At 44.5% G+C, this 144,179-nt stretch overlaps 5 protein-coding genes and 1 long non-coding RNA gene across 7 annotated transcripts in view; 4 read left to right on the top strand and 2 right to left on the bottom strand.

The window, feature by feature from the left end:
• Positions 1 to 34,801, top strand: part of LOC130109218 (actin nucleation-promoting factor WASL-like) — a 43,989-nt gene extending 9,188 nt beyond the window's left edge. Inside the window, exons 2-11 of one of the 2 annotated variants that reach the window (XM_056276000.1) lie at positions 10,969 to 11,103; positions 11,611 to 11,697; positions 12,808 to 12,904; positions 16,176 to 16,199; positions 22,621 to 22,804; positions 26,389 to 26,431; positions 29,001 to 29,154; positions 30,389 to 30,933; positions 31,121 to 31,229; positions 31,725 to 34,801. In XM_056276000.1, the coding sequence (XP_056131975.1) occupies positions 10,969 to 11,103; positions 11,611 to 11,697; positions 12,808 to 12,904; positions 16,176 to 16,199; positions 22,621 to 22,804; positions 26,389 to 26,431; positions 29,001 to 29,154; positions 30,389 to 30,933; positions 31,121 to 31,229; positions 31,725 to 31,786 (1,440 nt within the window). In that variant the 3' untranslated portion in view covers positions 31,787 to 34,801. The remainder of the gene's footprint in view (positions 1 to 10,968; positions 11,104 to 11,610; positions 11,698 to 12,807; positions 12,905 to 16,175; positions 16,200 to 22,620; positions 22,805 to 26,388; positions 26,432 to 29,000; positions 29,155 to 30,388; positions 30,934 to 31,120; positions 31,230 to 31,724) is intronic. The other variant, XM_056276001.1, reaches the window with a different exon arrangement.
• Positions 34,802 to 63,363: 28,562 nt separating this feature from the next.
• Positions 63,364 to 79,798, bottom strand: lmod2b (leiomodin 2 (cardiac) b). Its single transcript, XM_056277471.1, has 6 exons — positions 79,523 to 79,798; positions 78,615 to 79,067; positions 77,342 to 77,602; positions 76,543 to 76,761; positions 75,150 to 75,626; positions 63,364 to 64,122 (listed from the first exon to the last, which is right to left on the bottom strand). The coding sequence occupies exons 1-6, from the start codon at positions 79,796 to 79,798 to the stop codon at positions 64,096 to 64,098; spliced, it is 1,713 nt and encodes a 570-aa protein (XP_056133446.1). The 3' UTR covers positions 63,364 to 64,095.
• A 2,281-nt stretch (positions 79,799 to 82,079) lies between these two features.
• On the bottom strand, positions 82,080 to 120,217 carry asb15b (ankyrin repeat and SOCS box containing 15b). The gene is made up of 14 exons (XM_056276668.1): positions 120,139 to 120,217; positions 100,193 to 100,301; positions 99,863 to 99,915; positions 97,824 to 97,955; positions 96,786 to 96,950; positions 96,455 to 96,561; positions 96,032 to 96,170; positions 90,476 to 90,647; positions 89,706 to 89,866; positions 88,193 to 88,337; positions 87,513 to 87,668; positions 85,536 to 85,638; positions 85,239 to 85,392; positions 82,080 to 82,252 (listed from the first exon to the last, which is right to left on the bottom strand). The coding sequence occupies exons 2-14, from the start codon at positions 100,297 to 100,299 to the stop codon at positions 82,080 to 82,082; spliced, it is 1,767 nt and encodes a 588-aa protein (XP_056132643.1). The 5' UTR covers positions 100,300 to 100,301; positions 120,139 to 120,217.
• On the top strand, positions 106,855 to 127,576 carry LOC130109669 (uncharacterized). The gene is made up of 9 exons (XM_056276667.1): positions 106,855 to 106,864; positions 112,312 to 112,384; positions 113,324 to 113,364; positions 121,745 to 121,881; positions 122,070 to 122,126; positions 122,237 to 122,395; positions 123,481 to 123,640; positions 125,268 to 125,506; positions 126,793 to 127,576. Exons 1-9 carry the CDS (start codon positions 106,855 to 106,857, stop codon positions 126,958 to 126,960), a joined length of 1,044 nt encoding a protein of 347 aa, XP_056132642.1. The 3' UTR covers positions 126,961 to 127,576.
• Positions 127,577 to 131,972: 4,396 nt separating this feature from the next.
• LOC130110768 (uncharacterized) lies at positions 131,973 to 133,787 on the top strand. Its single transcript, XR_008810064.1, has 3 exons — positions 131,973 to 132,104; positions 133,300 to 133,511; positions 133,695 to 133,787. It is a non-coding gene; the product is annotated as an uncharacterized LOC130110768 (long non-coding RNA).
• A 4,048-nt stretch (positions 133,788 to 137,835) lies between these two features.
• Positions 137,836 to 140,684, top strand: LOC130110642 (zinc finger protein OZF-like). The gene has a single exon (XM_056277801.1). The coding sequence runs from the start codon at positions 137,991 to 137,993 to the stop codon at positions 139,341 to 139,343; it is 1,353 nt and encodes a 450-aa protein (XP_056133776.1). The 5' UTR covers positions 137,836 to 137,990; the 3' UTR covers positions 139,344 to 140,684.
• The last annotated feature ends 3,495 nt before the right edge of the window (positions 140,685 to 144,179 follow it).

Genomic DNA, 144,179 nt, shown 5'->3' with positions numbered 1-144,179 from the left:
GGGAGGGCTGCAGACTACCACATGCCTCCTCCGATACATGTGGAGTTGCCAGCCGCTTCTTTTCACCTGACAGTGAGGAGTTTCACCAGGGGGATGTAGCGCGCGGGAGGATCACGCTATTCCCCCCAGATCCCCCTCCCCCAACAGGCACCCCGACCGACCACAGGAGGCACTAGTGCAGTGACCAGGACACATACCCACATCTGGCTTCCCACCCGCAGACACGGCCAGTTGTGTCTGTAGGGACCCAACCAAGCTGGAGGTAACATGGGGATTCGAACCGGCAATCTCCGTGTTGGTAGGCAACAGAATAGACCACCATGCCACCTGGAGGCCCATTCTGCAGACATTTTACATGCACTTCCCAACTATATAATGCGCTAAAGGAAAGGGAAAAACCCCAAAAGTATGATATGGCCTCTTTAACTTTTTTTTGAGGGATGCAGTGGGCAAGCTGTGCCGTCAGCCATGGTAACAGGTTTAAGATTTTGGAATGACTGGAGAGTTGCGTGCTCCCCCTTGTGGCAATTCAAAATAAACCAGGAAATCAATATAGGACTACATTAGCGAGCTAGACAGCTTTTTCAACTCACTGTGAGGATATTCATGATTATCCTCATTTATGATTATCCCGATAGTGGAAATTCACCACGATCAACTTTTCGGAGTGTTTATCGCAATCCACGATAAAGTCCTATATCATCCCATCCCTAGTTGTTAATCATGATTACTGGTCTTGATGATTTGACAATCTGCTGTTTTTACTTCAACATTTTCATTCAAACATCATGCTGCTTTTCAACTACAGTGGACATTATACAGTGTATGAAATATGTTTTGCTGTTGTGTAACCCAAAGTCTCAGTAATATTCAGACTTCAGAACCACATACTGTTCCTTTGCCACCTAAAAACACTCCGACATGGATGCACACATCATTCTGCGATCTAACTTAGGTTATGTTACTTGTCTTAACCCCAGTCACTCAGCTACATCAACCAATACTTTCAGCCATGAAGCCTGTTGGCCAGTGGGGGCTAACTATGTGCCAAGAAGAGCCATGTATATGCAGATTGTCATTCCAGCCTGACTCCACACCAGGTGATTTCACTGATGCATTCTTCCTCTTTGGTTGAAGGGTTGCTAATCAGTGAAATCACCTGGTGTGGAGCCCGGCTGGACTGATAACCTGCATACACATGGCTCTCTATGGCACGTGGTTAGTCACCCCTGTTCTAGGCTGTGTAACCATAAGGCTAGTCAGTATGGTATGATCCTATGCTAGGAGTTTGCTCTGAGTTAATGAATTATTAGCACTCATTTATTTTAGTGGAAAGATGGAATATACTATAATGTTGGCTAGCACACCATTGGCCAGTAGTGAAATTCTCATAAGGAGTTTGTATAATGGGCCAAGTACTACTTTTCTCTCTTATCAATTTTCAAATAATTTCCGACCCTGGCAGATTTATTCAATTCGAAGACTTTGTGCAATGTTTTCTCTGAATTTCCCGCAGCAGTGGTGGCCATCCACTGCTGGAAATGTTCCCTATCCGTCAGAAACTATGGAAACAAGAAAGATAACATCATCCAGGCTCAGTGACGCTCAAGAAAGCACAAGGCAGCGTTTGGAGTTGGTCTTTAGGTGCCAGCCACAGCGTAAGCTTTCCCAGCATTTGCCTGGTTGGCGCTTTGCCTTTCATTTGAGTGTTAATGGTTGTGAACCTGGGCCCCTCAGCATGAAGAAGGTCCTGCAGCAACCTGTAAACGCAGGGGGGAGCTGACATCTAGAAATGTGTGTGTGTGTGTGTGCATGTACTCACAATTCTGAGCCAGATAATTAGGCAGCGTTCTTTGCATGTAACCCTGCTGCTTTAGTTGTAATGACAGGACAATACCAAAGACCGGTGACTGATATTAACAGTCAAGCCTTTGAACTCGGGAGTCTTAAGCTCTTAATGCCCTGGACAACCCCCCCCTCAACCCCGAAATGTTTTATTTCCCTGTTTTAGTTCTCAGCATTGTGTTGTTTGCTCCAGCAATTTGCAAATGCTAACTTTTTTTCTGTTGTTGTGCTTTAAGGTATACTTTAAATAATGGGGCTGGCCAGATGGCTGTTAAGTAGAAGTTTGTTCCCTTAGCATGGCACCCATGCCCATTAAGAGATAGCAGTGCTTTCATTGTGTTGGGATCAGACACTGACCACCAGAGAGACATTGACCTGGCTTGGTTTAAAAGAAACCTCTCCAAACCAAGCTAGTGATATGCTTAAAAATGGCCATTCCCTCTAGGTCATTTTCAGCATTGCAAGGCAAGAGTCATGAGGAAGCTTAACCACCACTTCCCTTCATAAACAACCTGAAGCTTATCAGAGCCATCTATCCAAAAAGGTATTACAAGCAAATTCACCAAGGCCTGAATGGTCCCATAAATTCTCAATAGATTTCTGTATGTCAAGTCAGACCTTATATAGTACAGTTCATACAATGGGCAACACAATGTGCTTTACATAAAATGAAAATACAATTGCAACTCAATCATAAAAGTGCAAATACAGAAAATAAATGTGCCTATCAACAGGTGTTAGTGCAGAATATACAAATATCAAAATATACAAAACACACATATACCAAAAACGTAGCTGTAGGCTGTTTTAAAAAGTAAGGTTTTTAACCTTCTTTTAAATGTGTTCAGTTGTGGGGGCCTCTCTGAGGTCCTCAGGCAGGGCGTTCCATCTACTTGGGACGTAAATACAAAATGCAGCTTCCCCTGCTCTAGGCCTAGCACGAGGGATGGTTAAAAGACCACTGCCATCGGACCTAAGAGTTCTTGCTGGTTTGTACGTAATTAGCATGTCTTTTATATATTGAGGCGCAAGGCCATTTAGCGCTTTGTATACAATTAACAGAATTTTAAAATCAGTTTTAGTTTTGACAGGGAGCCAGTGCAGAAACCTAAGAACAGGTGTAAAGTGTACATACTTTTTACTTCTGGTGAGAACATGTGCTGCCACATTTTGAATTAACTGTAGTTGCCGTACAACTGATTTTGGGAGGCCGGTGAAGTCTACTTTTAATAAATGCATGGATCAATTGCTATGCTCACAACTTAGATTAAGGTGATGCAAGCCATAGTTAATTTGTTCGTAGTTACGTATATTTGCTTTATAAACTCGCTGAGCCCAGCGGGTACAGTGTATATCAGTTAGCATTTGTTTTTGCTTATTCTCAAACTCTTGGTTCTGTGGAGTTATCAAAACTTAACTAAGCTCCCCTTTCCTGATGATAATATTCAGGGGTGTGGGGCCTTAAGGTACAGGTTTTTTTTTTAATCCCCCCCCCCTTTTTTTTCTCCCCCAGTTGTATTCAGCCAATTACTCCACTCTTCTGAGCCTTCCTGGTCGTTGCTCCACCCCCTCTGCCGATCTGGGGAGGGTTGCAGACTACCACATGCCTCCTCCGATACACGTGGAGTCGCCAGCCGCTTCTTTTCACCTGATAGTGAGGAGTTTCGCCAGGGGGACGTAGCCCGTGGGAGGATCACCCTATTCCTCCAGTTCCCCTCCCCCTTGAACAGGTGCCCCAACCGCCTAGAGCAGGTGCTAGAGCAGCGACCAGGACATATACCCACATCCGGCTTCCCACCCACAGACACGGCCAATTGTGTCTGTAGGGATGCCCGACCAAGCCAGAGGCAACATGGGAATTCGAACCAGGCTCCCCGTGTTGGTAGGAAATAGAGTAGACCCCGCTACGCTACCCAGACGCCCCCTTAAGGTACAGTTTGATTGGTTACAGTGATATAAACACTTTCCCATGAGTGATGGTGCTGTCGAGGCCATCCATGATCTTTTATAAATCAAAGCCAAGTGATTCAAGCAAAAGGAGAAGGGAAAATCCCTTATCTATAAACCTAGCTTAGTAGACCATAGAGCAGAGCTGGGCAGGAAACCACAGACTGCAGGGGCAGGTAAATCCCAGATTGCCCAATAAACTAGCCAATGGTTGTTTTTTTTGTGTGTGAGCAGAACAAGACCTCCAAGACTGGTTATTTGACAAACAAAAAAAAACCAAAAACGTCTTGTGTAGACTAGACAAACTTGCCAAACAACCAAAAGTGTGCTGCTCATGGCCGGTGTGAATTTATAGGAAGGTGATGGTTGCAGGTACAGATATGAGGATGGCTCATTGCCAGCTCTGTCTGGGATTTGACAGTGCCATCATGGCAGTATTGGCCCTCTATCTCCTCTCATTAGACTAAGTGGCTGAGCGAGGACACAGTCACCTCATAGTCAGCAGCTTGGAAAGCTCTGAGGCTACGTGAGGAGCTTGCTAAGTTTTCCTCTTGGGTCATTTTTATGCCCCAATATAGACCGTAGAAAAACATTCTTAAATCTACAATCTTTAACATAATTGCTTTTATTTGACAAGCTGATAACTATGCAGATACTGGTAATTGCATGGATCTTTGACCACCCTAAATCTCAAAAGATTCATTAGACGTGGCTCAGATTGGCCAGTGCTGTTTTCGCAGCACATTACCCGCCCCCAAACAACAGTCATGGTTGAACATGAGTTTTCAGCTATTGGTGTTACATTATCTGTCCGTAAAGCTAGTCTGCCTTATCAGGCAGTGTGATTTTTGCCATGCTGCTGTTGTACCAGGACTGTTATACACAAAAACCATTCATATATGAATGTATGTGTTGTTATTAGGCCTCAGCTGAAAATTTCAAGTGTAGCCTGAAGCAGTGAACTATAATAATGTTCAGACCTTGAAAATTGGATGCATTATCAGTCAGCTTTACACTCCTCTGATAGATCACTTATTATGAGGTTGTAATTATTGTGTCATTGATCTCAGTGATTGTAATCAGCCTGTTATGTGAAAATTGCCCCCCTCCCCCCGTATGTCAGGTTCAGGTTTCTGTAAAAAATTTGTTTTTGTTTTGTTGTTCTTTTCTCCCCAATTACACTTGGCCAATTACCCTATTTTCCAAGCTGTCCCTGTCGCTGCTCCACCCCCTCTGCCAATCTTGGGAGGGCTGCAGACTATCACGTCTCCTCCGATACATGTGGAGTCGCCAGCCGCTTCTTTTCACCTAACAATTAGGAGTTTTGCCAGGGGGACATAGTGCGTGGGAGGATCACACTATTCCCCACAGTTCCCCCTCCTCCCTGAACAGGCGCCCCAACTGACCAGAGGAGGCACTAGTGCAGCAACCAGGACACATACCCACATCCGGCTTCCCTCCTGCAGACATGGCCAATTGTGTCTGTAGAGACGCCCGACCAAGCCGGAGGTAACACAGGGATTCGAACCAGAGAGCCCCGTGTTGATAGGCAACGGAATAGACCACTACGCTACCCGGACGCCCCCTTAGTTTTGTTTCATAAGAAATACAGTTATGGTGCCAGTGTGAGCAAGTTGTGATGGTCCTGAATAAACCTTTTTACCGGAGGATTTCATGCAAACATTTAGATACTGGATAGAGCATGTATTGCTTGCCCGATATGGTTGTTGGTCTTCAAACTCATGGCTACCTGCATTATTCTTCAAAATTTGGGCTACTGTAAATGTGAAACGGCATGCAGCCCATCATGATTTGAATATTCGCGGTCTACTTTTTTCTATAAATGTGATAATGATAGAAACTGTCAAGAAAAATATTGTTTGCATGTAAATCTTCAGCATTGTAGCTGTAAAGGTAAGCCCATATATATGTATATTGCAGTATTATTCAAGTACAATAGTTAAGTATGATAGGACCTACGCAGGGAAGATTGTTGCCAACACCTCCTACCTGGACACCACCTTTTTGAGACTCTGCCCTTTGGCTGAGGTCCATCTGGACCAAAACCTCACGCCACAAGGACAGCTTCTTCCCTGTTCCAGTCGGACTAGTCAACAACAACTTCGACTGCTCCATGGTCCAGTGCTGACACTCGTATGTACATTGTAGGCGCTTTCAACGGTGGACAGGGGTCATGATGGGCACTCTGACCGGTCTGCAGCTATGCAGCCCCATATGCAGCAGGGTGCGATGCACTGTGTGTTTTGACACATTCCTCCCATAACCGTTATTAAAAATTTCAGTGACTTTTGCCACAGTAGATCTTCTGTTGGTTTGGACCAGACGGGATAGCCTTTGTTGCCCTTGTGCATTTATGAGCCTTGGGCGCCCAACACCCTGTCGCCAGTTTGTGGTTTGTCCCTCCTCGGACCACTGTCGGTAGGTACTCACCACTACTGACCGGGAGCACCCCCCAAGCCTTGCTGTTTCAGAGAAACTCTGACCCAGCTGTCTGGCCATAACTATTTGGCCCTTGTCAAAGTCACCCAGGTCTTTACTCCTGCCTATTTCTTCTGCATCCAACATGTTGACTACGAGAACTGATTGTTCGCTTACCATCTAATCTACTCAGACCTTGACATGTGTCCTTGTTTGGAGATGATCAGCGTTATTCGGTTCACCTGTGAGTAGTCATAATCTTTTGGCTCATCTATGTACATGTGTATTGTGGCAGAACGACATTTTTCAAAATGTGACATGCCACTTTAATAGCAGCTGATACAGGCATGGGCAGCATGGTGGTGCAGTGAGTAGCACGGTTGCCTCACAGCATGAAGGTCCTGGGTTCGAACTGCGGCATTGTCCAACCTTGGGGGTCATCCCAGGTTGTCCTCTGTGTGGAGTTTGCATGTTCTCCTCGTGTCTACGTGGGTTTCCTCCGGATGCTCCCGTTTCCTCTCACAGTCAAAAGACATGTAGGTCAGGTGAGTCGGCCACATTAAATTGTCCCTAGGTGTGAATATGTCCGCCCTGAGCTGGACTGGCGGCCTGCCCAGGGTGTCTCCCCGCCTGCCGCCCAATGACAGCTGGGATAGGCTCCAGCATCCCATGACCCCGATTGGGATAAGCGGCTTGGATAATGGATGGATGGATGGATGGATGATATGGGCATGTGAGGGGAGTCAGTTGGGGGAGCGAGAGACACACATGAGAGAACTGAGGGAAGCGAGAGTGGTTTTCTTTTTTCAAATAAGGAAATCATGGTTCAGAAATGTTCGTGCATCTTAAGTTCTGTTAAAGGTTTTAGTAATTCGTCAGCCTTATAAATCTGCCAATTCAGGATTCTGGGGTTTGGAGAAAGGAACAAATTGTCCAAGGAAGACACTGAATGTTGGAGCGGGTTTGAAACTAATTTTTTTCCACACTTTATGCCCCTACAGTCTTCTGACTTTTTCTTCCTGTTAAACACGTAATGGATGTACAAAGTTTCCGACTGGTTTCTCCATCCTCTCCTGTCTTACCTTTGTCTCTAAAGCTCTCACCTTTCAAGCCAAGTCAGTCGCTCCATTCACAAACACCTTCAAGTACACACATGCATTCTGCAGATACCTCAACGGTGTCTTTCTTTTGTTTGCTTTTTTTTCTTTTTCTGTCAATCAATCAGTCAGAATACTTTATTCATCCCCCTGAAATTGGGGAATTTTTGATCTTTAAAACGAAATAGAACTGTTATATTCATGCAGTTGATTTGATTTTGTATGTTAATTATATTATAATTATATTAATTCTTTGTTTTAAAAAAAAACGTCAGGATAAGGAGCATTCAAGTGAACTGATTTCCAGCCGATAAAAAAGCTGATTTACAAGGACTAAATTGAATTGTATCTTATGTTGGTAATTTGTTGTTTTAAGTTACCATTGTCCATTTATACTAATACAGAGAATCGTCATTTGGATACATCATTAGATTAATCCTTAAATTCTCTTATTTGTGTTTGCAGTGCCTTGGTTAATTATATGCTAGTCGGTCAAAATTAAAATGATCTCCGACATACACGTATTGGCAAGTTTAGCCTGTCTGGGCACCCAACTCTATATAGCAGACCTAAATCCTTCACTTTATTGGGCAAACCACTGCTTGTGTGTAAATTCCTAGTTTATGTAATGCACATGGAAATAAAAGAATTTCTGATTCTGATTAATGCTAGTTATTGGCGACACTTTCAGGTCACAGTGTCGAGATTGAGATTTTGCGTGAATCTTGCTGGGAGGTATTATAATTTCTCTGCCACTGTATGGAGACCTTAAGAGTGACATTAGATGGACAAACCTGAGGGCAAACCTCCTGAAAGTTATGTTCAGATGTTTTACATACGCTGCACTAATCGGCAAGAAAACAACATCTTGGCAGCGTCGGAGACCTGGCGATGAGATTGCTGACATTTCTATTTTGTAGTTTCTTGCTGCTGTCCATGGGCCTTGATCCAGACTGTGAATGAGCATGCCTTGGGTGAAGCCCACCAAAACGTCTATCTGAACAGATTGTATATACAGCTACCCCACTTAGTGACTGCTCAGCCAAACCAAATAGCTGGTTGTTTGACAGGCTCTTTGGCTGCACAGAGAAATTTCCGAGGTCTTTTTTTGATGTCTCTAGAGCCCATGTTCGAATCACATAAATCTCTAGTACACATTCCCAAAATAGACGTAGCTGTTGCAAAATAACTTTGTTATGATAATGTGATACTGAATAAAAAAGACGCAATACTGTGATATCACACATTATCCCTATACTATCGTCGACTTTTTTGATGGTACTTGTAAATTACATTATTTTGATAAGAGCATTAAATGGTTACATTTGTATAAAATGGCTTTATAAATAAACATTGTTGCTGTTGCAGGAATGGATGGCCTAATACAGTAATAATGATAGTAATAGAGTTGGCATTAATAATTCAGCCATCAGGAGGAATTCAATCACTACTTTTTTTTTATGGTATCATATTTGTGTGGTGATGTGATGCAGACTATCCTGCGGTGTTTCTGCCTGCTGTCATCGCTCACACACTTTACATTGTCACTCAGAGCAAGTGTGTGCACGTACATGCACACTCATGCGTCACTGCATTAGTCACATTGTACCTACACCGGAACGCCCATGCACTCCCCGTGTTCTCTCAAATCCTTGCTGTTTAATACCTCGACACTTTTCTTTCCCCTGTTGATGCTGAAATTCTTTGTATTAGTTATCCATACTACTGCCGTAATATACAAAAATTGAAATCCCAGTTTGTGACTAAGAGGATATGAGTCACATTCTTCAGCGTTGCATCATGTTATTTCGTAGTAATAATTTTGTATTTTAAATGTGCTCTCGTCCCTGCTCTTGTTTGGAGCAAGCAGTGGCACCAAAGCTGCCCCCCTCCTTTTCTCCCCAATTGTATCTGGCCAATTACCCCACTCTTAGAGCCATCCCGGTCTCTGCTCCACCCCCTCTGCTGTTCTGGGAGGGCTACAGACTACCACAGGCTTCCTCCGATACATGTGGAGTCACCAGCCGCTTCTTTTCACCTGACAGTGAGGAGTTTTGCCAGGTGGACGTAGCACATGGGAGGATCACACTATTCCCCCCCAGTTCCCCCTCCCCTCTGAACAGGCGCCCCGACCGACTAGAGGAGGCGCTAGTACAGCGACCAGGACACACACCCACATCCACCACCCCACCCGCAGACCCGGCCAATTGTGTCTGTAGGGACGCCCGACCAAGCCGGAGGTAACACGGGGATTCAAACCAGCAATCCTCGTGTTAGTATGCAACGGAATCAACCGCTACGCTACCAGGACGCCCCAAAACCAAGCTGTTTTTCACTCAGAATTTGTGTAATGAACTGGTGTATTTTTGAGTAAGTGATATAGACCACGTATTTACTTCAGGTATGGGCTTCTATTGGATGATAAATCCCAGTGAAAACATTTATTCTAAACTTGGGCATTTCAAAGAGTCATGTAGCATCAGTGTAGTGTCATGGACATCCGTCACTGTTAGGTGTGATATAATGGTGTATTGCTGTATGTTTCATCATGCTAAAGACAGGATGAGCCCGGCACTGTGTTGGTGGTCCAGCATCAAGTGGTCTCAGTCATTATTGTTTAACTCTTCTTTATCTCTTTTTGTAGGCGTATTCCTCTGCTGTTTGTCAGACAGGGGACGGCTCATGTTGTTCACATGTGACCACTGCAGCACAGCGGCACCGAGGCCCCACAGTGTCACTGTCAGCCTGTCACTCAGTGTCTTTTTCGATTAAGACCAGACGTGTGTTCTGTTAGACGCGGCCCATCAAACACTGTTCTTCGATTGTATCTAAAAAACCAAAGAACAGTCACACATTTAAGCAGAAAATGATTTGCTTGAGTCTATAATTGGGAGTCATTAAATGGTCTTTCATAGAACAAAGACAATCAGAAAAGTGCTGTTCCAGTGCTGGTATCAGATTTAATGTCTCAGAACTAGCATCCATTATGAAAGATAATCTCCAGTTCTATTTGATGATTATTTTTAGCCCTGGGTTACACCATTACCAACCACCAGCCCACTTTTTTTTTTTTAATTTTCTTCTGCTGGATGTATTTCTTCACTGCTTGTCAGACACTTTCAGAGGACACTGGGACTTCATAATACTCTCAATCAGCTTTGTATGCTTCACTGGCTGCTGCCACTGCTGTCACTCATTTTAGGCTTCAGCTGAGAGCAACTCAGGACACCACCAAAATATTATCTTAATGACTGTAAGCAATAAGCAGCTTTTATTAGGCTGCTTTGGTTGCATCACTGATTGCCACCCCCATCACCCACTGATTTAAGCCTATAATCATGCCGTCATTAAATACTCGTATAGCCTACTAGTCTAGTAATATTTTAAACTAAATGTTCTCCCAAGTCCAAGTTGTGCATTTTTTAAAGTTAAGCAGATGTTTTTGGTACACGTTGTTTCCCATGGTACTTGGGTATCAAGGGACCTTAAGACAGGTCGGTCAGTTAGTCAAGCGTTATGCTTCACTCTTATAAATGTACACCACCAAACATGATGTTGATGCATTACAGCGAGAACGTCAAGTCCACGCCCTGTGGGAGTTACTGAAAAGTTTCTCTCTCGCTTCCTCTTTTCCCTTCAGACGCTGTCTTCAGCGGTGGTCCAGGTGTTCACGGCGGAGAGGAACTCAGGATGGAACAAGAAGTGCTGTGGGGTGGCCTGTCTGGTAAAGGACAACCCACAACGATCTTACTTCATCAGGGTCTTTGACATCAAGGTGGGTCCACACCAAACACAAGTCCTCCATGTAGACGATGGCACCCTTTTGGTGCATCTACAACAACAATAAACCTGGAACTGTTGCTTTGACAAAACATTGCATTGAATTTATGTCATTGTTGGGAATAAATCACATTTAAAAACAGAATACACCAGATCAGAGTGTTACTGATGCCCACAGATTTCAAAAACTAGGTAATAAAACATTGTTTTTGGACTATTCCACTCTTTGTTTTAATTAGACTATAAAAGAAACGGTATTGGTAGATTCAATGGCTCTGGCACAGGAATCACTGAGGTTTGTTGGAGGAAGGCGGATAAATTAGACACACTTTTGTACACGGCACACAATGGAAATAAACAGAAACAAGGCAACCCTTGTTTCTTGTGTATATCTCTGCTTAAAGTTTTTCTAAGATCTACAGCAAAACCCCATCTCTTCTCATGCCTGTCGCCCAAAGCATTAATTCCTCATTTAACATGCTCACCCCCATTTCTCCCACAGGAGGGTAAGACGACATTTGAACAGGAGCTGTACAATAACTTCTCCATCAACCTCTCCAGAGCCTACTTCATTACATTCGCCGGAGATGTGAGTTGCCCTTTGTGCTGCGTTTATTTCTCTTTGTCTACCTGATCCTCCATCCAGACAGGGCAGAGCTCAAAATAAGGTTGCACACTTGTCTTTGGTGGGTCTCAAACGCAACTAGTTTTTGGTAGCATTATGTTTTCATAAGCAAGGTTCTCTCCCCCCCATTTCTTTGTTTTGGTCCCTGTCTGCAAAAGTCTTGAAGAGTTGCTGGTCTACTTTATGTGCACCACAAGAGGTGACCAGAAGTGAGAGAAGTGTATGCTTTAAGCGGCTCTCTGGCAGTGTAGGAGCCCATGATGACAGAGGATGTGTATGCTTCAAAACATGGGGATTTAGACTCCTCCACCAACCTCTGGCTTTGGATGAAAGTTATTCATACCGAATGATTTGTGCGCCAAGTTTTATTTGCCCTGGAACCATAAAACCCTTTTCCTACAACGTTATCTTATAAAAAGATACGGTTGTGAATTTGAACATGAGGCTTTTCTATTTCCTAATTTACACACACCATGAGAAAACAATAATTTTCTCTGTTTAGGGATCCCTACAGTGATCACAATTAAGCCAGCTAGCTAGCCATCATGGGAACCGTGCTCTCGTTGTAGAAATTCTGCTTTTATCTCTTATCTTTTTCCCTTTCTCCCGACTTTTCAACTTTGTTTATTAAGTGAACATCTTAGCTGCTGGGTACAGTAGTTAAGATTTGCAGCAGACCATGAGGTACGAGAGACCACTGCAAATCATGGTGATAAGGCTAGAAATACTGTTGACTGTCAAAGCATTGGGAACATGGTGGAAAGTCCAAGTTGTAGTCATTTTTCACTTGTCATGGAATGACGTGAATGTATGGGAACATTTTCTATTTTTCATGAACCCAGCTCATAACTTTTTTGATCCTCTGCCCTATTGTCTGTGTAGTTATTATACTTTATGGGTACAGTGCCCTTTGTGAAATAAGTAAAATCGTGAGATTTCAAAAGTTTCAAAGTGAAATTTTCCCCTATACCATTGACTCAGTTTTGAACTCATCCCTCTCCCTGTGTTTGCGCGCGCGTGCATGTGTGTGCGTGTGCACGTGTGTGTTTTGTCTTTGTGCAATTGTGTTGATAGACATATCAGGTGGGTCTGAACTTTGCCAGCGAGGAGGAAGCCAAGCGTTTCCGTGCCCAAGTGACAGACCTGCTGGGGAGAAGACAAAGGAAAACGGGTACCTACTACTCTTATCCTCCTGCTCATACCTTCTGCCTTTACTCAGATCTACATACCTGCTTACTTACTTACCCTTTTTTACCTACCCTTAACTTCCTGCCCTCTCCTTTCTGCGTACCCACCATCCCTTTCTCTGTCCTACATTTCCTACTTCCTCCCATCCCTGCAAAAGGTGGCAAGTTTAGCACATTTTAAAAATTATATTTAAAAAAAAAAAGACATTCATGCTATCTCGAGTCAAAATATTTTACTGTGAGCCGTAATACATCGAGTATATTCAATGTATGGTGGCGGCATGGTGGCACAGTGGTTAGTGCGTTTGCCTCACAGCAACAAGGTCCTGGGTTCAAACCCCGGGGTTGTCCAACCTTGGGGGTTATCCCAGGTCATCCTCTGTGGGAAGTTTGCATATTCTGCCCGTGTCTGCGTGGGTTTCCTCCGGGTGCTCCGGTTTCCTCCCACACTTAAAAAGACATGTAGGTCAGGTGAATCAGCCGTACTAAATTGTCCCTAGGTGTGAATGTGTTGGCCCTGTGGATGGCCAGGCGGCCTGTCCAGGTTATCTCCTCGCCTGCCGTCTAATGACTACTGGGATAGGCTCCAGCATCCTGCAACCCCAATTGGGATAAGTGGCTTGGATAATGGATGGATATTCAATATATTGCCCACCCTAGCTTGACCAGTAAGGTATTTTGACTTGAAATATCCTAAAATGAGGATGACATGGATGGACAAAAGATAACATCAGATGCTAAACTTGTGACCATTTTGCAAAGCTCTACCGGAACAGGGCAAAACAGTCTGATCTTGATTTAGAAAAGCAAACAAATGTAAGGGGCACCTGAATAAGGTAATCTCGTAAGCAGTGTGAAATGTGTCTTGACTCATTGTTGAGTTTGATCTCTTAATCCACTTCAGATATAAAACCATAAAATGAGATTTAAAACCAGTCATATTAACTATAGTTTCCTTAACACTTAGCAGTTCGTAGCCGTTAACATGTCAGTATCAGTCATGTGTGCCACAAACATTCAGTTTTAACATATTGTACTCTTACTTGAGCAAAGTAAACATTAAAATGTTTGAAAAATGCTCAATTGTTCAGAACATATTTATATACAAATTTTGCCTGGTTCTGTTCAACACATCACCCTTGATTCCTCGCCTCGTGAGCTGACTCATAGGTATCTTAAGGCTGCTATGACCTAGCCTGGGAACCAGACGAATCTGAAAATGCTAATTAATCTGGCTCTTCTCAGTTAATTTTCAATTTCCATGTTATTATCAACGGGCACAGGCCAAAATGCTCCTGGATGCAGTTGGATAGTCCTACAACCAATCAGGGTAACGAAATGTGTGACGTAGCACTTAAACTTTTACCAAATCTTGTCAGAAGTACGGCAAACACATCTTCCTTATTAACAAAAGCTTTAAGTGCAGTTGTCTGTTATTCTTTTAGAGAAAATATACTGTCCAGTTAATTTAATACTGTCATGATTATGGATTCAACAGACTGTTCCACATCAGCGGCGGCCAACAAGCGCTCTTCTGTACAGCAGCCTTATTTTTTTTCCCCACCCACATTCTGGGAAGACCCGCCCCTACTCTACTCTGGCTAACCCCACCCTAACCTTAACCTTAACCAACCTAACCCAGAGGCATCGAGTACTAGCCAACCAGAGGCGGAGTTCCCGGAATGCAGGTGGTGGAAAAAAATCAGGCTTTACGTCATCGTATCAAACCCGCCCTATATTAGATAAACAGTTGTGATTGGAACAACCCGGGCCAGGTCGGCTGGAAATCTGTCTGTACGGGAGGGTGGCCAGATGTATAAGCCAGGGCAAATGTAAGACATGAGCTCGCAGATTCGTCTGGTTCTCAGGCTAGCTATGACCAGCAGCAAACTTGAAAATCTGTAACCATGTCTGTAAACACTCAGAAGTTCCAGCTCTTCAGAAAAAGAAAAAAGGTTTTTGCATTGTTGTCCTTGATCCTCACATAACTACCATGATGTATTTAATGATGGCTATAAGCATCATCTGAGGGAAAAAGTTCTGAACCCAGTGCTGCAACAAAGCCTTTCAGTCACATTGTGTCATATTGGATGCTCACATAGTTGTTTGTGTTAACTGACCTTTATGACCATTTTTATTCATAGTAGTTCCATTGTAGATGTAATTGGGAAGGGAAGTATTGTCTTCGCTCTCAGGGATTTTTTTGTTGTTATTCAGTTGCAAATACATGGTTTGCGTCCAGCACCAGAAGTAATGTTTTGGCACACTAACTGAGCCCACATCTCTCAGGACTCTTTCCTATAACGTGCATTCACCTTGGAAGAGATGAGCTGTGAATGTTTGTGGACATGGTGCAGACATGCGTAGCTCTGTCCACTCCATCTCCAAGTTGTGCAAGGCAAAATCCAGACTGGAAATCATCAGATGACTGTGCACACACACCTGTGTCATCACAGATTTAAATCACCATTGAGCCACAAACTTGTAATTGCAATCCAGTTTTAAGATTTGCATTGCCATGTTTGCTTGATTGAAACCGATCCCGACCCCGTCTTCCTCTTCAGTGGGTCGTTTCCTGACCCTCCTGATTGCATTGTTGTCTGTTGTCTTTCTCCCTAGCCCGCTGCATTGGGCTGCTAATCTTGGCTTTAAGGCTGCTACTCTTTGGCACTCGGCCACAGTTAAACTCAAGCCATCTGTACTTTGATTAGCGCGTACTTGTGTGTGTGTGTGTGTGTGTGTGTGTGTGTGTGTGTGTGTGTGTGTGTGTGTGTGTCTACTGGCTTTGCAGAGTAATCCCCCTATTTTCACAGCAGGCTTTGTAATTATCTCAAATCTAACCATCCTTCACCTCCTCTTTGACCAAGTCACTAATGTGCATTTGTATAATGGCTGGAAACAACTCCACAATAGGGGGAGGCATGTGTTTTGCCTTCTCCAAGGAGGGGGTTGATTTGTGTGTGTGTGTGTGTGTGTGTGTGTGTGTGTGTGTGTGTGTGTGTGTGTGTGTGTGTGTGTGTGTGTGTGTGTGTGTATGCGCGTGCATTTTTTTTTTTTAATTCTTCACGCTAACACACAATTCTTGCTTGCTGATCATTCCACACTAGCACAGTCCCGCCAAGCCCTGCGTTTCAAAATCAGTAAACCTACTGGGACAACCTGTGAGCTGATCCACTCAACATATTCCCTTTTCACTAACACCAACATCTCTCAGATGAGTGCAGTAATGTAATGTTATCACTTGTCTGTTCACAGAAAAGAGACGCGAGCCTCCAAATGGTATGTTTTCCCATGTCTGTGTCATATGCAGTAACTGTAGAATAGTGTGAACTCAGCATCTCACCCGTGTCAGGTAGTATTCGTAAACAAGTCATGTTTTGATTTGAACAATATGATGTGCCGGATGGGTGGAGCTTTGTGCCAAGTGTATCTGCAATGGTGCTTGGTGAGAAAAAGTACACTGAATTTACTGTTGTGCTTTCTTGTCATTACCTAAACCTTGAGGTATTGTGTTTTTCTTGTGTCACAAACCACACCCATCAGTCACCTATGGATAACTGACTTAAAAGTTAATACAATTTTCATTTTATTTATTTACAAATACTACTTGACCCAGGTTAACATGGATTTTTTTTTAAACATGAAAAATTTCAGATTATCTTTGACCCTTGATCTGATAATGGGAGTTTCTACAAGAGTATTAAAATGCCTCTCATCGTGATTTCATCAACAGCTGTCGGAGAACATTTGCAGTCACATGTGTCAGTGAAACAAGATGTCCATACTGTTAACTTATGTCCTCTCTACTAATGGTGTTGATAAAACGTTGAGCCCATACTCATATGTCAAGATCTCGGGGTTAATCTGTAGAAAGTAGGAGCATATGATTTATAACCCGGCCTGAACTTGAACCTCAAATGTCTCTCTCTCTCTCTCGCTCTCTCTCTCTCACTCGCTCTCTCTCTCGCTCTCTCTGTCTCTCTCTCTCTGTCTCGCTCTGTGTGTGTGTGTGTGTGTGTGTGTGTGTGTGTGTGTGTGTGTGTGTCTCACTCTCTCTGTGTCTCTGTCTCTCTCTCTCTGTCTCGCTCTGTGTGTGTGTGTGTGTGTGTGTGTGTGTGTGTGTGTGTGTGTGTGTGTGTGTGTGTGTGTGTGTGTGTGTGTGTGTCTCACTCTCTCTGTGTCTCTGTCTCTCTCTCACTGTGTGTGTCTCTCTGTGCCTCTGTCTCCCGCTCTGTGTGTGTGTCTCTCTCACCTGCTCTCTGTCTGTGTGTGTCTCTGGCTGTCTGTGTGTGTCTCTCTGTCTCGCGCTCTGTGTGTATGTGTCTCTCACTTGCTCTGTCTCTCTCTCTCTCTCTCTCTCTCTCTCTCTCTCTGTATGTGTGTGTGTCTCACTCGCTCTCTGTCTCTGTGTCTCTCACTCGCTCTGTGTGTGTGTGTCTCTCACTCGCTCTCTGTCTCTTTCTCTCTCTCGCTGTGTGTGTGTCTCTCTCAGTCTGTCACTCTCTCACTCACATGTACATCAGAGGTGATATTCCCAGACCACCCCTGCATAGACTATACTTTAATTATAAAGGGGATTAGAAACTACGTGATGATGGAGCAGCGTGGAAAGGGAGCGCTAGCTAACCCTCCGTGAGATAAACGCGTCTCTCACCTACTCTCACAGACACACACCCTGTGTAAGAACACACTGATTCTGTGTGGAGAAATGCATCAAGAGTTAAGAGATTAGCAAATGGTGAAACTTTAAAAGGTCGATTGTGCAGGTGCAAGGAAAAAGCCCGGAGGGGGCTTTTAAAAAGATTAAAATTCAATCTAACATTTTTGTTTTACAAATCACGTAGTCTTCGCTGTTTCTACCATGATGGCTGTACTGGTGATGACACAGATGACCAGAACACCGTTCTGATACAGAATGGCAACCAAGCTGGTAGTAAAAGTAAACGGCAGAAGCAATCAAAGCAAGCTAAGAAATAAAAAGGCAAGATAAGGACATAAAAGCATGAAGGGAGATTTAAAAAGAGTGGAAGGTCATCTTATTATAAAACAAGTCTCAAAAACTGAGTTTCAGCAGTGCGATTTAAAAGACGGTATAGCTTTAGCCCATCTAATTTAGGCACACAGGGAAATCTGCAAATACCTTCTGACGTTATCTGGCAGAGATTATACTTCTGGGCTTTTATCAGAAGGTGCAGCTTTATTCTTCTCCCCCCACAGAGCTTCCCGTGGCTTCTCTGTGCCATATTACAGTCCTGTCATTAATGCCCAGGACGGAGGCAAATGCTCTTCAGAAATGGTCTCTGATCAAACGGGGTGCTGACGTAGAATGATGCCAGCAGTCAAATGCAAGAGTGAGCTAACATTTTGGGTGTGAAGCTTCAAAAGGATCCAATCCTATGCTTTTTTTTAGTTGACAACAGACATTTTTTTCTGTCAGTCAGATTCTCTGTTAGAGATGTTCTTGAATATGTGGAACTAAAGGGGGAGAGCTTTTTTCTCCCCAGTTGTACTTTAGCCAATTACCCCACTCTTCCAAGCCGTCACGGTCACTGCTCCACCCCCTCTGCTGATCCGGGGAGGGCTGCAGACTACAACGTGCCTCCTCCGTTACACGTGGAGTCGCCGGTCGCTTCTTTTCACCTGACGGTGAGGCGTTTCGCCAGGGGGACGTAGCGCGTGGGGAGGTCACGCTATTCCCCCCAGTTCCCCCTCCCCCTCGATCAGGCGCCCCAACCGACCAGAGGAGGCGCTAGTGCAGCGACCAAGACACAAACCCACATTCGGCTTCCCATTAGCAGACATGGCCAGTTGTGTCTGTAGGGACACCCAACCAAGCCAGAGGTAACACGGGGATTCGAACGGGGATCCCCGTGTTGGTAGGCAACGGAATAGACTGCTATGCCGTCCAGACGCCCATACTTGTAGTTAGTTGAAACTACGGTATAAGTTGACAGTGCTGTTTACATATTTTTGTGTATGTGTGTGCACACTTCCACATGTCTAGTGGTTTTCAGCAAACGGCACAGATCAACACAGCTGACTTGTAAATATTTGTGTTATTTGTGTGTGTCCCTTTCACATTAGTTTTTCCATTAGAAGGGTGACACATTTACTTTTTAAGTATTAAGTTGCTGCCCTCATCCAGAGCAAGCTGACAGTGCAGGCGAATTGATGTTTACGCTGCTTATCCCCCATGTGGTCAAACACAGCCGGCATACTTGATGCCTACTATAACTGCCTTATAACCCAGTGTCTTTCACCATGTCATTTTGGCCCCGTTTTACCTGATTTTGTGTACAGCTATGGCGTTGTGTTCTTGTTGCATAAGTCACTGTAAATAAGCCATTGCATAAACCGTTTTAGCAAATGTTTGTGTTGTGATTTGCTGATACTTCAGGCATCATTACCGATCCGATGACTGTGTGTGGCTGATAATGCCAGCGTCTTTACAGTGTACATAGTAGACACGTTATAATGAGGCTGGTTTAAAAAAATATATACACTTAGAAGTGACAATCAGAAATTGAGAGAAGGGATGCTATATCAAGCCTGATTTGTGTGTCCATGACAAGTATTGGTGCTTGTATGTATCCCTGTGGCTTTTTTAGCACAGTAAGTGCCTGTGATTGTGTCATGTCATGTCGTGTTTCACTCAAACTTAAATGTTTGTTTGTCAGTCGCTTGACTTCACATAGAACATTATTTGAGGATCCTTATCCCATAGACATACATCTCTCTAATTCCTTTCTATACTTACCTCTCACCCTGCCTCTCTTCTCTCCCTCTCTATCCCTCTTCTTTCTCTGTTACTTCAGATCTTCACTGTCCAACAGGGTTCCTTCCCTCCAACCAACTCCAGTCACATCCTCCCTTCTCTTCTTCTGCCTCCTTGCCCTCTCCTACCCTTTCCACCCTGTATTCTCTTTCTTTTCTTTTCCTGTCCTGTTTCTCCCCCAGCAGTCTTCTCCCTTCATCTCCCCCTCTGGCTTGCTGACTCTGTCTTGCTCATTCTCTCTCTCCTCTCATACAGATACATCATGCTTTAAAACCCCCAGAGATTATCATAGGATTAAACTTGGATGGGTTTTAATGGTTACGTAAAATCCAGCAACAGAATAATTTGCTTGGATTAGAGCCGTTTTTGTGTGTGCGTGCGTACTTGTGCTTGTGTGCCTACATGCATGTTTTGTTTTTGGTTTTTTTTTTTGCTTGTTTGTTTTGGTGAGGATGGGAGGAGAAATTCGTGGAGGTGGGGGGAGAGTCAAAGATTTGGACCCAATCAGAGGCTGGCAGTCTGGCTGTGCACCCACAGAGATGGAAAGAAAGAGGTATAGATGATAACTGACACAATGAGAGACAAACCGACAGTCCATCAGACTGAGGGACAAGGCTCAGAAACGGCAAGAAACACTGGGTAAAATGGCAGAGAAAAACAGACATTGAAGGAATGGAAGAGGAAGGGATGACTCCTTAAATGTCCTTGGCAGGTTCACTGCTGCACTCAAAAGAGCTGAGCCCTTTTGTATGGCATTACCTTCTGTTTTAGATGCTACGCTCTTCTCTTTTGCTTTCTTGGATTTCTGCTTCCAGCTCAGACAGCCGGCCTGGGAATTAGTGCACCAACTGTCAAATGATGAAATATTTTGGAGTGACGTAGACCATAAATGTTGGTTTGAATTGTTTATCAGGATTTGGCCCTTTTTTGGAAGCGGTGTTCTGGTTGTGTGTTGGCACTGTGGGTGCTTTAGGGCTGTTGGTCCACCAGCTATGTCAGAGGCCTTGCGTTAAACTTGAAAGAAGACTGCATATGGATTTCGCCTTTTCTTCTTCTCAGACAGACAGATCAAGGCAGGTGTGTCCTTCTTCTCTTGGTTCCTGGTAAGCCAGTGGTCTTTACCCGGGTGAGATTTCTTTGCGCAACTCATAAAGTCGACCCTCTCAAATTCAAACTTTTACACCAGCGTTAGTATCTTTTGGTTTTGACTCGCACCTCTGGGTACCAAAATTTGTATCTTGCTCGTTTGGTGTCCGACTCTGGCTTTGTCCGACCTTGATTTCACCATACTGCCCATGCCTGCTCAGCATCTACAATGATGTTCTGTACCACCTTCCTGTCGGCTCCGTCCGAGGACTTGGGGTGCGATTGTGGAGGAGGAGGTGGTGGTGCGGGGCCAGGGGGCTGCCTGTCCTCCTTGCACTGCCTGGTTCTCCCCCAGGAGGAACTCTACCTGCCTCTCTCCGACCCCGATGCACGGCTCTCCCTCCGCCATGGGAATCAAACTTGCAGCATGGTAGGGAAGATGCTGCTGGACGTCAATATGACCACCAGCGGAGTCAGAGGGAGTTCAGGGGACAGGGGGAGTAGACTGCGGAGCCGATCAGCCTCACCTTCACCCAGAAAATGCCCCAAGAGCCTCTGCAGGGGGGGTCACAAAGGTATGTTGTTTAGATGAGGCACTTGGTGAGAATCGTCTGTGATAGTTCAGCCTGTTGGAAGACCACTGCACTTAGACTGCTCCATGTGTTGTCCTCTACGGGGTATATTTTATGGACGAAAGCACGTAACGGCAGTTTCTGTTTTCAGTATTTGTAATAACAGTTGATTGCATGTGTGGATGAGCCACCCTCAGTGTTATAGTTCTGTAGTCATGGCTTATTGGGCTGCATTTGTCTTTTCCATGTTTGCTTGAAGCGTATATGCATCCTTGGAATAAAAAGGAGAAATGTCAAAATCGCTTTACAGGAGCACGCTGTGTTATATGTATAATTAGGAGTAAAACATGATACATGAAAGCTTACCTTTCCACTTGTCAGCAGAGAATAATGTGGAATAGAAAGATGTCAGTAGTTTAGCTTACATCTTGATCTCCCTCTGTCCACATTTAAATGGTTATTTTCATAGATTTGTCATGCAGTTAAGTCTTGTGTTTGTGAACTGTGTGGAAAATGACATGTCCGCTTCTTGAAACACATACCCTCTTACCTATGCTGATTTAATCCTATAAAAATTAGGTGTACCCTTGGCCATTTATCTGTGTAATAAATTTGAATAAGGGACAATCATTCTTTTTATAACTTGAGGATATGTATTTTGTGTGGAGTGTGTTGATATGGATGTCTTCATTTGTCATCAGCTCAGGGTCCTCACTATTTTTCATTAAATTCAGATGATCAGAGAGGCAGAAATGACATGACGCTGAAATAATTCCACGCACTACCTCAGTCCTCATTTCCCTCTCATAAACCCCCAAAACTAATTCCAATCCCTTCCAAACCAAGCACTGAAATCTGCAGTAGTCATTATGTTTAGGATTATGTAACAGAAGAAAATCCTTTGTCCCAGGCAGACCCCACACTAACTTGTGTCCTGTTATCAGTCATTGAAACCAGTCGCATTTCCCCAGCACATAAATGTTACGAAACTAGTTGCAAACTGGTATCCCAGGTTGACAATTTTAAAAATGCTTTACACCGAGGTAAAATAATCCATGATGTCACAAAGAAGTAAGAGATTTCTTTCCACTGTGGTGTTGATGTAAAGATGGCCACTGTTGATAGTGGTATACTTTCTTATCATCAAACCAACCCACAATCTTCCCTGGCTTCAGTAATGTGGGGTGGCTTTGGCTTTAATATGTATGATGCTCTCTTGTGCCACATTTCTGAAAACTGTATTCGTAATGCTCTTTTCACCCTCAAGGCCCCTCATTGCCCATGGCCACAGTTGACATTAAGAACCCGGAGATCAACAACGTGCAGCGCTACCACAACAACTCTCAGGTCAACAACATTGTGCATTCCTCCTTCCCCAAGAAGGAGAAGAAGGTGAAGGGGAAGAAGAAAAGATTGACCAAGGCAGACATCGGTACACCAAGCAACTTCCAGTGAGTCACCTGGCATTAGTTTAACAAGACTGGATTCAGTTAGATTGATTTATTGAGCTCTTTATCTCCTAAAAGAAACGATTTTTCAGTTTAAATAGAGGGGTGCAGTGTATGTAAAAAAAAAAAAAGAGAGAAAAAAAAGGTCTGCATGCTCAGTTATCTGCTTCTTTGTTTTCAGTCAGTTCTGTGTATAATTGCCCTAATGGAGAAACTTGGTTTTCAGACTGGGTTGATTTAAAGGATAGCTATTGCTAAATATGGGTGGTGCAGTGGTTAGTGCGGTCGCCTCACAGCAAGAAGGTCCTGGGTTCGAGTCCCGGGGTTGTCCAACCTTGGGGGCCGTCCTCTGTGTGGAGTTTACATGTTCTCCCTGTGTCTGCGTGGGTTTCCTTCGGGTGCTCCGGTTTCCTCCCACAGTCCAAAGACATGCAGGTCAGGTGATTCGGCCATACTAAATTGTCCCTAGGTGTGAATGTGTGTGTGTGTGTGTTTGTTGGCCCTGTGATGGACTGGCAGCCTGTCCGGGGTGTCTCCCCGCCTGCCGCCCAGTGACTGCTGGGATAGGCTCCAGCATCCCCACGACCCTGAGTAGGATAAGCGGTTTGAATAATGGATGGATGGATATTGCTAAATATATATAAGCAAGCACAAAAAATCAACAGTTACAGTTTAACATTTTTAAAAGCCCACATGTCACAGAGAAAGAGGCTGAAGGAGGAAAGTGTAGTGAAAGTTAATTTAAGTTTAAAGACTTTTTTTCAAACCATTATTTATAGAGGGGTGCAGACTCTCATTGCTATCACCTGCCCTGTGCAGCTGCAGCCATCGAGTGTTTATCACCATGCAGCCTTGCTGAAAGCAAATTGGGGTTAAATACCCTGACCAAGGGCACTTCGAGGGAAGCTGCAAAGGGAGGCAAGAGCATTTCTGGTTCACTTTCCGTAAGGGAAATTTTCCAGCATGTTGGGGAATTTGTACCAGGATTTTTCAGATCGCAAACCCACTGCTCCCAAATTGTATCCCACAACCTTAAAACACAACCCAGGTAGTTGGAGTCCACATGTCTCGGCAGGATAGGAGTGACCTAAAGTCTACTCATGCTGCTGTGTGTTCACACCCAGATCACAACCTTTGATTTATGTCCCCACCTTTGTGAACTTGTAAATGACATTGCTGTGAAGCCTATTAATCTCTCCTGACTTGTGTACTGTTTAAACAGGTGATGTCCAGGTCAGCTGCTTCACACATTTACCTGACAGATCTTAAAAACTCCTTCTCTGGCTTTTACCAAAATCCACAGTATGCTAGATATAGAAAGGACAGGAAACAGTGCACATTCACTTTAATATTAAAATCCTGTCCGTCTTCTGTCCGTGCCACCTCTTAGTCATCAGTGAAGATTTACCCACATCTTTTACAAATGGTATTATTCATCCTTTCCTCTATTTCTACTTGTCTAGCGAAGAGATAAGTAGAAATAGAAGTGAGAAGGCTCTGAAAGCCATTCGGTTCAGGGATTATTGAGGATATGAAGATGTCCAAGTTCAGTGCTGAGGTAAGAGGGGATATGCAGGGTGATAAAGGGGGAAAATTACTCAATTATACAGCAATCAGCCAAAACATTAAAACCACTGACAGGTAAGTAAATAACTTTATCTTGTTACAATGGCAACAGTCAAGGGGGTGGGATATATTGGGCAGCAAGTGAACAGGTCAGTTCTTGAAGTTGATGTGTTGGAAGCAGGAAAAATGGGCAAGCGTGAGGATCTGAGCAACTTTGACAAGGACAATATTGTGATGGCTGGATGACTGGGTCAAAGCATCTCTAAAACGGCAGGTCTTTTGGGGTTTTTCCTGGTATACAGTGGTCAGTACCTACAAAAAGTGGTCCAAGGAAGGACAACTGGTGAACCAGCGACAAGGTCATGGATGCCCAAGGCTCATTGATGCATGTGGGGAGTGAAGGCTAGCCCGCCTGGTCCGATCCCACAGAAGAGCTGCTGTAGCTCAAATTGCTGAAAAGATAATGGTGACTATGATAGACAGGTGTAAGGGAAACGTTGGATCCTGGCATTCATGTCAATGTTTCTTTGACACGTACCACCCACTTTAACATTGTTGCAGACCAGGTACATCACTTCATGGCAGCGGTATTCCCTGATGGCAGGATAATGTGCCCTGCCACACAGCAGAAAAATTGTTCAGGAATGGTTTGAGCAACATGACAAAGAGTTCAGGGTGTTGCCTTTGCCTCCAAGTTCCCCAGATCTCAATCCGATCAAGCATCTGTGCTGGAAAAACAAGTCCTGTCCATGTAGGCCCAACTCCCAATTTACAGGACTTAAAGGATCTGCTGCTAATGTCTTTGTGCCAGACACCAGGACACCTTTAGAGGTCTTCTGGAGTCCATGCCTCAACAGGTCAAAGCTGTTTTGGCGGCATGAGGGGGACCTACACAATATTAGGCAGGTGGTTTTAAACGTTTTGGCTGATCTGTGTTTACACCTCACTAATTCCAGAAATTGTGAGGGGGAAAAACTGCACTCAACTACCCCCATCCCACTTCCAATATATTATTTAATATGTTAAAAGACATGCAGCATGTGTGATACAGGTCAGGAAGTCTAGCCTATATATGTCTCCCTCTGATCCAGAATCTGGGGTAGGAAGTATTAATCCAGGCTATTTTTTCATTCAGTATCTAATCTGGTGGAGTGTACATGAATAGCATGAATTGATCACGTGATGATAATGTGAGCTGCTCTTCAGGAACGGGGTCAATGGCAGTGTAGTCATATGGATAGTAATGGGCCATCTGGGTTAGCTATCTGAATACTTTCTGGCATCACATCAAGTCTCACTGTTTTGCAGTCCATCGTCCCCAGAGATAACCCATTAGAGAGTTGACGCAGTTTACAAATTGACACAGGCTTGCATCTTGATAAACACAAACTACCAGAAAATATACAAAAGTGTTAAGATTATGCTCCCTGACAACCTAAAATTGGAAATAATTCACTAACAGAAACACTGGTCAAGGTAGATAAAAATGAGATGATGGGTCTGGATTGTTTTTAGAAACCTGCAGTGAATGTATTGAATTTTGTGGTTTATGATGAATGCGAAATGGTAACCCACCATTAAGAAAGGGTATAATAGATGGCACTGGTCCTCTTGCTTCTCTGTTGATGGTTTCACTCCTGCTGTCCCGATTCTAATCCCTTTGTCTTCATCTTCATGATCATCTACTTCTTTAACTTATCATTATTGATATTGTCCTTGACCCACACACATCCTGATCAAGTTACACTTTTAGGGCATTTGAGTGACCCTTAATCACCTTGGTATTGCAAGATGAGTGGTAAATGCTGCATTCATCCCTGTAAAGCTGAAGTCAGTTTTATTTCTCTCCTCCTTGACTCTTCTGCTTTTTTATTCTTTTTAAAATTTACCATCCACCTCTGTCTCAATTGCACCTGTTCTCTCTCTCTCTCTCTCTCTCTCTCTCTCTCTCTCTCTCTCTCTCTCTCTCTCTGTCTGTCTGTGTGTCTCTCTCTCTCTGACTGTCTCTCTCTCTGTCTCAGGCACATTGGACATGTAGGATGGGATCCAAACACAGGCTTTGATGTAAGTACAGAACCCACAAAATGTATATAATGTTGATGAGTATGATTTCCCATGGTGGAGTACGTGATACAGGCACATGTGACCGTGGGACCGATCTTCCTCCGCCGCTCATCCTCACGACTCGGCCAAGAGGCTGTGATTTTCTGTTTGTCAATCAGTCTGACATCCCTCTCAGAGACAGATGTTACAAATTCAGCAGAGACAGAAATTACAAATTCAATAACAGCTCAGAAATATTAAGCCTTGCTGCGTAACCAAGTCATCAGCAGGGTTACACAAGTGTGTGTGTGGGGGGGGGGGGGGTGGAATCAGGATCTGCATAATCCACCGACTCATACCCAAAAAAAAGCATCATAAGTAATTATGCTGGATGTTGGGTGTATGACATCATACAGATCAGGGAGCTCATCCGACCCTGGCGCTCATGGAAATGGAAAAAGATGAAATTCAGATTATTTGGTTTGCTTTCAAGGATGTATACAGTTATAAAGGTGGGTTGTTTTTTTTTTTGCCACAAAGCTCACCCACCTATCAGGCTACTGCTGAAGTAGGAACAAATTATGCAAGCAGCATGTGTCTATAACGTCCAGTTCAGACAGACAGCAGTCAAAAAAGCATTGTTTAGGATGAATGAATAATAAAGTAAATGAATTGACAGATAAATAAATGAAGGAGTTAAAGGAGTCGTGCATATTTAACCCATAACAGAAATGACTTAACATTCTTTAAGCGGTACTGCTACTGTCGTCCTCAACAGTAGTTTGGAAATAGCTGCAGGGTACATTCTCGATGGGAGGGGCATGTATAGTTACTGCTGTATCAGTGTGAACTATTTAGTCATGAGCTCATTACAAAAAGACCCTGGGCTGGGAGTGGGAAAGGATTTGAATATATTATACGGAAAGATCAAAATCACTTCCTACTTTGACTTGAGTGCAGTTAACAAGAATTTGCATTTACCAAGAATTGGCATCTGTGCATAGATGTATGAACAGCTAACTGATAACACACACTGACTCCCTTTTAATGGGGATGAAACAATGTCTCAGTGCAAGCAGGTCCCCAAACAACATTCTTTTTGTAAACCTATGGAAACGTATCAGGAAACATTTGGATAGACTTTTTTTTAAACCTGTATTTGACTTTGGCTTCTTTTGCTTGATCATCTCTGCTGATGCCACTGTGCAATATCACACATGTAAATGTTTTCACGGGCAGGAATTGTGCGACAAATATTTATTCAAGCCCTTTCTGGCCTTGTTTGGACCTGTATTTGAAAGTAGGTTAATGACTCCTTAATTCTCTCCAGGTGCCAAGCTGGTAGTATTACCCAAACACCACCAGGGGGCATCATAAGGGCTGGCTGTAGCACTGGGGTTCTGTCTCTCAGCATTCCTAAAGGGTTTTCTCAGTTAATACTTAATTATTCAACTTGGATTTCAGAGATTTTCAACATATATATATTATATTATATTATATTAGAGATTATTCAGCACAGCTTTATTTCATTATTCGTTCTTTAATGATCCATTTGTGCACAAACAACAATCAGAATCAGAATACTTTTTCATCCCTGAGGGGAAATTGGGAAACAAGCACAAAGGGGCTCCTGTCGAGCAGGGGTTTTCAAAGTTTAACACAGCGAGTCTCCATTCGGAGAACATCAAGTCACCGGGGCCTCCCCCGTTTTAATAGAAGGCATAATAATAATGATTAATAATCCACTCTGTTTTAAAATAAAGGGTTGCAACCATAAAGCGTTTGAAAATGTTTATTTTGAACATTCAGTCCTAATACAAGCGCCCACATTTTAATAAAGATCAATAAAAGTGGTTAAGAATTATAGGTCAGTGCCTATTCGTGCATATTTCTGAAGTTAAAAGAAAAAAAGAAAACTGGACACATATCCGCCACCTTTTAACGAAACAGAACGGAGAACATGAAAATGTACACAACCCATTAGTGCACAACGCTGCTTCCCGACACCATGTGTAAGGGCTTAACCTGACCTTTTAAGTAAAGTTTAAAACGTGTCCTAGGAAAAATACATTGTTCACTCTTTATACCTCCTTACACCCGGTCACATTGTCATACTTTCTGCTAGATTTGGATGATTTCTTGTATTTCCCTGCATTTTTTTCCACGCCTTCCATGTAAATCTTTAGCGCCCCCCAGGGGAGGCAGGCCTCACACTTTGAAAACCACTGGCGGCCTGTCCAGGGTGTCTCCCCGCCTGCCGCCCAATGACTGCTGGGATAGGCTCCAGCATCCCCGCGACCCTGAGAGCAGGATAAGCAGTTTGGATAATGGATGGATGGAGGAAAGGAGAGAGATGCGGGGATAGTTCTGTCAGCCGGACATCATCTCTTGCTCTCTTGACTGTTTTAACCAACAAGCCCAAGCTGATGACCAGTACAGACACTACCTGTCATTTGAAAGTTCAACTCAGAGCATCACTCTTACATTGCCAGTGTTAGCAGTTACCTTGCCATCCATATTAAAAACTATATGCTTGCATCGATGGGACCAACAGGTGACATTTCTCCCAACATTTTCCTCCCCCCTGCAGCTGAATAACCTGGATCCTGAGCTGAAGAACCTGTTTGATATGTGTGGCATCTCAGAGGCTCAGCTTAAGGACAAGGAGACGTCTAAGGTCATCTACGAATTCATCGAGAGAAAGGGAGGCGTGGAGGCCATCAAAAACGAGCTACGAAGACAAGGTGAGGAAGAGGGAATTCACTGGGGGTGTGACGCCACGCAGATGCTGTTATATTTTTTGCTGTGGCTGGTAAGGCTGCCTACCCCACCAGCCAGTTTTTGCAGACAACTGGCCATCTTTCTGAAGTCTTACTTTCATGTTTATAAAGTGTTTATACAGTAATCAGAGTTACAGATGGTTAGTAGCCGATACAACAGTGAGACTAAAAGATGAGCTCTGTAATCCCTGTGACCTGTAGACAAAAGGTTCATTTATTGCCCTTGGGTTTTTTTTTGTTGTTGTTTTTGTTTTGTTTTTTTCTCAACCAAAACCTGATTCCGATGAAACACATTGATCAGGATTTCACCTATTACCCCATTCATCAAAGGAGTGAAACATTTGTGAAAATGGCTTGTGGGAAATGGGGTTCAGAATGGAGGAGGTTGTCCTCATTAAGGCAGAATGTTAGACATGAGGGCAGCTTTGCCTCAAGCTGTTGCTCCATATTAATCGATGCCACTTCTACTAGTTTTCATGAGGTGGCTTGTTGTAACATTGTGTCTAATGCTGGTTCACAGTCCCTACAACCGTTTTGTGTGTCTGTGAGCGAGTGCGTGCATACGTGTGTATGTCTGAATGTGTTTGTATTTCACGTTGTATTTCAGTGTGAAACATTTTGAATGTGAGGGGGGAAATCAAATGTTTTTGAGAATTTGAAAGGTTTTGATTGCTGGACAAGGTTGACATGACCAGATGTAATAGTCACTATAAAACCAGTGTATAATCGTTATCTTAATAATTTGGTTTGTCCCTAGATCCTCCCAGGTGGATTGGTAGGTATCGGTATCGATGCATGAATCTGCTGTGGCAGCTCTCCGTTGTGCACATACAAGCGTGTTTGTTTGACCTAAGAAGTCACTCATCGTTTTGTTTTTTTGCTGTAGTTCGTAGTGGTTTCACAATTATTGGATTTACAGAAACTCAGGTTCCTTCCAGATATCTGATTATTTGCTGTCATGTAGTTATGTGCGCTCTATTGTGCTGGCTAAACAAAGAGGGTCATTCTTGATTTAGAAGAGTAACATAAAATGAGGCTGCCCCCAGTGGTTGATGTGGTAACTGCATGGTGTGATGCTTTTCAACGTGTAGTGGAAAGATGAGAACTGGGACTGAAGCATTGGTGTGAGCTGCCTTGTGTGGCTGTGGTAATTTTCCTTCTTTCTTCTTCTGATCATTTTCTGTACTCTCACTTCCAGCCCCTCCACCCCCTCCTTCCAGAGGAGGCCCTCCTCCCCCACCCCCGCACCATGTCTCTGCTCCCCCTCCTCCTCCTCCTGCACGGGGCAGGGGAGCACCACCACCCCCTCCACCCTCCAGAGCACCAACCTCCGCACCCCCACCTCCACCTCCTTCCCGGCCAGGCATGTCTGCTCCCCCGCCGCCCCCGCCCAGCCGGGGATCTCTCCCTCCTCCCCCTCCCCCAGCCCATGCCTCCCTGCCCGTGGCACCTCCCCCTCCCCCTCCTCCTCCCTCCTCAGCCCCATCCGGTGGCGGGGCACCACCGCCTCCACCTCCCCCGCCCCCACCTCCAGGTCCTCCTCCTCCGGCGCCTCCCCCACTCCCGGAGGCCAACGGAGGGGACAGTGGATCGCCTCCAGGCAGCGGGGGTAAGTCGGCGCTGCTGAGCCAGATCCGAGAGGGCACTCAGCTGAAGAAGGTGGAGCAGAAGGAGAGGCCTGTGTCCTCCACCGGCAGGGACGCCCTCCTGGACCAAATCCGACAAGGCATCCAACTCAAAACAGTGAGTATTTATACCTAACCCCACCCCCCCAACCTCACTGTGGACACGCATCCAAAAAATACATTGAGTAGTGGTGGGAACTTGATGTGTTAAGATCTGTGTTGTAGTGATGATGAGCCTCGCCACCATGAAGTACCACTTGGTGAGGTACTTCTAACTTTGGCTCCTTCTGCCCGTATCTTTGCAGAGGGATGATACTCAAGAGTCAGCTCCCTCGACCCCAGCCCCCTCGGCAGGCATCGTAGGGGCACTAATGGAGGTGATGCAGAAAAGGAGCAAGGCCATTCACTCCTCAGGTAAACACACACACACACACACACACACACACACACACACACACACACACACACACACACAGTGTAAATCTGCGCTACTGGCTTATATTTCAGTTTTTAGTCCATCGTTTACCACATTGCTACTCTTGTGAGTATATCTGGAGTAACATCCATTGGGGCTCACACATTCAGTGGACTAAGTAATTGGACAGTGGAGTGAATATTTAGTGTTTTTTCGTTTTTAACCAATAACATTTTATAACTGAGGGAAGAAAGGCAAAAATATTGACGGAAAGAAAAAACTAATTTGACCCAACTGTCCCAACACATTTTGCCTTGACTCTATACACAGAGAAAGATTTACGTACTCCATATTCAAGTCTCTTATAAGGTGACTTGTCAGGTTCATCAGTTGTTTTAACGTCATCCAGATTTAATCCACAAGTTCATCATGTCACGTTTCTTGCCACAGAGTCCATTGCTTCTTTGTAAATGTACTTCCATTCTCTCCCTCAGATGAGGATGATGATGATGAAGAAGATGAAGACTTTGAGGATGATGATGAATGGGACGACTAGCTGTCTTCCTCCCCCCGATCCCCCCCACCGGATGATTATGACACTAAATTGCTACGTTCTAAACAAAAAAATCTCTAAATTCAAATTATAAATGTAAATGTTTATCGACTTGCTGTATATTTTTGTTGCCTTTCTGCTTTTTTTTTATTAATCTGTGCAATACCTCATTTAATCTGTAAATGTTTGTCATTCTCACATCTTACTGTAAAGGTTTTTGTCCCCCTCTCCCTCCCTCCCTCCCTCTCCTGTTACCATCTTGAGTTTGGCTTTGTCTTCTTCCCATATCCTCATGTCATTCATAGCCATCTTTCAATCTTTCTTCTCTCTCTCTCTCTGTCGTCTCTCATGTCCCATCATTCACCTTCGTCTAACGTTCCTCTTCTCTTCTCTGCTGTTTCTGACGTGTTCCTTCCTCCCCAGATTAACGTGCAATTTTACATCAAGTTGTCTCTTGAACTGTAGAGTTGAATTTTGTGTTTTGTCTTTTTTTTTGGTCAGTGATCAAAGGGAGAGTTCAGAAAAGCAACTGACAGAAATCCTTCATCTTGTCGCCATTGTTAGTTTAAAGGAGGTAAAAACCGACGACTATTTTCATACCCTATCACTGTCTAGTTTATTTTTACTTATTCAAATGATCCTAGTTTAGCGACTCTTATTTTCTTAAGACAAAGACAGAAAAAAAAGAAAAGCTCTTTTTTGTAATATTTTGCTTCATTTGCTGTCCAACTGTAAATTTTCTCCAGAGAGGTTGAGTCTTGTTATATTTTTGCACAAAATGAAAGAAGAGACTCGCTGCATGAATACAGAAAAACTTCAGGTCTGTATCTGTATGGAACATACAAATGCTTTAAGATTAGGCAAAATATGCTTGGATGTCTTTTTTTTTTCCAACCATAAAGTACACCACTACACACACACACACATACACACACACACTCACACTCATACAGATAGGCCTTGACATTGTGGCTTATTCTCTGTCGCGGATTTTACTTTCTTCGTTGTATCATTGTGTTACACTACATATTCAGAGGAAACCATGCATTTGTTTTTCGTTTAGTCGTTTTCTTTTGGTCTTATTTTTATAGCGGTAGCAAACAGAGGATCGTTGAATACCTGTTTGTTTGAATCAGGTCTCTCATTGTGTAAAGCTTGACAAATGGATATCTTAATTTTACAGATCTCACATTTACAGTGGCTCCAGATGCAAATGGATGCTGTACAGAAACATTGCCGTTGAAATGTCCATTGACTGTTATAGACACTAACCACTAACACGGGGGTATGGGGAGAAACACATTTGACTCATTTGTTTGAAATTATTATTTTGACTGTTTTAGGAGTTAATGACACAAGCCAACAGGTGGTTTATAATTTTGCAAATGACTCATAAGAGTGTGCTTTCGCCTCCATAGTTTACTAGATTGGATTTGCCATGGTCCAGTATTTGAATGTATCCTGACATTATATGATTGGCATCTGACCTGATGTTAACTAAATTGCACAGGTGAGTTAAATCCCGCCCTCTTAAGTTCTCTAACCAGGAGGAAACTAACTCAGAGGTATTTGCATTTACTATGTGTTGGCTGATCTCTGATATAATAGTCAAATGGGCACTCCCTGTACCTAAGTGTTACCTGCTAACTAGACTCCATACAAAGAAGTGAAAATTACACTTATCCCTGTGAAGACATCTGTGCTGCTCTTTTCATTCATAGGTAAAGTTTGACCATTGCCGTGTTCAGTAACACCCATAACAAGTCCACAATAGGCATCATGCTCAGCGCTTACTGCTTTCTACAGTTCGTGCTTGCCGCACCACTTCTGGTTAAGACGCTCTCGGTATTTAGCTGAAACCTTTTCATGACCTCACCATTGGGACTTTATGATGCATATCAAGTTTTAGCAAATTAAAATTTAAATGGAAAACCTGTTAATCGTGGTCATCCTTTCCACTCTTAGGAGTCTGTGGCATTTCCCCATAGCGATGTCAAAGTGGGCATTGTTCTTTATATGCATTCAATTGTTCTTGGACATACAAAAGAGGCAGCAGCATGGCTGCCGCAGTGAAATCTGGCAATTCCCAGCATCAGTGGCTGTGGCTTCTCTGTAGCAGAATTGTAATTTTTTTTTTACCTCTACTTTCAAGGTATATAGACTTCTTAGATCTGACTTAGGGTAGGGTTCAAGGTCTATAGATTATATGAATTTACCAACTACTGGACTGACACAGGGCCAGCCAGCATTTCTTCCTGGGCAGACACAAGTCTTGTCTCGGTGCCGGTACCTGTGGATATTCAGCTGCCATGTTGTTGTCAAAAACACTCACTTGTGCAGAAGTCATTGTCTAGACCTAATAATCCATAGACCTTGGTGAGGTTTCCCAAAAGCATCTTGGCATTGCAAGGATGTAGTGGCAGTAAAAGTTTTCTTCATTTGGCACTCGCCATAATGCAAGGAGGAAACTTTTACGTTTTGCTCTTCATCTAACTGGAAAACGGCCTGTTAGCAGTTTGAAAATAACACTAAACGTTTATGACAAGGTAACCGGCCGTCTGGTTTTGAAGCCTAAGCAAGTCTTATTGCTCTAAATGAGTGATGCAGATATTCATTTAAGATTAGAGGGAGAAAGACATCTGCTAGAGAAACTATGCATGTTGTATGTAAATGCCATGTGAAAGTTAAAAAAAACAAAAATGAGATTTACAGTTGATGTATTCACTTGATTCTGGTTTGACTGTTAAGACAGTAAGTACATTGATAAATAGAAAGAATGTTTGTTTCTGGTTTTTGGAAGGAAGTTATTGGAGCTGACTTGACTCAAATTTAAAAGTACTTTTGGGAAACCTACCCCGGCTTTTTCTTTTCTTTTTTTTTCTTTCTTCCAGACATTTACTTTCTGTAGGACACATTTTGTTAATAAGGTAGTACGGATATCAAGCCTTCCCAAGAAGGCTGGAAAAAAAAGATGAGCTCTCATTGTACAACCAAATAAAAAGGTTGATATTTACATACCTTGGTATTTCGGTTTCTTTCATTGCCGCAGGTGTGTCTGTGTGCTTGAGTGTGTCATGAGCAAAGCAATAAATGTGGTTTTTCTCAAGGTGTTGGTCTGTTTTCAGGATTCACATTCATCTGAAATAAAATCCTCATTCACTTCCGTGAGATCCCAGTTCATTTATTTCCAAATGAAGGTGAATAATATCACCCCGCATTAGGGTTATGACCATTTGTCATTTGAATATAGATAGCCATTAAATATCATAGCTTTTACCTAAGTTTTCAGTTTCAGGTTTTGTAAAATTGGACGTGTTAGTATCACCTATATGGATTTATTTGGTTGTCCCTCAGGACGTGAAGTTTAAATGAGTATGTGGGTCTGTGCTCGCTTGCTGAATTCACACTCACAGATGGAGGCAACTGGTGCCTTTAGTGATAATGTTCCATAAGATTCAATCTATGCTTGTGTCTTTTCAGGATGGCCACCAGAGGCCGACATTTTTCCCAGGATTACTACTCGTCACGTGACAGACGGGACAGGGAAAAATGTCAACGGGAGGGGGCGGGACCGGGAATCACATTAACAATGGGAAATCTTATATATAAATACGCAGTTCTAATATGAATAAACCAGCCACAAATGTAGCTGATCATGTTTAGAGTGACTGAGAGAACAAGTTACACGATTGGGCAGCTGGATCAGGTGACCAAAAACGTCACTGAAGTTACACGATTGCTCGGCCGACCGAGGAGGTCACTGGTAAACACGGAATTTGGAGTTTCTCTGTCGGCCGCTGCTCTTTCAAAAATTATGTCATTGCGAGGTTCGTAGTGTTTACTGATCCCAGTTTGTATGAGTCGCAAAAGAGTCGGGTTTTGGAGTTACTCGTCCAGAACCTGGGGAATGCCAACCGGCCCCGGCGCATGCGCACCAGCTGAGGCGGCTAACTTCCGGTTTAGCCCCCCCCCCTCCCCAGCTAACTTGAATGGGATAAAATAATTTAATCGTGCGGCTCTTGTAGACTTTCCAAATGTTCTAGGACCATAGTCTGACCGTGAAACGAGTCATTTCGTTGGGGTTGTGACGCTCAAAGAAAAAAATGTATTATAGCGAATTCGGGGGGGGGACAACGCAACCACAGGAACTGCCGCGGCCGGGAAGCGAACCCGTATCGCCCGCACCGCAGGAGGCATCGCTAACCGCTCGACTGAGGGGTCACACCCGCGAGCCAGCGGCCAGCGTGTCTTCTTATCCATGCACGTTACAGTATGCTCTATTTTACAGCCGCTCTTTCTAATGAACGTGCAGTGCAGCACGCGGACAGTTAGCGCGCACACGCTAGTTGTAGTTTAGCGGTTGCAAGTATTTAATTACCTTTGCGAGGCGAACATGAAGTATGGTGCGAATAATTTCTACGCCGCCACTCGGAGACGAGCGGAGCAGCGAACTCCAGCAATAACGGATGAGACCAGCTGACCAACACACACACTGCAGCATTAAAGTTGAACCGACTCTGAGGTAAAGAAAATGACTCATACAAAATATTGGTAATAAAAAAGATGAGTGAAATAATTTTATTTATTTGAAATGGTTGTTTTCCGTTTAAAAAATGTCCGTCATTGTGCTTAAAATACGTGAATGACAGTCAGCCCCATCTCACAACGGCATCTATATCAGCGAGTAGTGAGTGAGTGATTCGTGCAGCCCCGAGACCGTTAGCTCCGGGCTGGGAGAGCGAATACTGAGTTGGAACAAGCGTCAAAGTGGTTGCTGTTCTCACATGGGTAAGTTAATACAGTAATTAACTTGACATATTCCATAAATACCGTCAATATAAGAGTTGCACAACCACCGACCAGTTGTCTCACCTCGTCTTCGCACTAGCTAGCGGGAGTGCTGAGTAAAGCGAACTAGGTAATGGAGACGAGTTGTCGTTCCCGACTCAGTAAAAAGAGTCGTTCGTTTCGAACGATTCGTTCATGCTTCGCACGTCACTACAGCTCATTACATTTTTATCGCACGTTAACAAACAGAATATATATCGCTGCTCGTGGATACTAGTGCTGTAACAGTCCAGTCATAGAAGAGTAGGAGAGAAAGCAGCTGTCCTTGCACCGAGGCATGAGGGAGAGCGCACAATTATGGCAATCACTGACGAGCGATATCTGCAGATAGAAACGGATGAAAAAGGAGGGGCAGATAACAGATAATTAGAATAGTCATGATTACATGAAGTTTTCTTTCGAATCAAACATCCCGAGATATGAGTGGAAAGGATTGTTCTTGCAACTGCATATATATATATATATATATATATATATATATATATATATATATATATACACTACCGTTCAAAAGTTTGGGATCACCCAAACAATTTTGTGTTTTCCATGAAAAGTCACACTTATTCACCACCATATGTTGTGAAATGAATAGAAAATAGAGTCAAGACATTGACAAGGTTAGAAATAATGATTTGTATTTGAAATAAGATTTTTTTTACATCAAACTTTGCTTTCGTCAAAGAATCCTCCATTTGCAGCAATTACAGCATTGCAGACCTTTGGCATTCTAGCTGTTAATTTGTTGAGGTAATCTGGAGAAATTGCACCCCACGCTTCCAGAAGCAGCTCCCACAAGTTGGATTGGTTGGATGGGCACTTCTTTGAGCAGATTGAGTTTCTGGAGCATCACATTTGTGGGGTCAATTAAACGCTCAAAATGGCCAGAAAAAGAGAACTTTCATCTGAAACTCGACAGTCTATTCTTGTTCTTAGAAATGAAGGCTATTCCATGCGAGAAATTGCTAAGAAATTGAAGATTTCCTACACCGGTGTGTACTACTCCCTTCAGAGGACAGCACAAACAGGCTCTAACAGGTACTATTTAATGAAGATGCCAGTTGGGGACCTGTGAGGCGTCTGTTTCTCAAACTAGAGACTCTAATGTACTTATCTTCTTGCTCAGTTGTGCAACGCGGCCTCCCACTTCTTTTTCTACTCTGGTTAGAGCCTGTTTGTGCTGTCCTCTGAAGGGAGTAGTACACACCGGTGTAGGAAATCTTCAATTTCTTAGCAATTTCTCGCATGGAATAGCCTTCATTTCTAAGAACAAGAATAGACTGTCGAGTTTCAGATGAAAGTTCTCTTTTTCTGGCCATTTTGAGCGTTTAATTGACCCCACAAATGTGATGCTCCAGAAACTCAATCTGCTCAAAGAAGTGCCCATCCAACCAATCCAACTTGTGGGAGCTGCTTCTGGAAGCGTGGGGTGCAATTTCTCCAGATTACCTCAACAAATTAACAGCTAGAATGCCAAAGGTCTGCAATGCTGTAATTGCTGCAAATGGAGGATTCTTTGACGAAAGCAAAGTTTGATGTAAAAAAAATCTTATTTCAAATACAAATCATTATTTCTAACCTTGTCAATGTCTTGACTCTATTTTCTATTCATTTCACAACATATGGTGGTGAATAAGTGTGACTTTTCATGGAAAACACAAAATTGTTTGGGTGATCCCAAACTTTTGAACGGTAGTGTACTTAAATATATATATATATATATATATATATATATATATATAGCCTTTTTTAACTCGAACGTAGTAGCTTAACCATGTCATGTGATATGCTACTTCAGTAAACTTTAACGTCAAATAATACAGGGACCACTACACAAAACACTACACTGATTATCCCTATAACAAATTGGCCACAGTTTTGAAAATTGACCATACACGGTCCAGCCACACACTAGGTTTTGACCTAGTCTTGTTTATTTTTTATTCTCTCTTGTATGTTCTGGTGGCTGGTTGCTGGTTGGTTGAAGCCACTCACCACATCCATAAACCTCCTCTTTGGCCTTCCTCTTTTCTTCTTGCCTGGCAGCTCCATATTCAGCATCCTTCTCCCAATGTACCCAGCATCTCTCCTCCACACATGTCCAAGCCATCTCAATCTTGCCTCTCTTGCTTTGTGTCCAAACCGTCCAACCTGAGCTGTCCCTCTAATATATTTATTCCTAATCCTGTCCTCCTTCATCACTCCCAACAAAAATCTTAGCATCTTCAACTCTGCCACCTCCAGCTCTGCCTCCTGTCTTTTCGTCAGTGCCACTGTCTCCAAACCATATAAAAGCTGTTTGTAAACCTTCCCTTTAACTCTTGCTGGTACCCTTCTCTCGCGAATCACTCCTGACACTCTTCTCTACCCACTCCACCCTGCCTACACTCTCTTCTTCACCTCTCTTCTGCTCTCCCCATTAATTTGGACAATTGACCCCAAGTATTTAAACTCATACGCTTTTGTCACCTGTACTCTTTGCATCCTCACCATTCCACTGTCCTCCCTCTCATTCACGCATATGTATTCCGTCTTGCTCCGAACTGACTTTCATTCCTCTTTTCTCCAGTGCATACTTCCACCTCTCCAGGCTCTCCTCAACCTGCACCCTGCTCTTGCTACAGATCACAATGTCATCCGCAAACATTATAGTCCAAGGTGACTCTTGCCTGATCTTGCCGTCAACCTGTCCATTACCATTGCAAACAAGAAAGGGCTCAGAGCCGATCCTTGATGTAACCCCACCTCCACCTTGAACCCATCTGTAATTTTAACAGCACACCTCATCACTGTCACACTTCCCTCATACATATCCTGCACCACTCCTACATACTTCTCCGACACTCTCAACATCCTCATACAATACAGCACCTCCTCTCTCAGCACTCTGTCATATACTTTCTCTAAATCCACACAGACACAATGTAACTCATTCTGCCATTCCCTATACTTCTCAATCAACATTCTCTAAGCAAACATGACATTTGTAGCCCTGTTTTGTGGCATTAAACCATATTGCTGCTCGCTAATCGTCACCTCTCCTCTTTACCTTGTTTCTATTACTCTTTCCCATATCTTCATGCTGTGGCTGATCAACTTTATTCTTCTGTAGTTACGACAGTTCAGCACATCACCCTTATTCTTGAAAATCGGTACCAGTATGCTTCTTCTCCACTCCTCAGGCATCCTCTCACTTTACAAGATTGTGTAAAACAATCTAGTTAAAAACTCCACTGCCATCTCTCCTAAACATTTCCATGTCTCCACACTTCCTCCTTGCTAATCCACTGCACTTCCTGATTCACTATCCCCACATCATCCAACCTTCTCTCGCTCTCATTTTCTTCATTCATCAGCCCCTCAAAGTACTCCTTCCACCTTCCCAACACACTCTCCTCGCTTGTCAGCACATATCCGTCTCTATCCTTGATTGCCCTTACCTGCTGCACATCCTTCCCAGCTTGTTCCCTCTGTCTAGCCAATCGGTACAAGTCCTTTTTTCCTTCCTTAGTGTCTAACCTCTCATACAACTCACCATACGCCTTTTCCTTTGCCTCTGCCACCTCTCTCTTCACTTTACGCTGCATCTCCTTGTACTCCTGTCTACTTTCTTCATCTCTCTGACTATCCCACTTCTTCTTTGCCAACCTCTTCCTCTGTTTACTTTGCTGTATTTCTGCATTCCACCACCAAGTCTTTGTCTTCCTTTGTCCAGATGACACACCAAGTACCTTCCTAGCTGTCTCTCTCACTATTTCTGCAGTGTTTCTTCCTTCTTCAACTTCCACCATTTGATCCTTGGCTCTGCCTTCACTCTCTTCCTCTTCTTGGTCTTCAAAGTCACCGTACAGACCACCGTCCATTGCTGCCTAGCTACGTTCTCCCGTGTCACCACCTTGCAGTCTCCAATCCCTTTCCAATCACACCTTCTGCATAAGATATAGTCCACCTGTGTGCACTTTCCTCCACTCTTGTACATCACCCTGTGTTCCTCCCTCTTCTTGAAATAAGTATTCACCTCAGTCATTTCCATCCTTTTCGCAAAATCCACCACCATCTGTCCCTCCACATTTCTCTCCTTGACACCATACCTACCCATCACCTCCTCATCACCTCTGTTCCCTTCATCAACATGCCCATTGAAGTCCACTCCAATCACCACTCTCTCCCCCTTGGGTACCCTCTCCGCCACTTCATCCAACTCACTCCAGAATTCTCCTTTCTCTTTCATCTCACACCCAACTTGTGGGGCATATGCACTGATAACATTCATCAATATACCTTTGATTTCCAGCTTCATACTCATCACTCTGTCCGACACTCTCTTCACCTCCAGCACTCTCTTGACATATTCTTCCTTCAGAATTACCCCTACCCCATTTTTCCTCCCATTACCATGGTATAAGAGTTTGAACCCTCCTCCGATGTCCCTGGCCTTACTCCCCTTCCACATGGTCTCTTGCACACACAGTGTACCTACCTTTCTTCTTTCCATCATATCAGCCAGCTCTCTCCCATTACCAGTCATAGTGCCAACATTCAAAGTTCCAACTCTCACCTCCACTCTCCTACTCTTCCTCCTCTCCTGCTGCCTCTGCACATGCCTTCCCCCGCTCCTTCGCCCAACAGTAGCGTCGTTTCCACCGGCACCCTGTTGGTCAACAGTACCGGTGGCAGTCGTTGGTAACCCGGGCCTTGACCGATCCGGTATGGAAATCTGATTTATGATCCACATATTTGATTTGGCAAAGATTTTACGCTGGATGCCCTTCCTGACGCAACCCTCCCCATTTGTCCGGGATTGGGACCGGCACTAAGAATGCACTGGCTTGTGCATCCTCAGTGGCTGGGTTCCAGTATTGATAACAATGATACTAATCATTACATTTATATAGTACTTTCTAGACACCCAGAGCACTTCACATTGAAGGGGGTAACTCACTCCAACCACCACCAATGTGTAGTACCCACCTGGGTGATGCATGGCAGCCATTTTGTGCCAGAACGCTCACCACACATCAGCTTGAGGTGGAGAGGGTATTGACTTGGTATGAGGGACAGAGTGGAGTAGTAACCGCTAAACCAGGGATTAACCAGATTTCTGTTGTCTCATCATCTCCAAGGTACACAGGAACCCCCACTAAATTTAAAATCCCGCACCAGAGCTTCTCACTTACATTTGACTTCATTTTAGTCTAAAGATCTGTATGTTTGGTGAATTGAGGAGCATGAATTTATACCACAGATATGAATGATCATGTGTGTGTGTGTGTGTGTGTGTGGGGGGGGGGGGCATGTGATGTACTGGTGACCTATCCATGGTGTCTCTGCCTTTCCCCTTAATACATGTTGGGATATGTATCCAGAACGAATAGATACATTCAAAGGAATTACTTGTATGCATGCAAAAACAAGCACAACATGGTTATTCTTAGCTGAAGTCCACATTATCTTGTACCACATCAACCCTGTGTCCATTCTCCCTGCTGCAGAGTTTATCTATAGGATTACACCAGCTATGGCACTTTCCACTAGCAGAGCAATACCACTTAGTTACAGTGCCAAGACACACACACACACACACACACACACACACACACACACACACACACACACACACACACACACACACACACACACACACACACACACACACATTCACACATATCATGCACACAGACTACAAAGGATGAATGGGATTTCTAAGGACTTTTAACTTGAAATAAAGCCATCCATTGAGATCAAGACCACAGCTAACATCTTTACAGGGGTAATCAAGGATTGGGTAGTGTTAAGAAGGATAAAATCAACAGTGAAACACCCTTTGTTGTCAGGTTGAGGCTGGGGGTCTGGGATGGGCTCGTTCTTGCATGCCATGTTAGCATTAGACCAGGAAACATGTCGAATAAATCATATAGCACTTGTCTGTTATACGCTGCTTAATGTTGATCTATGGTAGTAGAATAACCACTGTCCAATGTATTCATTCAGCAATGGCATAGAAACACAAAATAGAAAATTACAATTGTCAAAGTGTAAACTAAAATAACATTCTTTAACCCCATTTCAGGAAGTCACAGGATGTCAAAAGATCATTTCTAAAATGACACTTCTGCCATGATGTAAACTGATATAATAACCAAAACAGAATAATACATTACAAAGTATAACGACTATATAATCTTCGATTTTAAATGGTGGTAATCATTTCTGTAATTCTGATGAAAACGGTGATGTGTATGCTTCCTTTCATATATAGAGAGGAAGTCAATCCTGTGAAAATCTACTCATTGTGACTCACATGTGAGCTCTGTGAAATAACTATATTTGTTAAATCAGTTTCAGTATAACTTTACGACTGGCCAAGCAGAACTTAATGGTTAAGAATGCTAAATAACAACCTTTATAAAACCTTAGGAATATACTGTAGGGGTATTCATAGGGAATTTATTTTCGTATACTCTTTCTAGTTGGACACTGTCAATCACTACTTTTACTTTGCTATTTATTTTATAATTTCCAGACAACATTAACTTTGTTTTGTCCAGATTTAAGGATCATTTGTTTTTGTCAAACCAGCCCTGTGATGGCCTGGCGGCCTGTGCAGGGCATCTCCCCGCCTGCTGCCCAGGGACTTCTGGGATAGGCTCCAGCATCCCCGCCACCCTGACAGCAGGATAAGCAATTTGGATAATGGATGGATGGACCATTTTAATGTTTCCACTTCTATTGTGGTCACCTCCAAAACCTGCTGTAAATTCTCACCAAAACAAAATATATTCGTGTCATCTGCAAATAAAACAATTTTCAATATTTTTGGTATCTTTCATATATCATTTAAGTACAGAATGAACAGTTTTGGACCTAAACCGACCCTTGGGGTACACCACAAGTAATATCCATGCATGACGATTTATGTTCGCCTATCTTTACAAACTGCTGCCTGTTATTTAAACAGCTTCTTAGCCAATTCTGCACCACCCCTCTGATACCATACCTTTCCAATTTGTCTATTATAATAATCTATTGTGATCAATAGTGTCGAAGGCTTTTTTTAGATCTATAAATATTCCCACAGCAAACTTTTTTTCGTTTATGCAATTGGTTATTTCTTCATTACATTACAGTCATTTAACCAACGCTTTTATCCAAAGCAACTTACAATAAGTGCATTTAACGTAGGAAATCAGGAGAACTACTAGTCATCAGTGGTCATAAGTGGATCTAAACAAGCATCTAAGAGCAAAACCGGTGTTAATGTAAAAGTGCAAGAAAGAGATTTTTTTTTTAAATGTTTTAAATGAGTGAATACAATAAGTGCTAAGGACAAGTAACAGGGTAGTAGTTCTTAAAGAGGTGAGTTTTCAACCTGCGCCAAAAGATGGGCAGCGACTCCGCTGTCCTGATATCAGTGGGGAGTTCATTCCACCACTGTGGGGCCAGGACAGAAAAGAGTCGTGACCGGGACGATCGGCAGCAAGGGCCTCAGAGCGACAGGGCAACCAGGCGTCCCGAGGCAGCAGAGCAAAGTGGTCAGGCGGGGCTGTAGGGCTTGACCATGGCCAGGGGATAGGAAGGAGTTGTTCCTTTCACTGCCCTGTAGGCTAGCACCAGAGTCTTAAACTGGATGCGAGCAGCTACTGGGAGCCAGTGTAGGGACATGTGAAGGGGAGTTTTGTGGGAGAACTTAGGGCGGTTGAACACCAGACGAGCTGCAGCTTTCTGAACAAGCTCCAGAGGTCTGATGGCCGACGCCAGGGTGCCAGCAAGGAGGGAATTGCCGTAGTCCAGCTGGGAGATGACCAGAGCCTGGATGAGCACCTGTGCCATCTCGTCGGTGAGGAATGGGCGAATCCTCCTGATGTTATAGAGGAGAAATCTGCAGGAGCGAGCAACCGATGCAACGTTTTCAGCAAATGACAGTTGATCGTCCAGGATCACACCCAGATTCCTCACAGTCCGAGTTGGCGTCACCACGGTGTTGTCAATGGTGATAGCCAGGTCTCAGTGCGGGCAACCTTTCCCCGGGAGGAACATCAGCTCTGTCTTGTCCAGATTGATTAATTCAATTAATTCAATGAGCGCCAGAGATGTCGATCTGTTTCGTCGAAACCTGTACTGGCTAAAGATCAGCAGATTGTGCTTCTCAATGAATTTGTCTAGTCTAGCATCAAATAGTTTGTCAATATTTTGGAGAATAGTGACAATAATGAAATCAGTCTGTAGTTTGTAGATTGGTGTCTATCTCTGGTTTTATATAAGGGTTTAACTTTTGTGATTTGCATTTTGCTTGGAACTTTACCAGATTAAAAGGACATGTTATAGATGTGTTAGTGGTTTTGTAATACCTTCGATTACTTTCTTAACTGTTGTCATATCAATATCATTCCAGTCAGTAGATTTTTTGTTCTTTAATTTGTTTACAATGTCCATGATTTCCTTCTCTTCTACCGCTCTAAGAAAAATGTCTATGAGGCAGGATCTGTTAAGCTGAGAGGATTTGTTAAGCTTCATCACAGAGAACATTTGCTCACACAAATGAGTGCTCCCGAACATGCTCAAGACACAAAGCCAGAGCTGTGGCATTGTGTTTGGGATGAATGGTGCAAACTCGCTGTGTTTGCAAGAGACCATGTGGAAGGGGAGTAAGGCCAGGAACATCGGAGGAGCGTTCAAACTCTTCTACCATGGTGCGAATGGGAGGAGAAATGGGGTAGGGGTAATTTTGAAGGAAGAATATGTCAAGAGAGTGCTGGAGATGAAAAGAGTGTTGGACAGAGTGATGAGTATGAAGCTGGAAATGGAAGGTGTGATGATGAATGTTATCAGCACATATGCCCCGCAAGTTGGGTGTGAGATAAAAGAGAAAGAAGAATTCTGGAGTGAGTTTGATGAAGTGGTGGAGAGGGTACCCAAGGAGGAGAGAGTGGTGACCTGAGCAGACTTCAATGGGCACGTTGGTGAAGGGAACAGAGGTGATGAGGAGGTGATGGGTAGGTACAGTGTCAAGGAGAGGAATAAGGAAGGACAGATGGTGGTTGATTTTGCAAAAAGGATGAAAATGGCTGTGGTGAATACTTATTTCAAGAACAGGGAGGAACACAGGGTGATGTACAAGAGTGGAGGAAAGTGCACACAGGTGGACTATATCTTATGTAGGAGGCACGATCTAAAAGGGATTGGAGACTGCAAGGTGGTAACAGCGGAGAACATAGCTAGCAGCATTGCATGGTGGTCTGTACGATGACTTTGGAGACCAAGAAGAGGAAGAGAGTGAAGGCAGAGCCAATGATCAAATGGTGGAAGTTGAAGAAGGAAGACTGTTGTGTGGAGTTCAGGGAGGAGTTAAGACAGGCGCTGGGTGGTAGTGAGGAATTCCCAGATGGCAGGGCAACCACTGCAGAAATAGTGAGGGAGACAGCTAGGAAGGTACTTGGTGTGTCATCTGGACAGAGGAAGGAAGACCAGGAGACTTGGTGGTGGAATGAGGAAGTACAGCAAAATATACAGAGGAAGAAGTTGACAAAGAAGAAGTGGGATAGTCAGAGAGATGAAGAAAGTAGACAGGGGTACAAGGAGATGCAGCGTGAAGGGAAGAGATGTATTCTTTCTTTCATTTTCAGTGTATAGATCTAATGGGATCTGTGCAAAATAACGAATGGTAAAAAGGGTAGGTGTAATAAGCTAAGGCTTCACCCTTCACCTTGTCGGTCAGGATAAACTTGCTTTGTGTTGTGTCCTGTGCCTTTAAGACGTGATGATGTAGGAGGAGAGGGGAGGAGTCTATGTTGAGCTGTGGCCGTTACTAGCGTACTTCAGAGATGTTCAATAAATAACCGTTGATTAAGATACTACTTTGCTTACTTATTACCAAAGTGCACACACAGTGCACACAACACTTTGGTTTTTCAACACTTCAAAAATAGTGACTTAATATCTGTTAGAAGACTAGACTAATACTTTATGTCTATCTCTGCGCAGATGAAGTGGATTATTAAACCGTTATAAAGAATCGTACTGACTACCGGACTTCTGCTGGAGGGAAAAAATGCAGCCTCCGTTAATTCGGTAGTTTTGGGAGAAGAAGAAGATGAACAGCGTCTCAGTGACGTAATCAATCCGCGCATGCAAGCGCAACACCGCCCACTTGTGGACAAACAAAGTCGTAAACAAAATAATAGTACACAGTAACACATAGTCATACAAATACACTAGTGTCATATCTCAACACTCCCACTTATGAATCATGAGCTTACTGTATACCTTTTCATATTCACAGAACAAAATAATAAAAAAAAACTTGGTATAACCCATACCACTCACATTTCACACACCAAACATTGCCTTAGCAAATGTCTTCAGTTTTACCTTGGATGTGGGCTTCATCATTACATCCGCAACCATTTCGTCTATAGGGCAATACACCAATGACATCCTTTCCTTTGACTCCTTGGAGTACACAGAATGGTCTGATTGGTTTTGTGTAAAACCATCACCTGTCAAACACTCGTGTAACAGTAAGTTCCAATTGCGGCCAGACTGCTTGAGGCCATAGATTGACTTCTCTAGTTTACACACTAGTTTTTCTCCCTTCTCAATATAACCCTCAGGTTGTTCCATGTATATGTCATAGTCTATGGGGGCATGAAGATAGGCCGTCTTTACATCCATCTGGTGTAAAATCAAGTCATACTGAGCCGCCTTCTGTAGAAGCACTCGAACACTTGTTAGGTTGGCTGTTGGCGAAAATGTCTCCCCATAATCCACCCCAGCTCTCTGGCTATATCCCTTTGCTACAAATCTAGCCTTGTACTTGTCGTGTCCGTCTATATCTGTCTTTATCGAATACACCCACCTTCCTCCCACTGTTTTCTTGCCCTCTGGCAATTTCGTAAGGGTGAATGTTTTGTTGTCTCTTAGAGACTCCATTTCCTCATCCATTGCCCTGGACCACTTTTCTGATTCTGGCGATTCCATGGCCTCTTTAAAGGTCAGAGGGACACCGCACACTGCCCTGTATGCATAATCTATAGTAGTGAGTGAGCTGTCATCACTGTCGCCCTGACTATAGTCAATCAGGTATCTCGGAGGGTTGCGTTCCCTTTGGGGGTACCTCCCACTGGCTGAGGCTTGTGATGTCACCCTTGGTGCTCCTCGTCATCATCCTCGGGTGCTGACTGTGTACCGTCAGTCTGTACATTTTTCTGTACTCTAGGCTGAGTTGCAGCTGTCTCAACAGACTTTCTCTCTCTTACCCAGTCTTCTGGGTGCAGACCTGGTGTCTGAGTCTCATTTTCACTAGGTGCCTTGTGTACAAATTTAACTAGTCTGTGTTTCTGTACTTTCTCTTGGTCAGGGTAGTAGACTAGGTAGGCCGGGCTGTTCTTGTCATGTCCTACAAAACGCCCCCTCTCACATCTAGAATCTAACTTTCCCTTGTCCTGCTGGTAAGCATAGCATTCTGTCCCGAACTTTTGCATTCTAGCCATGTTGCACTTTTTTCCTGTCATTGCCGTGTATGGCGTAGTGCCTGTGTGCTTGTTGAAGCATCTGTTTCTGGTGTGGGCTGCCTCCTGTACAGCATAATGCCAGAGGCTCTTTGGTAGACCACTATCCATTAGCATACACCTTGCCATCTCGAATAGTGTGCGTCCTTCTCTCTCTGCAACGCCATTTTGATGGGGAGAGTATGGGCAGGACGTCTCATGTCTTATTTTCTTCCGTCTCAACAGGGTTTGAAACTCCTTGCCTGTAAACTCGGTTCCATTATCCGACCTTATGCATTTCACTGTCCCATAGGCAGCTACATCTGCCAGAAATTTCTCGGTCGCTTGCTCTGTGTCACTCTTTGTTTTTAAGAAATAAACACACACAGCCCCTGTGCACACATCTGTAAATGATTGCATGTACCTGAAACCATTAATGGACTCGTTTGCCACAGGACCGGCTAAATCAGTGTTTACCAACTCCAGTGGTGTCTTGGCTTTGTCTGTAGGTTTCCTGTTCCTGTTTTGGGTAAACTTCCCTTCTATGCATACTGCACACTCTTTGTCAGGTTTACACACTTTACCCTTTATATGCATACCATCAGTGATATCCTGTAGCTTTATGATATCGTCATAGTTGCAGTGGCCCATTATCTCATGCCAAGTTTCTATATCATGGCTCACATGGTACTTTTCAACAACACATTCAGTTTGCAAATAGTACATTTTCCCCTGTACAAAAATGTCAAACCTGGTACCATCCGGTGACATCAGGGCACCTCTGCCCTCTTCGAAGAACACACTGGCTCCGTGTGCTGTCGCAGACTTCACAGAGAAGAGCTCTTGGGGGTACGATGGAATATATAGTGCGTTCCGCAGTGTCACTCTACACCGTCGCCCCTCACTGTCGAGCAGACATACCGTAGCATCTCCCCTGCCCTGCACCACACCAAAGGTGCGCTTACCGTCCGCCAGCTCCATGCAGTGTTTCTCTGGCTCGAACGAGCTGTCAAAGCTCTTGAACTTCTTCTTATCATTGACTATGTGGGAAGAAGCCCCACAGTCCACAATCAATCCTGGTTTGAACTGTTGCCGTCGTCCTGGTCCTGCTGAGCTGGTCTCTCCAGCCTGCACTCTGAAGATGTAGTTCTCTTCTTCCGCAGTATTCCCCGGTCCCTGACCTCGACCTGCTCCGTGACCACCGCCGCCACCTTGCTCGCGTGCACATCTGGCTCCATCAGCGCGGTCCTTCTTCTTGCACACTTTGTCCGTGTGACCCTTGACCCGGCAGAAGCTGCACCACACGCTGCGTGAACAGTCCGTTTTCCGATGGCCTTTGTCACCGCATCGCCAGCACACCGTTTGATCATCTTCTCCCTCACAGCGTTTCACTGGCTTTTTCTTAGGCGCTGCGTGGGCCTTCATCACCCTCTCGGACGTCTCGTCCGATGCTGTAGCATTAGCTACATCTTCTGCCGCCTCAAAGTTTCTCAATTTGGCCTTAAATTGTCCCAATGTCAACTCACTGTCGCCATGTGTCACCATTACAGTGAATGGCTTATATCTCTCAGGTAACCCCCTCATCATCATGGCCATCATTAGTCCCTCACTCGGTGCTTCTCCCGCCCCTTTGAGAGCCGTAATGATTTGTTCAGCTCGGATAATGTGCTCGGTTATCGTCTCATTATCAGCTTTCTTTAGCCCAGTCAATGTTACATACAGAGTGACAATCCGGGGTCTGCCCTTACCAATGTAATGTTCCCGCAACACCCGTAGACTCTCTCTACCTTTGTCCTTCGTTTCTCTGAAGATCAGTCCCAAGCTTGTGTTGTCCAATAAAGGCGCCAATGCGCAGTAGGCGTCCGCGTTCCGCTCCTCGTCTAGGGCCTGCTCTTCCACTGTCAAAGGTCCCACGGGCTCGGTAAGAATGGTGGTTTTCAGCCCCACACCATGCATGCAACAGAGCATTCGCTCTTCCCACAGTTCATACTCATCGGCCAGTCCGTTGAATGTGGGCCACCTGCTCTTCTTTCGCTCCATCTCCCTAGGTAGCGTTAGCTTAGCTTAGCGTTCCGTTAGCTTCCCGATAGCTTCTCTCGATGCTAACTAGCTTCACACTTGCTAACTTGCTACTCCGTGCTAACCTGCGCGCATCCCGCCATCCGAGGTTATCACACTTCGTGTACTTCTTTTATCAAACTACTAAATAATCCAACGTTATCTGGGCCCGTAACCTGTTAGAAGACTAGACTAATACTTTATGTCTATCTCTGCGCAGATGAAGTGGATTATTAAACCGTTATAAAGAATCGTACTGACTACCGAACTTTTGCAGGAGGGAAAAAATGCAGCCTCCGTTTATTCGGTAGTTTTGGGAGAAGAAGAAGATGAACAGCGTCTCAGTGACGTAATCAATCCGCGCATGCAAGCGCAACACCGCCCACTTGTGGACAAACAAAGTCGTAAACAAAATAATAGTACACAGTAACACATAGTCATACAAATACACTAGTGTCATATCTCAACAATATCGTATGTTTATCATTTATTTATATGTGTATTTGAGTTATATGAGTTGAAAATGTCCGAAATAAACTAAACTAAACTAAAACTTTTTTTTTAGAGACAGCAACAAGACCCTATTCCACTATTAGTGCTTTTTTATTTTTTACTTATCTTTAGCTTTTAGTCTTCATCGCTATATATCTTATACTGTTTGCCATGTTTGTCTATGTCTGTCTTGCACTGTTTGGCGAAGCTGCATCCCTCATTTCGTTTTTACACGTGCCTACACATTGTTTTTAATGACAATAAATCTAATTGAACTGAATTGAGAGCTGCTTTTAGGAAATTATGGGAAAACTTTCCTTGAGTAAATGCATATTTTGATTTTGATTTTTCCAAAAAGATTAAGGTTACATCTTACTGTAAAGGTTCTCTCCCCTCCCCTCCATCATTTCTCATATCCATCATTCACCTTCATCTAACATTCCTCTTCTCTTTTCTGCTGGTTCTAACATGTTCCTTCCTTCCTATATTAACATGCAATTTTACATCAAGTTGTCTCTTGAACTGTAGAGTTAAATTTTGTGTTTTGTCTTTTTTTTCAGTGATGAAGTGGAGAGCTTGCGAAAGAAACTGACAGAAATCCATCTTGTCGCCATTGTTTAAAGGAGGTAAAAACTGATGACTATTTTCACACCCTATCACTGTCTAGTTTATTTTTACTTATTCAAATTATCTTAGTTTAGCAACTCTAATTTTCTTTAGACAAAGAGAGAAAAAAAAGAAAAGATCTTTTTTAGGAATATGTCACTTCATTTGCTGTAAATTTTCGCCAGAGTTTGAGTCTTGTTATATTTTTGCACAAAATGAAAGAGGAGATTTGCTCCTTAAATACAGAAAGACTTCAGGTCTGTATCTGTATGGAACATACAAATGCTTTAAGATTAGGCAAAATACACTTCTTCTTTTTTTCAACCATAATGTAAACCACACACACTCATACAGATACTCATACACTCATACCTTGTCGCCTTTGAATCAGGTCACTCATTGTGTAAAGTTTGACAAATAGACATCCTAATTTTACAGAGTTCACATTTACAGTGGCTCCAGATGCGAATGGATACTGTAAAGAAACATTACCGATGAAATGTCCATCGACTGTTATAGACACTAAGCACTAACACAGGGTAATGGGGAGAAACACATTTGACTCATTTGTTTGAAATTATCATTTTGACTGTTTTAGGAGTTAATGAGGAAGTAATTCAACAGGTGGTTTATAATTTTGTAAATAACTGTTAAAGTGTGCTTTGGCTCAGTAGTTTACTAGATTTAATTTGCCATGGTCCAGTGTTTGAATGTATCCTGACATTATATGATTGGCATCTGACCTGATGTTATCTAAATTGCACAGGTGAGTTAAATCCTCCCCCCTTTGGTTCTCTAACCAAGAGGAAATAAACTCAGACGTATTTGCATTTACTATTTGTTGGCTGATCTCAATATAATAGTCAAATGGGCACTCCCTGACCTAGAGCAAGATGGCCACTTGAGATTTTGATCCGCTCCAGGCTCCAAATAATTTCACAATTTCCTCCAAACCACCTCTAAATTACCAGTTAAACTCTGCTGCAGAAATGCCTAAACAACGACAAAGATTATTCTACTTTTTTATCGACCAGCAAGAAGAAGACGGCTCAATAAGTAGCCACATGTGTTGCTAATGAGGAGCAGCACGACGATGCTAATATATCAGAGCTAACCAGCCCAGCAACTATGGAGCAGATTTTAGCTGAAGTAAATTCTGTGGCCTCCCATGTGAATGACCTGGATGAATCATTCAGCGTTCATCTGGATGCTATTGACGAGGCCGTGAGTGAAATAAAAACATCTGTCACCTCGGTTGGGAACTCTCTTACTGCTGTCTCAAATTGAATGGCCGACCTGGAGAAGCATATAGAGGAGGCTGAAGGCAGGGTCTTGACTACAGAAGATGGCAATGGTGCCTGCAGCGCTCATCTAACCGCCATGGAGAAAACAGTGGAGCTCTTACGGCTGAAGGTTGAAAATCGAAAATAGCGGTCAATGTAAAATCTTAAAAACTGTTAATCTTCCAGAGGGTGGCACCTCTCTCATGGACTTTCTCCAGACAACACTACCAGTGCTAGTCGGCCTACTCGCTGATTTCCCCCTGCTGGAGATTGGATGTGCACACCGGGCACTGACTCCCATTCCGGCCCTGAATAAGCCCCCAAGAAGCGTCCTGGTATGGTTTCTACAATACTCCCAGAGAGAAGCTGTACTCAGATTAGCTCTGAAGAAGCGCCACATCCTCTATGGTGGCACCCAACTGCGGTTTTACCCCAGCCTGTCTGTCTGTGGAGGTCCTGCGAAGACAGCGAGAGTTCGACATCGTGAGGAAAATGATGGCCCATCTTAACATGTACCATGGATTTGCTTATCCTGACCACCTCCAGTGTCTCCATGAAGAACAAATTCACCTTTTTGACACTCCACAGCCTGCAGCTCCTTTTTGGAAACTCTTAAATGAGGTAACTCTCTGCTCACTCTCTGCTAATTATAATGGAGGAAGATAGACCTAACTCACACTGACATTATTTGCTGCTCTTTGTTACTTTAAGGACAATATTGAAAGAATAAGCAACAGAAAACGTTTTTAGTTATTGGCTTACTATACCTATTTTAATGCACAAAAATTAGATACTAGGTACTATTAGTATACTCAATTTGATTTCATACTTCCACACAGTGCCATATAATCCTCTATTATTATGTAGCATCTTTCATTTTGTTTTAATATCTATTTTAGTTTCAACCTGCATATCTGCTGCTTAAGAAATGATTGACAGAAAGTATGTGTTTAGGTCCAAGTACAACACAGGAAACCTCATTTTGGGGCGACACTACCAAACCTGCTAGCTAACATGCGGTCACTGGAACTTAACCTTGATGAGCTGATAGCCAGCATAACAACACAATGGGAAATTAGAGACTACTGCGCCCTAATATTCACAGAGACATTGCTGTCAGCCAGTGTACTGGACTGGACTCAGTGGTGCAGCTACAGGCCCCCTCCATTCACCAAGGAGACTTCCCTGGTGCCTCTGGTAAGGCTAAAGAGGGAGGATTGTGCATTTTTGCAAACAACACATGGTATTGTAATGTACAGACTGTACACAAGCTTTATTCTTCAGAAATGGAACTGCTACTGTTGAAATGTCAACCCTTCTACCTACCAAGGGAATTCAGTGCTGTGTTTTAGCTGCTGTTTAATTCCCACCATGCGCTATCTTTGTGATGTCATCAGTGCTCAGGAAACTGCACACCCTGATGTTGTTTTCATCATCGTGGGAGACTTCGACCACTGCAATTTACAGGTTGTGCTACTAAAATATTAACAGCATGTGAATATCCCCACAGGAGACCAGAATACCCTAGATCATGTGTACAGTAACATTTGGGACTCCTACAAAGCTGCTCCCCACCCCCACTTTTGACTTTCAGACCACATCTCTCTTCTGCTTTACCCAGGTTACCTACAAAGACGCAAGCAGATTACCCCTGTGAAAAACGAGTCAAACCTTGGTGCGCAGATACTGAGAGCATTATGCAGGACTGTTTTGCACACAGAGACTGGGATGTGTTTAAAGCTGCAGCCACACAAGTGGATTGTTTTATAAACATAGAGGAGTATGTGGAATGTGTGACTGGTTACATCAATACCCGCACTGACATTATAGTACCCATTACACAGGTCAGAAAATATCCAAACCAGAATCCCTGGATGAACAGTCAAGTGTGACACATACTGCATGCTCACTGTCATGGGTTTAGGTCAGGCAATGAGGAGGAGTACAAAACAGCAAAATACAGATTGCCCAAAACAACTAGAGAGGCAAAACAGCAATACCAATAGAAGCTGGAAGGCTACTATATTACTGCTGATGCCAGGTGCATGTGGCAAGGCCTACAACAGATCACGGACTATAAGGGCACCACCATGGAAATAACCAACACCACCATCTCCTTACCTGAACAGCTTAAAAAATTCTATTCCCACTTTGAGACCTCCAATAGTGAAATACAGAGGAGGTTCTCACACTCAGAACATGCAAGAATCCCCACTGACTGTCTCATCGGCTGATGTACACAAAGTCCTGAGAAGAATCAGCCCCTACAAGGCAGCAGGCCCAGATAACATCTCCAGGCTGGCCCTCAATATGTGCTACAGAACTGGCTGATGTTTTCACCTCCCTTTTCAACCTGTCTCTTGCACAGGCTACGGTCCAAACCTGCTTGAAAGGAGTGAGATGCCCCTGTAGTTTCCACATTCCGCCTTGTCCCCTTTCTTAAATATGGCCACTATTAGAGCCTCTCTGAGCTCTGAGGGAAGTTCTTCTTTTTCCCAGACCTTGAGGATGTGGTACAGGAGCTCTGGTCCACCTTCCTTTAAGATCTGAGCTGGGATTCCATCAGGACCAGTGGCCTTGTTGTTCATAAGGCCCCTGATGGCATCTTGAACCTCTGCCATAGTAGGAGGTTCCCCAATGTGGTTCTCTGATGGGACTCTGAATATGGCTGGCAATGCCTGGTTCAGCTGTGCTATTGCAGTTGAAGAGTTCCTGGAAGTGCTCCTTCCATCAGGCGTTAATGGAGTCGTTGTTCTTCAGCAGCTCCTGCCCGTCCTTTGAGCGCACGGGGTTTACACCATCATTGCTTGGACCATAGACGGCCGTAGTAGTGCTGAAAAACCCTCTGGTGTCACCCAAGTCTGCCAGTCACTGGATTTCCAGAGCTTTTTCTCTCCACCAAGAGTTCTTAAGCTCCCTCACCCATCTCTGGATGCCTGCCTTGGCTCTGGAGTGAGCCACTCTTTTAGCCTTGCAGGTTACATCAGTTTGCCAGGCATGAAAGGCTTTCCCTTTCTTGGAGATGTTCTGTTCTATCTCAATTTCATTCACATCAAACCAGTCCTGGTGTTTTCTGGACTTGTACCCAAGGGTGGTTTTGCAGGTGTTGAGGATGGTGGATTGAAGCAGCCTCCAGTGCTTCTCAATGTCATCAGGATATTCCTGTTGGAGGGTTTCCCCAAGAGAGGCCTGAAGTCGGTGCTGGTTGTCAGTTTCATTCAGGCTTTCAAGGTTCAGTTTTGGTCGGATCTGTTTCTTTTGAACCCTCCTCTTCCTCTTGGGTTTGATGGACATTGTGGAGCGGATGAGGTGATGATCTGTCCAGCAGTCATCTGCATCGATCATGGCCCTCATGATGTTCACATCATGGCAGTCCCTGGTTTGTACAATGACATAGTCAAGGAGATGCCACTGTTTGGACTTGGGGTGTCTCCAAGATGCCTTAAATTTGTTTTTCTGGTGAAACAGAGTGTTAGTGATGGTGAGGTCGTACTGAGCACATTTGCTAAGGAGAACTCCAGTGGAGGATGAAGGAGAGGGAGAGAGTGATATAAGGTTAAAAATAAACAATTTCTGGGGCATCCAGGTTGCATGGCGGTCTATTCTGTTGCCTACCAACATGGGGATCGCTGGTTTGAATCCCTGTGTTACCTCCGGCTTGGTTGGGCGTCCCTACAGACACAATTGACCGTGTCTACGGGTGGGAAGCTGGATGTGTGTATGTGTCCTGGTTGCTGCATTAGCACCTGCTGTGGTCCGTAGGGGCGCCTGTTTGGGGGGGGGGGACTGGGGAGAATAGCGTGATCCTCCCATGCACTACGTCCCCCTGGCAAAACTCCTCACTGTCAGGTAATAAGAAGCAGCTGGCAACTCCACATGTATCGGAGGAGGCATGTGGTAGTCTGCAGCCCTGCCCGGCTAGGCAGAGGGGGTGGAGCAGCGATTGGGACAGCTCGGAAGAGTGAGGTAGTTGGCCAAAATTCAGATGGGGAGAAAAGGGGGGAGGGGGATAAACCGTTTGTGGCAGAATGGGAAAGCTGTTTTCTTTGAGTGGGTTTTCTAATGGAGACGGAATAAGTGCTTTAAAAAGCTATCTCACCCTGTTATGGAAACAGGACAATTGAACAAAACCTGTTATGCACTTTTTAAAATTTAGGCATTTAGTAAGTAAAATTAGAAAGACTAAGAAATGATGAAGTATCAAGTTCAAGTTTATGTTCAGTTTTATTGTGATATTTTTTTAGAATACAATGAAAGTCTTTTGCGCTGACATTTTCTGCCTTAACACAAGGACAGAGAACACAAGGACACACCATCCCTCCTCCCCCCAAAAAACCCCAAAACATAGGCTATCTACACAGTGAATTCATACATTACATACGAATATACAATACACGATAACACAACAATGTAAGGTGCATATGGGGACGTCAGCTGTTCAGCAACCCTACTCCTGTGGAAAGAAACTATTACTGTGTGTGATTTGATGCTCTGGTAGCATTTTTAGATGGAAAGAGCGAGAACAGACCATGAGCGGGGTGGCTTGTGTCCTTAATTATGTTTTGGGCTTTCCTTTTGTAGCGAGTCGTGTAAATATTATGAAGTTGTGGTAGTTCAATGCCAATGATTTTTCCTGCTGTCTTTACAGTCCTTTGAAGCAGTCTGCAGTTCTGAGTTGTGAAGTTGCCAAACCACACTGTGATACAGCCTGTGATACACTCTCGATGGTACTGCAATAAAAGTTTATGAGAATTTTTTTTCAAGCCTCTTTATTTTGTCATTGTACAGGTTACAATGACATTTGTTTTCTGCATTTAACCCATATTGTATAGGAGCAGTGGGCAGCTGTGGGGCAGTGCCCGGTATTCATACCAAAACTCTTGAGACGCCTCAGAAAATACAGATTCTGCTGTGCCTTCATGAGGATCCAATTGGTGTTGAGAGACCATGTGAGGGTGTCTGTGATGTATGAACCGAGAAATCTAAAACTTCCACAATTTCAACCAATGACCCATTGATGGAAATAGGAATGTGATTTCCTCTGATCTTTCTAAAATCAACGAGAATGTCTTTTGTCTTATTGACACTCAGAGAGAGGTTGTTATCATGGCACCATATGGTTAAATCTTCCACTTCCCCCTGTAAGCCCTCTCATCACTGTCACTTAATTTGTCCAATCACTGTGGTGCCATCTGTGAATTTAATGATGCGGTTGTTGTCATATTTGGCAACACAGTCATGTGTAAACGGACTGAACAATAGGGGACTGAGACAGCAGCCCTGAGGTGCGCCGGTCCTTAGAACTAATGTGGATGAGTATGTTTTACCTATTCTCGCATTCTGGGGCCTGCCTGTCAGGAAATCAAATAGCCAATTACAAATAGAGTTGCCCAGATCGAGTCCCCTGAGTTTCAACACCAGTGTAGATGATACAACTGTATTAAAAGCAGAGCTGTAATCAATAGATAACATTCTGACATTGGTATTTTTCTTTTCAAGGTGTACTAAAGCAGTATGCAGAGCAAGTGAGATAGCGTCATCTACAGATCTATTGGAACAGTAGGCAAACTGTAATGGCTCAAGGGTAGCAGGACTTTTACATTTTATATATGATATCACCAATCTTTCCAGACACTTCATAATAACAGAGGTCAAAGCAACGGGTCGATAATCATTAAGGCAAGAGACAGGTATTTTCTTAGGTTCAGGCACCAGGGTGGTTTTCTTTAAACATAGTGGAACCACACACAGTGACAGGACAGGTTAAAAATGTCTATGCCAAGCCTGTCCCTGTACCTTTTTTATTGCAAAACCAGTTTTCCTATAATCTTGCTATTTGTTTACATATTTATTTATTTGATCTTGCCTTTCTCTGTTGTAGGGGGTGGTGAGGATTGGGGATGGAGATCTACTACTACTTTCGGCTGCTCCCGTTAGGGGTCGCCACAGCGGATCATCTGTTTCCATTTCTTCCTGTCTACTGCGTCTGCGTCTGCATGCCTCCACTTCCCCAGGCTCTCCTCAACCTGCACTCTACTCTCGCTACAGATCACAATGTCATCCGCGAACATCATCGTCCATGGAGACTCCTGCCTGATCTTGTCCGTCAACCTGTCCATCACCATTGCAAACAAGAAAGGGCTAAGAGCCGATCCTTGGATGTAATCCCACCTCCACCTTGAACCCATCTGTCATTCAGACCGCACACCTCACCATTGTCACACTTCCCTCATACGTATCCTGCACCACTCCTACATACTTCTCTGCAACTCCCGACTTCCTCATACAATACCACACCTCCTCTCTCGGCACTCTGTCATAAGCTTTCTCTAAATCTACAAAGACACAATGCAACTCTTTCTGGCCTTCTCTATACTTCTCAATCAACATTCTCAAAGCAAACATCGCATCTGTGGTGCTCTTTCGTGGCATGAAACCATACTGCTGCTCGCTGATCGTCACCTCTGCGAGCAGCAGTATGGTTTGGGGATTGGGGATGGAGATAATGCCCATTATTTTTTATTTACTTGCTCATTTTTTTCAAGTCGTGTCTGAGCTGTTGTATTTTGTGTTGTATATGAAAATATAATAAAGATATTCTTAAAAAAACAGTAAAAAATTGATAGCTGAGTGTAACATGCCTTGAGGACACAGGAAGGGGTGCCGTCTGGGCCAGCAGCTTCACCTGTAGTTTGACTTCATCCGGTGGGCACTGCTGCTGTCACTGGGTCCAAGTTGTGAGCTTCTAAGCAGGCTTAAAGGTTGTTAAGCTCATCCAGGAGAGAGGCAGAGGTGTTGATAGCCACACTCTGTTTAAATTTATAGTCCGTAATCACCTGCAGCCCCCTCTACATGCGCTGTGAGTCATAGCCACTGTAGTCATTTTCCAGTTTGCCCCTATAATGCCTTAACAAGACAACTACAGAGCAGCTTCCCAGGTGAGCTAGCTAGCTGCCCGCTAATGTGAGCCATTGCTGTCCTACCCTCTCCGTGTTTACCAGTGATGTTGGTCATTAGGGCCACATGAAGGTAATCCCACCTACCCTTGCAGTCCAGGACAAAGATGGTGACCAAAACAAGACCGCTATCAAACAGCTTCTCAGATGAGCAAGCCCATTGTCCTCTAAGGTGACTTTTTCTCATTCTACCTCAGTGTACAGTGACAATGGATTGATTACAAATTGTTTCTTTGCCCGGCCCTGGCGCTGATCTCTCTGCTTCCTCCCCTGTGACCAGCTGTCACCACTGGTGGGGTAAGTGAGGAAAACAGCTGAGTCGTTTTTGGCATTAGCCACTTGTCAGCCCTTTCGGCCGGGGCCCCCTGTGCACTGCCTCCCACGATGGGACAGACGAGGCAAGTGGGCCCGTTGTAGCTTTCCCCTCTGAACCTCTTGTGCTGCCGCTCATGGGTTCTTACTCAACATGGGTGCAGCTGTGTGACCCTCTCCCCACCTGGCTAGATGCTGAGGAAGGGCTATGCACTGCAGTGCCGGCAACCTCCTCCTTTTAGCGAAATACTTCGGACTTCTCGTCACTCCATCCGAGAGGATGGCATTGGAGGAGGAAATAACCATTTTCCTCCCCAATATTGAGAGGAGGTCAAGCTCGTTGGTGAATAAAAGTAAAAGTGGGTGATCCAATGAAGTGGATGTTAAGCAAATTTAAGCATGTTTAAACTTACAGAAGTTTACTGACTTTCTTCATCGTCATTTTTTTGTGTCTACATTATGTACACAACTTTATCATTTGATGTTTTGTTTAGCGTAGTCCTACTAGAGCAAGACAAACTGCAACCATACTTGACAAACAATACTGATTCTGGTTTTAATTTTGACCTCAGTGACACCAGAGTGTCTGATACTTTTAAAGTCAGTATATATATAATCTCAAAGAGTCTCTCTGAGGTCATGTGACATGACATATGGCTGCTTTGTACCATGGACAGGAATGATCTCACAGAATGGGATATGAGGTCATTTCTTTGACAGATCTCAATTGAATTAAGTATGGAGAAGGGCTGATTGTGACACCTGAGACCTTTAAAAGATGGCAATTATGATGAATATAGTATCATCAATCTACTACTACTTTCGACTGCTCCCATGAGGGGTCGCCACAGTGGATCATCCGTTTCCATCTCTTCCTGTCCTCTGCATCTTCCTCTGTCACGCCAGACACCTGCATGTCCTCCCTCACCACATCCATAAACCTCCTCTTTGGCCTTCCTTTTTTCCTCTTCCCTGGCAGCTCCATATTTAGCATCCTTCTCCCAATATAACCAGCAGCTCTCCTCCACACATGTCCAAGCCATCACAATATTGCCTCTCTTGCGTTGTCTACAAACCGTCCAACCTGAGCTGTCCCTCTAATATAATCGTTCCTAATCCCGTCCTTCGTCGCTCCCAATGAAAATCTTAGCATCTTCAACTCTGCCGCCTCCTGTCTTTCGTAGTATCATCAATTGGTTACACTTTATTTTAGGGGGACGGCGGGGGTCGGAAATTACATAGTAATTTCCTAGTAATAAGGTGGAAATTATCACATAATTTCTTAGAAATAACGTTGAAATTAACTTTTAATTTGGGTTAGGGTTAGGGTTAGCTGTAAAATTACCTATAAAAACTACCACCTTATTACTAGGAAATTACAAGGTAACTTCAACCTTAATTCTAAGAAATTACGTGATAATTACCACCTTATTACTAGGAAATTACTATGTAATTTCCGACCCCCTAAAATAAAGTGTTACCCATCAATCATATCACTCAAATATCATTGACTATATTTCTGTATACATTTCATCGTATGATACTTACCTACATGTTATGGGTATTATAGAGAGAGAAATCTGAAAACACCCCTCATGAAAATTATTGACACGTTGAAATATCTTGTCTTTGATTGTCATCCCATTCTGCCGAATAGATACCGATCTAGATGAACTTAACACATTAACCAGCTCGAGTGTCGTGTCCCCATTTGCTAATCGTGTTCTAAACCAGGAAGTACTAAACATTGTATGCATACCTCCACTTATAGTTTAACAGGTAAAGACAACGCGTTGTACTCAAAGGAAAGTAGGATTATTCTTAGAGCACTTAACAAGTGAAATGCAGTGTGCTTCTTCTGCCCTGAATTCTACTACTGCTGCTTTTGGCTGCTCCCGTTAGGGGGCGCCACAGCGGTTCATCTGTTTCCATCTTTTTTATTTGTATCCTCTGTCACACCAGCCACCTGCATGTCCTCCCTCACCACATCCATAAACCTCCTCTTTGGCCTTCCTTTTTTCCTCTTCCCTGGCAGCTCCATATTCAGCATCCTTCTCCCAATATACCCAGCATCTCTCCTCCACACATGCCCAAGCCATCTCAATATTGCCTCTCTTGCTTTGTCTCCAAACCGTCCAACCTGAGCTGTCCCTCTAATATAATCATTCCTAATCCTGTCCTTCTTCGTCACACCCAATGCAAATATTAGCATCTTCAACTCTGCCACCTCCAGCTCTGCCTCCTGTCTTTTCGTCTTCTGCCCTGAATACTCACTATAAGAAATGGTGGCTATGTGGCTATTGAGCTGATCTCGTTTCTTGTGTTTACTTTGTAGTAAACCTCATTTCATGTGAACCCAAAACGGAAAATATATCTATCCCAACCTCAATCAACCCTGAGAACTGGAGCCATTTTATTGGACATCCAGCACATAGAGGAGTCCGGTGTGTGTGTGTGTGTGTGTGTGTGTGTGTGTGTGTGTGTGTGTGTGTGTGTGTGTGTGTGTGTGTGTGTGTGATGACGTTAGACACACACTCATCAATACACATAAAACACACACAGACTGGCCTTTACCAGGAAAATCTCTGTAAAACACATTACACATCATCCTCATTCTCTGTCACTTGGTCTAATTTCAACATAACTTTTGTCATGCAAAATGTCAGTTACATAAGATTTTCAGAGTTTAAGTCAACAGCCTATGTGCTGGACCTTTACACCCCCCACCCCCCAAGTCAGATGCTTTTTCCATGTGGGAACATGAAATGGCTCTCGGGTGCAGAGCTGGCAGGGGTGTTTGCTGCCTGCGGCGTTGCCACCGCTGAAAAACACTGCAGTGTTGTTTCTGAACAGCTGCACCGTGGATTTAGGAGGCAGAAACTTTTTCCAAGACACACAGCGAAACTCAGGAGCGGGATTAGAGAGACCAATAGGAATATCTGGCATTGCTCGGCTCTCTATCTCTCTCTGACACCAATCCCCATCTCTTATATCTATAATCTCCCTCTTTTTATCTTTCAGTGTACTGTCCCTTCTCTCTCCCTCTCTCTGTCTCTGTCTCTGTCTCTCGCTCTCTCTTGTTCCGATCCTCTGAATCAGGTTAAGTACAGAATAGTTTTGGGACGGGACCTGCTGCACCCTGTCACTATTGACTTTTTAGATGAATCAAAACTGAAGACAATTGCAGGCAGGGCAGTGATTTTCTTTGTGTTGAAAAAGGGACACAGTTTTCATTATCGAATAATCTGTTCTTTTTTTCAATTAGGCTCAACTAGGGTCCAAGGATAGAGATTGTGGTCTTTTGTTGTATATTGTACTGATTGTAAAGCCCTTCGGGACAACCTTGTGATTTTGGGCTACACAATAAACTTGATCTGACTTAAATTGATCAATTAATCATTATGTTTATAAAATGTCAAAAATGATGGGAAATATGCCTATCGCAAATTCCCAGAGGCCAAACTCATTGGCTGTTTACTTTGTCTGACCAGCAGTCAAAAAAACTTTATGCATTTATTTCATCATGACATGAGTCTATGAATCAAAAGGCAAGCAACCTTTTTGTGTTACAAATCAAACGATTAATCAGTTACAAAGATTATACCCAGTTAATTTCCCGTCGATCGGTTAATCAATTAATCAATGTAATTATTTCAGCACTACGGTATCAGAGCATAAATTAGTAACTTAAAATCTTGATGACATCCATCCCGTAAAAGTTTTTTTTATTAGATTTTACATTTCTGCTGATTAAGTTTTTTAAATTTTCTCTGGAAACCATTATCCACACTGATCTCAAAGATTTGTGAAGTAACATTTGCAGTGACATTTGGAAAATGACTGTGTGACATGTTTTTAAGCGTAATACTGAAGACACACCGAATCAACACATAGTTCAACTAGCAACAAATCATATTTACAATTTTACAGGAAAATACTTATTTAGAAAACAATATCCGGAAACTTTCAGACAACAGACAAATCATCAACCAAACTGAAAATACAAATACTTTTGTCCAATAATGTTCTTAAAAACATTTTTGAAAAGAAACAACACAAAGATTTTCTTAAAATTGTAAAGGTATGATTATTCCAGTGCAAACTCAGTATTATTATTTTTTTTTTTGCATGAGTAAAAATCCAGCCACCTTCTCTATAATGAAAATGAGAATTCCACCCTTCATTGCATCACCATTGGTCTCTTCATTGTCGAATTTCTCAAATTTCAAATTTTCCACAGCAACTGAAGGGCAAGAAGGGTTTCTCCTCTGCTATTATAGGAGATGACGTGGCAGTTCCACCTGAAATCACAGGAAAGAAAAGACAAAGAAGAGTGTGTGAGACAAAGGTCATAAACTGCATTAGGACCAATGCTGTTGCAAATTCACGATGTGTGATGTGGTTTTTTTTTCTTGGTTTTTTTTTCCACCCGTGGGGTAGGGGAACAAAAACACATGGTTGCACCTCGGTTTTAACAACTGTGCTTCTTCAAATTCACGGCTATTTGCCTTATTGTTCTGCATTTATCTGCTGTAATGGGAGGTAAAACGTGATGCGTTGTATCAGTTTTTTGGAGAAAGTCCTCACCGACAATGACCATTCAAATGAGGTTTGAAAAAGTGTTAATGATTTGTCTTGATGCATGGTCAATAATCCAGCAAAAAAAAAAAATCAAAGAAGGTTGAATCAGTTCATCTGGATACAACGTTTACTGACAATAAACGTTGTATCCAGATGAGCTGATTCAACCTTCTTTGATGTTAATGATTTGGATATTCAAGGATGAGCTGTTGCCTTAAATATGCCAGCAATGGAAACTATGAAAAGCAACATTTATTTACATGTAAATCCTCAGGATTGCAACTTTGAATTCATTGAACTGAAAGTGAATTGACCTCAGCCTTGCTCTCTACATGACCCTAAAATATAGCTTTTTTTAATCTTTACATTAAAGCGGTTAAAAAAATGAAGGGGCTTTTAGTGGTCTGTGTTGTTGACTGAGTGTTGTTGGTTTGTGCAGTGGTAACATGTAGTATCTGTCTTTATCAAAGCTCCAGCAAACCCAGTCTATAAATAAGTGCACTAAGTGGTTGGAATTTCACAGCAACGAGACCCTCAGTGTCTGAGGGCAGGGTCTGTTTTCCATTGTGACAACATAACAAACCATGCTAAAGCATTAGACGAGTTAATGTTCTTGTCTATCAAATGGTACACACTTAAGCACAAGAGGTTGGCTTCATTTCCTCATTTTTTTCTGCACCACATGTACGAATTTCCAAAAAATAGATAAGCATGGATTTGTGCAGGTACCCACTGTCAACTAGGCATTTTCTTTCTTTTTTCTGTCTTACTTTTTCTTTGCTTACTTCTTTTTTCTAGTTTTCTCTTCCTTTCTGTTTGTCCATCTATGCTGTTTTCCTTTCCTCCACAGGTGAAGGCTACTCAATTATACTGAGGGCTTGGCTGACATTTGAATTTTACCCATTGGTTTCTCTCTTGTTTATCTATTTCTCTCACTGACAAGCATTGCAATCATACCACATTGCTGAATGCCTGGGTGCTAGCGAGCAGCCTTTTGCCTGCCTGTCTGTCTGACTTTGTGCAGAGACAGGACATTCCATGTTAACTACACAGACGACACCAAAGTCATTGGCCTTGTGTTGCTCTTGGAAATTGAAATGCCCATCTTGTTCAGCTTGTCTGCAGATATCTCATTACCCCCATATTGCTGTCAAGGAATTGCTTTGAAGGTTTTTGTCCTCATTCAAATGCAGTTAGTTTGTCTTTGTCCTCCTTTGTGGCCAAATTACTTAGCCTGTTAAGCTATGCAAAACTGAACCCATGTATTTGGTTTCACTTTGTCGCTGGCTTTGTCATAACCAGTGACGTACTGGCCATTGGGTATACCGGGACAAATCCTGGTGGGCCGCCGCATCGGTGGGCCAGTAGACCATAAAAAAATCCATGACATGCCCTGTTTGCCTGTCACTAGGGGTGCACATGAAAGCGTGCTGCGTGCGTGTTCCATGACAGCTCACTGGCCAATCACAATCAAGTTAGTTAATGAGCGTTAACATTCTAGACCAGGGGTGTCAAACTCCTGGCCTCGAGGGCCACAGTGTCTGCAGGTATTTGTTTCAACCGTGCACTACACCACCTGATTTAACTAATTAGCTCACCTCCTGGATCAAGGAGGGAAAGGAACTAGTTTAATCAGGTGGTGTAGTGCATGGTTGCAACAAATACCTGCAGACACTGCGGCCCTCAAGGCCTGGAGTTTGACACCCCTGTTCTAGACAAATGCAAAAGTAGCACGCAGCAATGAGATGGCCAACGAAAGCCATGGACAAGAAAAAGTGAAAAAGTGAAGTAGGGGTCGAAAAAATTAGAGGGAAAAAAGAAAGCAGGACTTAGAGGCACAGCTTCCACAATATAAAAAAGCACGAAACTGTCCAGACCCGCGGCGCACATGTGCTGCGCTTGTAGGTGGAGCGAGGTAGTTGTTACGGGTGGTATTATATCACCACCCAGTGGATGTTAACTGTAGTTAATGTTACGTAAGGCACAGAGTCTCCTGCGTGCATCAGTTCATCTCTGTATTGTTGATACATACAGTTCGACACTAAAGCCCATTAACTGTTAACTTGGAGTTTGCCTCGTTTTTACACACCGCTAGCTCAAACATGGTGTCAGAATTGGACCTTTGATTCGGCTATTTGGTGGCTGAAGGGACATTGAGCCATCAAGCAAGTTTTGCAAGTTTTTTTGTTTTGCTAATGCTAGCTAGCCGTACCGCAGTAAAAGCAGTGAATAGCCATGGCCGCGACCGTACCCCCACCAGCTCCGATGAAGCTCAGTGGCAACCTGAGTGCGAATTGGGAAATCTTCCGAGCAGAATAGGAAGATTATGCTTTAGCCACAGGGCTGGTGGGCAAGGACAAGAAGGTCCAGGCAGCGACTCTGAGGAGTGTCATGGGAGTTGAGTGTCGACATGTCTACAAACACAACTTAAATCTGACCGACGCACAGCAAGAAGAGGCGACCGTCATACTGGACTCACTGGAAAGGTATTTCAAACCCGCTAAAAATGTGATTTATGAGCGCTACGTTTTGGGCTGTTGTAAACAAGAGGAAGGTGAAACAATAGACTGTTTTGTGACACGGCTCGGAGAAAGCTTCCACATGCGAATATGGAGCCTTAAGAGATGACTTAATCAGGGACAGAGTAGTCATTGGCATTGCTAAAGAGGGCAAACGCAGACGGTTGTTAAGCGGAAAGGACTTGACTCTAGCCAATGCTATTGAAGCATGCAGAGCAGCAGAACTGAGTGATTTGCAGTTGAGATCCATGGAGCAGGAGAGATCATTCGTGGACAATGTCAATGTTGTAGGGAAACAAAAATTCAAAAGATCAGCCAGTACTACAGAGAAAATGAGTGGGAACCCCAGATCACAAGGTGAAGGCCTCTCCACATGTAAATACTGTGGCACAGCACATGAATGGGGAAGAGAACACTGCCCAGCATATGGTAAGACCTGCAATGCTTGTGGCACAGCTAATCACTTTGCGAGAGTTTGCAATAAAAATAAGAAAAAGGATGGTAAACTCCACGCACTTGAGGGACTGAACATGGATAAAGACAACACAGTCATGGACACAAATGATGTGTATGCAACAGAAAGCATTGGTGCAGTGGGAACAAAAGGCAAGAAATGGTTTGTCAATCTCCGCCTGAATGGCAAACTGCAGAGATGCCAGCTTGATTCAGGAGCTACGTGCAACGTCATGAGTCTCAGGGACAAGAAGAGGCTAGCTCCCAGACAGAAACTAAAGCATAGTAGCACCACACTGAAAATGTACTCAGACCAAAGTCTGCCATCATTTGGGGTCCTTACCACTGAGTGTGTTGTACGGGGCAGCAAATACAAGCTGGATTTTGAGGTTGTAAATACACGACAGTTGCCACTGCTGTCAGGGTCCACGTAGGAGGAGATGGGGCTCATACACTTTACCATCCCAGAGGAGCTCGGAGTAGAAGGGCTCAACGCAGTGGACGACAGCCTCACCATGCCTCTCACCAGTAGTACAGTCATCAGAGCATATCAGGATGCCTTCACTGGTCCTGTGGAGGCACTCCCCAGAGAGGTCCAGCGGTTCAGCCGGTGCAGAGTGCACCACGCAATGTTCCAGTGGCTATGAAGGAAGATGTGAAGGCTCAGCTCAACCGATATGAAAGAGGGGGTCATATCATATCAGTCAGTGAGCCCATGGATTGGATCAGCAATATGGTCATAGTCAAAAGACCAGAAAAGCTGCGTATATGTCTACAGCCGCACCATCTCAACCAGGCACTCAGATGCTCGCATTACCTCATGCCCACACTGGAGGATGTGCTCTATAAGCTGCCTAAAGCCAAGGTCTTCACACTGGTCGATGCAAGAGATGCTTTTCTTCAGTGTAAACTGGATGAGGCTAGCAGCCTCATGACCACCTTTTGGACCCCCTGGGGCCGGAAGAGATGGTTGAAACTTCCGTTTGGTGTGTCAGTAACCCCAGAGGTCTACCAGAGGAAACAGCATGAGCTGTTGGAAGGGCTTGAGGGAGTGGAGCCTATAGGTGACGACATCCTCATCGTTGGTTGTGGCGACAGCGAGGAAGAGGCAAACAAGGACCATGATGCCAAGCTGGTAGCCCTTCTGGACCGCTGTCGATAAGTGAAACTGTGGCTCAGTGTCAAGAAGCTTCAGTTTAGAGGGTCTGAGGTGCGGTTCCATGGCCATATCCTGTCGGCTGCAGGTCTAAAAGCTGATCTGGAGAAGGTCAGAGCGATTTTGGACATGCCAGCCCCATCCGATGTCAAGGGTGTGCAGAGACTCATCGGATTCATCACGTACTTGTCTACGTTTCTTCCGCGGCTCTCAGAAGTATGCGAGCCTTTGAGGAGACTCACAGACAAGGACACAGTCTGGCACTGGCTGCCGAAGCACGATGCAGCTGTCAGGGAGATAAAACAGCTTGTGACACAGATGCCTGTGCTGCGATACTACGATGTGTCAAAACCCGTCACAGTACAGAGTGACTCCAGCCAGCAGGGCAAGGGCTGCTGTCTGATGCAGGAGGGACAGCCTATTGCTTTCGCGTCAAGGGCACTCACGCCTACAGAGCAAAACTATGCGCAGATAGAGAAGGAATGCCTTAGCATAGTATTTGCCTGCCAGCGTTTCCATCATTATCTGTACGGTAGAGACAATATCACAGTGGAGACAGATCACAAGCCCCTCGTAGCAATCTTCAGCAAGCCTCTCCTCAATGCTCCCAAGCGCTTGCAGAGCATGCTACTGGCTCTTCAGAATTACAACCTGAGAGTGAACGACAAACCAGGACCGGACATGTTTGCGAGTGACACATTAAGCAGGGCTGTCACTTCCAAAATACACCCTGGCTCTATGCATGCAGAGCACACAGTCTGCAGTGTGGTGGACGGGCAGCTGGCAATTGAGCACATAAATATGACCGACTATCTGAATGTCACAGACAAAAAGCTCCTGCAGATACAGCAACACATAGACACCGACAGACAGCTGCAAGTCGTGAAGTCTACTATCCTAAAGGGTTGGCCCGCTGATAAGGATGAAACAGAGCAGGCAGTCAGAGAGTTCTGGCCTATCAAAGAGGAGCTAAGTGTCCAGAATGGAGTCTTGTTTAGGGGGCAAAGAGTGGTGATTCCAAAATCATTGCATCCTGAGATGCTTGCCAGAGTACATGGCAGTCACATCGGCGGCGAGGCCTGCTACAGACAAGCACGGGAGACCATATACTGGCCTGGAATGCAGAGCGAAATCAAGGATTATGTCAGTAAATGCTCTACATGCAATGGGTGTGCGATTGAGCAGCAAAAGGAAACAATGCTGAGCCATGAACTGCCCACACGCCCCTGGCAAATCATAAGTCTGGCTCTTTTCCAACACATTGGGAAAGACTTTCTGATGGTAGTTGATCACTACCCAGATTTCTGGGAGATTGATGTTCTGCCAGACCTTAGCGCGGAAACAACAATAAAACGATGCAAGGCTCAATTTGCTCGTTATGGGCAACCTGACAGGGTCATTTCCGACAATGGGCCCCAGTTCGCCTGTACTCAGTTCCGCCAATTCGCTGTGGAGTGGGGGTTTGACCATATCACCTCCTCACCAAGGCATCCCAAGGCCAACAGGAAGGCGGAAGCAGCGGTCAAAATCGCAAAGAACATGTGCAAGAAAGCACTACGAGATGGCAAGGATGTCTGGAAGGCAATCTTACAATGGAGAAACACCCCAACGGAGGGTATGGACAGCAGTCCTGCCAAACGACTGATGTCACAGCGTTTGAAGTCAGCTCTGCCAGTGGTTGATGCACTTCTTGAGCCACGCGTCGTTACGGATGTCGTAGATAAACTGCGGCACAGGAGACAATTCTCGAAACTCATCTACGACACGACTGCTAAGGACTTACCTGAGCTCACAGTGGGAGAAGCAGTTCAGATGAAGCCACTACCAGGGGACAGGACTGGCATCTGGCAACGGTGAGTGTGTCTGCAGAAAGTGGCCCCACGGTCATATCTGGAGGTCGAGGGCTCCTTGTATCGTCGCAATCGAGTCACTCTACGTATGGCAGAGCCAAGGCCATCACAAAACCCTAGGGCTGGTGCAGAGGGACCTTCATCTGAATGCAGTGGGTCTCAGCCACAGAGTGAAATGACAGGGGGTGAGAGGGTATCCACGTTCTCCTCAACCCTCTCCCAGCAGGCTCTACAGCAGTCCACAGGCTCCGGGCTCACCAAAGACTTTGGACACTTCTGCTGTCCCATCGTCACCCCATTCCCCTGCTCTCTCTCGATATGGCCGTCAGATACGGCCTCCCAACAGACTGAACTTATAAGCTCACATGGATTGGTTCTAAGGTTCAGTGTTTAGACAGGCTGTTGAATTGTTTTTGAGATCTAGATATAACCATGTCTTGGGTGAAGTTCACAAGTTGGTATTTCAAGAAGTGTTTTGTTTACTTAAAGGAAAGGGAGATGTTACGGTGGTATATCGCCACCCAGTGGATGTTAACTGTAGTTAATGTTACGTAAGGCACGCAGTCTCCTGCATGCATCAGTTCTCTATATTATTGATACATACAGTTCGACACTAAAGCCCATTAACTGTTATCTTGGAGTATGCCTCGTTTTTACACACCGCTAGCTCAAACAGTAGTGTTCAATGAGAAAGGCGGGGAACCAGCAAATAGTGATTATATTCCAAGGATTAGTCATATCCTAAAAGTAGTAGTATTAGTCATATCCTAAAAGTGTCATGAGTAAAACTAGGCTAACTATATAGCTAGCTAGCTAGCGTTGGCATGTCCTCGTTTCTGTAACGTTATTTGTTGTCTTCCGTGTGTCCATACATCAGTTAGGAGCGCATCCTACTAAACACCCCTCTCAGGTCTTTGCGACACATAGCCCACGGAGGCAGTCGCGCACGTGCCGTGGGGGAAAAAAATTGACATACTGTTTGGGTATCAGCACCCTCTAGTGGCCAGCAGCGCTATGACGCTAAGGAGCAGACTGAAGCAATACGATGGACGTTTAGGCTGGGCTACATGTTCTGTTAAAACTGCTGTGAATTGTGGTTACAAAACAACCCCACTGATAGACTGTGTTACTATTTAAGCCACGCTGATCGTGTGTTACAGTACAAGTCCGTGCCTCCTGAAATATGTCCCGGAATAGACACATGCTATTTTCCATTACAAAAGCCTTTGAATACGTTCAGAATCACCAGTCAATAAGACTATCATTACCAGCAAGTACTAGGTTACTAAATCTATTGGGCTATGTCCTATAATTACATTAACCCCCTGCCCCCCACCTACTGTAACTGACTGTCGTACTGTACATATGTAATTACCCCCACTCCCACCCCCGGCTGGTCCTGGTGAAGTCCATGGTTCTATTTCTTTCCCAGTACGCCCCTGGTCATAACTGAAAATACTTCAGAAATTAGAAGACGGATGGTGGCCTGATACACAGAAAATCTTTCCCTTCCGACTATGGCCGGATTCGATGAAGCAGCAATAATTGGCAACACTGTCTTCGGGAGGGGGGCGGAGTCAACTTGTGTTCGTCACATGAATGCGTCTGTGTGTGTGTCGGGAAAAGCAGTGGTTCGGCCTGCATTCGCCTTGTCACGGAAGTGGCGAGGCGTCTCCTTCGAGACTGCCGGACAGAGAGATGCAGTTGGCGAACGCATGCAGTACGAGGGTGGGTGTTTGAACTAAAATAGGGAGCGATTGGCCACTAAATTAGTAGAAAAAGGGAAAAATCAGAAAGAAATTTAAAAAAAGAAAGAAAATCTTTAACTTGTCTTCGGTTTTTTACTTTACAATTTGAGCACTTTTTGCACCATGATCAATTCATCTATATTGTAATTTCTACTTCTGCAGTTATAGCCTTTTTCATCTTTCCTTTTCCGTTCCTTTCCCACATGTTGTCCATAGACAGCATACCTCAGCAACAGCAGAGATGACCCTAGACTCTCTGTCACAAAGGCAGTTTAAAGTCTGACTCCTATTGACCCTGTGACAGAGTGTTACGGCCCTAGGGCCAGCCCAGAAGAGTGGGGTAATTGGCCGGATACAATTGGGGAGAACAAAGGGAGAAGAAAAAAAAAAACCCCCCTCCCAAAAAAAACGTCAACATGGACTTTGGTTACCTGCCAAACTGTCTATTAGAGAAGACGAACCTGCTATGTCAAACACAGACAGAATTTAGCAGAGTTCAAATGCTTCGCTGAGTTCAATTCCCTTCCTGGAATCTAGAATAAAACAAACCCGTGCTGTGTTAACGTGGATAAGCATGCACTCCCTCTGTGTTACGGCCCCAGTGCCGTGTGTTGTGTATGCGATTACCCTCTTGTAGACAGACCTAGGGTTTGTATTTATGGGAGGGGGTGTTACGGCCCCAGTACCGTGTGTTGTGTATGCGATTACCCTCTTGTAGACAGACCTAGGGTTTGTATTTATGGGAGGGGGTGTTACGGCCCCAGTGCCGTGTGTTGTGTATGCGATTACCCTCTTGTAGACAGACCTAGGGTTTGTATTTATGGGAGGGGGTGTTACGGCCCCAGTACCGTGTGTTGCAGTTACCCTGTTGTAGACAAACCTAGGGTTTGTACTTATGGGAGGGGGTGTTACGGCCCTAGTGCCGTGTGTCTAATTTTCCCTCTCCAGGTAATGCCCCGCCTCCTGTGGAGCTGCTGATTGATATGTACCGCTCAGCACCCAAGGAGCAGAGGGACAAAGTCCAGCTCATGGCGGCTGAGAAGACCGAGGCAGAGGAGCTGAGGCTGAAGGACCTGAAGAGAGGGAGCAAAGAGAAGGCAAGAAGATGGCTGACGAAGAGGCCCTGAGGAAGATTCGCTCTGTAAAGGTGCAGGTCGACATCCTCAACAAGAAGCTTTCAATAGCGAAGCAACAGGAGGATGCCTTGCTCAGGGAGATGGATGTGACAGGCCAGGCATTTGAGGACATGCAGGAGAAAAACATCAGACTGATGCAGCAGCTCGGGGAGAAGAATGAAGCCAACTTCCAAGGGAGTGAAGAGGATTACCCTCTTGAATGCCAACCTAGGGTTTGTATTTATGGAAGGGAGTGTTACAGCCCCAGTGCCGTGTGTTGTGTATGCGATTACCCTCCCATAAGTACAAACCCTAGGTTTGTATGTATGAGAGGGTAATCGCATACACAACACACGGCACTGGGACCGTAACACCCCCTCCCATAAATACAAACCCTGGGTTTGTCTACAAGAGGGTAACTGCAACACACGGTACTGGGGCCGTAACACCCCCTCCCATAAATACAAACCCTAGGTCTGTCTACAAGAGGGTAATCGCATACACAACACACGGCACTGGGGCCATAACACAGAGGGAGTGCATGCTTATCCACGTTAACACAGCACGGGTTTGTTTTATTCTAGATTCCAGGAAGGGAATTGAACTCAGCGAAGCATTTGAATTCTGCTAAATTCTGTCTGTGTTTGACATAGCAGGTTCGTCTTCTCTAATAGACAGTTTGGCAGGTAACCAAAGTCCATGTTGACGTTTTTTTTGGGAGGGGTTTTTTTTTTCCTCCCTTTGTTCTCCCCAATTGTATCCGGCCAATTACCCCACTCTTCTGGGCTGGCCCGGTCGCTGCTCCACCCCGTCTGCCGATCCGGGGAGGCTATAGACTACCACATGTCACCTCTGATACATGTGGAGTCGCCAGCTGCTTCTTTTCACCTGACAGTGAGGAGTTTCACCAGGGGGACGTAGCACATGAGAGGATCACGCTATTCCCCCCAGTCACCCCTTCCCCCCGAACAGGTGCCCCAACTGACCAGAGGAGGTGCTAGTGCAGCGACCAGGACACATGCCCACATCCGGCTTCGCACCCACAGACATGGCTAATTGTGTCTGTAGGGACGCCTGACCAAGCCAGAGGTAACACGGGGATTCAATCCACATAATCCCCGTGTTGGTAGGCAACGGAATAGACCACCACGCCACCCGGACGACCCTGTTCTTTTCTTTTCTTAAGAAAAATATTGATAAGTCCTATTTGCACAGGACTAGTATTACCTGGGGACCTCATATGATTTAAAAATTAGCCCCCCACGTCTGTGGTTTATGTGGCGCATTCGCAAGGGATAACTGAAGTCTGTATTTTACTCGAATTTACTGAAACATACACTGTTTTCCTCTGCAACCACATCTTGAATGTCTTAAATTAGTTCTATGGTCTTGAATGACAAGAACAATTGCTGCTAAGAAGAAAAACGGGCATTGGATGCATGAAGAGAAGCTCAGTTTAATTGATGTGTGGGTTGAACCACATTACCAAAAGCAATTTGGCGAAATGGTGCACAACCACTCCGGGTTTCCATGCAGTGTAGTGAGATGAGCCTCCTGAAATTGCACCCAAAATGCTCTCTACATGTTCATTTATAATTTCCACCACAGCCTCAATAACTTTTGATAAGGAAAGAGGCATGGAGAAAACAAAAAACCAATATGCAGAATTGAATTCTGATTGTGAAACCCCCTAGGACTAAATTATGATTTAGGGCTATACAGATAAATCTGAATTGACTTGACTTCTGTTTCATGGAAATTCACTTAGGTAATGCTGCTTTCCCTCCCAATGAATTTAGCTAATCTCTCCTTTTTCTCTTCTTCTCTTCTCTAATGCTAGTTTTCACACAGGAATGCACCTCTACCCATCTACTTCCTCTTTCTGCGTCACATGTGGTCCACTCACCCGCCTCAGGTTGCGGATGCTGCTGTTGCGGATGGACTCCATCAGGTGGTCGTGGTCCGACCTCATGGGTGTGGAGGGCCTGCTGGACTCCTCCCCTCTCCTCTCACCGGCCACAGGTCTCAGTGCGTTCTTCAGCTCCCGCAGGATGCCGCTCGTCTCCTTCTCGCTCCCCTTCTCCTTCGCTCTCCCCTTCTTCCCTTTCTTCCCCTTTGGCTTTGCCTCCTTCCTGCTGCCCTCCTCGTGAGCCCGGATCACCTCCGCGATCATCCTGGTTGGCTTTCTCTTCTCCCGTGGAGGCGGGGGAGGAGGAGGAGGAGGAGGCAGTGGAGGAGGAGGTGGGGGCGGGACCAGGGGAGGGGGTGGTGGAGTGGAAGCTGGGGGAATCTGTTTTTTAGCCGTGCTATTCCTGGGGAGCTTCGGAGAGGACCAAGGGGAGGCCCTGGGTGAGTTGTAAGGTGACGAGCAAGGTGTTCCCCTCTAGAGAGAGAAAGAAAAAGTTATAAAAAGAGGGAGAAGACCGCATGTGTTCTCCATTTGAACCAATAAAGGTATTTCAAATGAAGATTAATTGTGTGAAATCTTCAACTTCTGCCCAAACCGAGAAAATTTAGGTAGTTTAAAGTGAATCTCCTTAATTTCTTCACTTTTGGTGGATTTAGCGACATATGATGGTCACTATATTTTGTTTTCATACAGTAAATCCCAACGTGATGACCTGGTGAGAATGGCAGACGCCACCAGTAAAAATTAAAAATACCATGTGGAAGAGCAATTACGGAATGCTAACACACTGAATGGCTGTTGTAAGAATGCCCTCGGGAAACGGTGTCAAATCTTTAAAAACTCTTAAAACATCTTTAACCATTTGGCTACAAATTGGAGCCTGTTAGCATATCACACCGCCTACCAGTTGTTTCAAAGAGAGCGCACTACAATCGGTAACCTGAGAGATGCGAACAGGCTCCAGTGTGTAATAATACACTGGTGTTCTTCAGCAGCAAAAAGTAGTACCAGGATATAGAGTGGTCTGTGACGAGAACTGAGCATTGGAAGCACTCGAAAGATGTTGTATTGTTTTGTGGATGGTTAACAGGGTTTGTTGCATGTTTTATGATGGTTTAAAATGTTTTTATCAGCTGTCACCGTTTGTTGCTGTTCTAGCAGCCAGATCTAATGCCCATGCATCAATATCAATACTAGTGAGTAAATCATGCCACTTTGTCAATGGAACCAAACATTCCCTTTAAACTCTACTCTCCAGTTTTAAAAACGTTATTCTTTTGGCAACTGGGAACATGCGTTAACAACTATCCATCTAAAAGAATTTTATTTATTGGCTTGTTAATAATCTAGGATACATCTTGTTTCAGAGCCAAACTTTCCATTTACACACCAGTGCAGTGGTGCGGAGGTTAACAGCTCCCTCCTGCGCCCCCTGCTGGCCTTGTTGCTGCTGCTGTCTCTGTTCTTGCATCCGTTTTTGTCTCTGGCGGTCCTGGTTCCTGGTCAGGATCCCAGTCATGCTCATCCTGGGCCCAGGAAGGTTAAACTGGTACCCCAGTTTGATCAGTGTGTAATTTTCCCTCAGAATCTTAACCATCTCCATCTCCACCTGGTTAGGGAGGAAGAAGAGAGATATTTTAAAGTATTACTGTGGCGGTAGAGAAGATAACCAGAGGGGACGCTTCCACTTCCATTTCAGGGATTATAAAATGGAGTAATGAAAGAAGGAAAATGGAAGAGAGTGATGACAGGAAGAAAAGTGAAAAATGAGAAGGTGTAGAGATTTAATAAAACAGGAGGAGAGGGTTTGAAAAGGGTAACTGCCCTCAAGAGAACAGGGATTTGGATAAACCAAAGGGAAGAAAAAAAAATGTTTGATCCTGAAAAGAAAACCTTTAAAAATCCCTGGTAATGAAAACTTTATTACAAGATTACAAGATTACAATTTGATTAAGATAGAAGATTGATATAGGTATGACAGTAAATATCATAATGCTAAACTATTCATTTTAACAATTTTATATCACAAATACTTTAAATAGATTAAATACTACAGATAGATATGTACATATCTTTATTCTCATTCATATTCATAACACTTGCCTGTTAATCTTTCCTGAGATTGTCAGGTAAAATCTCTAGTCAGCTCCACAAGCCGGAATAATCTTTCGAGTTAATCATTAACCAACCTGTCCCCCACACATGTGTCGCTGGTTGTGGAAGCGGAGCTCAGTCAAAGTGTTGTTTCCTGGAAGGGCTTGAACCAACGCCAGCACCCCCTTCCCCGTCACATAGTTGGACTCTATATTCAAACTGGTGATGGATGAGTTCTCTCGTAGCATCTTGGCGATGGCCAGCGCCACAGGGTCATCGGCGTGCGTGTTTGCCAAACTGAAGACCCGGACATGAGTGTTGGTCCGCAACGCCTCAGAAAATCGGATCAGGGTTCCCTGGAAGAACAGATATACATACTTTACGTTTAATTTGTAAGAACGATCAAGTCGACGTTTTAAATCAATGAGACAGCACGCCAGTGTACTTGTTTTATGGCATACAAAGTATAAGAAAGCACATTGCTGTTTTATAGCATATTCTAGAAAATATTGGCCAGTGGAAATTGATGTTTATTTGATGCAAGAATGACCCTCTAGTATATTTACAGAAAGCAGAAACTGAATCTACTACCAGCAGATGTTGTACTCTTTAGCTCAGCAGTCTTACCCAAAGTCACTGATGGCAATTTTGGCCTGGTCAGCAAAATGTTGCTACCAGTTCTCCAGCACTATGACGTGTATGTTCCAGTTACAGTACCCTACATTACTCCACTATGATATCAGTACTTTAAACAGGTAAATACCATACAGTCATGATTTAATCAGCTCGATCAGGATGCATGCAAGCCAGGAGCTACGTAACATGATTGCCACTGAAACTGCCACAATCATGTGAAAACACTACCATGTGGATATCTAAAAGGCTTTTTTTTCACATTACGATTCGTTTTTTAGTGGAATTCCTACAGCCAGTTTAAGATCCAGTTCAATGAAAAGCTTGTTGTACTTTTTAAGACATAGTTTGTTAATGTATTAGAAGTGCTGTCGTGAAAATAAGACTAAAGCCCCTTGAGAAACTTCGGTTTGGCTGGACAGTCAATTTAATTATCACCATCAGTCATTAGGGTCTGTTTTTAGTTGCCACCCAACGTTGTCTGGGATAGCAAGCTAGCTAGCTATCAATAGTCTTGTGAACTCAGGGCAACGCCATGAGGGCGTGCCGAAAACTGTTACAACAAATCAAATGATACTTCTGACCCTGAAGAAAATGACACTCCTAACATTAATTTTCCAAAATATTACTTGTCTGACTGGATTAAAATCATTGGACTGGATCTTTAATTAATCCAAAATGGCCAACACCTGTTTTGCTGTGAAAGTTAGATGGAATAAGATGGAAAATGTCTACCTGTGAAATGTCCTCAATGTTGTTGAGGTTGACCTCTGTGAGTTGTGGGTCATTTTTAAGGACTCGTTCCAGCGCATCATCTACAACGATGGGGTTTCCACAGGAGTTTTGTTCGGCAGGTTGTGGTGGTGGAGTCAGTCTGACCGGCTCCAGCCTCGGAGGTTTAAGAGACACCGAGGTCTCACCCCATGGCGTTACAGGACCACAATTCTTTGGGGGGTCTGAACTTGCTTTTTCTTCTTGTCCCTCCTCCTCACCATCATCATCTTCTTCTGTTACTGCCTCTTCCTCATCCTCTTCTTCTTCCTCTTCTTCCTCCTCCTCTTCTTCTTCCTCCTCCTCTTCTCTCTCTTTTTCATTTATACACTCTTTCTTTTCTTTCTCACTCTCATCTTTTTCATCCTCCTCTTCACTGTTGCTTTCTGTCACACAGCTCTTCTCTTGGTCCTCGTCCTGTGTTTAAATAGAGTTTAAAGTCAGACCTTCACTATTTGACTTCTGATGATACAAACAATGGAGGTTATGTGAAAATGAAAATCAGCAAAAACTATTTTTCGTTTCTAAACCAAATCAGTGTAAACCTCATACGAGATAACCTCACAAGAAAATGATAAATTATAAGGTTTAATGTTCCCTGGATGTTGTCAGGTTGTAATACCTTAGAAAATACAATGGCCAGTTTTAGATGTAGGCCTATTACACAACACCAAGCAACTCATTGCTTTGATAATGAAACTTACTGCTGATAGATAGATAGATAGATAGATAGATAGATAGATAGATAGATAGATAGATAGATAGATAGATAGATAGATAGATAGATAGATAGATAGATATCATATGCAAAATGAAATTGTTTTAATCTATGCTATTCCAGAAAATCTCAAATTATTGACAAAACCTCTGACCGGTTTGGGGCTTCCTCCTCCTATCTCGTCTTCCAGCAGTTTCCTTGTCTCATTCTCCCAGTACTTCATGAGGGCCTCTCTGCTGAAAGTGCCGGTTGGGGTCTTGTCTGTCTGGTCTCTCTGCCTTAGTCCGATGGGCACATTGGCGTCCGGTTCGATATCTGCCAGCTCCTTCTCCAGCTCCGCCAGCTCCTCGGGACTGAGGGAGGCCAAAAGCTCATCCTCGTCCACGTCCTCATACTTGCTGAGCTCTCGTCGGTACCCGAAACAACTCATGACTAAGAGGAACGAGTTGTGGTAAACAAGAGTTGGGGTTGAGTTGCTGCAGAGCCAGTCAGCTTCAGTTATTAAAGTTATAGCAACACCACCACCAACAAAAAGGGATTAGTCTTTTTTTTTTTCCAATATGAAGAAAGTCCACTTCGTATCAAACGTCAGCCAGCACCGACCCTGGTAGGAAGGTGGGGTCTGTGGTTTAGGATCCTTTGTGAAACATAGACTCCACCACAGGGTCGTTGAAGATCCAAAGACATAGGGGGAGGTCGATGCAGAATCAGGGTCCGATTAAGCAATCTCCTTGCTGGGTTATGTTTAGTCAGAGCAGCCGGTTTTTATTGATTTAGATTTTTGAGTCCGGTTTTAGGCCAAAGGTGTTTTTGAGGAGAGCCCATTCCAGTTTGAACTGGCTCCGTCCTGTACAGCTGAAACGATGCAGGAGGTCTTAGCGTGTCCGACAAAATGAAGTGAGCATGTATGTATGTGTCCGTCCCCTCTCCTCTCTAATCTCTACAGCTGCTGTTTAGGCCTTAAGAGGGGGATCAAGGGGGCAACGTAACAAAGCGTCAGCCCCCATGAAGCAAAATCTTTTTTTAGGGCCCGCTGCTCTGAGAGAGAGCCACAAAAAGTATGTGAGCTCAGGCTGTGTGGCCTGTGGACCAAACTATCTGTCACCATGGTCCGAGTGGCTTTGTTGGTGTACAAAAAAAGACCGGCTTGACCCTAGAGGTCCACCGACCGAGTGAAACAGAGAGATAGGTAGTGTAGCGAGGTTTCGACAGGAAGAGGGCCGGCTGTCAATCAGCCAAAAGGGTCACAGGTTTGAGTCGCATGAGAGAAAATTTGAATCTATTAGGCGTTTCCTTTTCAACTTTTTTAACCTTTTCATTCAGCGTACTGTAGGTCATTTATGCCAAAATGATCTCTGAATGAGAAAAGATCAGGGAGATTGATGGAGGAACAGATGGACACGAGACAGGAAAAGGTCACAGAATACAGATATGAGAGTATAGCAGGATCTCTCTATCGCTCTCTATACACAGGGAGGGCAGAATTAGACCAAGATAAACACATCAGATTTGACCGAAATTACAAACAGTCATATCAGATCAAGTAATGCTGAACATGTTCACTTTTAAACACATGCCACTTTCTTTTTCTCTGCCCCCCCCTCCCCGACACACACACGCTGACACATATATGTTAGGTCTCGCCATGCTGTGACAACAATGCTGATGTATTTAAAGATTTTTAAAAATTTGTGCTCTAGGCCCACCTGTTGATCCGATGTTGACTCACTGGTTATCATAACACTTGAGTCCAGTGCAGACTTTACACAACACACACACTCAAAGTGAAGTAGTGTACAATGAAAAACTCTTCCGTATTGACGCCGTTTTGGAAATTACCTTGTTAATTAGAAAAAGATGTTAACAAATGTATGCAACATGCAAAAAGCATTCCCAATGTTCACTGCCAGGTCACACTTACAGTCATAACTCAATGGGCAATAGTGCAACCATGGTACGTGTTCATCCCCTGCATGTGCCACAGACTCCCATCCATTTCACAAACGCCTCCTTAAGAGCTTTTTAGTATTTATTTTATTAATTCACCAATACTATAATTTGACATAACAAATCCTTACACAATATTCTCGGGAACATATTAAGATGTTTTTTATATATATATTTATCTATTTTTAAAATCGAGTAGTTTTCTATGCAAGCCACCAGCTTCTAACTTATCATGCCCCCATATATTTGGTTATTGCAGAAGTGTCAACGACAACAACAACAACAACAACGAACATATAGGTGGTAATGCCTTTGTGCCGCTAACCTGTGTAAAAAGAGACCAGTGCTAAAGCAGTAAGTAATGAAATAAACTATCAGACTGCTATTTTCCAAGGCACAGATAATACCAGACAGTGGTCAAATCTTGCATTTTCATGCCTTACCAGTCTAATATGTGCAAAAACATCATGTACTTAAAACACCGATTATACATTGAAGTAAAGAACAGGCTCAGATTTAGAAACAAATGTCTTTTAAGGGAATTAAAAGCAGTACAGGAGGAATAGCGGCAGGAGGAATAGCGGTCATCCTCTCAGAGGTACTATTCTGTTATTCTGCAACTTTCATTTCATAATACATCGCCCCAAGTGAAAGTCACAGATGAATCCACATATGTAGAAAAATCATTTCCACCGGCTCAGTTTTAAAACAGAGGTGCATGATGCGTTTTGTAGCTTTCTCATCACTTGAGCAGAGGTACCACGTCATCTCGTAGAGGAGGGGTCACCGTATAGGTCATACTCTCTGTACATCAGGTACTTCTTCAGCCTGGGGGGGAAAGGGACCCTGGCCATGGCCTCCGGGCTGTTCAGTGTCTTCGGACGCATCTGTCTTCTGATCACCAGTCGGCACAAATGCTGCAGAGACCGCGGCTGACCTGGGACACACACAAACATGCGCTCATATCCATAACAGACCACTTTTGAAAACATATTTCGTGGAAAGATTTTTTTATGCACTTAGGTTTTTGTTTTTGTTTGTTTTTATTTTTTTTTTGTGTTCCTTGTATTCCAAAAGAGGAATATAATTTTCAGGCCAGCAAAGGTACAGTTATATTTAAAGCACATTCACACACAAAGGCAGTTCAAAGTGCTTTACATAAAGGCATAGAAAAGACATTAAATAAGAGATACAGCGTAAGATACCAGCACGGGTATCACTGGTTCAAATCCCCGTGTTACCTCTGGCTTGGTCGGGTGTCCCTACAGAACCAATTGGCTGTGTCTGCGGGTGGGAAGCCGGATGTTGGTATGTGTCCTGGCTGCTGCACTAGCGCCTCCTCTGGTCAGTTCGGGCACCTGTTCAGGGGGAGGGGGAACTGGGGGGAATAACCTGATCCTCCCATGCGCTACGTCCCCCTGGTGAAACTCCTCACTGTTAGGTGAAAAGAAGCGGCTGGCAATATCGGAGGAGGCGTGGTAGTCTGCAGCCCTTCCCAGATTGGCAGAGGGGATGGAACAGCGACTGGGACGGTTCTGAAAATAGGATGATTGGCCAAGTGCAATTGGGGAGAAAAGAGGGGGAAAATCCGGGGGGGAAGCAATGGACAGCATGAAGGCTTTTAGCCTAGCTTTAAAAGTGATTAGAGTTGGGGCAAGTCTTAGTTCTTCTGGAAGTTTGTTCAAACTAAAATTCAGTTTTATCTCTGGGAATAGTAGAACCTTTTCATATGTTAACACATGAGAAGGTTCATATGTTAACTTTAAAACTCAACTCCAGTCTGAAACTCAATCATTTCTTAATGGTAACTTGAATTCCAGATCTAGTCAGGTCCAGTTTGAGTCTACAAGGTGACGTGTGGGTTCTGGTACCTGGTTCTGGTTGAGGTTGATCTCAGTGGCCTGCAGGTTGGTATTAGGGGTAGGGAAAAATTGATTCATAAATGCATTGCAGTTCTCTCTTGAAAGACTATGTCTCGAAAACTCAATAATCGGAAAGTTAAAACTCAGTTCTCGACGGGGCTGTACGGTCCTTACAGCTGGACCATATGGATGGTGAAAGGTAACGAACGTAAAAGATGTGCGTCGTGTTTACATTCTGAGCTAAGCTACTTCCTTAATTTTGGTGAGGATGGCCGAGCGTGAGCAACCGAAGATGGATACAATCCGACTGGCACCCCCGAGCTTAAAAGCTAGCGTACGGAAGCATTTTGGCTTCTACAAAGTTGATGTGAAAAGGGACCTGAACAAGAGCCACACTGTGTGCAAGTTGTTTAACTTCTTCCCTTTTTGGCTGCTCCCACTAGGGGTCGCCACAGTGGATCACCCGTTTCCATTTCTTCCTGTCCTCTGCATCTTCTTCTCTCATGCCAGCCACCTGTATGGCCTTCCTCACCACATCCATAAATCTCCTCTTTGGCCTTCCTCTTTTCCTCTTGCCTCGTAGCTCCATCGTCGGCATCCTTCTCCCAATAGACCCAGCATCTCTCCTCATATGTCCAAACCATCTCAATCTCGCTTCTCTTGCTTTGTCTCCAAAGTGTCCAATCTGAGCTGTCCCTCTAGTACACTCATTGCTAATGGGCGGCACGGTGGCCCAGTGGTTAGAACTGTTGCCTCACAGCAAGAAGGTCCTGGGTTCTAACCCAGGCCATCCCAGGTCCTTTCTGTGTGGAGTTTGCATGTTCTCCCCATGTCTGCATGGGTTTCCTCCCACCATCAAAAAGACATGCATGTTAGGGTTAATACCCCTGTCTGGCAAAGTAACTGTATCTATTGTTTTTCCTAACAACTTAAGATCCAACTGCCATGTGATGAAAACGTTTGCCTGCCTCTGACTGGCTAACCCTAATCCCACCCTACCGCTAACCAATTAGAGGCAGAGTTTGCTGATTGACATAAAACACATCTCTACTGGTGCTTGGTGTGGGAATGTCACCCCAGACACCAGATGTAAAACTCAAGTATACTGCGAAATACAGATGGATTTACCTAGCACTGATAAGCTTAATCAACATTGTATAAACTTGTTTGGCAAGGGCTCACAAGTCACACACAAGTCCCGCACTCTAGTTATTCTCTCGTTACTCTAGTAGTTATCCTGGACCAATATCAGGTGGGTTCATGTAGGATTTACATATTATTTATCTATCACCAATCTTTTAAAAAGTGCAGATTGTAATAGTCTTTTTTCATTTTAGAGAAACGCAGAAAAGATTATTTCAGGACCATATGTGAGCCATGTCTCCTCTCTTTGCAGAAGAGAAGCACAAAGACATCAATTGAAGACAAACCTGGGATTGAAAGGGGTCATTTCAGAGGAGCAGTACAAGAAGTGTAAAAATAACAAACTTGCCGTTTTGTGTCATGTCATTTGTACAGATTTAAAGTTTATTTCTAGATTTTGTTATCTCATGAACTAAGTGTTTGAGGAAAAATAAAAAGTGAGAGCGTGATACCAGAGTATGAACAAGAGTTTGGGAAGTATAAGAAAATTGTCTGAATCTCACATTAGCATATTAAACAAAACTCGTGATGTGTAGATTTTTTTAAAATTATCTTTATATACTTTATTAATCCCCATGGGGCAATTCTTTCTCTGCATTTAACCCATCCTAGTTGTGTAGCTAGGAACAGTGGGCAGCTGCCGTGCAGCGCCCAGGGACCAACTCTAGTTCGTCTTGCCATGCCACGGTCAGGGACACAGACAGGAGTATTAACCCTAACATGCACGTCTTTATGATGGTGGGGGAACCCACCGCAGACCCAATAAAAGAAAAGATAAAAGAAGAACGATAAAGATGAGGTCTGATTCAGATGGTTCTTTCCTTTTGGCCGCTGTATGGATGTATTGTCAGCTCGTGACCCCTGGATTAATATAAAGGAAAAACGTACTTCATAAAGGCACCGTGTCTGCAGTTTTACCCAGTATGTCGCAAATCTCCGTCCACTGCGGCTTCCTCTCCAGGATACGTTTCAGGTTAGGACAGAGACTGATGTAGCTGACGTAGTCCAGAAGCGTCCTCACCACGCTGCCCACCAGATGCATCAGCCACGACACCGACACAAACTCACAGAACTGGTGGAAAAGGGGGAGACAAAAGAAGAAGAAAGGGATCGATGAGCGATCGGATTTGTTTGAGTGATTGTGGCAATAGCAGCAGCGTCCATAGTGGATGTTATTTGTATCTTGGGACAGATTATTTTGCATTGAGTTCTCACAGAAACAGTGTCAGGTTGGCTGTAGAACTCGTAGGCTTGGTTATGCAGGTCAACCCAGGAAGTATCCATTTCATCACTGTTACCATGGCGACACTGGAAACACCTACCAGGGAGGGTTACAGAATAGAGTAGTTCATTATACTAATGAGTTATAATCATTACATGTAGGTTATGATGATACTAATAAATTATACTTCTATACCAACACTAGTATACCTTCATACAAAAATATCATACAAGTATACTATACAATGAATATACACTGACAATATAGTAACACTAATATATTATGATGCGATTCAAATTCTTGAAATTTGCTTTATGTCACTGCTACTCTTTGAAACATTACACAACAACATTGACACAAATAGTCGAATACATAACAGGTAATTGAATACAGAAGCTCATTCAGTAATATAATTACTGAATGTTATGCTATGCTTTTATACTATTGAAATATACTGTTTTTCCAATACTATATACACCGATTAACCAAAAACATTAAAACCACCTATCTAATATTGTGTAGGTCCCCCTCGTGCCGCCAAAACAGCTCTGACCCGTCAAGGCATGGACTCCACAAGACCTCTGATGGTGTCGTCTGGTATCTGGCACCAAGATGTTAGCAGCAGATCCTTTAAGTCCTGTAAGTTGGGAGGTGGGGCCTCGGTGACTTGTTTTTCCAGCACCTCCCATAGATGCTCAATTGGATTGACAGCTGGGGAATTTGGAGGCCAAGGCAACACCTTTAACTCTGTCATGTTCCTCAAACCAATCCTGAACAATTTTTGCAGTGTGGCAGGGCACATTATCCTGCTGAAAGACGCCACTGCCATCAGGGAATACCGTTGCCATGAAGGGGCACCTGGTCTGCAACGATGTTTAGGTAGGTGGTACGTGTCAAAGTAACATCCACATGAATGCCAGGATTCAAGGTTTCTCAGCAGAACATTGGCCAGCCTCTGTCGGCTTGCCTTCATCCCATAGTGCATCCTGGTGCCATCTTTTCCCCTGGTAAAAGACGCGCATGCACCTGGCCGTCCACATAATGTAAAAGAAAATATGATTCATTAGACCAGGCCACCTTCTTCCATTGCTCCATGGTCCAGTTCTGATGCTCACGTGCCCATTTCAGGCACTTTCAGCGGTGGACAGAGGTCATCATGGGCACTCTTGACTGGTCAGCAGCTACACAGCCCCATACACAGCAAGCTGTGATGCACTGTGTGCTGTGACACCTGTCTATCATTAACTTTTTCAGCAGTTTGAGCAACAGTAGCTCTTCTGTGGTTTCAGGCCAGACAGGCTAGCCTTTGTGCCCCATGTGTAGCCTTGGGGCACCCATGGCCCTGTCTCCAGTTCAGCAGTTGTACTTCCTTGGACCACTTTTGGTAGCTACCACTGCATACTGGGATCACCGCACAAGGCCTTCGGTTTTGCAGATGCTCTGACCCAGTTGTCTAGCCATCACAATTTGGCCCTTGTCAAGTCACTCAGATCCTTACGCTTGCCCATTTTTCCTGCTTCCAACACATCAACTGACTGTTCACTTGCTGCCTAATATATCCCACCCCTTGAAAGGTGCTATTGTAACAAGATAATCAATATTATCAATTACCTATCAATGGTTTTATTGTTTTGGCTGATCGGTGTAATATTACATCAGTACATTCCATTACATAAAGAAGCAGTAACATTAGTGTTGTTAGCTGTTTCGTTTTTTGTTTTTTGTCATTTTGCAATCTTGCACCTTGACACAAAGCTGTTCAGGGATCTCTAAGTTTTAGCTTAGTGTTTTTCAGTGATACAACTGCATCTTTGGGTTTATTCTTTTATTTAAGCACCCAAGTGCTTATTTTTAATAGAGAGCTTCTCTTTAACAAGAGTAAATTCCAAAACCAACTTGACCCAACGCTAACTATGGTAACATTAACACTTACTTTCCAAGCATGTAAAAATGCCGCTTTTCAGACCTACTTGTGGGCATGGTATCCGCTGTTCAGCAGCATTCGCAGCATCACAGGGTCTTTCAGGCTGTACTGCAGGGCAGTGGGGAATGTCGTGTTGTTGATCACCCTGAAGTAACAGTTCACCTCCGCTCCATAGGACAACAGCAGTCGCACCAACTCATACCTGGAGATGAACAGCCAAAGCCAAGCACAACTCAAATGGGGAGCCTGTATTATGTTTCTTTATTGAGTCAAAGACTCTTTCAGTAATTCAGTCATGCTGGTGTATTTCATCGTGGGTGAGATGAAAATTTGTTTTTGATATCACACACCAGACTTCACAATCACCTATACACATACTGACATAAGCACATAATGACACACTGCATAATTTACCTGTAAAAGTTATTTTAGAAATAGAGTTTTAGAGGATACAGCAGAAGTGAACCAAATTTTTATGATACGTCTCTGGGATGTTTATATTAGGGTATAGTACTATGTTAAAGGGGACGTGTTCGATGCCCCTTGCATCCAATTACATTCCTTGTTTCTCATACATCTTACTGAATGAGCAGCATCTCGGTATAGGAACACACGTATACACACACTTCATGTACTATTAGGTTATGGCTACACTGAGACAACAAATTTTCTCTCATTCACACACACACACACACTTATCGTTCCCACTGCCCAGCCCACACACACCTCTCAGATCGTATGGCGACCAGGATGCACCGTAGGGGGTCCAGGTCCGTTCTGGCTCCAGCCGCCAACAACATCTCAGCACTGGTCACGTCACCGTTTGACACAGTAAAGTAAAGAGGACTCTTCCTTAAGTCCCCGTAGTTCTCTGAAATGAGATTTTTATTAGATTTAGACTTGTAGCAGAAAGCACTTTACAAAAGACATTCTTAACACTTGAATAACGATAGTGGTCATGGTGTTAGTGAACATACCCCTTCAAACAAGTATTTGTATTCTTTAAGCTAGCTGTGTGATGTTTGTCTGTGTTCAGAAAATGAATTTTGTTTATTTGTATGTACATATATTTGTAGTGCAAACCCCCGTGTAGATATTTTAAAACCATATCTTTATTGTATTTTTTTTTTGAGTTGGGGTTAAAAGTTTGATTCCAACTGGAGTCGCCCATGTCATAAATATATGAGGAGCAGGTTTAGCTATTCAAAAGGACACTAGGTGAGAGTAGTATTCAGGGGTGCTGACCCTTATGTAGCAAATACAGCACAATAACATATAAACAAACTAGTCAGTATCCTCATTTAAAGGTAAGTACGTAGATTACAACAAGCTCTGCTTTTCAGTTATCAAAAGTCCAGTACATTGTGATTCTTAAAGTTTTCCATGCACACAATCTTGAATGTCATACAGGTCGTAGGTTCTTCTCCATCCACTGACACACACACTGTATTTCCCGGACTATTAGTCGCTGTTTTTTTACTTGTCTGACTGGTGCTGCGACTTCTATTCCAAAGCTATTTTTATACAATGTAATTTTGTCTGACGAATACGCTGCATTTGAACCAAGACCACTAGATGGCACTATTTGATCTTGTGACTCGATTGAGAATACTGTACCGGCCGTAGAAATTGAAAGAGAGTAGAAGGGACATTGAGCTTGCTTGTCGTGGGTCTATTTAGTTCAAAAGAAAATGGCGATTGTTGTTAGTTGTTATGGTGCCAACACACGTCGGGGGGGGGGGGGGGGGCTAAACGTACTGCTCGTTTGGCCGTTGCCGCAAAAGCTCAGTTTGCGACTGGTCGCAAGTCGGTTTATACGGAAGTTTATGCGGAGGTTAGCCTGCTAATAATGGTCACAGTTCTTTGCAATGGCAGTGGTTTGCAATGGCCGCCGCTCTGACCGTCCTGCTGTTGATTTGAATCTAAATGTCCTTTCTCCTGTGATTCAGTTTCCATAGTACCGCCATAAAAATGCGACTTATATGTTTTTTTCCCCTTCGCAACAACACATTTTTTACCGAGTGCGACTTATACTCCGGTGTGACTTGTAGTCCGGGAAATATGCTATGTACATGTAGATAGAAAGGTGAAATGGGTGCACATGTTTACCCCTCCCACCAGAAGAATATGCCGAGTGTGTGTGTGTGTGTGTGTGTGTGTGTGTGTGTGTGTGTGTGTGTGTGTGTGTGTGTGTGTGTGTGTGTGTGTGTGTGTGTGTGTGTGTCCAGCTGCGCCCAACCAGAGATGTGTGTATCCAGCACAGCATTAACATTGAACCCTTTCTGGATGAGCAGCTCCAAACACACATTGTGTCCTCCATCAGCCGCTGAATGGACAGGATTCAGACCTGACAGACGAATGGCTCTCTTAGTGGTGAGAGGGATCAGCGTCCTCAGGATTCTACAGAGAAAGGAGAGAGAGAGAGGGAGGGAGAGAGAGAGAGAGAGAGGGAGCAAAATAGAGCCAGAAAGAAACAGACTCAAGGAAACACATAATAGGAAAATGCAGAACAAAATAGGAAAAGGAGAAAACAATGAGACCAAATGTTTAGTTAATTGTAATTTAAATGAAAACGTACGTCTTGTTTCTCTTTCTTTCTTTCTTTTTAATATGAAGGGCTATCATGTCTAATGTGTTTGGATACAACAGATGATGAAACTCTGCACCAGAATTGCTGTCTCTTTTTATCTTCCAAGGGGAGTGAAATTCAATTGAGTTGCACTAATAACATGAATTGCCATAGGACAGCTAACTGGGGAGGAAGGAGGAAAGGAAAGGCAGGAGGAGGGAAAGAAACCAATTGCAAACCCAAGAAGTTTAGTGAGAAAATTATGACCACAGTGCCAAGCTCTATACAGACCCATTTAGATTTCATGAAATATTTAATGTGTGCTTTTCATCTGGTTCACAGTTCACTTAGTTATACACCTGTTTAATCAAAGCCCTTCTAATGGTGATGGTGAGAGTAATGTCATTGAAACTGCCTATAGGACACAAATAACTACTTACAGGTAGTATCCCTCGTAAGCAGCTCTGTGTATGGGCAGCTGACAGGCATAGCTGGCTACGTTTGGGTTGGCTCCATGCTGCAGGAGCAGCTCGACACAGTCCAGGTTTCCAGATCCAGCAGCGTCATACAAGACTGTGTCTCCATTGCTGGCCTGGGCATTGACATCAGCACCTAGTGGAGCACAAGGAAAAATACAACTACTACTACTACTTTATCAGCTGTTCCCGGTAGGGGTCGCCACAGCAGATCATCCATTTCCAACTCTTCCTGTCCTCTGCATCTTCCCCTGTCACACCAGCCACCTGCATGTCCTCCCTCACCACATCCATAAACCTCCTCTTTGGCCTTCCTCTTTTCCTCTTCCCCGGCAGCTCCATATTCAGCATCCGTCTCCCAATATACCCAGCATCTCTCCTCCGCACATGCTCAAACATTCTCAATCTCGCCTGCCTTGCTTTGTCTCCAAACTGTCCATCCTGAGCTGTCCCCCTAATATACTCATTCCTAATCCTGTCCTTCTTCGTTACTCCCAATGAAAAGCTTACTATCTTCAACTCTGCCACCTCCAGCTCCACCTCCTGTCTTTTCATCAGTGCCACCGTCTCCAAACCATATAGCATAGCTGGTCTTAGTACCATCTTGTAAACCAGGGGTCAGGAACCTTTTTGACTGGGAGAGCCATAAAAGCCAAATATTTCTAAATATATTTCATTGAGAGCCATATAGTATTTTTAACGTATAATAAATTAAATATGTCTTACTTTTAATGCGACTTCTGGTGCTGCATGGTTTTGCTGATGGCCTTGTAGTCTGGTTCATACGTGGTGAGGTTGAGCTTCATGCAGGCGTTGAGGCTTCCATCAGTTAAACGTGAGCATAGGTTGGTCTTAATGTTCCTCATATGCGAGAATGACTGCTCACATGCATATGTAGAGCCAAACATGGTCAGTACGGCAATACTCACACGCTGCATTGTGTGTTATGTAACAGGAAGCTCGTTCCAAGTTTTAAGAATCAGCTGGTCTTCAGGTTGAAGATTTTTCATTTCTGTCCACTTGTGTTCCCTCGCCAGCTCTGCTCGCTGTCGCGCAAGACTTTCCAACTCTCCATTAAGTGACTTGAACTTACTCATCCACATGTCTGATGCCTTCAGGTCAGCAACTTCCAGCTCAGTCTCCGATAGAGACCCCGGGGATGCATGTCAGGTCGATTTTGTCCACTGCACACTCATGTGGATGAGTGATGAACTTGAAAAGACCAGTGCGCGAACGAAATTCTCCAAAACGTGCTTTGAATGACTGCAGGAGATTGGACGTAAAGCCAGCTAGCTGCTGGAGATCCAGACGTTGAGTGGAGTCACTTGCTAAGCATGCATCTCTAAATTGTTGCAGTCTTTCAAAGTGCAGAAGACGACCTGTTTCAATGTCCCTGAGAAAGACTTCCAGCTTGCTTTCAAATGCAAACACTGCTTGTTGAAGGGATGAGATTGTATTTCCAATACCTTGCATTTTCACATTGAGCTGGTTCAGATGGCCAGTTATGTCCACGAGATAGTGAAACTGCAGGAGCCAGTCAGTGTTGTCTAGCTCAGGATGCTTGACGCCTTTCATTTCAAGAAAAGTCCGGATTTCACTCAGACAAGCTGCAAAACGGCTGAGCACCTTCCCCCTTGACAACCAACGCACGTTGCTGTGTAAAAGCAGACCGGGATAATGATTCCCAACTTCTTCTAACAGAGCTTTAAACTGGCGATCATTTAAAGCTCAGGCAACAATAAAGTTGACCACTCGAATGACCAGAGACATCACCTCGCCAAGCTCCTGGCCACACGTCTGAGCGCAAAGCGCCTCCTGGTGCAGGATGGAATGAAAACTTAGGTTGGCTCTCTTTTCATGTTCACGGAGAAGCGCTACAAATCCTTTGTTCTTCCCCAACATACAGGGTGCACCATCAGTACAGACAGAAATACGTTTATCCATCGGTAGGTTTTTTCTTTAGCAAACTCCATGAAAGACGTGAATAAATCCTCTCCTCTTGTTGTCCCTTTCATTGGCAAAACAGCCAAGCTTTCCTCACGCAGTGTGTCACCTGCAGCATACCTGGCAATTATACTGCACTGAGATAGATGGCTAACGTCTGTTGACTCATCTAACGCGAGAGAAAAGTGTGTCCCGGCGTTTATGTCCTTAATTTGTGTTTCCTCGACTTGATTTGCCATCATGATGCTACGATCGTGCACAGTTCTTGCTGACAGGGGCGTGTCTTTTATTCGTTTGATTATCTTGTCTTTATTTGGGAAGTCATCAAACAGTTCATTGGCCACATCAAGCATGAATGTTTTGGCATACTCGCCATCTGTGAATGACTTTCCATTCCTTACTATTGCCAAAGCCCCCGCAAAGCTAGCGGAATTCCTGTCCCCTTGCTTGGTCCACACACGTAGTTGCTGCTGACTCGTCTGCACTCTCCGCTGTAGCTCCTCGCATGCCCTTTTCCTGCTGTCCCCCGCTGGAGATTTCCATGCAAATGAAGCATGGTGCGTATCGAAGTGCCGCTTTATATTTGACCGTTTCATCGATGCAATTTTATCATTGCATATTAGACATACCGCAGATCCTGCTCTCTCCACAAATGCAGATTCCTCTGTGCACGCAGCCTGGAATGCACGGTAATCATCGTCTTTTTTTCTTTTCGCCATCTTTTCCGTTACAAGGGTTGAAGCGGATAAACTAGTTGGCTATCTGATCAAATTGATTTCTTCACCTTTACAATGACCCGGACATGCTCGCGAGCCATTGGTTCCCGACCCGACCCACGGGTGACCCGTGAAATTTATCTTCAAAACTAATTTCGGTTTACTTTAAAATGACACAGTATTATTAAGAAATATCGCAAGTATTTTAAAATCAGTTCCAAACTGATTTTTTTTTTCAACTCAAAATTGTCTGGGAGCCATATGCCGTCACCGGAAGAGCCATAGGTTCCCGAACGCTGTTGTAAACCATCCCTTTTGCTCTTGCTGGTACCCTTCTGTCACAAATCACTCCTGGCACTCTTCTCCACCCACTCCACCCTGCCTGCACTCTCTTCCTCACCTCTCTTCTGCACTCCCTGTTACTTTGAACAGTTGACCCCAAGTATTTAAACTCATCCACCTTCGTCACCTCTACTCCTTGCATCCTCACCAGTCCGCTGTCCTCCTGCTTGTTCACACATATGTATTCCGTCTTGCTCCTACTGACTTTCATTCCTCTTTTCTCCAGTGCATAACTCCACCTCTCCAGGCTCTCCTCAACCTGCTCCCTACTTTCACTACAGATCACAATGTCATCCGGAAAAATACAACATTGTTAATAAGTTAACAAAATTGCTCTAACTTCCATCACACAGCTGTGGGGCACGATGTTTTATTAAGTCTAACAGAAAGATCACATTTTATTATGATTTTCAAGAGGCCCAAGTTGCTGCCAAAATTACAGAAATTAACCATTTCTTGTTTGCAGAAATAATGTTTCATTTAAAGGTATTGAATTTGAAGGCGTTCATAACCATTAGTTTAGAGCAGGGGTCTCAAACTCAGATTACCTGGGGGCCACTTGACAGGTGGTCTTATGGAGGACGGCCGGTGCAATAGTGATGAAGAAAAAACTGCTCGACTATATAACCTTCACATCGTTTTTTTAAAAATTATTATTATTTCACATTTTTTCATAGTTTTCATATGAATAGGTAACTATGTACATAGTGTAGCCTGGCCTAGGCCTACATATTTAGCCTACCTCTTACCAGAAACCTGGCAGTTCTTCTGCAGACACAGGTGAGGCACATTTGCTTTCAGGGACAAGGCAGTGGACACCCTGAGGACAGCCTGGAGATGTTCATTGGTCAGTCTGGACCTATGCTTTGATTTATTAAAGTTCATAGTTTAGGACAGTTTCTCACACAGATAAGTGCTGCTGAAAAGAGACGTGACCTGCCTGAACAGTTTGGACAACTGTGGGAATATTTTGGGAAGCTCTCTGAGAAACTTTCCAAGCATCTCCTGCTTTCCTTGTGCCTCTGCACTTTGCCTTGAGCTCAGTGTTGCACTGCAAGTCTATGAAGCTCCATTTGAAATGCGCTTGGAGCGCTGTCCACGTCAAAGGAGAAGGGGTCTGCAAATAACTGGAAAGTGGTGCTGTGAGTCTTAAAAATTGGTCAGAAAAGTGATACTCAAACCCCCGGTGCATATTGCCAATGGCAGTCACATACTCAACAGCATGGACTCTGTGAGCTGTATTTTCCATAAGCTGAGTTTCACAAAGAAGGCTCTCACACTATCAAATGCTACAGTGACAAGTTGGTCTGGCCCCTGCAGTTTTAAATTAAGAGTGGTAAGTGCGTGTGTGATATCGGCTTAGAAAGCCAAATCCATGAGTCATTTGGGATCATCAAGCTCAGGAACATGCAGCCTGCCTTCTTTCAGGAATTCTCTGATCGCCTCCCTCAGTTCAGAAAACCTTTTCAGGACACTGCCCCTGCTCAACCAGCACACTTGTGAGAAGTACAGCACAGCTCCATATGTTGGATCTATTTCCTCTCCAGAAACGCACAGAACTGACGGTGTTGTGAACCTCTTGATCTGATGTAATTAATGCATTTCACCACAACAGTCACAATACTGTCAAATTTCAAGCATTTGCTGCAGCATGCCTGCTGGTGAATTATGCAGTGCAATGCAATTGCAGATCTACATTTTCTCCAGCTCTCTTTGAATCAGTGCTACAAGCCCAAACATATCGTGAGCCACACAAAACTGCCTCGCGGGCCGGATGTGGCCCGCAGGCCGGTAGTTTGAGACCCCTGGTTTAGAGTGTTCTGTTCACAGACACTATTGGCAGCTACTTTCTTGTGTATGTGTCTTCTATTTAACTCAATACTATTCAGTTACATCTTTGCAATGGAATAGAAGAGAATATCCATCCATCCATTATCCAAACCATTTATCCTACTCAGGGTCATGGGGAGGCTGGAGCCTATCCCAGCAGTCATTGGGCAGCAGGCAGGGGGACACCTTAGACAGGCTGCCAGTCCATCACAGCCCCCCCCCCCCCCACACCACACCACACCACACCACACCACACACACACTCGCACACACACATTCAAACCTAGGGAAAATTTAGTATGGCCGAGTCACCTGACCTACATGTCTTTTTGGACTGTGGGAGGAAACTGGCACACCTGGAGGAAACCCACACAGACACAGGGAGAACATGCAAACTCCACACAGAGGCCGACCCAGGATGACCCCCAAGGTTGGACTGCCCTGGGGCTCGAACCCAGGACCTTCTTGCTGTGAGGTGACCGCGCTAACCACTGCGCCACTGTGCCACCAGAATAGAATATGTATTTATTATATTTGATAGTGGAACACACGACTTATTATTTGCTGTTGAAGGTTTGTACAACCATGCTGGACATTTATAACATTTGACTGATCCCTTCCGAGCAACGCGGACATAATCACCTCTCATTATGGCTGTAATGGTTTTGCCTCGTCCCTCATGTACTTACCGTGCTTTATGAGGATATCTAGTGCCTCGGTGTGGCCGTATTCAGCCGCAATGCCCAGAGGTGTCACTCCATGACCATCCCTACTGGACACCTTGCCTCCATGTCTAAGCAGCAGCATCAAGATGGCAGGACAGCCAACCTGGTGGGTGAGGGAAGAGCAAGAGTAAGGACAAAAGATTGGCTCAAACTTGAGCAATTTAATGAGAAATTTAACCTGAGGGTCGATCTCTTATTCTGACACTGTTATGTTTTTGCTTCGTTTGCTCATGTGTTGTAAAAGCGAGCTGAAGTAAGTCAGAAATAAGGAAGGAAGGAAGCAAAGATGAAAAGGGACCCAAACCCGAGCAATTTTAGTTCAAGAGCCAAGCTCCGGTTCACTTCTTATTTCTGTTTCTGAAGAGGGTGCCGATCACACGCCGTCACCTTTGCGGCTTCGTGGGTGGCGGTCCACTTGGTGAGGCACACCTGCTCCACGAAGGCCCCTCCCATGATGAGGGCCAGGACCATGTCGTAGCAGCTCTGTCTCACTGCTGCATGAAGCAGAAAACACACATGATCACCATCGAGGAGATCTACTTCATGAAAGGAGGGAGTACCTGAGTCATGCTCGCAAATATGTGTGATTCTGTTGTGTATGTGTGTGTGTCCGTACAAGACAAGTGCACCTGTGTTACTGCCTACACTTATTCAGCTGTGTGTTTTGTTTTGTTTTTTTGCTTGTGTGTTAGTTGTGTCTGGTGGGAGTGTGCTCTACCTATCAGTAGCGGAGATTCATTCTTGCGGTTGGTGTTGTGTGGTGAAGCCCCGTGATCCTGCAGCACCTTCGCATTTTCCACCAGGCAGGCCTCTGCTGCAAGAGTCAGAGCGGTCTCCCCGTCATCTGTCTGCTCCTCCAAGGTCAGATCACTGGCGGTCGCCGCTGATAGACATGTGCATAGATACGAACATGTGTGCACATTACACAAACACACACGAACATACACAGATTAATGATTTCATATGGTCTCCATGCAAGTCTGCTTTTCCAGGGTCATTTTGCTGTTCCGTCACACATATTTACAAACTCGTAGATGCATATGCACCTACTTCAATCAATCAATCAATCAATCAATCAATCAATCAATCAATCAATCAATCAATCAATCAATCAATCAATCAATCAGGCTTAACCAACCAACATCAGTTGTATTGTGTTGGGTGTATGGGTAGTGTTAGCTAATGCAACAAAGCAGAATAGTGACTGTTGTTATTGACTTGTATTTGATGGGTAATACAGATGTGCTGCAAGTGGCACAAGCTCTGATAAATTATAAAGATTAAGCTTCCTTTATTAATCCCCTTGGGGAAATTCAGTTACAGCAAATTAACCCATCCTAGCTGTGACCTGTGTAGCTAGAAGCAGTGGGCTGCCACCTTCATGCTGCGCCCGGGGACCACCTCCAGTTCTTTTCCCCTTGCCTTGCCCAGGGGCACAGACAGGAGTACTAACCCTAACCTGCACGTTTCTTTTGATGGTGGGGGAAACCGGAGCACCCGGAGAAAACCCACCGTAGACACGGGGAGAACATGCAAACTCCACACAGAGGACGACCTGGGATGACCCCCAAGGTTGGACAACCCTGGGGTTCGAACCCAGGATCTTCTTGCTGTGAGGCAACAGCGCTAACCATTGGGCCACCGTGCCGCCCAAATGATGCTTTTATCAACACTTGTCCGTCTACCTTGAGCAGTTTTATAAATTCAACCAGCTCCAGGTGTTAAAACCCAACCTGTCGTGCTAGTGAGCTCTCACCCCGCAGAACCAGATCCAACACCACCGGTCGTGGCAGTACAGCAGCTCTGTGTAGCAGCAGCCAGTCCCTGCTGTCTCTTACTCTGAAGGCAGATACACAACCCGAAAGCCCCTGTAGTGCATACACATCACCTGGAGAGAGAAACCGGAGAGTGCCGAGCACATGAAAAGCGATCCACAGGGAAGTGCACGAAAACACACACCAGTGTGTGTGCATCGGTAGCTCTACGTACGTATGCCTAAATTTACACATGTGCCGAGGATATATAAAGTGTCAGTTATCAGCTTTATTTATAAAGAACGGATTTACAAGATAGTCGCCATTCTGCAAGTTTCATCATGTGACGGGGCAGATTGTGCATGCACGGGACAGAATCAAACCCCATATGGTGTCACGACATGCAGAGTCTTGTCGAACAGAAAAAACCTCAAGGTTGTCTCAGTGTTGTTTCAAATGACGTCCTGTTAGGGTGTCAGTATAGGGATTGGACCCAAGAGCAGAAAACACCAGACAGAGACCAGGTTTTAAACAACAATCCAGCCTCACTTGACTTATGAAACAAAATCAGGAACAAACAAAAGGGTGGTATACAAAACCAATCTCTAAATGTTGAAAAGGTGTAAACAAAAGAGGAGAAGGTCTTAAAGACACTAACTCAAACCACAATAGAAAACTACTCGCAAGGCAAGGAAAACTATGAAACCCCAAGGACGTAGTAATCGGACTCGTGAAAGACGTAGTAATCGTGGCAAAAGAACCGCGAAAACTTTTTAAAAAAATTTTTTGCCCCAAAGTTTCGGAAAAGTGCAGATTTGCTCTGAGCTCAAATATGCACGTCATGTGATCTTCCTGGTGTGTTTTTACTTCTTTTTTGTGCAATTGCATTTTTTTCTTTAATTTCTCCCCTAATTGTATCCGGCCAATTAATTACCCCACTCTTCCGAGCCGTCCCGGTCACTGCTCCACCCCCTCTGCCGATCCAGGGAGGGCTGCAGACTACCACATGCCTCCTGCGATACATGTGGAGTCGCCAGCCACTTCTTTTCACCTGACAGTGAGGAGTTTCACCAGGGGGAAGTAGCATGTGGGAGGCTCACACTATTCCCCCCAGTTCCTCCCTCGAACAGGCACCCTGACCGACCAGTGGAGACGCTAGTGCAGCAACCAGGACACATACCCATATCCGGCTTCCCACCCGCAGACACGGCCAACTGTGTCTGTAGGGACGCTCGGCCAAGCCGGAGGTAACACGGGGATTCGAACCGGCGCTCTCCATGTTGGTAAGCAACGGAATCGACCGCTACGCTACCCGCACGCCCTGTACAATTGCATTTAGTGTTGCTTAAATTGATCTAGTGCTGGGGTTCCCAAACTTTTCCATGCCAAGGCCCCTGTAGTGATATAACGCCATGTATATCCACTGGAACTACACTAGGTGTTATGTACTACCCGGACTGTTATTATGGTTACACCACTACCATGTATGGTTATTACGTCTGCCTACTGAGCCACAATTAAACCTGAGTTCTATAACCCGGTGTGGTCATTGATCCTCGACCAATACTACCCCAAGTATTACTTCACCCCCCAAATAGCATTAGCTTCTGGCCGGGGCCCCCCTTTTTGCAAGATGTCTTTAAAAACCCATTGACAACACTACGGCAAATGTTAAAAAGAAAAAAAACTCCTGAATATATTTCCTTACTTTTGTTAATGCAATAATAATGACATTTATACTTCAAACTTTAATCCTTCCATTATATTGAATATCTATGTTTTCCATTATAAGCATTTTTTGTTATAAAATATATTTGATCATAATATACATAATAATTCAATTTATTTTTCAAAATTTTTCTTTTTTAGCATTTTCCCTCATCTTCCCTCCAATTTGCTGAGGCTCCCCTGGCGTCCCCCTGCGGGGCCGCGGCCCCCACTTTGAAAACCACTGAATAATCATGTGTGTGGCATTACCCTCACTCCATTTGGAAAATTGTTTCCAGAGAATCAACAAGGTAGGTTAAATTTCAAACCCTACCTTGCTCAATGGCTGCGAGTACATTCAAATAATCCTCAGTGTTTGGTCCGTTCCTAATAAAATAAAAAGTAGACAGTCTTTTTGGTTAGAGACGTTTCTTAAAGTTTTACAGCAAAATTATCTTTGTGTGAAACATTTTAAAGCAGCTTTACGGAAACTCATTTTCAAGTCAGCTAAGTTGGGCAGTGGATTACCTTTGGAATGTAAACATTTAGATTTATATTTTTGATTTGTATTTGCAAAATGAAAGGGAGCTGGCCCAAAACTTTTATTTTTCTGAATCCACCGTGAAATATTGCTGCAAAATTCTCACATCTGTTCTTTTATTACCTGTTTGCTTGGCTTGAACATGGCAGCTTGTAGGAATCCTGAACACTCTCTTGAATGGCATAATTCAGAAATTCCTCACTTATATCTTCCAGTTCAACGTCACCCATAGCTGTAGAGAGTCCAAATCATAAACATTTATTTCTATTTGCCCAACAAACCTTACTTTGATAAGAATGAGCTAAATGCATCTGTGAAAAAGTATCACACTGAAGATGGAAGTGGATCAGGATATCGACAGACACGGATGACCGCTGGGAGGCAGAACGTGCTTTGTGCATCATGAAACTGATTGCAAAATATGCCGTCAACCAGATTGTTTTTTCCAATGGACAAGCTGTGTAAAGATGATGCACATCCTGGTCTGAGCAGCACGGCCTTCCAAAAGTCCATTTATTGTTCTTGCTGTCGAAGCGAGGACTCTCTTTCTCTCTCTCGCTCTCACTCTCTCAACGGAAATCGTCAGAGATGAGGAGCCTTTCACCTGTTAAGTGGGTCTGCACAGTAACCTTTCCTTTACCTCACATAAAAGTAAAAAAGTGATATTAACTAGATGGTAAACTCTCACAGGAGAGTGTATGCTCAACTTGGTTACCAGATCTAAAACAGGGTGTACATAAGCACGCTCAAACCTCCTCTCTGGACCTTGCCAAGTGCTGCTGACCTTAAGGTCATACATTCCTCAGAGGCCTTCATTTTAACTATCTTTGTTTCCGTATATGTCTGAATAGATGACTTAATTGTTTAACCTTCTAGTAGCCCAGCTGATATTACTCAGCAAACAAGCACATGAACAATGATCAAACTCTCATGACTATCACTCAAATTGACTGAGATATTGAGTTACAGTTTTTCGTGATTGCTTGCACACATTCAGCGAATCATGGGTCAGCTTAATCTAATGCTCACACCTTCTTTGCACAGCAAGAGTCTCCTCTGGCGAATGGACTAACTATTTCTCATTGCTTTCACACAATTTTCTTTGAGTTTTAACACACTTCTCAGAGAGAGACACGAAGCCTAATTGAATAACCATGTTTTGCAGACACTTAGTAGCAGCCTACTGAAACTGCTCTCTCAACTCTAAATATCGTCAGTACCTGTGCGAACTCTCTGTGTACAATTCAGTTAGTTCTCAACCTATACAAGAGGTCAACAGTGTTATGCTCGCGCACCAGAACCTGACCCGTGTGGCGAAACCCAAGACAGACAGACACGAGATGACTTCAAAATCTACAGAGGGAGGTTTTATTGTGGGAGGGAAATGTATGGTGAAAAAAAAAAAGGCATTCTGTTAGTGGGATGTGTGAATAAACTATGTGTGGTGTCCCGTGGTTTGCGTGTATAACTATGTGTGAGTGTTTTTAGCCAATGTGTGGTGCGGTATGTAAATGACCAGGAGGTGTTGAAGAAATGTGCGTGCACCTGGCGAGAAAGTCCAGTCCGTGATCCAAGAGGGGTTGTCCGAGAAAGTCCAGGTCCGAGATCCGGGAAGTCGAGTCCGAAAGGAGGGGTATTGTATTTAGAAATCACGTCAGGACACAGCGCTGTCGCTCGACACAACCTCTCCGTGGCATTCTTTATTTAGACTGACACAGCATCAAAGGCAGACCCGATCAAACAACCCAGAGCCCGCAGGCATCACCAATCGATCCCAGCACAATAGAACAGCACCAAATCAAATGCAGCACTGTCGATGTGTGCATACATAACATTTCCCCCCCCGGCAGGATTTCAAACATGAAAGGTTGACACAAAGTCCTCTAGGTGGTCAGGGCGTAAACGTGTGCGAACAGGTCGCGGGGCGGCCTGAGGCTGGGCAGGCCGAGGTGGGGAGGGAGAAGGCAGGGGAAGCTGAGGCCCAGAAATGTCTGGGGCCCGTGTAGGAGCTGCATGAAGCCCCGGGGCGTCTCGCCATGCTGAGGGAATGGCTATGGTTGTGTCACCAGCTGTGTGTGGCGGAGCTGACACCTTCCGTAGACGACTGGAGTGCCACCGAGTGCCATCGCTGAGGAGGTAAGTGGCTGGGCCCAGCTGACGGGTGACTTGGAGAGGAGAGGACCAGTATGAAGCCATTTTATTGTCCCTGTGGGGCCTGCGGACCCTGACCCAGTCTGACACATTGATGTCTGGCACCCTGGTTCGTTTTGACTGGTCAAACCGTTGCTTCATCCGCATCTGCTGACGAGTGACTGAGGCTCTGACCCCAGAGGGAGGTGCCTGAGGTGTGGAGGGGCGGAGCCTGTCAAGGGGCATGCACAGTTCCCGGCCTAGCATGAGAGAGGCAGGGGAGACGCCTGTGGTCGAGTGCTGTGTGGCCCGATAGTGCAGCAGAGTGTGACGGATGGCCTGCGTGAAAGAGCACCCTTGGGCCATGTGTGCTCTGAGGCCGTTCTTCAGTGACTGGTGAAAACGTTCAATGCCGTCATTGGCCTGGGGGTGGTAGTACGCAGTGCGTATATGACGGATGCCCTTGCTTTCGAGATAAACAGTGAACTCAGCAGAGACCAGCTGAGGGCCGTTGTCAGTGGTGATGGCCTTTGGGAGGCCCCAGCGAGAGAAAAGAGAGTCCAGGAAGTCGATGATGATCTGTGAGGTCACAGTGCCGGAAGTGGTGAGTTCAGGCCATTTTGAGTGTAGATCGTAGGCGACCACCATGAAGCGTTGGTGGTGGGGAACTCCATGGATCTCACCACAAATGTCCAACTGCAGGTGTTCCCAGGGCTGAGAGGGCCAGGTGAGAGGTTGCAGGGGTGGGGGAGCCTGGTGGCCAGTCTTGCCACTCACAAGGCAGGCAGAACAGTCCTTCACCAGAGCCTCAATATCTCTGTCTATCCCCGGCCACCACACCAGGTCTCGGCAGCGCTGTTTCAGTTTCACAATGCCCAGGTGGCCTTCATGCGCCGTATTCAAAACACGTGCACGGAGAGCAGCTGGGACCACTGTGCAAAACCCACGTGTCACGCAGGTGTCGTTCCAGCAGGAGAGCTCCTGTCTGACTCGGGCGAACGCAGCCAGCTCCTCTGGGACCTTGTGAGGCCAGCCGTTCTGGATGTAGGTGCGGAGCTGGGAGAGGACAGGGTCCTGTTCGGAGGCTGCCCTCAGCTCCTGCAGAGAGACAGTGGCCTGGAGGGGTGTGTGTAGCATTTGGACAATGTCCTTTTCCACACAGTCAGTGTCCGTCTGTGGAGCTGGGGTGGAGACAGAGCGAGAGAGCAGGTCAGCGACAACATTGTCTCTGCCTGGGGTGAACTGCAGGCTGAAGTTGTACTGGCGGAGGCGGTCAGACCAGCGGTGCAGCCTCAGGGGTTTGTGGCCTGTCTCAGATGTGGACAGCAGCGCTGTCAGGGCCTGGTGATCTGTCCTGAGGGTGAAGGAGCGGCCATAGAGGTAGAGGTGCCACCTTTCACAAGCCCAGATACAGGCTAACGCCTCACGCTCACCCACGGAGTACCGCTGCTCGGTCAGGTTGAGGGCACGGGAGGCGAAGGCAATGGGCTTCTCCACACCGTTCTGGGTTTGAGACAGCACGGCCGCTATCGCTGTGGCTGATGCGTCACAGGTCACAAAGGTGGAGCTGGAGATGTCGAAGTGAGCCAACACTGGTGGTGAAGTCAGTTGAGTCTTGAGATCACGCACAGCGTCACTGCATGCCTTTGACCACACCCATGGCTCGTCCTTACGCAGCAGCTGGCGCAGGGGGGCTGTGGTCGCAGAGTACTGGGGAAGAAACCTCAGGTAGTAACTTGTCATACCCAGGAAGAAGGCGACCTGGGCGGCCGAGCTGGGCTCAGGGATGGCCTGAATGGCGTCCACGTTGGATTGTAGTGGAGTTACACCGCTCGCTGACAGCCGGAACCCCACGAAGTCGATGGCTGGCACAGAGAGGACACATTTCTCAGCATTGAGAGTTAGCTTGTGCTTGGACAGGGCTGCGAAGACCATGTTAAGGCGCTTGTCGTGGATTTCACTGGTGGGCCCGTGTACCACTATATCGTCCAGATAAATGGCCACGCCCAGTATGCCAGCCAGCACGGAGACCATGATTTTCTGGAAGCAGCTAGGGGCGGAGCTGAGACCGAAAGGCATCCTGGTGTAGCGAAACACTCCTGCATGTGTCACAAAGGCTGTGAGGTTTCGGCTGCTGGGGTGGAGGGGCACCTGTAAGTACCCCTGTCTGAGGTCGAGCTTGGAGAACACCTCAGAGCCATAGAACTGAGCAGTGAGTTCTTCTGAGGTGGGCAGTGGATACTTATCAGGGACCACTGCCTTATTTACTGCACGTAGATCGACGCAGACACGCAGGCCCCCCGACTTCTTCTTAGCCACCACGAGGTTTGAGACCCAAGGTGACGCGTCCACCGGTTCAATGATGCCAGCTTCCAGCAGTTGTTGCAGCTCGGCGGAGACCCCATCACGGAGAGCCAACGGGATGCGGCGCAGTGGTTGGATGACAGATTTCACAGCAGGGTTGAGGAGAGGTTGATGGGTGAAGGCGGAGAGGCAGCCCAGCCCCATAAACAGCGATGGCCACTTCTGCTGCCAAGGTGTGGCGACAGTCAGGATTGCTGCCCCCCTTGTGTCTAAGAGGGAGAACCCCAGAGCGGAGAACAGGTCCAGGCCCATCAGGTTGGCCCCACGGCGTGCCACATGAAAAACTGCATTGGGCACCAGCTTGGTTCCATAGCGGACAGTCAGTTGGAGAGAGCCAACCAGATCGATTTTGGAGTCACCATACCCACAGAGGACAGCTGAGGGTGCGGACAGTGGCAGTGAACCGAACAATTGACTGTAGGTGTCAACATTCAGGAGAGACCCACTTGCACCGGTGTCCAACAGCAGGGGGATGCACACATCATTAATGTTGACTGTGCATGATTTGAATGACACTGGCCCAGAGCTCACCTTGTGAATGACGGCGGTTGAAGACTGGGGAGTGTGGCCCTCTGACCCAGCCGGGGAAGATCGACAGACGTTGGCAAAGTGATTGTGCTTACCGCAGCTACGGCATGTCTGGCCACGGGCAGGGCAGTTCTGAGCCCTTGAAACATGAGACCGAGACCCACAGTTACCACAGGACTGTTGAGGGCGGGGCCGAGAACACCGTCGTTGCAGTTGCAAGACGTCCCCAGTGGAGTCGGCGCCCGCCTCGCTCTGGTTGGGTTGCGTCCCGAGGGGCAGCCGTGAGTAGAGGGAGGAGTCGTTGGCAGCTTGACTGGAGGTGGCCACTTGCTGTGTATTTAGCATAGCAGCACACTCAGCTGCTCCCTCAACCTGTAGTGCGATGGTAATTGCTCTGGACAGCAGCAGATCGTCTTTTTCCAGCAGGAGAGTCTCACGCACCTTTGCGTTGTTGGTGTGTTCGATTAGCTGGTCGCGAACCATCTCGTCCTGAAGCGCGCCAAACTTGCATGAGCTAGCTAGCCCTCGCAAATTAGCTACGTACTGCCGCACAGACTCACCAGGCAGTTGGTGTCGCTGACGGAATATAAATCGCCGAAGGAGGGCACTCTGTGGAGCAGCGAAATGGGTGCTCATAAGTCCCACAGCTTCGGCAAAGCTTGTGACGTTCCCCAGAGACCCGAGCACACGATGACCCTCTGCTCCCAAGCAGTGTAGCAACAGAGCCGTCTTCCTAGCCTGGCTCACGTCGTCGAGCCCTGAGGCGATGATGTAATTTTCAAAACTATGTAGCCAGCGAGTCCATGGTACCGGAGGCTCGCCAGGTAATGCCAGGAAGGGGGCAGGTGGTGGGAGAGAGATATCAGCCATCCTCGTCGCCAATATTGTATTTAGAAATCACGTCAGGACACAGCGCTGTCGCTCGACACAACCTCTCCGTGGCATTCTTTATTTAGACTGACACAGCATCAAAGGCAGACCCGATCAAACAACCCAGAGCCCGCAGGCATCACCAATCGATCCCAGCACAATAGAACAGCACCAAATCAAATGCAGCACTGTCGATGTGTGCATACATAACAAGGGGTCCAGATAGAGGGACAAGGGGGGAGATCGCAGGAGAGGTCCGGGGAGAAACGTGAAGGTCGCTGGGGACGAGGGAGACGCGGGGAGCCGTGGAAATCGCGGAGGGAAAGTCTTGGGAGGAAACAGAGACACGAAGATAAGACACTGGGGAATAAACAGAAAGCAAGGAACGCTGGAGGGCTTATCAGAACTTTACCGCAGGGTTCAGTACGTCGAAGCACTGAGAGACGTTCTGGGAGGCTTCTTGTAGAAGGCTGCCTGACTGCCACAGGTGTGCCTGATGGATGGTGGCAAACACCTGGTGCAGTGCAGCGCTCGTCTCCTCAGAGCGCGAGCCGAGCGCTCGGATGTTTCCGGCACGTCCGAGCTGGGGGAGTGGCTTGAACGTGCCGGGGAGGCAGCTCGGGGCGGTGTAACCACAACAAACAGATTGAAGTTGATACCAAGCATGGATCGAGGAGGCCTCCACCAACAACCTCAGGGAGGATGAGGTCGTGGTAGAGGTAGAGGTGCCCCCGTCAGAGGACGTGGTGTTTGTGTAAGATGCTCTAATGAAATTAGGGCGTCAGTCATTGATCACGTAGTCCATCATGGCCTCTCCATGAGAGAGGCTGGCCAAAGGGTTCAGCCAAACCTGAGCCGTCATACTGTGGCATCAATTGTTCGTACGTTCCGCAATGAAAATAGGTAAGTCACTTTGCCGGCCATTACAGTCGGTTTACTGTGTATCACTGTATTTGCACTCTTGGCAACAACCATTTCTATACATTTGTAAAGTGTGTTGCCACAATATAATGCAGTACTGTAGTTTCATTGAAGCCATTTACAATGGAGTAACTGACTTTCAAATTTTCAGTTTCAAATACTTTCTGAGAGGATATTCCCTAAGTAAGAGTGCTCAGTACAAACCCCAAATTGTAGTACGGTTGTCAGTGGTAAAACAGTCAGTACTGCGAGGGAGCTGCACAAAAGCCGAAGTGATGGTTGCAGAGGTTGATACTGACAGCTGTAGTTTCAGTTTTGTTATCCATTGTTAAATAAATGAGAAAACATACATTTTCAATTGAGCATAAATTGTAGGTTTTGATGGGTGTGTGACAAGTTTTGAGAAGGCGGTGTCATTCTGCAAACATTATATGCTGTTTTGGTCATTTTGTCTTCTCTTAAGGGCTGAGTGTGAACTGTTTCAAAAAGTAAACGGTGAATGGAAAAATGTGCCAAAGGAAGGAATCAAGAAAAACTGTACATTTTTAACTGCATTTCTACCATGTAACTATACTGCCATTTAGTGACCATAGGTGGTTAGGTCTCTCGGGTCTAACGTTGTTATGCTGTTAACTGTTATTTAATTTTATTATTTTCTTTCATTTTATTTTATTGCCCTTATCATTTGATGATCATCGCCAGTACCAACCAGCGGTACATGGTCATGTTATGTTTATCACGTGAGTTATTTTGTGTGGATCGGGCATTGTGGTGTTGTGCTACACATTGGAGTAAAAACCAGTTTACCTTCTCACCTCATTAGTTTTTCTCGATTCCTTTGGAACATTTTTCCATTCACCGTTTACTTTTTCGAAACAGCTCACACTCAGCCCTTAAGAGATGACAAAATGACCAAAACAGCATATCATGTTTGCAGAATGACACCGCCTTCTCAAAACTTGTCACACACGCATCAAAACCAAACATTTCCATCAAAACCTACAATTTGTGCTCAGCTGAAAATGTATGTTTTCTCACTTATTTAACAATGGATAACAAAACTGAAACTACAGCTATCAATATCAACCTCTGCAACCATCACTTCAACTTTTGTGCAGCACCCTCGCAGTACTGACTGTTTTACCACTGACGACCGTACTACAATTTGGGGTTTGTACTGAGCACTGTTACTTAAGGAATGTACAGTCAGAAAGTTTTTGAAATTGTATATTTGGAAAGTCAGTTACTCTATTGTAAATGGCTTCAGTGAAACCACTGTACTGCATTGTATTGTGGTAACACACTTTACAAAAGTATAGAAATGGTTGTTGCCAAGAGTGCAAATACAGTGAAACACAGTAAACTGACTGTAAAGGCCGGCAAAGTGACTTACCTATTTTCATTGCGGAACGTACGAAAGATTGATGCCACAGTATGACGGCTCAGGTTTGGCTGAACCCTTTGGCCAGCCTCTCTCAAGGAGAGCCCATGATGGCATGATGGACTACGTGATCAATGACTGACGCCCTGATTTCATTAGAGCATCTTACACAAACGCCACATCCCCTGACAGGGGCTCCTTTACCTCTACCACGACCTCGTCCTCCCTGAGGTTTCTGGTGGCGACTTCCTCGATCCATGCTTGGTATCAACTTCAATATAGTGTAACGTGTATGGGTCGGACTCTTTAGTCGACTGGTTAACGTTGCCGCCCGCGGTGCAGGAGATACGGGTTCGCGTCCTGGCTGTGGCGGTTCCCGGACTGCCCCCCTGAATTCGCTGCATTGGTGTCAGAAGTGGGATGGTGAGACCTTGAGGTCATCGGAAGCGCATGCGCCCAGAGGCGTGAGGGACTGGATGTGCTGAAGCACGGGGACGCACTTCCCGAAAGAGGGAGTTAGTGTAACATGCACGGATTAGTAGACACGTTAGCCCTTGGCTAACGATTCAGACCTTTTAGTCGACTGATTAACGTTGTTGCCCGCGGTGCGGGAGATACGGGTTCGCGTCCCGGCTGTGGCGGTTCCCGGACTGCCCCCCTTGAGTTCGCTGCACTATTGACCTCTTTCATAGGTTGAGAACTAACTGATGAATTGTGCACAGAGAGTTCACACAGGTGCTGACGATATTTAGAGTTGAGAGAGCAGTTTCAGTAGGCTGCTACTAAGTGTCTGCAATGTGTTGACATAGTTATTCAATTAGGCTTCGTGTCTCTCTCTGAGAAGTGTGTTAGCTGTTTTGAAAAGCGTGTTAAAACTCAAAGAAAATTGTGTGAAAGCAATGAGAAATAGTTAGTCCATTCGCCAGAGAAGACTCTTGCTGTGCAAAGAAGGTGTGAGCATTAGATTAAGTTGACCCATGATTCGCTAAATGTGTGTAAGCAATCACGAAAAACTGTAATACGGTGGTGTAGCGGTCTAAGCATCGGCTTTGTGTCGATGCAGTCGATAATTGCAATAATTGACAACGCTGTCATCGGGTGGGGGGCGGAGTCGGCTTGTGTGTGTGTGTGTGTGTGTGTGTGTGTGTGTGTGTGTGTGTGTGTGTGTGTGTGTGTGTGTGTGTGTGTGTGTGTGTGTGTGTGTGTGTGTGTGTGTGTGTGTGTGTGTTGGAAAAAGCAGTGGTTCGGCCTGGATTCGACTTGTCACGGAGGGGGAGAGGCGTCTCCTTGGAGACTGCCGGCCGGAGAGATGAAGTTGGCGCACGCATACATTACGGGGGTGGGTGTTTGAACTAGAATATGGAGTGATTGGCCACTAAATTGGGAGAAAAAGGGAAAAATCAGAAATTAATATAGAGACAAAAATAAAATAATACGGCCTCAACTGGCACAATGAGTTGTTAGCTCACTTCTTTTCATTTTCTGATAGTATAGAAACTCATCTTGCGAGATAGTTTAGCTGATAATGTCATTTTGTATGGGTATTTAATGTGATAGAACAATTACTGTTCTCTTGTTCACACGTTCTGTTGGTGTGTTGGGCAATACGCTAAAATACTGTAGCGAATTCGGGGGGTAGCCCGGCCGCACCGTCGGGACGCGAACTCGGATATCCCGCACCGCGGGCGACAACGTTAGCCAGTCGACTAAATATTTTCTGTGCTCTTCCAGCATCACAGGGGCGTGGAGGGCGGTGAGGAGAAAAAGACGCTGTTTATCTCCCTAACTAGTACAGTACCCGTTTGGGTGTAATCCTCCCTCCGACCACAATGTCGGCAGCAATAGCAGTATTAATAGCAGTTCGTCCGGTCGCCACGGGACAGAGACGGAGGAGATTCCTTCCGTTTTAGTTAGAGATAATAATAGTGTAACGTGCATGGATGTAGCGAATTCGGGGGATAACGCAACCACAGGAACTGCCGCGGCCGGGAAGCGAACCTGTATCGCCCGCACCGCAGAAGACATCGCTAACCGCTCGACTAAAGGGTCAGACCCGCCACCCAGCCAGCGTGTCCACTTATCCATGCACGTTACATTACCCCCCTCCTTCGGGAAGCGCGTCCCCGCGCTTAAGCGTATCAGCGCCTTCACATCTCAGGGCGCATACGCTTCCGATGGCCTTACGGTCGCCATCCCACTTCTGACATCAATGTAGCGAATTCGGGGGATAACGCAACCACAGGAACTGCCGCGGCCGGGAAGCGAACCCGTACCGCCCGCACCGCAGAAGACATCGCTAACCGCTCGACTAAAGGGTCAGACCCGCCACCCAGCCAGCGTGTCCACTTATCCATGCACGTTACATTAGTGACACTTGCTGATACGACCATTTTACCAATCCACTTTCCTGTGTGGAATCAATACTTTACTGTTTTACAAAGGCTTGACGGAAAATCAAGTCCTTTATAAATGTTGTATCTGCCATTTCTGATCAGAAAAACAAAAAAATGCCTTTTCGTTTGTGGCTTTTGAAATGAAAATGAAATCACTCTTCTTTCAGTTCGAATTACGGGGGGGGGGTAGGTCTGACCCCCTAATTAAGACTTGACCCCCCCCCCCAAAAAAAACAAGTGGTAAAAACAACGGGTCATGGGTGTTGAAACATTTATATAGCTTTCTTATCAATGTAAACTACTAATAAGACACGTTAGCCCCTAGCTAACGGGTCTGACCGTTTAGCCGAGCGGTTAGTGATGTCGCCTTGTGGTTGCAGTACAGCTCGTATCGAATCCCGCACCGGGAAAGAAAATAACCGGTTACATCAGTAATCGCGAATATTACAGTATATTTCCCATATTCGTGCTTGGAAGAATCTTATAATACGATTTCAGACACCCCTAAAGTGGACCATACCATTTCTTAACCTTGACGTTAGTTTAACAGCTGTCTAGTGTGACTCGCGTGCGTCGCACAAGCCAGTGAAGACGTCCTAGGTTAATGTAAGTAGCTAGCCATCTAGCTAATGCAGTACACTTTTTCTTACCTTCAGAATTTCTGAATTAGACTGTCTACGGATGAAAGCTAACGTTAGCCAATTTCTTGCGTTTGCCTTAAATTACAGTTTAGCTAACTGACGTTGCTTTACCTAATTTTTGTTAGCTAGCTGATATTTCCCATGTTGGCTAAATAGCTAGCTAGCTGTGTCTATGGCTTGGCATTTCATTACCAATATAAAATAGCATATATTATCTAATGTTGGCTAACACTGGTGCTCAGTCATGAGCAGTGAGTCAGTGGAGGATCCATTGTTGTAGAGACATGTTTTGACATCAATATACATTTTGTTATTTCCTTTTATAGTCTTTTGTGTGGCTGAGGTGGTTTATCAATCAGTCAGACTTTCACACAATAAAACCTCCCCCCTCACAAAAAAGTACAGACAAATTTTATAAAAGTACAGACAGGTTTAAAACTGAGTTAGTAAAATAAAAGTGCCATAAACTCTGATTAATTAAAAGTAACAATAAGAGCAGAATATATAAAAATGGCAAAATATATAAAACACACACACTAAGAACTTAGCTGTCGACTGTTTTAAAAAGTAAGGCTTTTAACCTGCTTTTAAATATGTTCAGTGTGGGGTCCAGTGTGGGTTTAGTTAGTCTTTTACCTTTTTGATATTAGCTTTTATAATATAGGCACCCCTTTGTTTTCACTCAGGAATGCAGGAGGTGTACCTGGTTTGGGTAATTGAACAATATTAAAATCCATGTGTGCTGAAGGCTTACTAATTGTATTAGTTCAAATTTATCACTACTTTATTTTCACTCAGATTATATTTCATTCACAGAGTCAACATGAGCAAGAGGAGAGGCGATATCAGCACTTTTTTGTGCTTAAAAAAAAGTAAGTTGAAACTTGCAAGAATTAGGACTTAAAGATGATAATGTAGCCTGTATTTTCTGTGGTTGTCATGCAGGCTTAATACTGAGGAGGATAGTATGGGTGATGGTGAGTTTTACATTTATGTGCTGTTGTATTACGGAAGCAGAGGCAGGTCAGAATGACAGCCAGGAGGAGGTCAAGAGGACGGCGAGCAGGCAGGACCTAGTAGCAGAGAGGTGAGTTACAAAGGAGACTGCACTTAAAGATGTATGCCATCATACCAGATATTTAGACAAATAGTACTTTCAGAAACTGACGGGATGCACAACAATCATACCCCACTGTTCTCAACTAATATGCTAGGACTTTTAATAAAGTGTTGGCTACTGATAGTAAAGAAAAATTCTGGTACACCATCATGTGGGTCTGTGAGCGGAAATGATGGTCTACTGTTGTGTATGTCTGTGTGTGTGTGGATCTGACTTGCTGGCAGTTTTGCTCTAGAATACTTTGTTGGTGAGGCCTGCCTACAAAAGTTGTGTGGTATGTGCCCCATGACGTATTGTAATGGATTTGATTTATCATCATCTACAGATTGCACACATTACCTTGAACAAGCAAGGTACTGTAAGGATTGTAAGACTTCGGTTCACTGAAACATGTGTCTGTGCTGTACTGGGATTTTTTATGCCCTGGAGAAAAAGTTGACCCCCTCCCCCTTGTATAATTCGCACTCTGATTATTCTGTTTTTATTCCTTTAATTTCTGTTTCTGAAAACAACAACAAAACAATCATAATTTCTAATAGCCTACACACTACAATACATTGTCTCAATGTGCTATTCCCTATACCTTCACATCATCTCACCTGGCACTCTATTATCATTCAATTGTTGAAATGGCTGCTTGAGACAGTTGTTACTGGGCTTGCCTTATTTGGTATATGGGTGTGATGATTTTTTTTTAGACATGCTCTGTAGTGGTTTTGCATGTAAGCCTCATATAGGCCATTTATGATGGAAATAATGATATAGCATGACGTGTAAAATCATTGGTGCCAACCTGCCCTCCATTCAGGACTTATACACCTCCAGACTCAGGAAACGGGTAGGCAACATCACTGCAGACCCATCACACCCTGGTCACAACCTGTTCCAATTCCTCCCCTCCGGCAGGCGCTACAGAGCACTGTACCCCATCTACCTTAGGCACGCATGTAAGCAACCTGCTAACATCTGTTTAACATCTCTGATATATTCTCTGCACCATTGCACTTTATCACCTCTTCTTTCACTTGTATAAGTCAATCCTTGTGGATGTATCTGAAGATTGTTGTGTTGTCGTGTTGTTATTCTATGTTAAATACACAGAGAGCCACAAAACCGGAGTCAAATTCCATGTATGTACAAACCTACTTGGCCAATAAACGCAATTCTGATTCTGGTGTTGCATTAGTATGTGAGTTGAATTCAGATTTGAGCATCAGTGCAAAGGCTAGTATGGCTCACCCAGCTCACAGTCCTGCTGGGTGAGAGGCATAGCCCCTAGTGTCCGCCACACAGCCCCCCCCCCCCAGCACCCAGAAGGGACTCCTGGAAAGAAAATTAGTGTCTCACTGGAGGCTTAAGCAGCCTGCCATAACGGCTGCGCCGTCCCTCAGCCGAAACAGTAGGTGAAACACAGTCCAAAGCCGGCTGAGAAGCAGAACGCTGAACCCGTGAAGACACTGCCGGGGTCCTGGAAGGAGGACGACCCCGACGGGGAACCTGGGCCGGAAACACAACTTCGCCTGCCACCCTGTGCGCCGGTTTAAGCCTATCAAGCGTGACACGCTCACTACGCCCACCCATATCTAGCACAAAACCCTTAGGACCCGTCTCAAGAACCCGAAATGGGCCATCGTATGGGGGTTGGAGGGGCGAGCGGTGAGCATCATGCCGTACAAAAACAAAACGAGCCGACATGAGCTCCGCAGGCACGAACGACCGCGGAAAACAGTGGTGAACGGGGCCTGGAACCCGAGTGCTGTCGGATAAAAAAGGATAAACGGCCGGACGGGGTCGAGGAGCGGAACTCCCGGGCAAAAATTCCCCAGGGACGCGGAGCGGCTGACCGAGCACCAGCTCAGCGGGTGACGCGTCGAGGTCCTCCTTAGGAGCCGAACGCAACCCGAGCATAACCCAAGGAACGATCCACCCAGTTACCATCCGAGAGCGCAGCGCTACCTTGAGCGACCGGTGAAAACGTTCACACAACCCGTTAGCCTGAGGGTGATACGCGGTAGTGCTGTGTACCTGCACACCCAAGGATCGCGCAAGTGCCGACCGGAGCTCTGACACGAACTGGGGGCCCCTGTCTGAGGTGATATCTGACTGGGTGCCGAAACGGGCGACCCAGGAGGAAAGAAAAGTGCGTGCAACATCCGAGGATGTTGTGGAGGATAGAGGGACAGCCTCTGGCCACCTGGTGGTCCGATCTACCATTGTGAGCAGGTGCGTAAAACCCTGTGAAGAAGGTAGAGGGCCCACCAGGTCCACATGCACGTGGTCGAAACGTCTGGCCGGGATCGGAAACGGTTCAAGGGGCGATTTAGTGTGCTGGTGGACCTTAGCGCGCTGGCACGCTACACATGCAGCTGCCCACCCCTTGACGTCCTTGCGGAGGCCAGGCCAGACGAACTTGGAACCGACCAATTTCACCGACGCCCGAACTCCAGGGTGCAAGAGGGAGTGAATCGAATCGAAAACTCGACGGCGCCAGGCCACTGGAACAACGGGGCGGGGACGGCCGGTGGGGACATCGCAGAGGATGGCAGGACTGCCTTCTTGCATCACAGCGTCCTCTAGCTTGAGACCGGTACGCGTTGACCTAAGGACAAGGATGTCCGGGTCGCTGGGCTGGTCAGCAGCCATATCGGAGAAATCCACACCGAGGTGCACAGGACACACAAGCACACGCGACAGACAATCAGCAACAGGGTTGGACTTCCCGGCCACATGCCGAATGTCCGTTGTGAACTCGGAGATCGCCGCTAGGTGGCGCTGTTGACGAGCAGACCACGGCTCAGTCACCTTGGACATGGCAAAAGTCAGCGGCTTATGATCCACATAAGCCGTGAATGGGCGACCCTCCAGCAGGAAGCGGAAATGCCGGGTTGCAAGGTGCAGTGCCAGCAACTCCCGGTCAAAAACGCTGTACTTGCGCTCGCTATCTCGCAGTTTGCGGCTAAAAAATGCGAGTGGCTGCCATGCATTCGCCACACGCTGTTCAACCACAGCCTCCACGGCTATGTCAGACGCATCGGTTGTTAAAGCTATGGACGCCGTGGGTGTGGGATGGGCGAGGAGGGCAGCGTTAGCCAGGGCGCACTTAGCTCCGTCAAAGGCCTGGACCTGTTCGGAAGTCCAGTCGACAGGGTCGTTAGCCTTCTTAAGCCGCAGGGCTTCGTAAAGTGGCTGAAGGAGCTGGGCAGCGCGAGGGAGGAAACGGTTATAGAAATTCACCATTCCCAAGAATTCCTGCAATGCCTTAACAGAGACTGGGCGGGGAAATTCCGCCACCGCTTGCACCTTAGAAGGCAACGGGACCGCGCCTTGCCGTGTTCGTCCAGACGACGGAAAACCTGTTTCAGGTGCGCCAGGTGCTCTTCAGCTGACGGACTGGCCACTAATATGTCGTCGAGATAAACGAACACGAAAGCAAGGTCACGCAACACCGAGTCCATCAGCCTCTGAAAGGTTTGCGCTGCCCCCTTCAAGCCAAATGGCATGCGCATGAACTCAAAAAGCCCAAACGGGGTGATCACTGAGGTCTTGGGTACGTCCTCTGCGCGCACGGGAACCTGATGATAGCCGCGCACCAGGTCCACCTTAGAGAAAATAGTGGTACCTGCCGGGCGTATGGATAAGTCCTGTATGTGTGGGATGGGATAGCGGTCATTGGCGGTGACGTTGTTCAGGCGGCGAAAATCGCCGCAAGGCCGCCACGACCCATCCGCCTTGGGCACCATGTGAAGCGGCGAGGCCCACCGGCTGTTGGAACGCCTCGCTATACCCAGACGCTCCATGATGGCGAACTCCTCCTTAGCTGTAGCCAATTTTACCGCGTCGAGGCGCCGCGCTCGCGCGCAAAAACTGGCGGTCCCAGAGTGGGAATGAAATGTTGTACCCCGTGTTTAGTAACCGCGGTGGAAAAGGCAGGCGTAGTCACCGATGGAAAATCCGCCAGCAAACGCTGAAAAACATCCCCTAATGCTAAAAAGTTAGCGTGTGTTAACGGCCCGGCTCCCCCTGTCTCGCACGGAACAGTGGCGAAAGACACAGCATCAATTAAACGGCGGTTTGCAACATCAGCCAGCAGACCATTAGCACACAGAAAATCCGCGCCGATAATAGGAACAGTAATGGCGGCCACTACAAAGTCCCACTCAAAATGGCGCCCGTGGAAGCAAACAGTCACCAACCTTGCGCCAAACGTCGCAATGGACGAACCGTTAGCTGCACTTAACTGTGGGCCGCCGCCTTCGGCCGACCTGTCTGTCTCAGCAGGAGGGAGTAAGCTCTTTTGCGAGCCTGAGTCCACCAGAAACCGTCTCCCTGACATCGTGTCCTTAATGAAGAGCAGCTCACTACGATTGCCAGCGCCCACAGCTGCTACTGAGCGCTGGCCCTGGAGTTTCCCGCCGCCTCAAACGTGCACGGAGGGACGCAGCGCCTCGCCTTGCCGCCGAACCGCTGGTGGAAGAAACAGAGGCCTCTCCCGCGCCGTCTCCGGGCAGTCACTTCAGCCACCACTGCCGGGTCCGCGTCCTCCGACGTCGGCTGCAGAGGCTCCGATGCCACACTGCACAGAGAACCGTCTGGCAGCCAGCAGGACCCGATCGGCCTCCTCAGCCAAACCTCGGCAGTCACCAGCGGCCAGACACGGGGAGTTAGCCAAAGCCGCGCGCACAGGAGACGGGAGCTGGCGCAGGAAAACGTGCGGGAAAAGGAACCCACCTTCGTCTAAGCTGAGCAGCGACAGCATATTGTCCATGAGATCCACAGCCGTCCCGTCGCCCAAACCGGATAGGGAAAGGATTCTATCTGCCCTCTCTGCGGTAGATAGGCTGTACCTCCGGAGCAGAAGATGTTTGAGGGCGACGTATTTATCGTGTTGCGGAGGGGCGCGCAACAGCTGCATGGCCCGGCGTGTGGACTGCTGGTCCAGCGCAGCGACGACCAGATAATATCTGGAGTCGTCCGCGGAGATTCCGAGCAGGTGGAACAGCGCCTCGACATGCTGGAACCACGAGGCCGGGTCGCTCTGCCAGAAATCTGGGAGTTTCACAGCCGCGGCGAGAACGGCCGGCTGTGAGAGTTGGGGCGGCGTGGCCGAAGTGGATTCACACTCCTCTTCTGCTCCAAACATGTTCAATTCGGGGTCACCAATGTGGCAGGAATGAGGAAAAACACAGGAGACCATGGCGAGTTTGATGTTTATTCCTCAACTCCAAAAGCCAACTGCAGCAGGAACAAACCTGCACCGGCGAGCCCGGGAACGTAAACCACGCCCCCAGCTCGCAGTCGTGCTGGGTGAGAGGCATAGCCCCTAGTGTCCGCCACAATGTAAGGTCTTTTTGGTTGGGTCTTACATTTTTCTGTAGTATGTGTGTTGAGCCTGTACTTTATGCATAGTTCATGTAAATTTATGGTCTTTATACCCATAGTAAATTTTACTATTTGCATGTAAAGTGGGAGGAGGAGGGCACTCCAAGTGTGGTCACCCTGGGGCACCACACTGTGTTAATCCAGGCCTGCCTATCAATGTTTGATTGTTGCCAAGAACCTCCAGGCAGTCTTTGCCCAGGAACTACAAAGACTTCATCGACTTCCAGCATCTGACTTTTACCGAGAATAACTCGGGGCAGTTTTGCCCTGGGTACGCTACATACAACCCGTAGTAGGACATCAGTTGAGAATTGCCACAGCCGGACATCGTTGCTGGGCCACCTCAGCTCGCCTGTGGGTTCATTCTTGCACAGACGTTGGGAATAAGCCTGCATTGTCTACAAGTGGCCTCCAGCCAGACCAAGTCATCTCTACAGCGACGCTTCATCACAAGTAGGCTCGAGTCACTTCTGCCGCCGTTGATAATAGTTGATGTCGAATAACAATCGAAAATCTCCATTTTAAGCCTTAGAAAGATTTTAATCTTTTTTCTAGTGTCCCGCCTTCTCTGGTATTTCTGAAAAATCACATACCCTCTGACACCATCGCCAAACAGAGTGATAAGCTCTGTTTGTCATTTGAAATGGCTGTTTTATTCACCTATTTGATTTCATTTATTCATCCTTTTATATTCATTTACTTATTTATTCTATTGTTGGTAAACATTTAGCCATTAATTAATGTTTCTATTATTGATAGCCATATGTGTGTTTCTCTGAAGCAAGGACAGAAACCCCTGTAATTGAGAATTTACAACTTCAGATCTGAAACTGATGCCCCGAAATTCAAAACGAGAGCATAATCTTATTGTGGCTATTCCTCGCAACACTTATTTAAATCACTGCGCCTCTATAGATCCAGCTTGACACGATCCGCAACAGTCATGCTTGAAACTTAAGTCACATGTAATAGTAACCCAAGTCATAACATGCTTGATTCAGTTCCATTTCTGTTTGTAAACTGTGTCCATCAGTTGTTCAGGCATGCAAAATGTGTTTTTTTTTTGTGTGGTGCCGTAATTTATCGCTTGAGTATGTTAGCATGAATATCCATATTTATTAAGTTACACTGATGCAGTCACACGTTAGCAATGTTGGATCTCAACCGTTCAACATCTCGTGATTTTTTTCCCCACGTGTTAGTGATATATGTCATGCCTGCATGCCTGTGATAACATTTTGCAGTTTTGCATTTGAAATGTCTGAAACGAAGTCATGCTCTGGTGCAGTCACGTATACCATCAACATAACAGTACCAGTTCTTTGCTGTTCTTACTTGCTGATCTGACTGTAGTTGGCATACCCTAACATCATCCAACTTAAAACGCTTGTTTTGCAGCATTGTATTTTAGTAACCTGTAGAATAAAATTCTCAATATATGTATCACACGTTAGCCATAACATAAGGTTGTCTTGTCTGTCTCACCTATTGATCACTCCTTATGCCCTTGAGAGCTCCAGGCTGCAACTCTTGTGTTTTTGTATTGCGGGGACCCAGAGCAGTCTGGGATATATTTTTAGATTTGACCTGCTTAAAACCGGCTGACTCTTCCCCTGTCATGTTTTCACTTCAGCTCCAATGGAGCAAGTCACTCTGTCTCCGAATGCTATGGTGCCGTTGCAGAGAAATGGCTTGAAGAGAATCAGAACGTGTTATCTAATGCTGACTGACAGTAAAAAACAGACAAACAATCAGACAAACAAAACACCAAAAATGCAACAGGTGATCAGGGGAAGAGAGTAAAATAAAAAGAAAGCCACACATATACCAATACTTGATATGTTAAGGGCTATATTTCTGATCTTCTCATTCCTTATTGTGCTTCTTTACCACTCCGATCCTCAAATCTTGGTCTTTTTTCCATCCCCCGCTCCAACTGCAAAACCTTTGCTGTTTTAGCTGCAAGCCTCTGTAATAATCTTTCCCAATCTATTATATCAGCTGAATTTTTTTACTTTTAAGTGGCTTCTGAAAACTCATCAGTATAATTGGCAAGCCTTTTATAGATCCCCATCCCTGTCTTTTTTAGTTTGGTCCATTTTTAGTTTGTCTGTTTGTCATTGTGCCATGTTTTGTATTGTAATTTATTGGATTTTATTTACTTATATTTTTCGTGTGTGTGTGTGTGTGTGTGTGAAACACTTTGTAACCGTGTGTTATAAAAAGGGCTATATAACGAAAGCTTTATGTACCCTTATCACACACATGTACATGTGTGCACACTCACATGATACAAACATATGGACATCATCATATGACTAAGTGTACAGAAACTCACCCACATTGTTATTTGAATAATGTATCATCCATCATCATCACCATCAATTCTTCTTTTTCACATTGTTGTGCAAGTGGATGATTGTGCATGGGTTTTCAGCTCTAAGCAGCAGTGGGGGATTTTTCTTGGAAAAGAAGTTGAGCATAGATTTATATCCCAGCCAGCCGTTGCTTTAAACGATGTGTCACTGCATTCACGTGAACAAAAATCCAAGTTCTCTGGATGAGTAGATTGATGTGTAGGAGTTTATGGAAAAGTCTGGTACCGAAAGTCTCAGTGACAACGTCAGAGTGTGACGCAGGCACTCAGCCTGTAGGCGGCCTCTCCGCCGTGCTTAAGACCTCGCCGCTTCTCAGTGACACAGTCTGCTGCCCCGTCCTCAAGTTATGGGCACACACACTAACCCCTGTCTGCCTCTCTCTCTCTCTCTCTCTCTCTCTCTCTCTCTCTCTCTCTCTCTCTCTCTCTCTCTCTCTCTCTCTCTCTCTCTCTCTCTCTGAACTGAAAACACTGAATTTCATGCACAGGATTTGAGCAACGTTGAATTCTTGTTCCATATGAGGAACAAAGTAAGTAATAACTTTTCATTAATTCACAGCGTATTGTGCTAGCCGGGAAAGGCTGGACTGAAAAGGTTATGAACTGTAATTGCTTTGCCATGTATGTTTCTTAAATGTAAGTGGGCTTAAATGTGCTTGGTATATATTTGAGGTTTTCAGTCAACAGCAGCTTTATTTTGTTGTCTGTGTCAGAGAAAGCCAGATGTGTCTGATATTTGGGGGGAGGGGGTTTAAAATTTTTATGTGGAGCCCCTCTTTCTCAGCATGCAAACTTCTTTTTTTATTGAGTAAATAAATCTTCTTACAGGCACTGAGTGATTCAAATAAAACAAAGTTATTGTTGTCTGCAGCCTATTCTAAATCAAATCTGATGTTTATTTGTAGGTTTGTTGTGCTGTTTGTATTCAGGGCTCTGTTGGGATTCCCCGCATCTTCTAAAACACAAGAATCTCATATAAGAAATTAGATTAACGAAAATAAGATTAAGCAGTAAACCATACTGAAAATATTGCTTGATTTATGGAGCCCGTTTAAAGCAGCCCAATGATCTTAGTGATATCCATACAAATTTTTTTTCCACACTTGCAGAAAGTTTTCCTTGTCCATCGCGCTGCTGTCTCCAATAACTGTTATAACTGTTATGTACATCTTAAACTGACTATTTTTTCCAATTCTCTATGGGAAAATTGGCTTCATGCTCCTGTTACATAACCACTAGGCCTTTGGAGTGCCCTTGGGCAAGGCACTTAACTCCTAAATGCCCTTTTGTAAATTGTCTGCAGGCAATGGCAGAAGCATGCAGCTTTACAGGAAATCTACCAAGCCAGCAGGTGTCTGAATGGAAAAAAGCCAGGCATATTATATCCAGAGTTTTGCTGTTTTTAGTTAAACAAGTTGGAAAACATATTTTTTTAGTGTATCCAGAAGACACAGGTGTCAGCACGGCTCCATTTCAGATTCAGGCTGGCTATTTTACATTAGATATTTATTTTAAGTTTAATAGAGTAAGGTAAATCTATCATGCAATGTATCATTATGCCCACGCTACAGTAAACTTGCGTTTGCTTTCTCGCTGTCAGATCTTGAAAACAACTTGTCTCTTCTTGAGTCTGCTCACTGGTCTTGGTATCTGCAGTGGAAAGTTCGGGCTACCGATAACAGATGACGTGAGCAAGCTGTCATTATTGGTGAGACTATCTGTTTGTCATTATTAAACCGCATATATAATATATATGTACTATATGCATGTAGCAATATAAAGATATACACGTGCGATAAAAGCTGTTAAATTGCCAGATGTGACCATTTGGCTTGGAGCTTTTTATTGTGGAAATCATTGCTGACATGAAATCCTTTATTGTTATTTCCACCCCAGAAGCAGAATATCCCAATTGATTATGAGATCCCTGTTCACTACATTCCCAAAGAAGTGGTAGGGAAAACGCAGTCACTTTTTCTTTTTCACTCTCAGACCTATCCGGCCGTTGAAGAATGGATCGCGTCTAACCTAAATTGTTGTAATGTTTGTGTCTGCAATTTCAGAGTGGCATGTGCTGGGTAGTGTTAAATATCTATCCTTTGGAGCAAAGCCTTCGGAGGTTGGCCAACATGTTTGGTGCCATATCTTCCAACAAAGAGAACATCATCGTCTTTATTGCCATGCTGAAGAGTTTACGTTTCACTTTTGACCACGAAGAACTGGTAATAAGATGACTACATAGCCATAACTAGTGACTGAATGTACTTTTGTATGCTTTTGTATGTGTATTTCGTATGTGTAATATGTTTCGTATATCGGTAGCTGTTCATATGTCTTTGCTGCAATGCAACCCAAACAGACAAACTCAAAAAAAAACTGCATTTATTGGCATCAAGGAATTAAGTTATTTTTATTCTGATTCTTCCAAATAGCTTAATGACATCAAGTAGCTTAATGACAATTTGCCAGAACTGTGGTAGTTTTGTAAACGTTAAGTCCAAGGAATGCTTGCTCCATGAAATACAGTGACCAAATGAACATCTGCAATCTCGTTATGAGTTCAGATTGGTTGTGCTTTCGACAATTGATTTTGATAAAAAGTGCTTATCATATGTCCTGTTGTTGGAGATGTAGGTGTGGGTTAACCCTTGTGTTATCCACACATTTCTGTATACCGCCCTTGTCTCAAGGGTCATTTATGACCCGCCTTCATTAAAACTCGAAATTAAAGCAACTTCATTTAATTTTAAACCCCAAATCTATTTTGTACGGCGAAACAACCTGTCGTTCATCACAGACTTTGTGACTATCTGGGTTTTCCCTCTTCACAGTGCAGAAAGACTGCATTTAATCAGTGGACACCACTCGTTTTTATAGGGTCAGACATGAGCCAAACATGTCCTAGGGTCATTTTGACCCTAAGATTTTGACCCTAAGACATGTTTGGGGGTCTTAGGGTCAGGAATAGGCAACGGGAGTAAACCCCTACAGAAAATCAACGTCCACGGTGCTGTTGTTTTTTGTTTTTCTTGCCCTTTTGTGTGTGTTTAAGTGGGAAAGTACTGCTGGCATCGTGTGTGGCTGCTGCTTCTCTTGTATTAGCCTCCCTTCCCATCCACCCTGTATGTCTGTGTTATGTTTATCCGTTGTCTTGTTTCACCCCGTTTATTGTAAAGCGACTTTGAGTGTTAGAAAAGCACTATATAAGATTAATTTATTATTATTATTATTATATGTAAATGCCATTTTGCAGGATTCTGGGTTGTTTATTGCCTAACTATCCCTATGGGTTGTTTATTGCCTCCAGGAGACTGCTATGCAAGTCTTCCAGTGTCACTACCAGGAGGGCAGCTTTCTATCTGGTCTGTACTTTGACTACATCAAAGAAGTCTTAAATTCTGCGGCGCAGGGAGAAGGAGGCTTTCCATGCAAACCTCCGCCATGCGTCACCCCACTGCAAACACCAGGTAAGCAATTACATTAAATCTGAATTTTAAGGTTTTCATTTCCATTATTGCAAGCAAACAGTCAAATGCATTGTAAAACTAAGGCATTAAATCACAGCAACATTCATAAATCTGTCGCCAACACTGATCACAACGGATAAATCTTTTTAACTTAAACCGTCTACTTGAGGTAAAATGTGTGCCGCACTGACCCGAATACAACAGGCTGCCACTAATATGTTGTTCATGAACGATAACGTTCAACAACACACATGGGGTGGTGTATTGTATTACAAAACTTGTGTTTCTCAAGTTTGTAGCAATTTATTGAAGTCTTGATGTCTTCTAATGAATGAAAAGAGAGACAAACTAGGAATTTTGCTTGTTCCTTTCAGGTTATCGACCGGCAGTGTGACAGTAATACAGCACACAGTTAACAAGCAAACCCATTAGAAATAATAGATAGTAATAAATCCTTGCCCCTGAAATCACATGTACCTGTAAGGGCCTGGGGGGAAATCTCACCAGAGGCTTCTGTATGGCCCCACTAAAGAAAAAAGACAATGTATATATATATATATATATATATATATATATATATATATATATATATATATATATATATATATATATATATATATACACCCTGTGGATTGGACTGCCAGGGCTCAGAAAAAGATGACATAAATGATGATTGCACACGTGTTTGATGACAGTTATCTCTTGCAGGAAGTCAAGATGAGTCTCGCGAACAACATTTGTCAAAGAGGCGTCCCTTATTTCTGATTTTTATACCCATGACAGTTTGTACCGTCCTCATCGTGTGGCTGGTGAGTAAACGGTTTGATCAAAAGACACTTTAAGTACTTTGCAATTTGTATTTGACAATTCATCTAAAACACCTTACAGTGCCATACCTGGCATGACATTGCATATGTGTGGCCCCCGAGGGATCTGAAAAACCATGTTCACTTCTTAATTCCACCCATTGAGCTATACTGAGCCACATTATGGAGTTATTCAAAGCTCGAAGGCAAATATTGATATGAGCAAAAGAGTGAATCTAATCGTATTTGCTCAGATCCAAACTGCACCGTTTCTGGGAAGCTGTGTTGTTTTCCTCATATGATCACATCCTTTTTAATTGAAGATCTACTCAGTGTCAAACTTGATTAAGATTGGTGAATGCATGATGTCCCGAATGTCTATAAATGGAAGGAAAAATAACCCTCAGGCATTTGTACCTCTCTGAGTCAAGCTAATGAGGCCAATATGAGAATGAGCCCTTATGTGCTGTCTGCTCCCCCTGGGAATTCCTCTTTCATTATTGTTGGCATGCCATTGTCCAATCACAAGTCTGTTTGCACCACGTGCAGCAAAGCATGGTGGAAGAGAGAGCAGAGGTGGAGTGGATGAACCAGAGACTCTCAGCTTGTCGTTTTGGGAGACCGCGGCAATTCGTTAAAACCACTACACCAAAATCACGGACGTCTGTCGATCTTTCCCTGTTTGGCTCTGGGACTTTCTGATCAGGCTATGGGCTGCCCTCATCGTGGCTTACGGACAGAAACTGAAATCTGTCCAAACCAGACGTCACCACTGTGACAAGATGGACAATTGGAGATGCGGTGCTGTCTCGACTCTGCAGATCGGAATGTATTTAGGAATGCTACCAGACACCCAGATGAGTGCACAGACACTGTGATGCCATATAACCGTTTTCTGAAGAAGCCTGCATTCCAGCAGCGCCCCCAGTTAGATACGACATCAGCAAGGCCTGGTTTACCGCCAGACTCATTCAACTTAGCCAGGCAACAGAGGCCAACCTCTCCAAAGAAACGGATATTGAGGAAGGGTACCAATGCTGCTGACGGAGATACTCTGAAAGTCTGAAAAATGAACCAGCTCAAGGACAACAGCACCCTCTGTGTGGTGTGGAAAGGCATTCAGGAAATTGGTAATAAGAAGACGAAAGGGCCTGACTCCATGGATTGTCCCCAAACTGACCACACACACACTCACTCACTCTCACACACACACACACACACACACACACACACACACACACACATACACACACACATACACGTTGTGTGTGTGTGTGTGTGTGTGTGTGTGTGTGTGTGTGTGTGTGTGTGTGTGTGTGTGAGTGAGTGAGTGAGTGTGCGTGTGGTCAGTTTGTCAGTTTGTGTGGTCCAGGTTGACCATCTGATGGGGGAAAAAAAAACAGTGCAGTGTGTCATCTGGGTATTTTAAAGGACCTTGTAAGCTGTCCATCCTCCAGGTCTCCCACTGACTTCTGGTCAAAGAGGTGCATGGACATGATTATCACCAAATCCCTCTCACGCACCAGAAAATATATTCCAAACTCTCCACTTTTTTTCTTCAATCAATCAATCAATCAATCAATCAATCAATCAATCAATCAATCAATCAATCAATCAATCAATCAATCAATCAATCAATTTTATTGCACATGTTAAAGAAAATGTATAAGCAATAAAAACAAATGAACAAAATCAAACATTTTCATAAGTATTAGCACACAATAAGAAAAAAATCTAACAAACAGGCATAAGAGTATCTTTTTCCTCCATAATGGTGTCCCCCATAATAACTTTGTGTACGAATGCTGTCGAGATCAGCTGTTGCCATTTTTTTGTTTGTATACTCATTAGATAATCCCTCTTACTTATGTAGACTTTTACTATCCTCATCTGCCATTTAATGATGGTGCAGAAGACATTCGACTAATTTCTTTGTAGTTATAAGTTTGTTTTAGAAAACCACTTTTATAATGTTGAGTTACATGCTCGTATATGTCATGTGAGCATGACTCCAAATTTGGCTAATACAAACAGATTCTGATTCAGATTAGAAAGAGTCTTTCTGTACGCACCAGGAAGGAAAATCCTAAAGACGTTCATGAAATACAAGTCCAATATAAGCTTATCAGTTTATACTGACGTTATTGTCATAGATGATGAAATTCATTCTTAATTTGAGACAGTCTTTGTACCTGTAAGAGATGGTTAATGCTGAAGTTAGGATGATGCATCTTCACAAAGCAGATTAGAAGAGCATTGTTGTGATGGTGTCGAGTTGTGCATGATTAATTTGAACGCACCCTTAATTTGCATGATCATATTTTTCCCAAAATGTGTCTTTCCCAGGTGAAGTCAAGGAGGTGGTGTTTTACGGCATGTGATACTGACAGCAGCCAAACGACGCTCTCCGACACATTGACAACTGTATCCATTTCTATACCGCTTCAGACACTCCCCCGCCCTGCTGATGGTCTTCCGGCAGGAGAAGGTGTCCCTGAACAGGAGCGATGGTGAGGTATGACAGACAGAAAAGGAAAATGGCAAAAATTTGGACAACGATGGACTCACTTTCAAGGCTTTTCCAATATCGGCAGCTGCCTGCTGGAAGAATGGGCTGCAATGTGACACTGGCTCATCCTCACCTTTCAAAGTGACAACTGGAGAATACTACATCTAATTTGAAAAACAGACAAACAAAAAAACCTGTTTTGCAAACCGGCAACAATGGCTGACGGATTCCAAAATACTGCATCCACCATTTTCCCAAGTAAATTGTTTGTTTTTTTTTAATTTTTTTAATAGAGAGTAAAAGAGGCTTGCATATGAGGCTGGGACAGTAAATAGACTTGCCAACCGCTATTATCAAGCTAATTTCAGCGAGATGAAAAGCAAACAGAGACACAAACTTGTGTCATTCAAATTGCTCTGAACTGGGGTCTTTCTATGCCGTCGCAGTGTGGAAATAAAATCGAGGGAAATGCAAAATATAACTTGAACCAGAAATTTCCACTAAAAACACAGCGTCACTGAACTGATGGCTTTGGTTCATTCTGAAATTGAGATCCACAAGTCTGTCCAACTTGTTGGCAGTGTTACTGTGGTCAGATGGAGTTTGCTGTGACTGAGAGGAAACGCGTTTCGACCCCTGTGACATCGACTATGTCCACCTTTGTCAAGGCACCCTAGAGGAAGACATGCACTGTGTGATATGAAAATTGAGTCCCTCTTTAAAAATGTAAACAACAGAGAAATTTGTAGAGTCAGAAGTGAAGGGACAATTGAAGGGATTGCATTCGATTTCCATTTCAGTAGCTTGGCTTGTGCTGGATGTTGACATTATTATGATCTGTGAACCTGCCAGCACAGACAGCACACTGAGCGTTTCCACTCCACAAGTGCCCCACTTTTCTGCATCAAAGATGAGACCAGATGGCAGATAGCCATCGCTGGAACCTCTCTCAATCCCGTCATTGTTTTCCAAAGATACTGCCAAGAGATCTATAGCTCTTGCTGGTCGCAAAGGATGAATAAAGACTTTTTTTTGTGTGTTATTCACTGGTTCAATCACAAACAGTCATGAGAACATGACTCCCCTAGTGTGAGTGCTCTTGCATGTGTCAGAGAGAGGGGGTGAGACAGCCAGTGACTTAGAGAGCGAGCGGGCGAGAGAGAGAGATATAGACGTGAGAACAGTGAGAGAGAGCGATGGATGGACGGATGGATGATCTCAGTGAGGGGCATAAGGAGGGCTTGTTCTCGCCACAAAAGAACTGGCCGTAGGCTGGAGGAAATGACAGTTACAAGCAGGACTGATGTCGACAGATCTCTATGAATCAACAGCTTAAAAATCTCTCCAGACCGCGGGGTATTCAGCCTCGTCTATGAGTAAGTATGTCAATAACATTTCAAGGGTCCAATTCCAACATGAATAAATTAAGTTTGGAAAGTTAGCCAAATTGTGTTAATCATTAAAAAATATAGATCATGTCATCAATGAAATGTCATCACTTTGCAAAAAAAGGAAAGTTCAGAGAGTGTGTAACTCATGTTTACTTATGTTTAACTGTCTTTTCAGTGATCATTTTGTACAAATTTCACTGATGTATTTTGTGAATTAGTGTATTTGTACAATGTAATGTAAAAATGTGCTGTTTCTAATAAGATAGACTACTTTACCATCTGAAAGGATCTTTGTTCCAGTCTAGTTTTTCGCACACTAAATAGGCCTTTTCAAGCCAGGAATGTAATTGGTCCAAATGCACAAGTGAAGTTGTTTTGTCCCTGTTTTATTTATATTATGAAACCACTTGACAACATGACAGTTCTCGGGGGGGGGGGTCCTTTTGGGAAGTTGCGTGAAACATGTACTATTATTGTTGTTATTATTATTCAAGCCTGAAGGACTGACACTTAATTGTTGCTGTGCTTATTTGTCTCACCTTTTTGCTCCTCTTCACCTCCCATGTTTTCAATTTCCTGTGAAATGATAAATGATATAGATTTTGAATTTAGCAAAATGTTAAAAGTGGTGGTCAGTGTCTACACAATAAACCATAATGACCCTAACCTGCCAGATGGCAGCTCCATGATTAACTCAGCCATATCTCTAATACCGCTCATGCAATACGAAAATGCAAATATAAGAATTTACTCGACACCAGGTAGCGTAGCGGTCTATTCCGTTGCCTACCAACACAAGGATCACTGGTTCAAATCCCCAGGTTACCTCCAGCTTGGTCGGGCATCCCTATAGACACAATTGGCCGTGTCTGTGGGTGGGAAGCCGAATGTGAGTATGTCGGGGGGGATAGCGTGATCCGACCCATGCACTACGTCCCCCTGGTGAAACGCCTCACTGTCAGGTGAAAAGAAGTGGCAGATGACTTCACATGTATCAGAGGATGCACGTGGTAGTTTGCGGCCCTCCCCGGATTGGCAGAGGGGGTGGATCAGCAACCGGGACGGCTCGGAAAAGTGGGGTAATTGGCTGGATACAATTAGGGGAGAAAAGGGGGGACAACCCCCCCCAAAATTTTACTCAACAAGTTTGCTGTTTGTTGAGTTCAAATTTGCACCATAATGACTTTTTCCCCTCATGTTCGAATTAACAAGTCCTCATTCATTTTTTGTGATTTGATTTCATATTGTGATTTGAAAAATCATAGTGACACTTTTTTATCTGCCTACTATGTGTTTTGAAATTTTCAAAAAGGGGATGAGAGAGCAGAGGGAAAGAGGTTGTGTCTTTCTGAGGAGGGTCACCCATTTGATAAGCCTGCAAGCCATAAGAGTGATACTGACTCTAATCAGCACTTTCCACCATTTAGGGGCCATTTGAGTTTGACCTCTTTTCTCTGGAATCTCACCCATCTTACAATGAACTCGGAGTTCAAGACCTTTATCCATTTAGGGGCATTTTAGCTCCAAAGTTCATGAGACAGTAGCTAAGCCTTGAGGGGTTGGTGTTATGAGCGTACAGAACAGAATGGGAGTGCTAACCAGTGTTCAACATTAACACATACAGCACGTTTACCTATCATTTATATTTTGAGTGCATTGAACAATGACAAAATTCCAATCTTGATTGTAGACTTTAATTTGGGAAAATAAGCTGAAAAATGTCAGATTTCTTTCCTGATTTTTTTTAAGCAATCCCAACTTTTATGTGCCGATAGCTGCACACGCAGATATCGCAGTAAATGTGTTTATGCATGCTCAATAATCCAGGTAAGAAAATTACAAAAAGTTGAAACAGTTCATCTGGGCACGACATTTGAGACAAACGTTTCATCACTCATCGAAGTGACCTCTTCAGTCTAAACTGACTGCAGGTATCCCCACCCTTATAAACAATACAGTGGCATAACAACCAAAAACAACGATCGGTTTCATATACAAATTGCCGTGACCATTAACTAGTTACAATGGCCATGTGTACTATTTACAGAGGATTTGGGAATGGTTCCAATCACAGCATTGTAAGATGGCGACAACAGCTGACATGTCAGGCCAGGACTCCACAGTCTACACCCATCTACAGGCCAGTGGCCACTCTTTCAAGGATGAAAATGTGCACGTTCTTGATAGGGAGGAATGCTGGTTTGAACGGGGAGTCAAAGAGACCATCTATGTGAAGAGGGAACGACCATCCCTGAACTGAGGGGGAGGCGGATAAGAGTACATCTGTCGCCATCTTGCAATGCTGTTATTGAAACCATTCCCCAATCCTCTGTGAATAGTACACATGGGCATTGAAACTCTAGTTAATGGTCACAAGTCATACAGTACACCAGGTTCTTAATGGCACGAGAGTTTCTATTAATACACCAACAAAACAGGAGGAAAATAATTTGTTGCCACACAAGGCGGCATGTGGCCCAGTGGTTCGCACTGTTGCCTCACAGCAAGAAGGTCCTGGGTTCAAACCCCAGGCTGTCCCAGGTCCTTTCTGTGTGGAGTTTGCATGTTCTCCCCGTATCAGCGTGGGTTTCATCCCACCATCAAAAACACGTGCATGTTAGGGTTAATACTCCTGTCTGTGTTCCTGACCAATGCAATGGTCTGGAGTTGGTCCCCGGGTGCTGCAGCTGCCCACTGCTCCTATACAATAGGACGGGTTTTACATGCAGAGAACAAATTTCATTGTAACCTGTACAATGGCAAAAGGAAGTGGCTTTCAGACATGGCCCTCCGTGGTCTATGATTAAAGAACACTGTACACACTGAAATTTTGCAACAAATATCTTCTCTTCAGACTTAGCCTGATTGCTAATCACCATCCATTGCTGATAAAGTGCAGTAAGAAATTTCTACTCTGATCAGAATTGTATGCACACAATGCAAAAGCAACTCCTACTCTTTGCTGTCGCAGCTCAAGCTGGAGCCAAATGTCCAGCAGGGTGTTCACTTTCAGCTGATCAAGCGGAGGATTTTTTTTTAACCTTGAAAATATTGTCTCAGAAGTGTATGTTGAACTCATGTTGATATGTCAAACTTTTCATGAGGCATACACAGTAAAGCACAATGTAATGCATTTAAATGTATGAATTTTGATATATAAATAAAGACTGATTGACTGCTTGACCTGTCATGTGTTGCTCCAGCTCTCAACCATATTTGTTTCTGGCAACTATCTGACAAAATAAAAATACGAAAGGTGTCTAGAATGTACACCCTTTTTCTCAAAGTGCTTTAGATATAGCTTGTTCATGAAAATTTCAGCTCAGATCTAAGAATAAACTTGGTCATGTATATATATAAAACCTTGACCCTGTATGAATAATCTCCATAATGAATATACCATAATAATGAAATACCATAAGCGGTGGGCTTTATTATTATATGATATGGATCATTATTATATTAGCTAATCTTTATTATTAACTGTGACAGAGGGACGAAAATGTTAAAAGATTGAGGATGAATCCGCTCTTTTATTTTGTAGAGGGGGAAGCGAATCGTCGGAACTACTCCGGCTCTTATTTTGAAAACCATATTCCCAGAAGTCTCTGCTTTACTCTTCGTGGCTTGACTGTAGCAATAACTGTAATATCATAGCGTTTAAATGACCCAAACTATAGTCGATTCATGGATTAATTTCACCGTCTGAAGAGCTATAAAGCGTCTTAACAAAATGAATAAACAACTCGAGAGTCGACGTAAGTTTCTGGGCGACTGCTAAATTGATATCTGGTGCGCTTCGCTTGCCCTCGCTGGCGGCTACCACACACTGTTGGCCCCAACATATTACCAGTTTATAACACAGCCATTTTACCTTAACTGATAGTAATCTATGAACGGCAGGTTACGATTTATCTCTTTATCCCGGGAGGTTTTTGGTGTGTGGGATTCCAACACACACTGGCCGGCTGCGGTTTGATTTGAACTATATTTAGTTAGTATAGTTACCCCTCCCGCGGAATGACACCGCGTTTGCCCTTCATGGTTTCGTGCCATCATTTCAGTGTTGATCCCGTGTTTTGTCTCTTCAAACGTGATCTGAATTGACTTGCTTTCTTTTTATTTTGTTTATTTTCGCGCTCTTCTCGACGACCGCTTTCTCAGACAACTCCAACCTACACCGCACACACTGAAAGCGACAGAAGGATGTCTCTAGCTCTGCAGCGCCCCCTATATTGGCCTTGCTCAAGGGCACTTCAGCCTTTCCAGCAAATTATGTCTTACGTTCAGCTGGTGCAGGGCCATATCCAAAATATCATTATCAGAATTGTGGGAAATTTCACACAATATATATATGTTTGCATGCAAAAATACCAGGATTAAGGACCCAACTGAGTTAAATCACATTGAACTGTTTGGTAATGTTAAATATAGCATCAAGTCAAAACTAGTTTTCACACAATACTCCCTCAAATATTTCAGACCTCATTTTGTGACAAATTCTATGTAATACGTTCTTATCCTAAAGTTAGACTACAAAATTATATATCATGATATGGCAACATCTGAATTTCATCCCAGCACAAAACTGATGAAAGATGGTGAAAGTAAAAAATTGAATTACTGCACAGCTCTACTTTTAGTACATGCAGTCTTAGTTGCAGGGTTTTAGAATTTAAAAGAAAAAAAATAATTTCCAGCTTAAAGCGGCACTATTTCTTTTCCTGGTTTCTGTTTAAAAGGTTCCAAAGTATACATATATACATACATATACACACACACACATACATATATATATATATATATATATATATATATATATATATAAGTAGAAGCTCTCTGCTCTTAACTGAATGCCATTGTATCACAAAATTGACTGAATATTCATTCATTCATTCAGTCAATACTAACTCTGAGTTGCCAACCTTTCTCTCTGTCTTTTGTCTCACACAGGTTCAACCCCTACCCCACTTCCTCTGGCCTCGCTTCGATTATTGGCTTCTCCTTTGCAGCTGACATATTCATACATATGGCAGGTCATACTGCAGAGAAATGTGGCACAATACAGTAAGGTGGAGGAGTTTGTGACTGTGGTGACCCAAACTATTCCAGAGCTCATGAATTTTAAGCAGACAGCCCAACTGATCTTGGGATTGAGGGCAAGGGTGTGTTCTTTTCCTCTGTGTATGTGTGTGTGTGTGTGTGTGTGTGTGTGTGTGTGTGTGTGTGTGTGTGTGTGTGTGTGTGTGTGTGTGTGTGTGTGAGATCAAACTGAACAACTAGTAGTTCTAAAGTGTTTACAATACCCTTTGTCCTAATTTTGCCACAATAATTGTCCTTTATTTTAGATTATTCTTGAGTTGCTACAGCAAGAAGGTACACCGGATTCCCATGCTGTTCAAGCTCTCGTAAATAAGCTGAAAATCTCAACATCCAATGGGGTATGGACATGTACAGATTTTCTGGGAGATGGTGCGATCACTGTGGTGATGTACAGTTAAAATATTTTCACCAGTGCAGCAGAATTGCAGAGCTCAGTTTCAGTTTTGACAATTTATTTTTTGTGAGTTGGAGTTTCATTTTTTTATTTGAAAACCAAACAACTGAGACTTAATATGCATTCCGTGTTACAGAACGACAAAGACGTGGAAAGGGCTCAAATTAACTTCATGGTGTTGGTCCAAAATCTACTCAAAAGCACTGCGGAAAGGAGGCACTTCTTCCAGGTTTGGTATTTTAACTGATGTGAATCAAGCAGCCCAGTGTAACAGAATTAGTGGTTTTCTATTTTTTATCCCAAGGTAATACATACATGTGATGTGTTTGCACAAACACTCACTCAAAAAGCTTTGGTCTCATGTCTTAAAGTTTTCAGTAGTTGAGTCTGCTCTTCACTTTTATTTATTTATTTATTATTTTTGCCATTTGTCACACTTAACAGTATGACAGTCAAAGCCCTTAGCATTGTTTATTTGCTACACTGAAAAATCTGCACAGGAAAATCTGCAAGGGAGCAAGATGGCCCAGTGGATAGTGAAGCTGAATTCTGACAACAATGCCTGGACTTGAACAAGGATGTTGTCATGGTTGAATTTTGAAAAAGATGAGATAATGTTTCTTGCTCCCGGTGCACCATAAAATCTGGCTGACCTTTGTGTCCCAACCAGAGAGTGGGAAGAGAATTTTGCATTGGGGAGAGTTAAAGGAACAGAAATGTTTGCTGTCATACTTGGTTATAATTTCCTTATCTTAAAACGTATATTTCAATTGATTAAATGTGATGAATTGATTCAGATTTAATAATTCTAGTGTTCATTTTGATTGGTATAACCTGCCCCATTTTTGACAACATACTGTTTTGAATATCAAACGCATAAAGTTTTTTGCTGCTTTGAGCATCACCAGCTGAACATGACACTAACCACTGATCCAGCCTCACAAGCCAGATGAATCATGTGTCTTGCAGTTTGATCAACTCAGTCCTTAATTAGCCAAGGAGCCTGGACAAATGTTGCCAAGTGATAAAATGTTAAAGCATAGTATTTGAAAGTTTTCACATCCCATATCTCATGCATATCTCATCCTGCAGGATGTTTTCCATGTGCAGTATGGCTCAAAGTTTGATACAGCATTGCAGGCTCTGATTGCAGGTCTAGTGTACAAACTGGAACAGCTTTTTCCTGTGCCCAACCTATCTCAGGTAAGTACATATAACTTATTTATGACATGACACAGTTTTGGGGCGCCAAGTTAGCCTACTGGTTTGAAGGACGATTCTTCGATCCAAAGGCAAACAGCTTTTAAAGTATAATTAACTATATAAAGTATAATTAACTTCTACCTCATGAAACCCAATTACAAAATGTAATTTAAATAAACTTCCTTAAATTGTTTTCAATGAAATGAACGTTGAAAATGACTACACTTTTTTCTAATTATCTTGTAATCTTTGTAAAACCATTACAAACTGTTAAGAGTCAGAAGTGCATCTCCAAAACCCCCAGTTTTAGAGACACTGCCTTCTCCCACCTCAATGTCCACCCAAACAACTCAGCATATTTCAGTAATATGTACTGTGCAGTGACAAGTGGATAGTTCCCGCTTGTCTCTGCACAGCACAAAGGCCAAAGAGGAGGTTTATGGATGTGGTGAGGGAGGACATGCAGGTGGCTGGTGTGACAGGAAGATGCAGAGGATAGGAAGCGATGGAAACGGATGATCCGATTTGGCGACCCCTAACGGGAGCAGCTCAAAGTAGTAGTAGTAGTAGTAGCAGTAGTAGTAAAAGAGACAAGGGGGGACCACATTTTATGTTGCCCTTTAAGCTGTATCATCTTTAAACAAGATGCTCAGTTCCTTTCAGCTCCAGGGAAAGTGTTATGTAGCTAAGGCCAGAAAGAGTAATTCCCTCTGGGAGTCAATTAAGTACTATTTCATGATACTTGAATGTTACAATCAATATCTTTAGATGCGCACTAATATCATTGTTCAGAATACTTGTGCACTCCATCATATCATTTAATTAGTTCCTGAAAATGTTGACAACAATGTAGATAAACACTGTCTCTTATCAGAGATGTCTATCATGAAAAGGTAGCCGGGATATATAGTTATTAGTCAGTATACACTTGGCACCTCTGCTGTTCATATTCACAGTCTGTTTCGGTAGTAATACTCTGGTAATTCATGCGCACTGTGATATTTTTTTCAAGTCCATCCATTATCCAAACCGCTTATCCTGCTCTCAGGGTTTGCAGGGATGAAGTTATAGACCCTTTTACAGTTGGTAAACAGTGATCACGTGATTAGTATGCGCGCGCATTTTGGCAGCAAAAATAAGAGCTGGCCCTGGACTCTAGTTGGGACTGGGAAGTGAGAACATACACTGCTGCGACCAGATCAGGACGAATAACTTTTAAGAAGGGCAAGTATCTTTTCTAAGATACTGGCCGTTCCGCAAGTATGCTTTTACCCCAATCTGGCCCCCTGTTATTGAACGGTCTTTTCTCCAGTGGAATGTGGTAGAAATTAATACCTTTAGTTTTGCTAGACCTGTTCTGGTAACCCACAACACAACAAGATGACATTTTAAAAATCTAAATGTCAATCGATCAAAAATCCATGTGCACTCTGCATTGATTGGAGATGGAGAAGTTGCCTCTTTTGCTGCCAAAATGCGCATGCATACTATGCGTGACGTAGGTCATAAAAGGGTCTATATACCTACGTTACCTAACATAAAACACAATGGGAATATGAGGTTTCACCTGGAGGTCTGTACGTATAAACACACTAATTTCTTTCGCCTACCATCCTGCCATTAGCTTGGTGCCATGATTTCCGCTGAGCCCTCTGTCCTGGAAGAGTGTGGATGCTTCATCCCTGATCCAGGTGACCTGAAGGTCCTCCTCTTTCACCAGCAACCCAAAGGAATCCTTGGTAGCAATGGTAGGTTTATTTTATTTGTATGTAAAGGAAAAAAAGAAAAAAGAGGGCATCCGGGTAGTGTAGCGGTCTATTCTGTTGCCTGCCAACACAGGGGTCGCTGGTTCGAATCCCCATGTTACCTCCGGCTTGGTCGGGTGTCCTTACAGACACAACTGGCTGTGTCTGCTGGTGGGAAGCCAGATGTGGGTATGTATCCTGGTCGCTGCGCTAGTGCCTCCTCTGGTCAGTCGGGGCGCCTGTTCGGGGGGGGAGGGGGAACTGGGAGGAATAGCGCGATCCTCCCACACGCTACGTCCCCCTGGCAAAACTCCTCACTGTCAGGTGAAAAGAAGCGGTAGGCGACTACACATGTATCGGAGGAGGCATGTGGAGGTAGTCTGCAGCTTTCCCCGGATCGGCAGAGGGGGTGGAGCAGCGACCGGGACAGCTCGAAAGAGTCGGATAATTGGCTGGGTATGATTGGGGAGGGGAAAAAAAAGGGGGGGGGGATCCAAAAAAACAAAAAAACAAAAGTTGAAATGACAATGTTTGGTTATTTTTCAGCTCTTCACTATTTGTTGTGAAGTTAATATTGTTGGCATTTTAGCTTATTCCAGTGTTTACAGTTATTGTATTTGTCTGGTCAAAAAGAATTATCTAAGTAATAAAGTAATACAATTTCGGTCACCCTATATTTTGCAAAATTTTTTTTATTTTGTGTTGTAATACAAAATACTAGTGATAGACATTTGAAAAGTCAAAGAATACACTTTTAGGAGAATTGCATTACATGTAATTTTATGGCCCTGCTTCCCCTATGTCCCCTCTTTTCAGCAGCTATCTCCTCCAACGTGGGTGAATGCGTGCTCACATCACTTTCATTTTGCCCGGGTGCAACAGAACCATCAGAATCACTGGGCCAGTTAAAGGTTACCTCGAACACCATGAGCCCAACCTCCCTCAGTGACAATGAAGACTTAGGGTCGATGCCAGAAGTTGTGGACGACCTAACAAAGGACACCCCTGTCACACCAGCAGACCAGAGAGAAAAAAAGAGTGAAAATAGATCTGAGGAAGCGGGGGGCAAAAGAACACAAAGTAGTGACGCTGTAGAGAAGGAGAATATCACCACAGCATTGCCAGGAGAGAGTACAGATGGAGATAAAACTGAAGAGGTCTCCAGAGCACAGCAGTGTACAACTCTACACAATCAAGATATGGATGGAACACCAGCAGCACCACTCAAACTGGACAAAGCAGAGGTGCAAGTGCTGCCCTCAAGCTCAGTCCCTCTCAAGATCATTCATGTGCCGTTCAAACATGTTTCCATCATACAGAACGCTGCTGGAGCTGGAACAGTCAACACAGATGGTCAGCAGAGGCCTCAGACTCAGCGGGTTACATTGCACCAGTGGGTCTCACAAATCGCCAATAATACACTCTCACTCCCTACCTTGCCACCACTTCCTCCGGCCAAGTTGAATCCAGGGTTCAGCGTGAAGCAAAGTGTGAAAAGGAAAAGCCAAGCTAAGCCTCCAGTAGACAGATTCACTTGTGACATTTGTGATAAGCGCTTCCCCTATCAGTCTAAGCTAAAAGATCACCTGCGTATCCATACTGGGGAAAAGCCTTTTGTGTGCACGGCATGTGGAAGGAGTTTCAGGACACAGGTATTCCTGAACAATCACCTGAGAACCCACAGCACGGCACGGCCTTACAACTGCAGCCAGTGCGGTAAGTGTTTCCTCAGAATGCCCAGCTTGAGGAAACACTTGCTTGTCCACGGTGGCCAAAAGCCCTTCCACTGCAGCATCTGCAACAAGGGTTTCACTCAGTCCACCTACTTCAAAAGGCACATGGAGTGCCACACAAGCCAGATGAGCTTCCCCTGCAAGCACTGCAGCAAAAGCTTCCCTACAGCGTTCAAGCTGGCCAACCATGAGCGCTGGCACACAAGGGATCGCCCCCACATGTGCGAGCGATGCGGAAAGCGTTTTCTTGTGCCCAGCATGTTGAAGCGGCACATGGGCTACCACATCGGTGACTGTCAGTATCTGTGTTCTCAATGTGGAAAGACCTTTGTGTATTTGTCGGACCTGAAGAGGCACCAGCAGGATCACATGCCTAAGACCAAGCTCCCTTGTCCCATCTGCCAAAAGAAATTCTCCAGTAAGTACTGCCTGAGGATTCACCTAAGGATCCATACCAGAGAGAAACCCTATAGATGCTCCTTATGCGACAAGTCCTTCACTCAGATTGGGAATTTGAAAGTGCACATCAGACTACACACCAATGAGCGTCCATACAGCTGCGATCTGTGTGGGAAAACCTACAAGCTGACCTCCCATCTGAACGTCCACAAACGGACGCATGCAAGCAAGAAGCCCTGGACATGTGAAACTTGTGGAAAAGGATTCAATTTTCCTGGTCTGCTGAAAAAGCATGAACAGTTGCACTTGAGGGAGACAGCTGGGTATCCCAGTAAACAGCGTCATAGGAGCAATCACAAGAAGCACTCCCTCAAGAGGAAGTATGATGATGATGATGATGATGGTAGTGATGATTATTAATTTTTTTCTTTTTTAATTAAAGAGCTCAGGTGGACCCAAAGTTTGATTGGGAGGTTGTTGGCCTTGCCCTGTGTATGTACAAATGACTTTAAATCAGGAATCAGAAGCCATTTTTCCTGGATGGGCCATTTAAATAGATAGGAAAAGCCACATGCATTGGAAGTCTCATTTTATGTTCAAACTAGGTTTATGACTGTGAGGAGACACTGGCAATAGGAGTTATCCATACAACATGATGTCATTTGTTGCAGAGGAAATATTGGTTTGCAAGAACCAGCACACACAGATACATTATGGCTTGATCAACATGGTAGAAATATCAGGCATAAATTTGAAAGATACTTTATTGATCCCCGTGGGGAAATTATGCTCTGCGTTTAACCCATCCTAGCTGTGTAGCTAGGAGCAGTTGGCAGCCGCCGTGCAGCACCCGGGAACCAACTGTAGTTCTTCTTTCCATTGCCTTGGTCAGGGGCACAGACAGGAGTATTAACCCTAACATGCATGTCTTTTTGATGGTGGGGGAAACCGGAGCAACTGGAGAAAACCCACCGCAGACACGGGGAGAACATGCAAACGCCACACAGGACGACCTGGGATGACCCCCAAGGTTGGACTACCCCAAGGTTCGAACCCAGGACTTTCTTGCTGTGAGGCGACAGTGCTAACCTGCCACCGTGCCACCCTAAATTAAATCTCTAAATGAAATATGTAACAATACAAGTGATTACTGATGAATTTATTTGCCAACCTAAGATCTCTTGTTTACAAGATACAAAACATAGAAGCTGAAAGTCATGTTTTATAAAAATGTCTTAGTAGCAAAAGGGCACTTTAGGATGAGGCTTCTTCACATTTGTTCTGGAGGAGTGAATGTTATACACCTTTATTGTTTGTATGGAATTTGAGCAAAAATTGATTTTGAGTTGATGGGACATGGAAGTAGATAATAAGCTTTTCTACCTGTAAATCAGACTCCAAACGTCTGAATGAATATCCCCAAAACCCATATGGCTAATTAGATCATAGATTGATCTTGTTTCCTTTTTTTTTCTCTTTTCTATAGTATTTAATAGAAAGCCAAGACCCTCCCATTCCCTTGATTGGCAGGAAAAAAACAAACAGATGTAGTAAGGTTACAGTTATAGTAAGTTCAAAGGACATCATTGTCAATTTACACCAAGTACTTCAAAGGGACTATATGTAGATATGTTTATAGTGTCTCCCCTGTATTTATGGTGTTTTGTCTTGTTTCTGCATCCTCTCCACTGGTGTTTCCAGATTTGGTTCTTATGGAGGCTGAGGTGCCAAAATAATTTTACACGTATACTTAATTCTAATAAAAACCTGAATTATAAGAACAGTCTCTTGTTTTAGAGGTAATTTGGGCTATCTTGCACTGGCATTTTAATTTCTCATCTCTGCTTTTGGTAATGTTTTTGCTAAAATGTCACACCGCATTATAAGGAATAGAGGAAACAGGTAGGCACAGTGTGGAGATTGTAGGATTTATCAAACTAATCAAGTCTCTTCATAGCCAAATGTAGGTGTTAAGAGCTACAAGAAACTAGCATGTACAAGTTGAACACATTGTAACAACCGGCTATGTAAATATTGATTACTACCAAAATACATGAGTTAAATTTGATTAACCTTTAAGATGCTATTTGTGTTGATTTTCAATTGTGTTCAAGTCAGCTTTTGTGAACAAGAAAGGACAAAGATAAAGCCGTGAGGATAGTGTTTTCAAAGTGTTTACAATATTCTATACTCAAACCCCAACAAACATTCAAACCTTGACATTTCACACTTGGGTCGAAGCAAACAGTTCGCGATGTCACATCAGTAAAGCGTCGGTTCCTCCGCCCTCTTGCGACGCATCTTCACACGGACAGAAAATCACTCCGCACGAAAAGGGGTAATCCAAAATACTCCGCAGAAGAGTCTTGAAAAAGCAAAATATAACCCGCCACGGAAGCAGAAAAAATGGGGGGGGGGGAGGTCTACGTCTCCGTTCAATGAAAAATAACCCCCAGCAAAATAATAATAAAAAAAAAACCCGGAACGATCTCACCTGTTTGAAGGACGATATCAGGGGCGCGGGAAGGGGGGTGCTGAGGGTGCTGCAGCACCGCCTAGCTGCAGGGAGAAGGAGCTGCAGACAGAAGGAGCACCCCTACTGCTACCTGCACATTTTTTAAGTATATATTGTAGCGAATTCGGGGGGCAGTCCGAGATACCGTCGCCACAGCCGGGACGCGAACCCATATCTCTTGCACCGCAAGCGACAACGTTAACCAGTCGACTAAAGGGTCCGACCCGTTAGTCAAGGACCAACGTGTCTACTTATCCATGCACGTTACTATATATATATATATATATATATATATATATTAAAACGATATAATAAATAATTTTGCTGTGGGGGAGAAAGCATGTTAAAAATCAATGTGGTAGTTTGTAGTGATGACAGACCTACGGGTTCACGGCGGGGTCACTTTCATGATGATGCAAACGCTCAGTCACGAGGCGCTGATTGGCAAACGGCCGTCGGACGAGGTAACTTAGCAACGTGGCGCAAAAACGAATCTTAAGAATGTTTAGATTATATATATCACCGGGGGGATATTAGCAGTGCGGACAGTGTAGCTAGCGGGTCAGCGGCTGCTAACACCCAAGAGCTAACGTTAGCAAGCACAGACCGGCAGGACTCGGCAGCTCCGCGTCCCAGGCCAGACCGCCCAGCTGACGTGAGTGTGAGGATCTGACGAGCCTTGTCGACCAGACGTGCGTTTTCCTGGGAGGGGAACTGGAACAGAGACCTTCGAGCGATCTTTTCAAAAAAGCTGGTTTAACAGGTGGAAATGGCTGCACTGTGTCACGGAGAGAGACGCCGTTCTTCGCTTCACCTGCTGCAAAGCCGTAGAGAAGGGATTAAGACACCACGATAGAAAGACAAGTTCATTCACAGTAGGAGGCTTTTGTGACTGGCGTAAAGCAACCACAAAGTTTAGCCAGCACGACATGTCAGACATACATTCAGAATCAGTGAGGACGCTTGCTTCGCTCAACAACACTCCAATTAATGCTCTACTGTCGGACGGTGTTGAGAAAGAGCAACAAACCGCCAGAACCGTCTTAGAACTGATATTTAGATCGATAAGATTCCTCGGCAGTGAGGGGCTTCCGTTAAGAGGCCATGATAATCGAGATGGAGTGCTTTGGAAACTAATGATGGAGATGACATGTGATTTGCCTAAATCCCGCGAGTGGCTGCAGCGGAGAGACAACTGGATGTCGGACACAATTCAAAATGAAATACTGGAAATATTTGCCCATGCTCTTCAAAGAGAAATCGCACGATTTCTATGGTTTAACTGCGGATGCGACCACCGATGTAAGTACAACAGAGCAGTTGTCCTGTAGTCTGCAATACGTGGATTCAAAACTCGAGACAGTGAATGTTCTCCTCGGGTTTTATAATACGCCTGGTTCAACTGGAGAAACACTTTTTTCCCCCTGCATTAAAGATGTTTTGTGCACTTGAATTTGCCGCTGGGACATCTAAAGGGATTTTGCTTAGATGGTGCTGCTAAAATGTCAGGCTGCATCTCAGGCGTGCAAGCAAAACTGGAAGAGCTGTGTCCAAATGCACTCTATGTGCACTGCAGTGACCATTCACTAGATCTGCTGTTACAAGAAGTGGCGAGGGAAGTTCGCGTTGTTGCAGACAGGCTAAACTTTGTACGGAATGTCTCAGTGGTGACAGGGGAGTCCTCAAAGCGTAAGACGCTGTTCCAGTCTATGTTTGGTAGTGATGAGGTGGTCTACAACTTGCTCTCATTATGCCCGACTCGATGGGTTGTGCGCACAAGGGCTATTTCACGGGTTTGCTCCTCCTACACAGCCCTTTTGGAGACACTGAAGGTGCTAGAACAAGGCAAGACAGTAAGGGGAGATACTCGGGCGAAAATATCTGGTCTATACAAACAAGCTACAAAAGCAAGAACATACTTTGGCCTTTTGAGCTGTGAGGCTCGTTTTGGACCGTGCGAGACCGTAGCCAGATCTCTCCAAAGTGAGAAGGCAAGTGCGAAGGGCGCACTGGAGTGTGTGACTGCCCTACGACAGCGCATGCATGCACTGCGAGAATTTGGAGTTGTCCAGGAGATGACTGCCAAAGTGGAGGCTTGTGCAGGAACAAAAACAATCTTCAAATGCCCCTTCCTCCACGAACCAGCATAACCCCCCCTGCCCGTCTAAGGGATACAGAGAAGGCTGAGGCCATCGTGACTGATGTAGGAGAGCAGCAATGGCGGCGTGAGTTCTATGAGGCATTGGATCGTGTGACAACCGGGCTAGATCGCCGATTTGACCAAGAAGGACTGCAAGTCGCTGCCCTGAGAGAGCATACTCTTACCAATGCCGCAAATGGAGCCTACTCCGGGTGGAATGAGATCAATGCTGCACAGCTCCCCGATCAGATTGACAAATCTCGTCTACATATGCAGCTCACATTGATGGGTGAGCTCTCCAAGACAAAAGGACTCAAGTCAGCTCAAGATGTTGCTGGATTTGTCGGAGCACTGCATCCTCAAACAAGGGAACTACTCACAGAGGTGGAAATGTTTATTGAACTTTGCCTATGTCTACCTGTCTCCGCCGCTTCCTCTGAGCGGTCGTTCTCCACCTTTCACCGCCTCAAAACGTGGCTACGGAACAATATGACCCAGAGACGACTCACACACCCGACTTTACTGCACGTCCACAGTGACATTCTTGATCGGATGGACATTCAGCAACTGATGAAGAGATTTATCGACGTCACACCAGAAC

The sequence above is a fragment of the Lampris incognitus genome, chromosome 3 (assembly GCF_029633865.1).
Source record: "Lampris incognitus isolate fLamInc1 chromosome 3, fLamInc1.hap2, whole genome shotgun sequence".
Lineage (NCBI taxonomy): Eukaryota > Metazoa > Chordata > Actinopteri > Lampriformes > Lampridae > Lampris > Lampris incognitus.
Note: the sequence above shows the minus strand (reverse complement) of the source record. Positions and strands in the feature narration are given on the sequence as shown.

Bases quoted from the DNA above. Each gene is read 5' to 3' on its own strand.
- lmod2b (XM_056277471.1), bottom strand. From the start codon at position 79,798: ATGAGTTGTTTCGGGTACCGACGAGAGCTCAGCAAGTATGAGGACGTG. The intron at 76,762-77,341 runs GTTGGTTAATGA...CTCCCTAACCAG, and splicing joins GACACATGTGTGGGGGACAG to GTGGAGATGGAGATGGTTAA. The intron at 64,123-75,149 runs GTGAGTGGACCA...CTGTGATTTCAG, and splicing joins GCATCCGCAACCTGAGGCGG to GTGGAACTGCCACGTCATCT.
- asb15b (XM_056276668.1), bottom strand. From the start codon at position 100,299: ATGGGTGACGTTGAACTGGAAGATATAAGTGAGGAATTTCTGAATTAT. The intron at 97,956-99,862 runs GTAGGGTTTGAA...TTCTCTCTCCAG, and splicing joins ACTCGCAGCCATTGAGCAAG to GTGATGTGTATGCACTACAG. The intron at 96,562-96,785 runs GTAGAGCACACT...TGCTTCATGCAG, and splicing joins TGAATCTCCGCTACTGATAG to CAGTGAGACAGAGCTGCTAC.
- LOC130109669 (XM_056276667.1), top strand. The intron at 121,882-122,069 runs GTGAGACTATCT...TTTCCACCCCAG, and splicing joins TGAGCAAGCTGTCATTATTG to AAGCAGAATATCCCAATTGA. The intron at 122,127-122,236 runs GTAGGGAAAACG...CTGCAATTTCAG, and splicing joins ACTACATTCCCAAAGAAGTG to AGTGGCATGTGCTGGGTAGT.
- LOC130110642 (XM_056277801.1), top strand. From the start codon at position 137,991: ATGGATGGAACACCAGCAGCACCACTCAAACTGGACAAAGCAGAGGTG.